This window comes from Lissotriton helveticus, chromosome 10 (genome assembly GCF_964261635.1).
Source record: "Lissotriton helveticus chromosome 10, aLisHel1.1, whole genome shotgun sequence".
NCBI classification, from domain to species: domain Eukaryota; kingdom Metazoa; phylum Chordata; class Amphibia; order Caudata; family Salamandridae; genus Lissotriton; species Lissotriton helveticus.
Genome location: NC_136071.1, coordinates 1206288527 through 1206432705, shown reverse-complemented (window position 1 = coordinate 1206432705; position 144179 = coordinate 1206288527). Strand labels below are relative to the sequence as shown.

Here is a 144179-nt window from a genome sequence, read left to right as displayed (position 1 = left end):
AGAGGTGGTGTCTGACCGGGGTACCAATTTCATATCAAAATAAATGAAATCCCTTTGGCAAGAGTGTGGTGTAACCTACAAGTTCACCACCCCTTACCACCCCCAAGGAAATGGGTTGGTTGAGAGATTCAACCGAACTCTAAAAGGCATGATTATGGGTCTTGAGGAACCCATGAGGCGTAAGTGGGACGTTCCCTTACCATGCCTTCTCTTTGCTTACCGTGAGGTGCCACAGAAGTCTCTAGGGTTCAGTCCCTTTGAGCTCCTGTATGGCCACCCAATGAGAGGACCTCTAAGTCTGGTCAAGGAAGGATGGGAGCAATCTCCCAGGAACCCTCCCCAGAATGTATGCAGTTACATGCTGGCCTTCAGGAACCAGACTAGGCGTTTCAGAGGAATGTATGTCAATACATCACATAGTAATACCACGCATGCCATTACAACGCGGGTATTACTACGCCATGTCCATGACATCGCATACCATTACATCACATACTTTTACCACGAGGATGCCTTTACCACGCATGCCATTACAACGCAAAGGCATGCGTGGTAAATCCATACTTGTGGTAAAAGTATGCATGGTAAGTGACATCCCTAACCCTACACCAACACAACACACTACTCCCACCCCTACAATACCCCAACCCAGAAACACTACCACACTACACTACCCACAGTACTCCCACTCCTACACTACCCTAAGCCCTAAACCACTACTACAATACCCACGCTACTCCCACCCCTACACTACCCTAAGCCCTAAAACACTACTACGCTACCCACACTACTCCTACCCCTATACTACCCTAAATCCTAAAACACTACTACGCTACCCACACTACTCCCACCCCTACTCTACCCTAAACCCTAAAACACTACTATGCTACCCACACTACTCTCACCCCTACACTACCCTAAACCCTAAAACACTACTACGCTACCCACACTACTCTCACCCCTACACTACCCTAAACCCTAAACCCTAAAACACTACTACGCTACCCTTAGCACTCTCACCCCTACACTACCCTAAACCCTAAAACACTACTCACCCCTACACTACCCTAAACCCTAAAACACTACTACGCTACCCACACTACTCCCACCCCTCCACTACCCTAAACCATAAAACACTACTACGCTACCCACACTACTCTCACCCCTGCACTACCCTAAGCCCTAAAACACCACTATGCTACCCACACTACTCCCACCCCTACACTACCCTAAACCCTAAAACACTACACTACACAAACACTACTACTCTACCCTAAACCCTGAACACCACACTACACAAACACTACTACCCTAAAACCTAAATCACTACACTACATAAACACTACACTACCCTCCCTAATACACTACACTAAACAAACACGACATCACCACAACACACACTAAAACGTTTTAAAAAAACACACACAACAAAAACATGGCCACACTACTTTTAAACGACCCTAAACCCTACAAAAGTAACCCCCACCCCATGCACAAACCCCCTTACCTCTCTCCTCTCCAGCATCTCCGTCAGATCCTGCTTCCTCCTTCCTGCACGTTGTTGTGAAGAAACAGCCTAAGTTTCCTCACAACGACGTGGATAGACGCCCCTGCTGCCGCCATTACACATTACAATGCATGCGTTGTAAAAGCGCATGCGATGTAATGGTATGCGTGGTTTTACCACACGTTGTAACATCGCATGCGTTGTAATGCATGCGATGTAAAAGCAATCTGTGGTAAAATCCGTGTTGTAATGGCTGTTCCCCTCTCAGAGCACTTGCTGAGGCAAATCTGGAAGCCAGCCAGGAGGAAATGAAGCGGTGGTATGACCAGAATGCCACTCTGGTTGAGCTTCAGCCTGGACAGGGGTGTGGGTCTTGGCCCCCGTGGAGTCGTGTGTGCTCTAGGATAAGTGGACAGGCCCCATTGTGGAGCGCAAGAGTCCTGTCACCTACTTGGTGGACATGCAGTCTCCCAGGAACCCTTTGAGGGTCCTACATGTTAAACACCTTAAGCCCCACTTGGAGAGGTCTGAAGTGGGCATGCTCCTGGTAGCCAGAGAGCGAGATGGGTCAGTAGATGGAGTTAACCTCTCACCCACCCTGACCCCTGAACAACAGAATGACTGCCGCCAGTTGCTGGGACAGTTTTCTGACCTGATTGCCCTGGTTCCCAGTGTCACTGATTGGTGCGTCCATGATGTGAATACAGGAGACAGTTTACCTATGAAGCACAAGGCTTACAGGGTGACTGACAGGGTCAGGGCCTGCATCAAAGAGGAGGTCTCAAAGATGCTTGCTCTTGGGGTGGTTGAGTCCTCCAGTAGTCCTTGGGCAAGCACAGCGGTCTTGGTCCCGAAGGCTGCAGCGCCGGGTGCCACACCCGAACTCCGGTTCTGTGTGGACTACAGAGGACTCAATTCAGTCACCAAGACTGACGCGCACCCCATCCCCAGAGCTAATGAGCTCATCAATCGGTTAGGGGCTGCCCGGTACCTCAGCACGTTTGACTTGAAGTCTGGGTACTGGCAGATCGCCTTGACTGATGGGGCAAAGGAGAGGTCAGCATTCTCCACACCAGATGGGAATTTCCAGTTCCGGGTTATGCCATTTGGGATGAAGAATGCCCCTGCCACCTTTATTTATTTATTTATTTATTTATTTTTTAACACTTATAAAGCGCACTAATACCAACCGGTGTTCTGGCGCTTTCAGAGGTTGGTCAACCAGGTGTTGGTTGGGCTGGAGGAATTCAGTGCCGCCTACCTGGATGACATCGCAGTGTTCAGTGTCACATCGGAAGAACATCTGCGCCACCTATTTGGAAGTGTTGTTTGCACTGCGCAAGGCAGGCCTCACGATCAAGGCGAGTAAGTGCCAGATCGGGCAGGGTTCTGTGGTGTACTTGGGACACACGTTGGGAGTGGCCAGGGGGCGTCCCTGCAACCCAAGATTGAGACCATCCTGGCTTGGGAACCCCCCAAAACCCAGACAAAGGTGAGAGCCTTCCTAGGTCTCACAGGATATTACAGGAGGTTTGTCAAGGGGTATGGCAACATTGTTGCACCCTTGACAGAGCTGACTTCCAAGAAGCAGTCAAAGAAAGTGAAATGGACCGACACCTGTCAGAAAGCTTTTGAGACCCTGAAACTGTTCCTGGACCCCGACTTCTCCAAAGAGTTCCTTGTGCAAACAGATGCTTCAGAGCATGGTGTAGGGGCTGTTCTCTCACAGATGACTGAGGAGGGCTGGGACCAACCTGTAGCCTTCATCAGTAGGAGGTTACTTCCACGGGAACAGAGATGGAGTGCAATTGAGCGTGAGGCATTTTCTGTGGTCTGGGCATTGAAGAAGCTAAGACCCTACTTGTTTGGGTCCCACTTCTGGGTTCAGACAGACCACAGGCCCCTCAGATGGTTGATGCAAATGAGGGGTGAGAATCCAAAGCTGTTGAGGTGGTCCATTTCCCTACAGGGTATGGATTTCATGGTGGAACATCGCCCTGGTACAGATCACGCCAATGCTGATGGTCTGTCCACATTTTTCCGCCTTAGTGATGAGAACTCCCTGGGGTAGGGTAGATCTCCTCACATTTCAGCTGGAGGGGACACGTGTTAGACCTAGCACCATTGGTGTGGGTCTCCCTTCCATTTTTGTTGCTGTTGCCTCATGTGTTTTGCAGGTGTTAGCTGCTCAGAGCACTGTGTCACTGCCATCCAGTGCCACAGTGCAAGTGCTCCCTATATACAAATGTATATGGTGATTGGTTTCCATGATTGGCTTATTTGGTTTACTGTCAGACCCCAGTAAAGTGCACCAGGAGTGCCAGGGCTTGTGAATCCAAATGCTGCTAGTGGGCTTGTAGCACTGCTTGTGCCACCCACAGAAGCAGCCTTGTAAAATGTGTCTAAGGGTCTGCCATTGCAGAACCTGCGTGCAGTCTGGTACTGTCATGCTGACTGGGCAATTGGACCCACATGCCAGTCCCTAAACCTTCCTTTAACTTCATATTAGTCACCCCTAAGGTAGGCCCAAGGGCAGGATGCATTGTAAGCATAAGGTAGGACAAGCCCTGATGTGTGTGGCATGTCCTAATAGTGAACTACAGCCATTTTCGTTTTTCACTATTGCAAGGCTACCTGTTCTCATAGGCCAGAATGGGCTGTGTAATTGTTACATTCTACATTCCTAACAGACATAGGGAACATGGTAGAAATTCGAGTTTAGTATGCCTGAACTCAGAATAATAAAATACATCTTTTAGTAAAGTTTATTTTAATATCCTGTGTTTGCAAATACCACTTTTAGAAAGCTGGTATTTGCTTGCTTAACCATTTCAGCCCGCCTCTGCTCTGATGTGTATCTGCTGTCTGGTTTCTGTGTGTGACAGGGCTGGGGGATTCCACGAGACAGGCTGGGGCTACCAGGTGGTGAATAGAGAGATTACATCAGGATAGGTGGGAGGAGAGCCTCTGGGCTCTGAATAGGGCTGTGCTCTGCCACCACAATGCTGGCTCCACCTCCTGTGGAGCGTCTGATGTCTCTGCCCTGCACCTTGTAAGGGGAGAGGGGAGACTTTTCAACAGAGTACTCCTGGACTGTACTTGTCATCCACAATGCTGGCTCCCACTCCTGGGGGGTGTCTGATGTCCCTGCCCTGCACACTGAAAGAAGAAGCCAGAGTCTGCAAAACAAAGTGCTCAAGGACTGGACTGGATTAGGCAAAGGCCCCCCTGGCCTGAAAGAACAAATAATTTTGGGTATAAAGATAGGAGCCCTGCTCCTATGAAATCAGATCCTGTTTACACCAAGAAGAACCTCTGCCTGACGAGAAGGACCTGGAAAAGCTGCATGGAGGAGTACTGTCTCTGACCTGGGAGAGTGGTGGGTTCCTTGCTGCAAGAAGGAGAGGAAAACACTGAAGTGACTTTGTTCTACTTGTGCATTTCTAAAACAGTGCATTTCTAAAATAATCTCCAAGGGCTTGTGTGTGAGCTTGCCCCCTGAACAAAGCCCCAGGACCATTGGGCTCTACCTCCCTGGAGAGAAGCTGCTGTGAGTGCTGCATTTCCCCGCAGTTCTAACTGGGAAAGCTGAGCGCACCGTGGAAATCCGCCGTGTACTCTGAAGAGCCCTGGGCACCCTTGTCCCGCCCAGCAACGCGACTTATGCCTGTCAAGCCACAGCTCGCATTGTAAGGACCAGCCCGCCCCGCCACGGCTGTGGCACGTAGCGCGGCTGGGCACGTCTCGTACCCTTTGACTCGTATTGCCGCCTCGCATCACACTTCGGCGCCCCCCCTCTCTAGGATCGGCGCGTACGCCGCAATGAAGAACCTGCCCCCACAACGCATCGTCCCCGCTGAGTACAGTGATTATTGAGCTCCTCGAGCCGTAGCTCGCATCACAACGAGGAGGACACCACTGCGTGGGACATCTGGTTTGACAACGTATCGTCCGCATTGAACCCCGTAAACAAAAGGTACTGTATACGCTTCGCTCCGTGGGTGCAGCGCCTCGGACTGAAGTGTCCGCTGTGCACTTGAGACTTTGTGGGGCATTTTTAAACACTGCACGAGTCGCACAGAAGGACTACGAACCACACAACCTTCCTGAATTACGCATTTTAAAAGTACTGAGTGTTGCTAAATAGTATGATGGATATTTTTGGATGTTATTGAGACTTGTGATAAATCTTACATAAAGAATACTATATTTTTACATAAAGCTAAACTGGTGTCCATTTGTGGTGTGTCAACTGATTACTGTATATTGTCACAAACGATTAACCCATAACGCCTTGAAGTTTAGCCTTGTCTGCTTGCGCCACACTGCCTAGAGGGTGAGCAGGGGTTATTTTTAGGAGTCCCTGGGCCTGACTGGAGGAGAGGGTTGCCTGTTTGTCACAAGTACTCACCTGTGCAAACCAGAGACCCCTGAACACACATTCTAACAAGCACAAAATAAGTGGCAGGTCCAATGTGCGGCCAAGGCATGGCAGACCTGCCTTCATTTACTTTTCCACCAAAGCCGCTTACATCTTCCAGGTTGGAGCCGATATGTGGGAGATACCACCAGGTCAACAGGAAACTCTAGATAAGGTGGCCCAATCAGGCAAGGCCTAAATTTTGCTGTGTGTCATTCTATTGCACTCTGCTGCCTTCCCCTAAACACACAATCCAGCCCCTCTGCACCTCTGACTGCTCCACTGTCTTCCTGACTGCCCATCAATCTTGCCAGCCCAGGTAACTTTCTATTGTGTCAATTCCATTCAGTCGAAACCATTGGCAAATTGGCATACAACAAACACTGGTTGCGTGTAGTAGCTACAATTTCCACAAAAGTTTCAGCTTGTTTTCCATACTGTGCTAGATGTTCAGTGTTGTTTTTAAACATGAGATACAATGTTGTGTGCCTGGAATTTGAGTAGAAAAGCTCTCCAAATTCTTAGTAAAATCACTGAGAATGTGTGCGCCCTCATGGATTGCCCATCTCACTGCTCTGCTATCCCCATGTGATGAGAAGAAGGCCTGAAGTTACACGGTGATGTGTGAAGGAGGCCTGAATGATCAGCATGGGGTCTGAAGGAGGCCTGAAATTGCACTATAAGATGTGAAGGAGGCATGAAATTGCACCATGTGATGTTGAGGAGGCCTGAAGTTAAATCGTGGGATGTGAAGGAGGCCTGACGTTACACAGTGGGATGTGAAGGAGGCATGAAGTTAAACCATGGGATGTGAAGGAGGCATGAAGTTACACAGTGGGATGTGAAGGATGGTTGAAATTACACCATGAGATGTGAAGGAGGCATGAAGTTAAACCGTGGGGTGTAAAGGAGAACTGAAGTTACACATTGGGATGTGAAGGAGGCCTGACGTTACACCATGTGATGCGGAGGAGGCTTGAAGTTGCACCATGTGATGTAAAGGAGGCCTAAAGTTAAACTGTGTGAACTGAAGGAGAACTGAAGTTACACAGTGGGCTGTGAAGAAGGGTTGAAGTTACACAGTGGGACTGTGATTTTTCTATCAAAACATAAGGTCCTGATGAAGGTGGTAATAACCTAAACCCACCGAAACGTGTGTTGACAGACAACAAGGGAATCCCACATATGACAACACATCAGTAGAAATTCTGTTTTTTTGATTGATTCTCACCACTGCAATCACAATTCAGTGCTTGTCATTCTAAACATTTGGAGTTCCCTGGATATAGATCTCCTTTTTTGTGTATGAGTGAGTGGTGTGCATGAGACATTTATGGCAGATAGTATGAATGATGGATAATTGTTCTTTTGGGGTTTATGGCAATGTATTCTATGACGTCATTTATTCAAATGTTATTGTAGTTTTGTTATTATTCGTTTGGTATTTTTGCAAATTTATATTTGCTATAGTAATATGAATTATCTTTGTATCATGGTTGTTCTATTGATTGTTATATGAACTAATGTTTTTATATGTATTTATAAAAAGAAAGTCGACCAGACAAACAACATTTTTTTTTCTAAAATAAGCTATTTTTAATATTGAAAAAAATGTAAATCAGATATATAACTCCTTTTACATAAGTACCTAATCCGAGTGGTTTATGTTATACACACTTTCAACATGAGCCTAATGGAGGCCGCATAGTAAATTATTGTAGGTCAGACCCGAGTTTTTCTCATTGATAATTGTTTTTTCCCCCCTTACTCTTGGACCTCATAGGTACTCTAGGGGGTACCTTTCTCTCATATAGATGCCTTCAGGGCCTCTCCAGTAATGTTGTCGAGTCCTGCTGCCTTCCTATTTCTCAGATGTTTGATGGCTTGCCGTATTTCTTCCTTACTTGGTCAACTGCAGTTGATCGTCAAGTCCTTGTCAGATGGCCGTTTGTCTGGTGGAGACCGCAGCATGGGCTCGTTCAGAACTTATTCAAGGCGCTCCGCCCATACTTCGTTGTTGGCCTTTGTTACCCATTATCATCCTACCAGCTTTGTCTTTAACAGGTATTTCTGGCTTGTTGTAGCTGCCGAAGAGTTTCCTTGTTGTAGAGTTCTTTCAAGTTTCCATGTCTTGCAGCTTCCCGGGCTTCTGTATATATACCTGAGAGGTATACCCAACTCACCCTCCTATATCTGGGTATGGGATACAATCAAATATAGAAGAACATTGATACGGAGGAATTAATATATTGCTTTTATTTTAGTGTAGGGAACATTTATTTACCCTCAGTTTAGTCTTTGAATCCTACAGAAATATATTACCTGAATTAATGTAAGGCACACATACACAATGGGACCAATCTTCAAACAAACATAATGACAATCAATTGCACAAAGACATACAAATGTACATAGAAAATATATATCCAAAACAAACAATGATACAATCAACTCTATGTTGCCAATACCTAAAATATTTTTCTATAGCTAGTGTTACCACTTTCCCATATCCATATCCCGTCCACATCCTGACATAATTCTCCTGTCCACTATCTGTTTCTCCTTCCTGGTCCCTTGTTTTTGGGTGCAGCACGTCAGGTGGTGAGGGAAGGTCGCTATTTAGGAACCTCCCCTACCTGACACAGGTGCTTTGTTTAAAACGTATTGCTATCCCTACCCCGAGAAGACGCAGGAGCCTTCCTCTCCTCTGCTTCCCTTCCTATCTCCAATCCTGAGAAGATGCAGGAGCGTGCCTCTTCTCGGCTTCCCTTCCTATCTCCAATCCTGAGAAGACGCAGGAGCGTGCCTCTTCTCGGCTTCCCTTCCTATCTCCAATCCTGAGAAGACGCAGGAGCGTGCCTCTTCTCGGCTTCCCTTCGTATCTCCAATCCTGAGAAGATGCAGGAGCGTTCCTCTCCTCTGCTTCCCTTCCTATCTCCAATCCTGAGAAGACGCAGGAGCGTGCCTCTTCTCGGCTTCCCTTCCTATCTCCAATCCTGAGAAGATGCAGGAGCGTTCATCTCCTCTGCTTCCCTTCCTATCTCCAATCCTGAGAAGACGCAGGAGCGTGCCTCTTCTCGGCTTCCCTTCCTATCTCCAATCCTGAGAAGATGCAGGAGCGTTCATCTCCTCTGCTTCCCTTCCTATCTCCAATCCTGAGAAGACGCAGGAGCGTGCCTCTTCTCGGCTTCCCTTCCTATCTCCAATCCTGAGAAGATGCAGGAGCGTTTATCTCCTCTGCTTCCCTTCCTATCTCCAATCCTGAGAAGATGCAGGAGCGTTCATCTCCTCTGCTTCCCTTCCTATCTCCAATCCTGAGAAGATGCAGGAGCGTGCCTCTTCTCGGCTTCCCTTCCTATCTCCAATCCTGAGAAGACGCAGGAGCGTGCCTCTTCTCGGCTTCCCTTCCTATCTCCAATCCTGAGAAGACGCAGGAGCGTGCCTCTTCTCGGCTTCCCTTCGTATCTCCAATCCTGAGAAGATGCAGGAGCGTTCCTCTCCTCTGCTTCCCTTCCTATCTCCAATCCTGAGAAGACGCAGGAGCGTGCCTCTTCTCGGCTTCCCTTCCTATCTCCAATCCTGAGAAGATGCAGGAGCGTTCATCTCCTCTGCTTCCCTTCCTATCTCCAATCCTGAGAAGACGCAGGAGCGTGCCTCTTCTCGGCTTCCCTTCCTATCTCCAATCCTGAGAAGATGCAGGAGCGTTCATCTCCTCTGCTTCCCTTCCTATCTCCAATCCTGAGAAGACGCAGGAGCGTGCCTCTTCTCGGCTTCCCTTCCTATCTCCAATCCTGAGAAGATGCAGGAGCGTTTATCTCCTCTGCTTCCCTTCCTATCTCCAATCCTGAGAAGATGCAGGAGCGTTCATCTCCTCTGCTTCCCTTCCTATCTCCAATCCTGAGAAGACGCAGGAGCGTTCATCTCCTCTGCTTCCCTTCCTATCTCCAATCCTGAGAAGATGCAGGAGCGTTCATCTCCTCTGCTTCCCTTCCTATCTCCAATCCTAAGAGGGCTCTGGAGCGTGCCTCTCCATATCCTCACGTCTTCAAGGTTACCCTGCAGACTCTGTCTGTATCCTCCCGTCTGCTCCCGTCCTATCTGACATCCCTTCTGCTACTTCTCCTTCGTGTCTCAGCACACCAGGGGTGGTGTATTCCGCTTCCCTTTCCCCTTGGGACCAATCGCCCATACTGTCATCATCAGTGCGGGGGACTGGTCCAGAGGTGAAAGGGGAGGCTCTCTTCGTTCCTGCGGTACCTGTTGGTCGGGTGAGTGGGGGTTGTAACAGCTGGTGTCTGGATTTATTTTGGTCGGTCCACTCAGAGATAGTCAACAAATGTGCACAGAGGCAAAAGTACCCTTTATATAGCTCTCTTGTGTCATAAAAAGTTTTTTTATAAATCACTCATAAATTTTATGAGGACTCCTCCAAAGTGAATGTCGTAGACGCGGACGCGTTTCAGCCTTTGGAATCTTCTCGGCCTCCTCAGGGCCAAGGAACAATGATCATGAGATCCTCTAAGGTCCATGGGCCTTATTTATGAAAAGTGACGCATCGCTGCGTGAAAACAGAGATGCGTCACTTTTCACTGCGCCCTCCTTACAACAACAATGATGCGTCATATTTACAGTATGACGCATCATGGCGCAAGGAGTTACAGATACGTCAGTATTTCTGACGTATCTGTATGGCGCAAAAGGGACGCATTGCTGGAGTGTGTCACAAAAGTGACGCAACTCCAGCAATGTGTCCTTTCACGTGAGGCAAGCCCCATGTGAAAGGGCCTGCGTCAGTCTTACGCCTGCTGTGAGGCAGGCATAAGATATTGACGTATTTGCGTCCTAGAAGTGACGCAGGGAAATCTTATAGACTTCACTGTGTCACTTCCATGACCCTTTCTTGCGTCAGAACGCCCCCCCTGCATACATTATACCATGCATAGGGATAATGTAGCAGAGGGGTTTACAAAGTGACGCATCTACCTAGATGCGTCACTTTGTAAATATGGCTCAACAAGGCAAATTTTTTACGCTGCTGGTGCGTCACAAAAAGTGACGCACCGGCAACGTAAAAGTGACGAACGGGTTCATAAATAAGGCCCCATGTATATAGCAACCCCGAGTCCTATGTGCCTGAATGGCGCCTACATCCAAAGTAGCGTCCCTTCTCTCACATGAAGGAATTCAAACAAAGTTGGAAATGAGCATTGGGTGGGCTTTGTGTCTGGCTATGATATAATTCTTTTACAAGAGACTTGGGCCGAGAACGATTTTCACCGGAATGGTTTTCGTTCCTATTGCGCACCGGCTATCTCTGCTATTTCAGGGAGGGCGACGGGTGGCTTGGCAGTGCTCACATCAGTTAAATGTGGTGTGCTGAAGGTTCATTTTCTATGCCGCTCTCCCTGGTACCAATTGTTTTTATTTTCTGGTCTTAGTACTGTGGATTTTTTCATTGTTAACTTTTTTCATAATATTTTCGACAAACATAACTCTCAAGTCACCTACAAATTAAATGAGGACATTAGCATGGTAACCCTCTCTAGACAGCTGGTATGTATATTGTGGACTAGAGATTTTAATTGCAGAATCGTGTGTGCTCTAGGATAAGTGGACAGGCCCCATTGTGGAGCGCAAGAGTCCTGTCACCTACTTGGTGGACATGCAGTCTCCCAGGAACCCTTTGAGGGTCCTACATGTTAAACACCTTAAGCCCCACTTGGAGAGGTCTGAAGTGGGCATGCTCCTGGTAGCCAGAGAGCGAGATGGGTCAGTAGATGGAAAAAGGAATTCAGTGCCGCCTACCTGGATGACATCGCAGTGTTCAGTGTCACATCGGAAGAACATCTGCGCCACCTCTGGGAAGTGTTGTTTGCACTGCGCAAGGCAGGCCTCACGATCAAGGCGAGTAAGTGCCAGATCGGGCAGGGTTCTGTGGTGTACTTGGGACACACGTTGGGAGTGGCCAGGGGGCGTCCCTGCAACCCAAGATTGAGACCATCCTGGCTTGGGAACCCCCAAAAACCCAGACAAAGGTTAGAGCCTTCCTAGGTCTCACAGGATATTACAGGAGGTTTGTCAAGGGGTATGGCAACATTGTTGCACCCTTGACAGAGCTGACTTCCAGGAAGCAGCCAAAGAAAGTGAAATGGACCGACACCTGTCAGAAAGCTTTTGAGACCCTGAAACTGTTCCTGGACCCCGACTTCTCCAAAGAGTTCCTTGTGCAAACAGATGCTTCAGAGCATGGTGTAGGGGCTGTTCTCTCACAGATGACTGAGGAGGGCTGGGACCAACCTGTAGCCTTCCTCAGTAGGAGGTTACTTCCACGGGAACAGAGATGGAGTGCAATTGAGCGTGAGGCATTTTCTGTGGTCTGGGCACTGAAGAAGCTAAGACCCTACTTGTTTGGGTCCCACTTCTGGGTTCAGACAGACCACAGGCCCCTCAGATGGTTGATGCAAATGAGGGGTGAGAATCCAAAGCTGTTGAGGTGGTCCATTTCCCTACAGGGTATGGATTTCATGGTGGAACATCGCCCTGGTACAGATCACGCCAATGCTGATGGTCTGTCCACATTTTTCCGCCTTAGTGATGAGAACTCCCTGGGGTAGGGTAGATCTCCTCACATTTCAGCTGGAGGGGACACGTGTTAGACCTAGCACCATTGGTGTGGGTCTCCCTTCCATTTTTGTTGCTGTTGCCTCATGTGTTTTGCAGGTGTTAGCTGCTCAGAGCACTGTGTCACTGCCATCCAGTGCCACAGTGCAAGTGCTCCCTATATACAAATGTATATGGTGATTGGTTTCCATGATTGGCTTATTTGGTTTACTGTCAGACCCCAGTAAAGTGCACCAGGAGTGCCAGGGCTTGTGAATCCAAATGCTGCTAGTGGGCTTGTAGCACTGCTTGTGCCACCCACAGAAGCAGCCTTGCAAAATGTGTCTAAGGGTCTGCCATTGCAGAACCTGCGTGCAGTCTGGTACTGTCATGCTGACTGGGCAATTGGACCCACATGCCAGTCCCTAAACCTTCCTTTAACTTCATATTAGTCACCCCTAAGGTAGGCCCAAGGGCAGGGTGCATTGTAAGCATAAGGTAGGACAAGCCCTGGTGTGTGTGGCATGTCCTAATAGTGAACTACAGCCATTTTCGTTTTTCACTATTGCAAGGCTACCTGTTCTCATAGGCCAGAATGGGCTGTGTAATTGTTACATTCTACATTCCTAACAGACTTAGGGAACATGGTAGAAATTCGAGTTTAGTATGCCTGAACTCAGAATAATAAAATACATCTTTTAGTAAAGTTTATTTTAATATCCTGTGTTTGCAAATACCACTTTTAGAAAGCTGGTATTTGCTTGCTTAACCATTTCAGCCCGCCTCTGCTCTGATGTGTATCTGCTGTCTGGTTTCTGTGTGTGACAGGGCTGGGGGATTCCACGAGACAGGCTGGGGCTACCAGGTGGTGAATAGAGAGATTACATCAGGATAGGTGGGAGGAGAGCCTCTGGGCTCTGAATAGGGCTGTGCTCTGCCACCACAATGCTGGCTCCACCTCCTGTGGAGCGTCTGATGTCTCTGCCCTGCACCTTGTAAGGGGAGAGGGGAGACTTTTCAACAGAGTACTCCTGGACTGTACTTGTCATCCACAATGCTGGCTCCCACTCCTGGGGGGTGTCTGATGTCCCTGCCCTGCACACTGAAAGAAGAAGCCAGAGTCTGCAAAACAAAGTGCTCAAGGACTGGACTGGATTAGGCAAAGGCCCCCCTGGCCTGAAAGAACAAAGAATTTTGGGTATAAAGATAGGAGCCCTGCTCCTATGAAATCAGATCCTGTTTACACCAAGAAGAACCTCTGCCTGACGAGAAGGACCTGGAAAAGCTGCATGGAGGAGTACTGTCTCTGACCTGGGAGAGTGGTGGGTTCCTTGCTGCAAGAAGGAGAGGAAAACACTGAAGTGACTTTGTTCTACTTGTGCATTTCTAAAACAGTGCATTTCTAAAATAATCTCCAAGGGCTTGTGTGTGAGCTTGCCCCCTGAACAAAGCCCCAGGACCATTGGGCTCTACCTCCCTGGAGAGAAGCTGCTGTGAGTGCTGCATTTCCCCGCAGTTCTAACTGGGAAAGCTGAGCGCACAGTGGAAATCCGCCGTGTACTCTGAAGAGCCCTGGGCACCCTTGTCCCGCCCAGCAACGCGACTTCTGCCTGTCAAGCCACAGCTCGCATTGTAAGGACCAGCCCCGCCCCGCCACGGCTGTGGCACGTAGCGTGGCTGGGCACGTCTCGTACCCTTTGACTCGTATTGCCGCCTCGCATCACACTTCGGCGCCCCCCCTCTCTAGGATCGGCGCGTACGCCGCAATGAAGAACCTGCCCCCACAACGCATCGTCCCCGCTGAGTACAGTGATTATTGAGCTCCTCGAGCCGTAGCTCGCATCACAACGAGGAGGACACCACTGCGTGGGACATCTGGTTTGACAACGTATCGTCCGCATTGAACCCCGTAAACAAAAGGTACTGTATACGCTTCGCTCCGTGGGTGCAGCGCCTCGGACTGAAGTGTCCGCTGTGCACTTAAGACTTTGTGGGGCATTTTTAAACACTGCACGAGTCGCACAGAAGGACTACGAACCACACAACCTTCCTGAATTACGCATTTTAAAAGTACTGAGTGTTGCTAAATAGTATGATGGATATTTTTGGATGTTATTGAGACTTGTGATAAATCTTACATAAAGAATACTATATTTTTACATAAAGCTAAACTGGTGTCCATTTGTGGTGTGTCAACTGATTACTGTATATTGTCACAAACGATTAACCCATAACGCCTTGAAGTTTAGCCTTGTCTGCTTGCGCCACACTGCCTAGAGGGTGAGCAGGGGTTATTTTTAGGAGTCCCTGGGCCTGACTGGAGGAGAGGGTTGCCTGTTTGTCACAAGTACTCACCTGTGCAAACCAGAGACCCCTGAACACACATTCTAACAAGCACAAAATAAGTGGCAGGTCCAATGTGCGGCCAAGGCATGGCAGACCTGCCTTCATTTACTTTTCCACCAAAGCCGCTTACATCTTCCAGGTTGGAGCCGATATGTGGGAGATACCACCAGGTCAACAGGAAACTCTAGATAAGGTGGCCCAATCAGGCAAGGCCTAAATTTTGCTGTGTGTCATTCTATTGCACTCTGCTGCCTTCCCCTAAACACAAAATCCAGCCCCTCTGCACCTCTGACTGCTCCACTGTCTTCCTGACTGCCCATCAATCTTGCCAGCCCAGGTAACTTTCTATTGTGTCAATTCCATTCAGTCGAAACCATTGGCAAATTGGCATACAACAAACACTGGTTGCGTGTCGTAGCTACAATTTCCACAAAAGTTTCAGCTTGTTTTCCATACTGTGCTAGATGTTCAGTGTTGTTTTTAAACATGAGATACAATGTTGTGTGCCTGGAATTTGAGTAGAAAAGCTCTCCAAATTCTTAGTAAAATCACTGAGAATGTGTGCGCCCTCATGGATTGCCCATCTCACTGCTCTGCTATCCCCATGTGATGAGAAGAAGGCCTGAAGTTACACGGTGATGTGTGAAGGAGGCCTGAATGATCAGCATGGGGTCTGAAGGAGGCCTGAAATTGCACTATAAGATGTGAAGGAGGCATGAAATTGCACCATGTGATGTTGAGGAGGCCTGAAGTTAAATCGTGGGATGTGAAGGAGGCCTGACGTTACACAGTGGGATGTGAAGGAGGCATGAAGTTAAACCATGGGATGTGAAGGAGGCATGAAGTTACACAGTGGGATGTGAAGGATGGTTGAAATTACACCATGAGATGTGAAGGAGGCATGAAGTTAAATCGTGGGGTGTAAAGGAGAACTGAAGTTACACATTGGGATGTGAAGGAGGCCTGACGTTACACCATGTGATGCGGAGGAGGCTTGAAGTTGCACCATGTGATGTAAAGGAGGCCTAAAGTTAAACTGTGTGAACTGAAGGAGAACTGAAGTTACACAGTGGGCTGTGAAGAAGGGTTGAAGTTACACAGTGGGACTGTGATTTTTCTATCAAAACATAAGGTCCTGATGAAGGTGGTAATAACCTAAACCCACCGAAACGTGTGTTGACAGACAACAAGGGAATCCCACATATGACAACACATCAGTAGAAATTCTGTTTTTTTGATTGATTCTCACCACTGCAATCACAATTCAGTGCTTGTCATTCTAAACATTTGGAGTTCCCTGGATATAGATCTCCTTTTTTGTGTATGAGTGAGTGGTGTGCATGAGACATTTATGGCAGATAGTATGAATGATGGATAATTGTTCTTTTGGGGTTTATGGCAATGTATTCTATGACGTCATTTATTCAAATGTTATTGTAGTTTTGTTATTATTCGTTTGGTATTTTTGCAAATTTATATTTGCTATAGTAATATGAATTATCTTTGTATCATGGTTGTTCTATTGATTGTTATATGAACTAATGTTTTTATATGTATTTATAAAAAGAAAGTCGACCAGACAAACAACATTTTTTTTTCTAAAATAAGCTATTTTTAATATTGAAAAAAATGTAAATCAGATATATAACTCCTTTTACATAAGTACCTAATCCGAGTGGTTTATGTTATACACACTTTCAACATGAGCCTAATGGAGGCCGCATAGTAAATTATTGTAGGTCAGACCCGAGTTTTTCTCATTGATAATTGTTTTTTCCCCCCTTACTCTTGGACCTCATAGGTACTCTAGGGGGTACCTTTCTCTCATATAGATGCCTTCAGGGCCTCTCCAGTAATGTTGTCGAGTCCTGCTGCCTTCCTATTTCTCAGATGTTTGATGGCTTGCCGTATTTCTTCCTTACTCGGTCAACTGCAGTTGATCGTCAAGTCCTTGTCAGATGGCCGTTTGTCTGGTGGAGACCGCAGCATGGGCTCGTTCAGAACTTATTCAAGGCGCTCCGCCCATACTTCGTTGTTGGCCTTTGTTACCCATTATCATCCTACCAGCTTTGTCTTTAACAGGTATTTCTGGCTTGTTGTAGCTGCCGAAGAGTTTCCTTGTTGTAGAGTTCTTTCAAGTTTCCATGTCTTGCAGCTTCCCGGGCTTCTGTATATATACCTGAGAGGTATACCCAACTCACCCTCCTATATCTGGGTATGGGATACAATCATATATAGAAGAACATTGATACGGAGGAATTAATATATTGCTTTTATTTTAGTGTAGGGAACATTTATTTACCCTCAGTTTAGTCTTTGAATCCTACAGAAATATATTACCTGAATTAATGTAAGGCACACATACACAATGGGACCAATCTTCAAACAAACATAATGACAATCAATTGCACAAAGACATACAAATGTACATAGAAAATATATATCCAAAACAAACAATGATACAATCAACTCTATGTTGCCAATACCTAAAATATTTTTCTATAGCTAGTGTTACCACTTTCCCATATCCATATCCCGTCCACATCCTGACATAATTCTCCTGTCCACTATCTGTTTCTCCTTCCTGGTCCCTTGTTTTTGGGTGCAGCACGTCAGGTGGTGAGGGAAGGTCGCTATTTAGGAACCTCCCCTACCTGACACAGGTGCTTTGTTTAAAACGTATTGCTATCCCTACCCCGAGAAGACGCACGAGCCTTCCTCTCCTCTGCTTCCCTTCCTATCTCCAATCCTGAGAAGATGCAGGAGCGTGCCTCTTCTCGGCTTCCCTTCCTATCTCCAATCCTGAGAAGACGCAGGAGCGTGCCTCTTCTCGGCTTCCCTTCCTATCTCCAATCCTGAGAAGATGCAGGAGCGTTCCTCTCCTCTGCTTCCCTTCCTATCTCCAATCCTGAGAAGACGCAGGAGCGTGCCTCTTCTCGGCTTCCCTTCCTATCTCCAATCCTGAGAAGATGCAGGAGCGTTCATCTCCTCTGCTTCCCTTCCTATCTCCAATCCTGAGAAGACGCAGGAGCTCTATCTCCAATCCTGAGAAGACGCAGGAGCGTGCCTCTTCTCGGCTTCCCTTCCTATCTCCAATCCTGAGAAGATGCAGGAGCGTTTATCTCCTCTGCTTCCCTTCCTATCTCCAATCCTGAGAAGATGCAGGAGCGTTCATCTCCTCTGCTTCCCTTCCTATCTCCAATCCTGAGAAGACGCAGGAGCGTTCATCTCCTCTGCTTCCCTTCCTATCTCCAATCCTGAGAAGATGCAGGAGCGTTCATCTCCTCTGCTTCCCTTTCTATCTCCAATCCTAAGAGGGCTCTGGAGCGTGCCTCTCCATATCCTCACGTCTTCAAGGTTACCCTGCAGACTCTGTCTGTATCCTCCCGTCTGCTCCCGTCCTATCTGACATCCCTTCTGCTACTTCTCCTTCGTGTCTCAGCACACCAGGGGTGGTGTATTCCGCTTCCCTTTCCCCTTGGGACCAATCGCCCATACTGTCATCATCAGTGCGGGGGACTGGTCCAGAGGTGAAAGGGGAGGCTCTCTTCGTTCCTGCGGTACCTGTTGGTCGGGTGAGTGGGGGTTGTAACAGCTGGTGTCTGGATTTATTTTGGTCGGTCCACTCAGAGATAGTCAACAAATGTGCACAGAGGCAAAAGTACCCTTTATATAGCTCTCTTGTGTCATAAAAAGTTTTTTTATAAATCACTCATAAATTTTATGAGGACTCCTCCAAAGTGAATGTCGTAGACGCGGACGCGTTTCAGCCTTTGGAATCTTCTCGGCCTCCTCAGGGCCAAGGAACAATGATCATGAGATCCTCTAAGGTCCATGGGCCTCATTTATGAAAAGTGACGCATCGCTGCGTGAAAACAGAGATGCGTCACTTTTCACTGCGCCCTCCTTACAACAACAATGATGCGTCATATTTACAGTATGACGCATCATGGCGCAAGGAGTTACAGATACGTCAGTATTTCTGACGTATCTGTATGGCGCAAAAGGGACGCATTGCTGGAGTGTGTCACAAAAGTGACGCAACTCCAGCAATGTGTCCTTTCACGTGAGGCAAGCCCCATGTGAAAGGGCCTGCGTCAGTCTTACGCCTGCTGTGAGGCAGGCATAAGATATTGACGTATTTGCGTCCTAGAAGTGACGCAGGGAAATCTTATAGACTTCACTGTGTCACTTCCATGACCCTTTCTTGCGTCAGAACGCCCCCCCTGCATACATTATACCTTGCATAGGGATAATGTAGCAGAGGGGTTTACAAAGTGACGCATCTACCTAGATGCGTCACTTTGTAAATATGGCTCAACAAGGCACATTTTTTACGCTGCTGGTGCGTCACAAAAAGTGACGCACCGGCAACGTAAAAGTGACGAACGGGTTCATAAATAAGGCCCCATGTATATAGCAACCCCGAGTCCTATGTGCCTGAATGGCGCCTACATCCAAAGTAGCGTCCCTTCTCTCACATGAAGGAATTCAAACAAAGTTGGAAATGAGCATTGGGTGGGCTTTGTGTCTGGCTATGATATAATTCTTTTACAAGAGACTTGGGCCGAGAACGATTTTCACCGGAATGGTTTTCGTTCCTATTGCGCACCGGCTATCTCTGCTATTTCAGGGAGGGCGACGGGTGGCTTGGCAGTGCTCACATCAGTTAAATGTGGTGTGCTGAAGGTTCATTTTCTATGCCGCTCTCCCTGGTACCAATTGTTTTTATTTTCTGGTCTTAGTACTGTGGATTTTTTCATTGTTAACTTTTTTCATAATATTTTCGACAAACATAACTCTCAAGTCACCTACAAATTAAATGAGGACATTAGCATGGTAACCCTCTCTAGACAGCTGGTATGTATATTGTGGACTAGAGATTTTAATTGCAGAATCGTGTGTGCTCTAGGATAAGTGGACAGGCCCCATTGTGGAGCGCAAGAGTCCTGTCACCTACTTGGTGGACATGCAGTCTCCCAGGAACCCTTTGAGGGTCCTACATGTTAAACACCTTAAGCCCCACTTGGAGAGGTCTGAAGTGGGCATGCTCCTGGTAGCCAGAGAGCGAGATGGGTCAGTAGATGGAAAAAGGAATTCAGTGCCGCCTACCTGGATGACATCGCAGTGTTCAGTGTCACATCGGAAGAACATCTGCGCCACCTCTGGGAAGTGTTGTTTGCACTGCGCAAGGCAGGCCTCACGATCAAGGCGAGTAAGTGTCAGATCGGGCAGGGTTCTGTGGTGTACTTGGGACACACGTTGGGAGTGGCCAGGGGGCGTCCCTGCAACCCAAGATTGAGACCATCCTGGCTTGGGAACCCCCAAAAACCCAGACAAAGGTTAGAGCCTTCCTAGGTCTCACAGGATATTACAGGAGGTTTGTCAAGGGGTATGGCAACATTGTTGCACCCTTGACAGAGCTGACTTCCAGGAAGCAGCCAAAGAAAGTGAAATGGACCGACACCTGTCAGAAAGCTTTTGAGACCCTGAAACTGTTCCTGGACCCCGACTTCTCCAAAGAGTTCCTTGTGCAAACAGATGCTTCAGAGCATGGTGTAGGGGCTGTTCTCTCACAGATGACTGAGGAGGGCTGGGACCAACCTGTAGCCTTCCTCAGTAGGAGGTTACTTCCACGGGAACAGAGATGGAGTGCAATTGAGCGTGAGGAATTTTCTGTGGTCTGGGCACTGAAGAAGCTAAGACCCTACTTGTTTGGGTCCCACTTCTGGGTTCAGACAGACCACAGGCCCCTCAGATGGTTGATGCAAATGAGGGGTGAGAATCCAAAGCTGTTGAGGTGGTCCATTTCCCTACAGGGTATGGATTTCATGGTGGAACATCGCCCTGGTACAGATCACGCCAATGCTGATGGTCTGTCCACATTTTTCCGCCTTAGTGATGAGAACTCCCTGGGGTAGGGTAGATCTCCTCACATTTCAGCTGGAGGGGACACGTGTTAGACCTAGCACCATTGGTGTGGGTCTCCCTTCCATTTTTGTTGCTGTTGCCTCATGTGTTTTGCAGGTGTTAGCTGCTCAGAGCACTGTGTCACTGCCATCCAGTGCCACAGTGCAAGTGCTCCCTATATACAAATGTATATGGTGATTGGTTTCCATGATTGGCTTATTTGGTTTACTTTCAGACCCCAGTAAAGTGCACCAGGAGTGCCAGGGCTTGTGAATCCAAATGCTGCTAGTGGGCTTGTAGCACTGCTTGTGCCACCCACAGAAGCAGCCTTGCAAAATGTGTCTAAGGGTCTGCCATTGCAGAACCTGCGTGCAGTCTGGTACTGTCATGCTGACTGGGCAATTGGACCCACATGCCAGTCCCTAAACCTTCCTTTAACTTCATATTAGTCACCCCTAAGGTAGGCCCAAGGGCAGGGTGCATTGTAAGCATAAGGTAGGACAAGCCCTGGTGTGTGTGGCATGTCCTAATAGTGAACTACAGCCATTTTCGTTTTTCACTATTGCAAGGCTACCTGTTCTCATAGGCCAGAATGGGCTGTGTAATTGTTACATTCTACATTCCTAACAGACTTAGGGAACATGGTAGAAATTCGAGTTTAGTATGCCTGAACTCAGAATAATAAAATACATCTTTTAGTAAAGTTTATTTTAATATCCTGTGTTTGCAAATACCACTTTTAGAAAGCTGGTATTTGCTTGCTTAACCATTTCAGCCCGCCTCTGCTCTGATGTGTATCTGCTGTCTGGTTTCTGTGTGTGACAGGGCTGGGGGATTCCACGAGACAGGCTGGGGCTACCAGGTGGTGAATAGAGAGATTACATCAGGATAGGTGGGAGGAGAGCCTCTGGGCTCTGAATAGGGCTGTGCTCTGCCACCACAATGCTGGCTCCACCTCCTGTGGAGCGTCTGATGTCTCTGCCCTGCACCTTGTAAGGGGAGAGGGGAGACTTTTCAACAGAGTACTCCTGGATTGTACTTGTCATCCACAATGCTGGCTCCCACTCCTGGGGGGTGTCTGATGTCCCTGCCCTGCACACTGAAAGAAGAAGCCAGAGTCTGCAAAACAAAGTGCTCAAGGACTGGACTGGATTAGGCAAAGGCCCCCCTGGCCTGAAAGAACAAAGAATTTTGGGTATAAAGATAGGAGCCCTGCTCCTATGAAATCAGATCCTGTTTACACCAAGAAGAACCTCTGCCTGACGAGAAGGACCTGGAAAAGCTGCATGGAGGAGTACTGTCTCTGACCTGGGAGAGTGGTGGGTTCCTTGCTGCAAGAAGGAGAGGAAAACACTGAAGTGACTTTGTTCTACTTGTGCATTTCTAAAACAGTGCATTTCTAAAATAATCTCCAAGGGCTTGTGTGTGAGCTTGCCCCCTGAACAAAGCCCCAGGACCATTGGGCTCTACCTCCCTGGAGAGAAGCTGCTGTGAGTGCTGCATTTCCCCGCAGTTCTAACTGGGAAAGCTGAGCGCACCGTGGAAATCCGCCGTGTACTCTGAAGAGCCCTGGGCACCCTTGTCCCGCCCAGCAACGCGACTTCTGCCTGTCAAGCCACAGCTCGCATTGTAAGGACCAGCCCCGCCCCGCCACGGCTGTGGCACGTAGCGCGGCTGGGCACGTCTCGTACCCTTTGACTCGTATTGCCGTCTCGCATCACACTTCGGCGCCCCCCCTCTCTAGGATCGGCGCGTACGCCGCAATGAAGAACCTGCCCCCACAACGCATCGTCCCCGCTGAGTACAGTGATTATTGAGCTCCTCGAGCCGTAGCTCGCATCACAACGAGGAGGACACCACTGCGTGGGACATCTGGTTTGACAACGTATCGTCCGCATTGAACCCCGTAAACAAAAGGTACTGTATACGCTTCGCTCCGTGGGTGCAGCGCCTCGGACTGAAGTGTCCGCTGTGCACTTGAGACTTTGTGGGGCATTTTTAAACACTGCACGAGTCGCACAGAAGGACTACGAACCACACAACCTTCCTGAATTATGCATTTTAAAAGTACTGAGTGTTGCTAAATAGTATGGTGGATATTTTTGGATGTTATTGAGACTTGTGATAAATCTTACATAAAGAATACTATATTTTTACATAAAGCTAAACTGGTGTCCATTTGTGGTGTGTCAACTGATTACTGTATATTGTCACAAACGATTAACCCATAACGCCTTGAAGTTTAGCCTTGTCTGCTTGCGCCACACTGCCTAGAGGGTGAGCAGGGGTTATTTTTAGGAGTCCCTGGGCCTGACTGGAGGAGAGGGTTGCCTGTTTGTCACAAGTACTCACCTGTGCAAACCAGAGACCCCTGAACACACATTCTAACAAGCACAAAATAAGTGGCAGGTCCAATGTGCGGCCAAGGCATGGCAGACCTGCCTTCATTTACTTTTCCACCAAAGCCGCTTACATCTTCCAGGTTGGAGCCGATATGTGGGAGATACCACCAGGTCAACAGGAAACTCTAGATAAGGTGGCCCAATCAGGCAAGTCCTAAATTATGCGGTGTGTCATTCTGTTGCACTCTGCTGCCTTCCCCTAAACACACAATCCAGCCCCTCTGCACCTCTGACTGCTCCACTGTCTTCCTGACTGCCCATCAATCTTGCCAGCCCAGATAACTTTCTATTGTGTCAATTCCATTCAGTCGAAACCATTGGCAAATTGGCATACAACAAACACTGGTTGCGTGTAGTAGCTACAATTTCCACAAAAGTTTCAGCTTGTTTTCCATACTGTGCTAGATGTTCAGTGTTGTTTTTAAACATGAGATACAATGTTGTGTGCCTGGAATTTGAGTAGAAAAGCTCTCCAAATTCTTAGTAAAATCACTGAGAATGTGTGCGCCCTCATGGATTGCCCATCTCACTGCTCTGCTATCCCCATGTGATGAGAAGAAGGCCTGAAGTTACACGGTGATGTGTGAAGGAGGCCTGAATGATCAGCATGGGGTCTGAAGGAGGCCTGAAATTGCACTATAAGATGTGAAGGAGGCATGAAATTGCACCATGTGATGTTGAGGAGGCCTGAAGTTAAATCGTGGGATGTGAAGGAGGCCTGACGTTACACAGTGGGATGTGAAGGAGGCATGAAGTTAAACCATGGGATGTGAAGGAGGCATGAAGTTACACAGTGGGATGTGAAGGATGGTTGAAATTACACCATGAGATGTGAAGGAGGCATGAAGTTAAACCGTGGGGTGTAAAGGAGAACTGAAGTTACACATTGGGATGTGAAGGAGGCCTGACGTTACACCATGTGATGCGGAGGAGGCTTGAAGTTGCACCATGTGATGTAAAGGAGGCCTAAAGTTAAACTGTGTGAACTGAAGGAGAACTGAAGTTACACAGTGGGCTGTGAAGAAGGGTTGAAGTTACACAGTGGGACTGTGATTTTTAAATCAAAACATAAGGTCCTGATGAAGGTGGTAATAACCTAAACCCACCGAAACGTGTGTTGACAGACAACAAGGGAATCCCACATATGACAACACATCAGTAGAAATTCTGTTTTTTTGATTGATTCTCACCACTGCAATCACAATTCAGTGCTTGACATTCTAAACATTTGGAGTTCCCTGGATATAGATCTCCTTTTTTGTGTATGAGTGAGTGGTGTGCATGAGACATTTATGGCAGATAGTATGAATGATGGATAATTGTTCTTTTGGGGTTTATGGCAATGTATTCTATGACGTCATTTATTCAAATGTTATTGTAGTTTTGTTATTATTCGTTTGGTATTTTTGCAAATTTATATTTGCTATAGTAATATGAATTATCTTTGTATCATGGTTGTTCTATTGATTGTTATATGAACTAATGTTTTTATATGTATTTATAAAAAGAAAGTCGACCAGACAAACAACATTTTTTTCTTCTAAAATAAGCTATTTTTAATATTGAAAAAAATGTAAATCAGATATATAACTCCTTTTACATAAGTACCTAATCCGAGTGGTTTATGTTATACCCACTTTCAACATGAGCCTAATGGAGGCCGCATAGTAAATTATTGTAGGTCAGACCCGAGTTTTTCTCATTGATAATTGTTTTTTCCCCCCTTACTCTTGGACCTCATAGGTACTCTAGGGGGTACCTTTCTCTCATATAGATGCCTTCAGGGCCTCTCCAGGAATGTTGTCGAGTCCTGCTGCCTTCCTATTTCTCAGATGTTTGATGGCTTGCCGTATTTCTTCCTTACTTGGTCAACTGCAGTTGATCGTCAAGTCCTTGTCAGATGGCCGTTTGTCTGGTGGAGACCGCAGCATGGGCTCGTTCAGAACTTATTCAAGGCGCTCCGCCCATACTTCGTTGTTGGCCTTTGTTACCCATGATCATCCTACCAGCTTTGTCTTTAACAGGTATTTCTGGCTTGTTGTAGCTGCCGAAGAGTTTCCTTGTTGTAGAGTTCTTTCAAGTCTCCATGTCTTGCAGCTTCCCGGGCTTCTGTATATATACCTAAGAGGTATACCCAACTCACCCTCCTATATCTGGTTATGGGATACAATCATATATAGAAGAACATTGATACGGAGGAATTAATATATTGCTTTTATTTTAGTGTAGGGAACATTTATTTACCCTCAGTTTAGTCTTTGAATCCTACAGAAATATATTACCTGAATTAATGTAAGGCACACATACACAATGGGACCAATCTTCAAACAAACATAATGACAATCAATTGCACAAAGACATACAAATGTACATAGAAAATATATATCCAAAACAAACAATGATACAATCAACTCTATGTTGCCAATACCTAAAATATTTTTCTATAGCTAGTGTTACCACTTTCCCATATCCATATCCCGTCCACATCCTGACATAATTCTCCTGTCCACTATCTGTTTCTCCTTCCTGGTCCCTTGTTATTGGGTGCAGCACGTCAGGTGGTGAGGGAAGGTCGCTATTTAGGAACCTCCCCTACCTGACACAGGTGCTTTGTTTAAAACGTATTGCTATCCCAACCCCGAGAAGACGCAGGAGCCTTCCTCTCCTCTGCTTCCCTTCCTATCTCCAATCCTGAGAAGATGCAGGAGCGTGCCTCTTCTCGGCTTCCCTTCCTATCTCCAATCCTGAGAAGATGCAGGAGCGTTCCTCTCCTCTGCTTCCCTTCCTATCTCCAATCCTGAGAAGATGCAGGAGCGTGCCTCTTCTCGGCTTCCCTTCCTATCTCCAATCCTGAGAAGAAGCAGGAGCGTGCCTCTTCTCGGCTTCCCTTCCTATCTCCAATCCTGAGAAGACGCAGGAGCGTGCCTCTTCTCGGCTTCCCTTCCTATCTCCAATCCTGAGAAGATGCAGGAGCGTTCCTCTCCTCTGCTTCCCTTCCTATCTCCAATCCTGAGAAGACGCAGGAGCGTTCATCTCCTCTGCTTCCCTTCCTATCTCCAATCCTGAGAGGGCTCTGGAGCGTGCCTCTCCATATCCTCACGTCTTCAAGGTTACCCTGCAGACTCTGTCTGTATCCTCCCGTCTGCTCCCGTCCTATCTGACATCCCTTCTGCTACTTCTCCTTCGTGTCTCAGCACACCAGGGGTGGTGTATTCTGCTTCCCTTTCCCCTTGGGACCAATCGCCCATACTGTCATCATCAGTGCGGGGGACTGGTCCAGAGGTGAAAGGGGAGGCTCTCTTCGTTCCTGCGGTACCTGTTGGTCGGGTGAGTGGGGGTTGTAACAGCTGGGGTCTGGATTTATTTTGGTCGGTCCACTCAGAGATAGTCAACAAATGTGCACAGAGGCAAAAGTACCCTTTATATAGCTCTCTTGTGTCATAAAAAGTTTTTTTATAAATCACTCATAAATTTTATGAGGACTCCTCCAAAGTGAATGTCGTAGACGCGGACGCGTTTCAGCCTTTGGAATCTTCTCGGCCTCCTCAGGGCCAAGGAACAATGATCATGAGATCCTCTAAGGTCCATGGGCCTCATTTATGAAAAGTGACGCATCGCTGCGTGAAAACAGAGATGCGTCACTTTTCACTGCGCCCTCCTTACAACAACAATGATGCGTCATATTTACAGTATGACGCATCATGGCGCAAGGAGTTACAGATACGTCAGTATTTCTGACGTATCTGTATGGCGCAAAAGGGACGCATTGCTGGAGTGTGTCACAAAAGTGACGCAACTCCAGCAATGTGTCCTTTCACGTGAGGCAAGCCCCATGTGAAAGGGCCTGCGTCAGTCTTACGCCTGCTGTGAGGCAGGCATAAGATATTGACGTATTTACGTCCTAGAAGTGACGCAGGGAAATCTTATAGACTTCACTGCGTCACTTCCATGACCCTTTCTTGCGTCAGAACGCCCCCCCTGCATACATTATACCTTGCATAGGGATAATGTAGCAGAGGGGTTTACAAAGTGACGCATCTACCTAGATGCGTCACTTTGTAAATATGGCTCAACAAGGCACATTTTTTACGCTGCTGGTGCGTCACAAAAAGTGACGCACCGGCAACGTAAAAGTGACGAACGGGTTCATAAATGAGGCCCCATGTATATAGCAACCCCGAGTCCTATGTGCCTGAATGGCGCCTACATCCAAAGTAGCGTCCCTTCTCTCACATGAAGGAATTCAAACAAAGTTGGAAATGAGCATTGGGTGGGCTTTGTGTCTGGCTATGATATCATTCTTTTACAAGAGACTTGGGCCGAGAACGATTTTCACCGGAATGGTTTTCGTTCCTATTGTGCACCGGCTATCTCTGCTATTTCAGGGAGGGCAACGGGTCGCTTGACAGTGCTCACATCAGTTAAATGTGGTGTGGTGAAGGTTCGTTTTCTATGCTGCTCTCCCTGGTACCAATTGTTTTTATTTTCTGGTCTTAGTACTGTGGATTTTTTCATTGTTCATTTTTTTCATAATATTTTCGACAAACATAACTCTCAAGTCACCCACAAATTAAATGAGGACATTAGCAAGGTAACCCTCTCTAGACAGCTGGTATGTATATTGTGGACTGGAGATTTGAATTGCAGAATCTGTGATTTTAGTGGTTCAAGTGTTTGTGGGGTCAAAAACATGGATGAGCAGCCAATGGCACATTTCTCCCACTCTGCTTCTGAGGGGGGGCATTGAAAGGTGTTTTGATTTCTCATGATGTGATTCCTTTATCTGACTCTGTTAACAATTGTAATAGACATAGCCCATCCTTTGATGGTAGGTGGAAATGAAAGCACAATTGAGTTTCTGTTTATATCCAGTACCTATACTAGTCTCGCCCGGGGCTTCACAATCTTGCCAAACTGTGCTAGAGACCACAACCCTTGTTGCAGGGATTCTGCTCCTACACAGAACTGTGCAAAGAGACCAAGGACCTCAGTGAATTGTGGTGGACCAAAAAACTTACCTCAGTACCTAGAAACCCTAACCAGCTGGCATCAGTGTCACATTAGCTCTTTGTCCTATAGCAAAGGAACCAATGATTAGACAACCCAGAACATGCGACTTAGGTTATACTCAGGAATGGTGGGAAGCAAGATCACTCTTTCATTTGTTATTCTCATACCAGTCCACAACAGGAGTAAAGAAGAGACCCGGGAAAGGGTAAAATATTTATTTTAACGATGTCCTCTAAGATGCAATAATATGATCAGCATTGTTACAATTCCATAAAACACAAAAGGAGAAATCATATTACAATGATGGTGCGAATAGGTCTAATAGCGCCTAGTATGTCACCCTCCCTAGATAGGAACTATGGGGCATATTACCAACAACTAGTGATAATTATCGCTATGTTGGCTTAGCGGCAATATTTTTATCGCCAAGCTGCGGCGATTTTTATCGCTTAGGAACATTGCTATTATCAAGGTTTATGTCCTAAGCGATAAAAATCGGGCGAAATACATGAATATCGCTGTAAAGTCAGCGCTATTCATACATTACCGAGCTAATGCTCTTGTAATCCACCTACCATTGGATTACATGGCTAAGAACTGCTCAGGGGCAGGTGTTAGCTTTTGGAGATATTCACGCTTAGCGCGAATATCTCCAAAAGTTGGTAATAGGAGATTGCGATGTTAGCGACTGTTTTCAGCCGCTAACATCTTGGCACGCCCACTTTGCATGTCATTAGTGATAAATTTCACTGACATGCAAAGCGGGCCCAAGATGGTCGCTATCTCCTACTAGCTGTCGCTAACTGGTGTTAGCAACAGCTAGGTAATAGGGAGATAATTTTATCTCTGCTTTCTTGGCTTTTAAAGCCAAAAAAGCGGAGATAAACCCCCTTGATAATGTGCCCCTATGTTTTATAAAATATAGAAGGTCTCTTAGGCTTGTGTGGGGGACCCCATGCCTCTAAGATCAGCAAGAGTGAATCACATCCAGATCTGCAAAAGCTAATTTTCTCTGGAAACGGAATTCTTCCAAGTCTGTGAAATCATGCCTACGGTGCAATATTAAAGGCGCCAGAATCTCCGTTGGCTTGCAGTTGCATGTACATTATGTCTACAACGTGAGCCGATTAGTCCGAACAACAGCTACCTTGTTATGATAACCTTGGAGGCTTTAGCACTCACTGTGCAGACTAGGGTCGCGATGTAAGTCTAGGGAAGCCGAAAACAAGCATTTCTCATGTGAAGATATTCACGCAGCCTAACTTACAAAAGCAGCTATATGCAGTGTTGTGTGCCAAAAGCAGCAAAAGGTAAAATGGCGTTTAAACTTCTAATAAGCCTATGCTAACTTAGCAATGAGCGCAAACCAGGCCCAGCCCTCACTTCACCCTTTAATAGCACATTTTAAACTAAAATTGCGGTCAGGGTCCATGAAACTCATCCAGTATAACCAGAATAAAGGCTGAAGGCTGAAATGGGACTGGCTGAATCCTCAGGTTTTGAATTCAAAACTGTGAGTGAGAACACGGCCCTCGTGGAAGGTGCTTGACGTTTGGGGCCGTGCCTGCCGCCGCGGTGCAGGATTTTGAGGAACTTTGTTCATCCATCTCCTCAGCTTTAGCAGTTAGATGTTCCACCAAGGCTGCCCACCTGAACGATGGTTCAACAGCGACTTCACCAAAGCGCACAAAGAGTTGAGCAGAGCCTTAAACACCCTTCCCCACAACAGACAGTTCGTTAGGGCCCAGAGGAAGGCGGAGCTTAGGAGAGAGGACTGGTTGGACCTACTGCCACCAGGGTTTGAAGGACATGAAAGAATTCTGGGAAGTCATTAACCGCCCGAAGCCCCCACGCAAAAAAGTAAAATCTCTGATATCAGGGGAAGCTTGGGTGTCACATTATTCAAAGTCCATGTCTGCGATGAGCAGGGATGTGATATCATCGAAGACATGGACCAAGCGTTGCGGCTTAGTCAGTCAATCTCTGCTACGGATGTGGAGGCAGAGCTCAGGGCCTCAACCTCCATGCACCAGAGCGGGCTCCTCATGCCTTATTCAAGGATAACCCCAGTCTTTGAGCGCCTCTCCTAACAAATATCTTTAGGGCCCCTCCACGCATCATGGAAAGATGCCACAGTGGTCCCTATCTTCAATAAAGGGGACAGGAATGACCCCGCCTGCTACAAGCCAATATCCCTGATTGAGGCAACAGCAAAAGCTGTGGGTAGGGTCCTCTTGCTCCGGTTAGAAGGGCGGCCCTCTGCAAACTGTGGAAAAGTAAATTTTGCCATGTTCTGTGTCCCTACGCCCCATCCATCATATGTTATGTATGCATGACCAATATGCATATGTTATTCCCCATTTCTGATTAATGACGCAATTACAGTTGTGTCCACCTCTAATATGTTAGTTTCCAGTCCTCGTGAATACTACGAATATCAGGCCTATGTAAAATAATGTTGCCACGTTTCTCAGTGTGCACGTTATTCCATTATAAAGTCCCCGTTTCTAGGCCTCAAAAGGGCCCGGACCCTGGATTCAGCTCTTGTCTCCTGAAAGCCTCGCTGAGGAGCGATACAGCCCCCACCTGTATCCTCAACCCTTCACTTACTTCCTGCTTCGCAGTGCCCGGTGCAGCCCGGCTCTGCCTCTGAGTCTGCCAAAAGTATGTTATAGTTCCTGCTATCAGTTCAGTCCTCCTCCTCTGCATTCCTAAGCTACTGAACTGCATCAATAGTTTCCGTCATTGTCTAGCCTTCTCGTCTCCCTGTTAGAGAAATACTGTATTTAATGGTCATTTAATATTCTTCACGCACTACATGTAGAATAATGCATGGTCCAGTCTTAGAATCAGGTTAGCTTTTCCCCTCATGACTTCTAGTTCATATCAACATGTTCCCTAAACATTAGATACCAGATAGGGTTTAGGTACATGTCGCTCCGACTCTCCAGACTCTAGTCTCTGCTCCTAGAACAGAGTTCGTAGCCCCCAACTTCTCCTAGTAACACGTCATTGCCAGTTTTCGCGCACCATTAGGTTAGAGGTCCCGGCTCCTTAGGTAGCCCCCTCCTATGTTTCCGCCCATTCATGACATATTCTGTTACGTTTGCATCACATGTCTAAGTAAACTCCCAGTTACACCTCTTTTTACTGTTATCTCTCGCGACTGCTACACGTCATGCCTTCTGCTCCACCCACTGCTACGCCTACTGCAATGTAATGCTATGTGTTTGCGTTATGTATATAAATGAATGTCTTGTTATTGAATGTTAGCGCGCTCATCCCAGACCAAGCCCCAGCAGCTGCTGGGCCTCTTTTTCCCCTGCCTGGGTCCCAGTTGTCCTGCTGGGCCCTTGTCATTCTATTCCTATGCAGGTTGTCCTGATCCTGTCCTTATGCTGTAATAAACCTGCAGAAACTCCTACTACCTCGAATCTTGACTCTTATTTATTGAGCTATCTGTTATTCATTCATTCATGCACTCAAAAATAGGGTATTATTTATTTATTTACCACATAATGGCGCCCGAACAGGGACTTGCCCTTTCCCCACGCGTCGGTGAAGCCACGCCGACCCCCTGACCCTCTGCAGTCGTGACGGAACCATACCGTGCACCTGGCAGATATTTCTGCTTCAAGTATCCCTCAGGCCCACGGAGGAGACGGAGGAGGCGGTCCAGCATCCGAACGAGACGGTGGAGGAACGCGGCGAGTCCCGACCAGAGCCCAAGCCGAGAGTCCAAGGTCCGAGGTATCCGGAGGTCCACCCGTAACTGAAGTCCGAAGTCCGAAGTTCGTCGTCGTAGTCCAGTCCCGTCCGAGGCCTTCCGTTCCGTGCTGCCCGGTGAGTACCATTGCTGGGGTAGTGTCTAGACAGGGTCAGTCTAAATTGACTCTGGTCCGTGGGTTGGTGGTACCCAAGCTCACAAACGAAGTGTTCACCTAGGTGGATACGGGTCTTGATGTGTTCCTTTATGGGACCGGTATGTTCCGTACTGTTATAGCAGTGCATCCAGTAACTCTAGTCTGTTCCGTTCTCGAGAATTCTGTTCTGTTTTCAGTATTTTCAGGTAGTATTCTGTTCGAACTGTTATTTATAATGTTGTTTAATGTATTTCCAATGTCGTGGTATGCCTGAATTGTTTCCCCAATTGTTATTGTTTTTCGTGTATTGTATTGTGTTCCGATTCAAGTTTAGAATGCCGCTCTTTTCCAAGTTACGTCAGTTAAAAACTAGAAAGGGTCTGCTGGAAGCAGCAGTTCCTGTTCCGCCAAGGGACAGTCCAGGTCACTTTATGTATCAGAAACATGGCATAAGCGCCATATTGTATCTAGATTTATGGGTAGAGTATACCAAACAGTTAGAAGAAAAGTATAGATGGCCCGTATCGGGTACATGGGATGCCGAATGTATCATGCGAGTAGAAGAAGCATTATGGAAAAAGAAAGCCAGACAGTCACAGAAAGATGCCATCGAGTTATGGCGTAAGGAAGCTCATAAAAGAACGGAAAAGGAAGTCAGAAAGTCAGAGTTAAGTAGAGAATCCCAAGAACGAACCCAAGAAAGAGAATTAATCGAGATAGGTGAACAAGTTAAAGCCGAACAGTCAGACAGACAGAGGCATGCCCTTATTAAGGGTATGTATCCTCTCCTTGCCGAAGGCTCGCCAAAAGCGACCCCAGAGGCACCCAGTAATTTCCCGCCACCATTAGTTCCGACCAAGCTACGTCACAAACCGACCGCTGCTGATATTTTTATTTCGTCCTATTTGGACGACACAGTCCCAGAATATGCAAATCCTGTTCGCGCTCCGCTAGTCCCTGTAAATCAGGCACTTCCCGTTCCTCCAGACACCGGAGTACCTGTTACGGTACCCCCGGGTCAGCCTGCCATACAAGTTCAGCCCACGTTACAATTACCGACCCTGCAAGCACGAAGAATGTCAGTCGACGATTCTAGTCTAGGGGCCGCAGGAGGAGGTCCTCCTCAAACCCCGCCGCCACACAAACGTTTATCAGCACTCGAATTACATGCTCAAGCATCACAGCGTACTCCTAAAAGTAATAAGTCTGTTACAGAAATCAGACAAGCCCTTGACGAATGTAGTTATGATCCAGTTCCAGGCGAAAATACTATGGTTTTATATTCCTTGCGTGTAAGAAGAGTGACCGAGTATCTAGTCACCTTGCCGAATATGAAAGAAGATCTAGACAGAATATATCGTTTCATCCGTACAGGGGATGATCCAGAAAGTATTGGCGAGATTATGTCCCAAAGGAAAGCCGAGATTCAGCTCATGATATTAAAGTTCCTGATCAATTGTCTAATAAGAGAACAAGATTACCCGACTAAAGATCCCGCCGACATGAGAATCCTAACAAGGTGGAGTGATAATATAGCCGAGGGTAAGCACAAGACCATTAGTGCCATGGAAAGTATGTACAAGAAAATTCGTAAAGAAATAATAAAGTTACACGAACAGCGTAAAGCAGCACAAGTAAGCGAGAAAGAAAGTGCCTCTGATCCTGAAGAGGAAGACGAGAATCCCGTCAGAATAGAGTATGTAGGAAAATCCAGATTTCCAGATCGCCATTTACGTCCAGAACCTAAGTCTATTTTTCATCATCCAGCACGAGAGCCGCGCTCTCTAGAACAAGTATTTCAAGCTACCGATCACATTCTGAAATCACGAGTCGGTTATAGCGAACTAAGTACTATGCACGAACAAGAACTAGCCCGATCAGCAGTCCGATGGATTACTGATTCTACCACTTTTCCAGACGAAATAGTGGCACAAATGTTTCTGAAACTGCCCCCAGCCGAGCAACGACTGGTGGGTATGTATATGATCCAGCACCTCATTACTCAGTATGAGGGTCAACACTCTGATCCAGGCCCGTTACACGATATCCTGAACGAGTTACTCCAGTACAGATGGAGAGGTCTAGGTACCGATTTAATTAGTGTTATTCTAGAACAGCGTCACAAGTATAGAACGTTCCTGAACCCGCATTTTGTTCACGTCTCACCCCCAGAAAGTAAACCATTCTACATAGACAGACAGAATCCGTTACGAGAAGTCCACCCAGTCCAAGGGACGGGTGGCGAAATGCAACGAGTGTTTGTATACACTCCGATTTCAAAGATGGAACTCCTCGAAATGAAAAAGCTAATTCCCTGTCATGACAAAGATCCAGCAGGGTTCCATAGAGAATTAAAAGACATGCTCCGTATGGGAGAATACACGTACCCAGATGTCATTAAAATGTTAAAGGTTCTGCTACCCGCAGGGGTGTATGAAAAGTTAAAGGAAAAAGAATGGGAGGTGGGAGAGAAAAAGATCGATTGGACAGCTCTAGAAGCTGAAGACAAGGCACGAGTACCAGGTACCGGTCTTGGAGATAAATGTAAAGAATTACCAGAATTATTGATTCAAGTTTTACCCAGATTATTGACAACTAGGAAAGAAGACTGGGATGCAATCTCAGCCTGTAAACAGAAACAAGAAGAGGATATTAGTGATTTTTATTCTAGATTTGAGAAATGTTTCAGCATTAATAGTGGTCTCAAGACAAGTAGTGAGTCATACCCTCATCTTTTCGTTACCAAATTAGTCGAGAATTCAAGTCCACAGATTAAAAACCGAGTTTTGAAAGTCGAAAGCACCTGGCAAGCAAATACTCCGTCCCAGATGCTCCAGATGCTCCAGTATCACCAGAATAGAATTAGAGAAGAGCAAGAACACGAAAGAAAACGTATGAAAGACACGAAAATGAAAGTGCTAGTTGCACAATCTATTCCTCAAGACAGTCAGAAGAGGGGTCCGATTCAAGCCAGTCATCCTGCGGCTCCCGTTAAAGGGAACTGCAATTATTGTAAACAGCCAGGTCATTTTATAAACGAGTGTGCAGTTCTGAAACATAACATAGCTACTGGTAAGACTAAAGAAAGACCACGTCCGCCTAGACAAGAACAAGTTTCACAGATTCCTCAGTCACAGAATGCACCACAGACAGTTACAGTACCGCAGCCTATTGCTGCAACACAGCACGTTACATCACAGATGTACCAGTATGCACAGTCCGAGTATCCAGAGTACCAGTCATATTCATGAAACAGCCTAGAGAGGGAGGTAGGCTTGCCTCTCATCGAGATACCTGTAGACCAAGAAGGTCCCTATGTACACAGTCAAGTATTAGGGAAAGACAGAAAGTTTCTGATCGATACAGGGGCAAGTAGGACCACAATTAGTCACGCCGAAGTTCCAGGGGCTCCGCTCTCAGGCTCAAGAAATGTTTCCCTTGGATTTTCAGGAAAACCCATAGTTAATGAAATATCTCAGCCAGTTACTCTAGAAGTAGGTCCATTGTCCCGTACTACTGATCTGTTACTTACTAAGGCATGTCCAGAAAATCTGTTAGGTATTAAGACACTGAAAGAGTTAGGTGCAGTTATTTGCTGTTCCCCAGAGGGAATACGTCTGTTCCTACGTGACTTTAAGGGTCACTATGTATTACGAGATTTTGATTCCAGATTGTCTAATGTTCCGCAGCATTTATGGGCGCAAGGTCCAACTGATGTAGGTTACATGCAAATCACACCCTATCGTGTGACTCTCAAACCAGGTGTAGTGTTACCCCGAATCCGACAGTACAGATTGTCACCTGAGGCTGTAGCAGCCTTATCCAAAATTATTGACGAGCTCATGGCTCAAGGAGTAGTTGTAGAAACTGACTCCAATGTATGCAATTCTCCGATCATTCCAGTCATGAAACGTACTGATCCAAATGCACCCCCAGTATATCGATTAGTGATTGATTTACGAGAGCTTAATAAATGTATTATTCCTCAGTATCCAGTTGTTCCAGACATTTCTTCCCTGTTAACTGCCATTGATTCCGAAGCCATGTTTTTCACTGTTATTGACCTCAAGAATGCATTTTTTAGTGTTCCCATTCATCCAGACAGCCAGTTTCTTTTCGGATTTTGTTTAAATGGAAGGAGCTATATGTTTACACGCGCTCCTCAAGGTTTCACAGAAAGCCCTAGTATTTACAGTCAAGCACTCAAGAGACAACTAGACAATATTCACATGCCAACTGACACTGCCCTGCTCCAGTATGTCGATGATCTACTGATCACAGCCCGTTCTGAACGTGACTGCGAGCGAGCATCACTTACAGTTTTGTATTTTCTAGCCGAGATGGGGCACAAGGTGTCACCTTCGAAGCTTCAATTCTGTGTCCAGCAAGTGGTATACTTAGGACACTTGCTGTCCAAGAGGGGTAGGCAGTTGACACCCGACCGTATCCAGTTAATAGCGAGTCTTCCCCAGCCCAGAACCCAGAAGGAGGTACGTGCTTTTATCGGCCTTACTTCTTATTGTAGACAATGGATTCCCCAGTATGCATTCCTAGCCAAGCCACTGATACAGTTAACGACACAGGAGGCAGCCGTATCGACTGTCCTCCCTTGGACATCTGAACATACACTTAGTTTCAACGAGTTAAAGAAAGCCCTATGCCAAGCTCCAGTTCTAGCTACACCGAACTACAGTAAGCCTTTTACACTTTTCGTTACAGAACGCGAAGGTACAGCATTATCTGTTCTCACACAAGATCAAGCAGGTCAATACAAGCCCTGTGCTTATTTTTCAAGCACATTAGATCCAGTCGCCCAGGCGTTGCCTGCGTGCCTCAAGTCAGTTGCAGCCACAGCACTAGCTATCAGACAAAGTGATTCCATAGTTTTAGGACATTCCCTGACGGTACAAGTTCCACATTCAGTAGAAGTTCTTTTAAACCGAACACAAACTCAGCACTTGACAATTGCACGTTTAACAGGTTATGAACTGACACTGTTCCAGCCACACATAGAAATTAGACGCTGCAATGTCCTGAATCCTGCTACACTGTTACCATCAGTTAATTCAAATCCAGACACACATGACTGTGTGGAAGTAGTTAACGTTACGACAAAGCCAAGACAAGACCTGACAGACATTCCGTTACCAGATCCTGACCTGACACTTTATGTGGATGGTTCATGTATGAGAACTAGTACAGGAGAACTAGTCGCCGCGTATGCAGTGACTACTGACACTGAAGTTATTGAAACACACCGTATTGATACTCTGTCCGCTCAAGCAGCAGAGCTAGTTGCTCTGACACAAGCCTGTATACACGCCAAGAACCTGAAGGTTAATGTTTACACAGATTCACGTTACGCATTCGGAGTTGTACACGACTTCGGAGTGCTCTGGCAGGAGAGAGGTTTTATGACTTCTCATGGAACCAAGATTCAGCATGGTCTCCTTATTCAAGCTCTGTTAGACGCCATACATTTACCGACATCTATTGCTATCATGAAGTGCAAAGCACATACGAAAGTTACTGACATTATTTCCCAAGGTAATGATCTAGCAGACCGCACAGCCAAGCTTACAGCACAGACACCAGACATTCCAGTAAACATGACACATACTCCAGATCTGATTACATGCATGACAGTTAAGGACCCTACACAAGATGTCATAGATATTCAGTTACATGCTACTCCCGATGAAATCAAGAAATGGTCTGTACAAGGAGGGGTCCAGACAGATCAAGGATGGTTAACGAAGGGTAGAGCCACATGGTTTCTCCCCGATTCTATGGTTCAAGTCATTATCAATACCGCACATAGTCCAGCACATTTAGGAGAAAAAGCTATGTTAGACAGTATCCAGAACATTTGGTTCAACAAGCATTTACGAGCTGCAGCCAAGCAGAAAGTCCGTACCTGTATGATATGTTGTCAGTTTAATCCAGGTAAAAGTGTCCCGGTGGAACAAGGTGGTTTCCAGCCCCCTGACCACCCTTTTGAGGTCCTCCAGATGGATTATATTCAGATGGAGCGATGTCGAGGTTTCAAGTATGTCCTTGTAGTAGTATGCGCTTTGTCCAGGTGGACAGAAGCATATCCAGTCCCAGATTACACAGCCGCGACCACTGCCAAACAGTTGGTTCGTGAATTTTTCCCTAGATACGGACTCCCTAGAGTCGTATATTCTGATAACGGTCAGCCATTCTCATCCGAACTCATGAGACACGTTTCCCTGTTGTTAGGGTACCAGTGGAAGTTCCATTGTGTACGCCATCCAGAAGCAGCTGGACTAGTAGAAAGACATAATCAGACTCTGAAAATCCGTATAGCAAAAGTCTGTAAAGACAAAGGTGTAGACTGGTTAGTAGCTTTGCCAGTCGCTCTGTTTTACATGCGTATGGTCGCACATTCCAGATCAGGTCTGTCCCCGTATGAGGTCGTTTTCGGCCGCCCCCCTAACATGTGGGGTACTCCTAGACCCCGAAGTATTACCGATGTTTCATGTAATATGCTGACAGATTATCTAGCTTCCTTGATGTCTGCCCTCAACTCATGTCGTTCACAGGTTGCCGCCGCATTTCCAGACAATACCGAGGTGGCACCGCACGAGATCGTTCCAGGGTCGTTGGTGATGATCCGCAACTTTGACAGATCAAGTCCGCTGGAACCACGTTGGAAAGAGCCACGTCAGGTCCTCTTGACCACCCGGACTGCCGTCAAGGTGGAAGGCAGGAAGGGGTGGGTCCACCTTTCTCATGTAAAACTTTTTCAAGGACCAAAGCCAGACTTCAAAGACATTGCCAAGAACATTTCCCAGGATTCGAAGGATTGCCAGAACATTGTTTTAAAGGACTGTCCCGCACCAGACTTTGTTACAACCCCTCCCTTGTTAGAGAAAACTCCGCAACAGGAGTATAAGTTAAAGCTCAGGTCTAATAAGTCAGCCAGTTTGATTGTATAAGTCCTCCCCTAGGTGAAACGGTTAGACTGTTTCTGACATGTATAAAATAGACCCCCATAGTGAGAGAGTCAGTCGCAGTTCACTACAATGCATCGTTTTTCTGAGTTTCATATTATTTCTCAGCCTAATGATTTCATGCACCAGCTACGCATTTTTTCTGTATTTACCAGTTCCTCATGTAAATATGTCTGCTCCTGCTACAGTAGAGCACACGTTTAGTGATCTGCCTCCTCACGAATATGCATACCGCCTCGCCATGCGTAATAACACATTCATCCGTATGTTACATTATTCACACCAGACCAGCAATGCCACTAATTGTTGGGTGTGTGGTCGACTCCCCCCTTTCCAGACATCGAAGGGAGTTCTGCCACTCTTTCCTTATCCATTCTCACACAATGGTTCGTGTGGAGCATGGTCCACGCTAACGCCATCCTCAACAGATATGTCTTTTCTTAACAGTACATGTTTTCCAGACAAGCAAGGTTTTCCCCACAGAACAGGTTTAGATTTAGAAAATGAGGTATATAATTTAGGAAATTATTCGTCGAATTTCATGGTTCTGAATGTTCAGTCTGATACTACTCCAGATTCACCCGCTATTTCAGTACTACCAGTCAAAGGCGAATTATGTGTCCGTAGTTATGGTTCTGTACATATAGGTCATAGTGAATGTACTACTGTTATCCAGTATAGTGACAGTAGGAAATCTATTTTTAAAGCTTCACGTCATTCTTATTTTGTTTGTGGTCAAACTGCATATGTCCGTCTGCCCCTCGATTGGGAGGGAACCTGTTACATTGCTTTCCTACTGCCACCTGTTTTTCTAGCCCCACCTGATTATCATAGGAATTCTTTCTTAGTACACACTAGACCTAGAAGGGAGTCCCCAATTGTCGATCAAACTGAAACTACTCTAGAACAATATACAGATTTCAATAAAGGTTTCTTTTTCTTTATAGGACCTGTCCAGAATAGTAAACTAATCCGTAGGTTAACAAGAACCCTTGAAGCTGTAGTAAATGAGACTGCCTCTGCTCTAGGTAACCTAACTGAAGAACAATCTGCTATGAGATTTGTCGTTTTGCAAAATCGTCTCGTCCTTGACGTCATACTGGCCGATAGGGGCGGGGCCTGTAGAATTCTCGGATCCAGTTGTTGCATTTTCATTCCAAATAACGCGCCGTCTGTTTATTCAGCTATAACCAGACTTCATAAAATTGCCCATCTGTTACATCAAGATCCAGGCACCTGGACATGGTCCGGTTGGTTCTGGAATGTAATTTCCGCATGGGGATGGAAAGTCCTGTCCTTCCTAGGTATTGCAGTAGCGATCATATTTAGCTGCTGCCTCTGTATACAATGTGGCCCTGCGATTTGCAGCATGTGTGCTACCTCTTGTATTCCTAGTCCCAAGCCCAGTTCTAAATCCCGTTCCAAGACAATTCGAGACGAGCAAATGGTACTGTATGAAATGATAGATGGTATCATGAATATTGATGTTTCCTGATGGAAACGTAGTGACAAGGAGGGAATGTGGAAAAGTAAATTTTGCCATGTTCTGTGTCCCTACGCCCCATCCATCATATGTTATGTATGCATGACCAATATGCATATGTTATTCCCCATTTCTGATTAATGACGCAATTACAGTTGTGTCCACCTCTAATATGTTAGTTTCCAGTCCTCGTGAATACTACGAATATCAGGCCTATGTAAAATAATGTTGCCACGTTTCTCAGTGTGCACGTTATTCCATTATAAAGTCCCCGTTTCTAGGCCTCAAAAGGGCCCGGACCCTGGATTCAGCTCTTGTCTCCTGAAAGCCTCGCTGAGGAGCGATACAGCCCCCACCTGTATCCTCGACCCTTCACTTACTTCCTGCTTCGCAGTGCCCGGTGCAGCCCGGCTCTGCCTCTGAGTCTGCCAAAAGTATGTTATAGTTCCTGCTATCAGTTCAGTCCTCCTCCTCTGCATTCCTAAGCTACTGAACTGCATCAATAGTTTCCGTCATTGTCTAGCCTTCTCGTCTCCCTGTTAGAGAAATACTGTATTTAATGGTCATTTAATATTCTTCACGCACTACATGTAGAATAATGCATGGTCCAGTCTTAGAATCAGGTTAGCTTTTCCCCTCATGACTTCTAGTTCATATCAACATGTTCCCTAAACATTAGATACCAGATAGGGTTTAGGTACATGTCGCTCCGACCCTCCAGACTCTAGTCTCTGCTCCTAGAACAGAGTTCGTAGCCCCCAACTTCTCCTAGTAACACGTCATTGCCAGTTTTCGCGCACCATTAGGTTAGAGGTCCCGGCTCCTTAGGTAGCCCCCTCCTATGTTTCCGCCCATTCATGACATATTCTGTTACGTTTGCATCACATGTCTAAGTAAACTCCCAGTTACACCTCTTTTTACTGTTATCTCTCGCGACTGCTACACGTCATGCCTTCTGCTCCACCCACTGCTACGCCTACTGCAATGTAATGCTATGTGTTTGCGTTATGTATATAAATGAATGTCTTGTTATTGAATGTTAGCGCGCTCATCCCAGACCAAGCCCCAGCAGCTGCTGGGCCTCTTTTTCCCCTGCCTGGGTCCCAGTTGTCCTGCTGGGCCCTTGTCATTCTATTCCTATGCAGGTTGTCCTGATCCTGTCCTTATGCTGTAATAAACCTGCAGAAACTCCTACTACCTCGAATCTTGACTCTTATTTATTGAGCTATCTGTTATTCATTCATTCATGCACTCAAAAATAGGGTATTATTTATTTATTTACCACAAAACGACGTGTTTCTTAAAACACAATATGGTTTTAGGCGGGGGATGGATACGAGGGAACAGTGCTTGAATCTGTCACTGATTGCCAGTACTCCACCCTGTCAATGATGACTGGAAACATCCTTTACAACGCAACTTTTACCACGCAGTGCCTTTACAACGCATTGTGCTGGGGGGCGCTCTGGGATAGGGAATGTGTTTAATGTACTATCCAACACCTTCCCTACTATCCACAGGGACTGGAGTTGGAATAGTAAATTAAACAATTCACTATCCAGCACCTAAAAGCATTATGCGTTGTAATGGTATGCGTTGTAAAAACCGCGTTGTAAAAGCATGCGATGTAAAAGCATGCGTTGTAATGTCATACATCCATGATGACAGATTGATGGAGGTAAGGGGGTGCAGGAACCCCACATTGTCCTGCTGCAGAGGCTAAAACGCTGCGGTCAAAATACTCTGTGGTATTGAGGGCGAGAGAACAAACTCAATTGTTTCGACCCAGGGGGTCCGCCAGGGCTGTATATTGGCGCCTTCATCATTTCTTGCTTATACAAATGGCTTAGAGGCTTCGAGGCCCACTTACTGCAGAAGGGTTTAGATTGCCCAAAGATCAGTACAAATGTTGTCACAACATTACTCTACGCAGATGATGCTGTCCCTCTTGCAAGGACGTCTATGAGCCTCCGGAGATCTTTAGATGTCTTTGTAGATTTCAGTCAGCAATTTTCCTCTTGGCGAGGCTGACTTTAGCGGCCCACACGCAGACCGGGTGCACAGATCGTTGTGTCTCCTTGAGTCGTGCGTATTGCAGCTTGTTGGGGAACAACCTTTACAACGCAACCATTACATTGCACTACACTTACAACGCAGGCATTACATCGCAACATTCTTTACAACGCATGACACTACAACGCAGGTATTACAACGCATGCCATTACAACGCATGACACTACATCGCATGTCACTACAACGCAGGCATTACAACACATACTATTACAACGTATACCACTGGAGTTAGAATAGTAATTTTTAACCCCTACGCTATCCAAGATTTACCCTACTGTTGCACCCCCTGAAGTTAGAATAGTAATTTTTAACCCCTATACTATCCAACCAATACTTAACTTAAATACAAAGCAATGATATGCGTTGTAAAGGTAGTTTTTTTCACATGCGATGTAGTGTCATGTGATGTAATGGAATGCGTTGTAGTGGATGTTGAGATGTAAAAACTGCGTTGTAACTGCATGCGCTGTCAATGTATGCGTTGTAACGTCATACATTTCGGCTTGTCTGCATCTATATGGACACTTGATCCAGGCGGACCTATCTCCTGTCTACTCGTTTCCACCTGGTTAGTAGTACAGGAACCTTCCGCTCTGGCCATATTTTTCTGATTCCTCGCCTAGGTTTTGCGCAAGCTTCCTTCCCTCACTCGGTACCCGGCTGGGTCCGATATGAGCATTAACTCCCTTTTCACCTGTCTCGTGTGCACATCAACCCTAGCACTTTGTTTCTTATTTTTTCATCAGTTCTTCAGCTGTCCCTCATAGCTTTGGTCCTGATGAGACCACGCGTTGTCCCTTGAGTCGAAATGCCATCGACTTAAATTCATAACAAACCATGTTTTAGCCCACCTGATTAAAAGAAGGCATTTGAAATGTATCATGTAATATTTACAGTTGTTGTTATGCTTCATGAAACCTCAATTTATGGAAAATGTTTTGTAGGTTATTTTTTCACTGGGGACTCTGTCCATAGTGTACATTTTTGAAAATGTATTGCACAGTTACTGAAAACCATTTGCAGTGAAACAAAAGCATTTAAAATCAGATCCTTAAAATGAATTAATTTCAGAGTATAACCAATTTCATTTCAGAGACAATACAACTAAACATGTAAAAGCTAAAAAGTGAATATTCATATATGAGGCAGTATGGCGAGAGTTATCATGTCACATCACCGTCTACATGATTTATAATACAGTCATTATATTTATCTTGCTTCCTGAATAAAAAAGTAAGAATTGTAATTTTCTAAGCACGGTTCATCTGGGTCTTGACTGGTGTCCATGGAGAAGCTCTGCACAATTCCTGAAAATGAAAGAGACATAAAATAAGGTTATTGGTCTGTTCCTAAGAGGGATCTGTGAGGTTTGCAGAAGGCAGGCCTCTGTAATGTTATATCAAGTGCGAGAAAGCAGTGTATTCAGTAGTGTAGTGTGCAGGAGAGAGGTGTGTGCAATACTGCATCATTACAGGAGGGAGGCGTGTGCAATACTGCAGCTTTACAGGAGAGAGGTGTGTGCAATACTGCAGCTTTGCAGCAGAGAGGTGTGTGCAATACTGGAGCTTTACAGGAGGGAGGTGTGTGCAATGCTGAAGGAAGAGGTGTGGCGCCGCGGCCAGGGCGACTGACGCTGGAATCTGGGGACCACGGTTCGATCCCCGGCTCCGGCGGCAGGTTAGCCCAGCACCATGTGACTCTGGGCAATAGCTCGCTTAATCTTCCCGACGGCGCCTAGAGACCCTTACGGGTGATTGTGCGCTTTACAAATGTGGACTTTTACTGCAGCTTTACAGGAGGGAGGTGTGTGCAATACTGCAGCTTTGCAGCAGAGAGGTGTGTGCAATACTGCTGCTTTGCAGGCGGGAGTTGTGTGCAATACTGCAGCTTTGCAGGAGAGAGGTGTGTGCAATACTGCAGCTTTGCAGGAGGGAGGTGTGTGCAATACTGCACTTTTCAGGAGGGAGGTGTGTGCAATACTGCAGCTTTGCAGGAGGGAGGTGGGTGCAATACTGCAGCTTTGCAGGAGAGAGGTTTGTGCAATACTGCAGCTTTGGAGGAGGGAGGTGTGTGCAATACTGCAGCTTTGCAGGAGGGAGGTGGGTGCAATACTGCAGCTTTGCAGGAGGGGTGTGTGTGCAATACTGCAGCTTTGCAGGAGGGAGGTGGGTGCAATACTGCATCATGGCAGAAGAGAGGTGTGTGCAATACTGCACTTTTCAGGAGGGAGGTGTGTGCAATATTGCAGCTTTGCAGGAGGGAGGTGGGTGCAATATTGCAGCTTTGCAGGAGGGAGGTGGGAGCAATACTGCAGCTTTGCAGGAGGGATGTGTGTGCAATATTGCAGCTTTGCAGGAGGGAGGTGGATGCAATACTGCAGCTTTGCAGGAGAGAGGTGTGTGCAATACTGCACTTTTCAGGAGGGAGGTGTGTGCAATATTGCAGCTTTGCAGGAGGGAGGTGGGTGCAATACTGCAGCTTTGCAGGAGGGAGGTGTGTGCAATACTGCAGCTTTGCAGGAGGGAGGTGGGTGCAATACTGCACTTTTCAGGAGGGAGGTGTGTGCAATATTGCAGCTTTGCAGGAGGGAGGTGGGCGTAATACTGCAGCTTTGCAGGAGGGAGGCGTGTGCAATACTGCAGCTTTGCAGGAGGGAGGTCGGCGCAATACTGCAGCTTTGCAGGAGGGAGGCGTGTGCAATACTGCAGCTTTGCAGGAGGGAGGTGAGTGCAATACTGCAGCTTTGCAGCAGGGAGGTGTGTGTAATACTGCAGCTTTACAGGAGGGAGGTGTGTGCAATACTGCAGCTTTACAGGAGGGAGGTGTGTGCAATACTACAGCTTTGCAGGCGGGAGGTGGGTGCAATACTGCAGCTTTGCAGGCGGGAGGTGGGTGCAATACTGCAGCTTTGCAGGCGGGAGGTGTGAGCACTACTGCAGCTTTACAAGAGAGGTGCATGTGCAATATCTCAGCTTTGCAGGAGAGAGGTGTATGCAATGCTGCAGCTTTGCAGGAGAGAGGTGTGTGCAATACAGCAACTTTGCAAACGAGGTGTGTGCAATGATGGGATATAAATACGATAAATACACGTTATATACAATATAACCTTATAACCGCACATTAGCATTACAGTATTTCCTTTGTATTATTGTAGTCAGAAATGATTCACTTTAGTGCTACTGAACCCTATTGGTATGACCGGAGCCATCTTGTTTCGTTTCTCTTTGTTCATGTACTGTTTCCCTGAAATCACGTGATTGAGCATTCTGCATGAAACCACGATGGCAGACTTAGCCGCCCGCTCCACTCGCTAGTTTGTAGCTCAGGGAAACCCAAGGTCACACCTGCCCTTCTTGTGGGATGCGCACATTCTAGCAGATCCCGTTCTTGCACTCCCCGAGCTACAGATAGAAAGGGAGGCCCCTTACTGACCTGCCCCCGGAATAGCTTAGGCCTAGCTACTAGCAATCAATTGTGCCTTATATGGGTCTTCCTGCTGGCTCACTGACAAGTTGTATCTTTCCTAGTAAGGTGATATTGTGGTGTGTGTGAAACGTATATATGCTTTGTACCATTTGTATGTAGTCAGTCTCCTCTGCGCACCTCTGAGGGTCGTGTAGACTGAGGCTCCCCTGTCAGGGTTTGTATTTGAAGAATAAACGATTGAACCTTCTCCATTGCTGACTGACTTAATATTCATGAATGAGGTATATGGGCTATTGGTGAGTATAGTCCATTAGGGTAATATTTTGGATCCTTCAGTTGGCGACTCCGCCGGGACTCCGCGATAGGGTCGTCCCCTCCCGTAAACAGGAGTAAAAGGGACAGGGAGGAGTTCTGGCCAAGTGGGTGGACAGAAAGAGAATCCTGATTTGAAACACCGGTTTGTGGCACGAAAATAAGAAATTCCACTCTTGAGCCCAGTATCCCTCCCAGCTGCTTAAGACCCTACGCCAGAGTCCTACGGGCTTAACGCGAGAGAAAAACAGACTGTACCTGTCTGTCTAGGAGTAGGCAGTGGAGAATTCGCAATCGATCTGAGTACACCAGGTGAGTGAATTTTTGATTGTATTGGATGAGAAACACTTGGAAGAAGTGTCTCCTTGGTAGCGGTTAACTGCTTTTGTTGGTGGCCGGGGAAACCGGACCACAAGGGAATCTGGGGGTCTGACGTTGCGGCGAAGGGGCTGCGCGGGTAGACACCTCATGGATTTGTTTGGTGAAAACTTGAGACAACACTTGGTGCCTTAGCGGTGTACGGAGTTACTCGCTCGGCCGAATCCTCTTCGGGAAAGCCCTGGGAGCAACTGGGTAAGCTAGGGTTCTGGAGCTACGTGCCCAGACGCCCGGCCCAACCAGAACAGGACCATGGGATGGCCTGTAAGAGTGTTCGTGGTTCGCCTACCACGTGATCTCAGAACAGTCTAGTGACTGTTTCTTTTGTTGTTGAATTTTGTTGGTCCGGAATTTTTTTGAATCGATTCCCCGAACAAGAGTCGATGGGCTCTGTTCGTTTTGAAGACATGTCATTTGCATAGAACGAGTAGTCAGTATTGAAAAAGTTATTGCCTTGCACTGTTTTACAGCACTTTATTGCGAAAAAAATATTAGAGTAAAAGAGTGTCAGTGGTGAGAAGGACGCGTTCGAATGTGATTGGTCTCTGGAGTATATGAGTGAAATTGTGTGAACATTATTAATAATGCCTTGTTTTAGTAAAATATGTTTTGAGTGCTGCAGTCGGCGAAATAAACGGCTGGAAGAAAGACAGCCTGCCCCTCCCGAGGGCAGCCCCAGTTTTGATATGTATGTGAAACACGGTCTTACACCGATTTTGTTTAATACACTTTGGAACAAGTATACAAAAGAAAATTCTGATTTGCAATGGCCTCTAATGGGGTCGTTTGATGAGAAAAAGATTAATTACATCCAAAACAAACTGTTTATGAAGAAAAGCCGCCAGTCGTTGTTTGAATTCTTAAACTTATGGTTGAAGGAGGCAAAGCAACGACGGATAAGAGAAGAGAAATTGTGAAAACTTAAATCAGGACAGAGCGTCACCCAGAAACCTATCGCTTATGATAAAGGGAAGGTTGAAGAAAATATCTCACAAATGGACAGACAGTTCCGTTTAGAGACGGACAAAAGTTATGTAGCTCGACCTGAGACTGGAGATGAGATAGAGGACTTGTTAGAAGCCCGACCACCCCCTCCTTATGCACCACAGGGATTATACCCGGCCGTGCCCTTGGCACGGAAGGGTCAAATTGGAGCAGCATCGGCCGCTGGAGCACCGGTAGGAACGGTTGCCACGGCCCCTGCTGATGGGTCAGTATGGAGTGCATTACTTCCCCCTCCCACTCCCCCACCAACTACCTCACCCTTGATATCCTTACAGCCGGACGCGGCTGTCCCATCCCCTTTGCACCCAGTATTTCTCTCCCCTCCGGCTCAGACCGCCGTAGATCCCCGATATACGGCTTGCCCAGATACCACGCCCAAGCGCCTTAGGCCTGACTTGAGTGATCATCGAGTCTATACTAGGTCGTTGTTGGGTACGAAAGAAAGGAAGGCCATAGTCATTCAGGCATCCCAGTGGATGCGGAACGCCATTTACACCTTGGAGGACATTTGGAGCACCATGAAAGATTTCGAACCAGTTGCACAGCAACTGGCTTTAGAGAACATGGCGATCCGATTAATTTCACTATGGGAGAAGTGTTTCGAAGAGGGAATACCTCCGCAAATACTGCGCGATATCAGAGATCGAGCTTTTAAATTTCAATTGCAGGCTGATGAAGTATATCAGAATGTAGCAACTCTTGTGCATTATCGTGAACGAATGCACCGAAAGTGTGCTGATTGGGGAGCACAACACCCCATGAGAGAAGTGCACCCCCTCTTTTATCCAGAATTACCTGAAGTAAGAGATTCCAATGGCCAAGTAACTAGAGCTCGTGTGGACGCTAGGCTTCAGGAACAATGGGTTTATACCCCTTGGAAACGAAGCTAAGTCCTCACTCTAAAAGCTCAGCTCCCCGACCCCCGTAAAAATCCCACCGCTTATTATCAGGAGTTAACTGAGGCTGCCAATTCTGCTATTATGACGATACCCGATATTGAGCTGTTCTTTGGTCTCTTGATCCCGGTAGACATTTGGAGGCAAATACATGACACAGACCATGCCCCTGAGTTGGGAGGGACATGGGACCAATTAAAGAATTGGGACAAGGAACGGAAGCCTGGAGAAAAACCTAGAGATGAGGTACTAGCGGTACCAGCTAAAATTATTACTTATATGCAGACTCTCCTCCCTCCTAGAAAAGTTGATTGGGACAAATTAACAGCCTGTAGACAGAAGAAGGATGAAAGTGTCTCAGATTTCTTTACCAGGTTTGAGAAAGTCTTTATAGATTTTAGTTGGCAAGACCTATCCACGGAAGGTGGGATACGGTTGTTTGTAAATAGGTTTGTTACAAATTTACTCCCCGAAGTTATGTCCCGTCTCCAAGCAGCTGAGAGCACATGGACTACGGCTGCCCCGTCAGTAATTCTCAGTATGGCCCAATATTATGAACATCGAGAGAATGAAAGTAAAGAAAAGTCAGAAAAGAAGACTAAGGACTTAAAGACTAGAGTTTTGTTGCAACAAGTTAGTAGAGGACAGAATGCAGGACGAGGAGGGCGAAGCTCAGTCCAGAAGGGTGCAATGGCGGGAAGAGGTAGAGGAGGTCCCCCGAACATTGGCATAAATCAATGTTCGTATTGCAAACAGGAAGGCCACTGGAGGGCAGATTGTCCCCTGTTGCTGGCAAAGAATGGTCCTAGCAGAGGACGAGGAAGGGGTCGAGGGAATATAGATCGAAATAGCATGAGACGAGAAGAGATACAACATGAGGAGTCTTGGAAAAATTACTTTGACAATCCCCAAACCAGACAGTATTACAACGAGAATTATGGGGACGATGGGTATGATGGACAGGAATATGCATGAGACAGCCAAGGACAGAGCGGGGGCCACTTTACAGTACCAGTTGACCAGGAGGGACCTTATGTACAAGGGGAACTGTTGGGAACATCGGGAACATTTCTAGTGGATACTGGGGCAATGAATAGCTCAGTTGCCCATACACTGGTCCCAGGGGCTGCTCTGTCTGGCCAAAATAACGTATCAGTGGGATTCTCTGGAATACCTGTGGTAAGCCCCGTTTCTAAGCCTCTGCCTTTCACAATAGGCCCCATTTATATACATTCACCTTTCCTTTTAACTTCAAATTGTGGAGAAAATCTTTTGGGTCTGGACATTTTGAAGAAATTAAATGCACAAATTTATTGTTCCCCCGATGGTGTCTATTTGACGATGCAGAATCCATCCTCAAGTTTTCATTTTTCCAATCTTTATTTCGACCATTTGGTCATAAAAGATACACAGTACAGAAAGAAAAAACACATGTAACTCCATCATAACAGATAAAACATTGAATACATATATTAAAAAGACTCCTGTACAGGCTTAAACATCTTAAAAAAGAGAAGAATTTCTAAGCACTACCCAACATCTTTAAAAAGCGATTACGCGTATACCAGACATTAGTAAAAAACTTGGAGAGTGCAAAGACAGTTGGGCCGGTAACATCAGATTTTAAAATCCTGTACATTGGTGCATATTCCCTGCCACCCATATTCCTTATCAAAGGAAGGAGCCAGTACTTTCTAGCTGCCTTGTAGGCTGGGCAAAAGAAGACCACATGCAGGTCGTTTTCCTCCTTATCGGCACATACAGGACAGTGCTTTGCGGGGGAAGCCGATGACCACGAGCTTGTAAAGGACCGGAAGGGCAATGTGCTGTACCTCCACTGGAGGAACAGCTTTCTGGCAAGTATGGGGTAGATAGGATCCAGTGCCTTCTCAAACCTATAAAGATCCTTACTTTGCAAGAACACAGATAATAGAGACCCGTCTGGCTGGGTAGCTTTGGTCCTTGCTCATTTGTGTTCGTGGTACAAATTCGACAGGGACCTCTTAGATATGTTTGATGCTACCATCGCCGGCTCAGTCCATAAATCAGGGAGCCCTAATTCCATACAGGTAGCTTGAATATTTTTGACCCAGGGGATACTAAGCACCTTGGGGTGATTCAGTAATTCGACCAGTTCCGCCCTATAGTCTGCGAGATCATCGCTACTCCATAGCCTACGCCAAAAGGCTATGGGTCTCAGGCTTATCTCGTCAGCTAGTGGTCGTAACCCTAAGTCAAGCCTCAAGGGAAGGAGCGGGGTACTCGGGGGGAGTGCGGCTATCTGTCTTATGAACTTATTTTCTGTTAATGACAGGCTCCGGCAGGGCATATGACCCCACAGTTCAGCCCCGTACATAGTCGCTCCCCTAGCCTGGGCCTTATATATCTGGATTAGAGCCCCCAATGGACGGTACGACGAGCCAGTCATCATCCGGGCGATGCCCCCAGTGGTTTGTATAAGTTTAAGGTTTGCCCTACTCTGGTGGGATCCCCAGGTCATGGTTTCGTTGAGAGTCACACCAAGATATTCAAAGGTGGCTACTCTCTCGAGCCGCACGGCTCCCAGTTGTGGATTCGGGCGCAGTTTCTGGCTCGGGTTCAAAACCATGAATTTGGTTTTTGTGGCATTAATTTCTAGCCCTCTATCAAGGCAGAAGGCCATGAAGGAGTCGAGTATCCTTTGTATACCCATAGGGGTTTTAGATAGCAACAGGGTGTCGTCCGCAAACATAATTGCGGGCACCCTGCTGCCATTTAGTTTGGGGGCGTCAGTATAGTCGGTGGCATTGAGATGGGCGATTACCCCGTTGACAAAAAGGCAAAACAGGGTCGGCGCCAACACACAGCCCTGTCTTACCCCTCGGCCAACGGGGAATCTATCAGTCAGTTCCCCCGACCTCCCACCCCTCACGCGGGCGTAGTTACTGTGGTGCAGCCTCTGTAAGATTGACAGGATATCTGGGGGGACACCCATCTCTGCCAAGACGCTCCAAAGTTTCCCCCTGGGCACCAGGTCGAAGGCGGCCCGTAAGTCCACAAAAATTGTGTACAAACTGCCGCCGTCGAACTTTGCTGTCTTCCAATAGATTAGATTCAATCTGAAAACCTGGTCCACTGTGGATACCCCCTTCCTAAATCCCGCCTGGTAGGGACTAAGGGCTCCCACCTCCTCCATCCAATCCTGAAGCCTGTTCAGCAAAACCCTACCGAACAGCTTCTGCGGTACGTCTATCAGACTAATCGGTCTGTAGTTGGCTGGGAGGAGAGGGGAGCCCTTTTTAAAGATGGGGACCACCTCTGCCCCCAGCCAAGTACTAGGGATTTCCATCCCACCGAGAACACTGTTGAAAAGGGCGGCGAGGTAAGGCGCCCAGACAGTGGGCTCCTGTTTAAAGAAGTCCCCCGGTAAGCTGTCCAGTCCCGGCGCCTTCCCGGAAGCCAGGCCTGAGATGGCAGCAGTGACCTCACCCAGTGTTATTGGCTCCCCTTCGTAGCCCGGCCCGTCCACCTCAATAGCAGCAGGAAGTTCTCCCGGCTCAGAGCTATATAGGGACTGAAAATGAGTCTGCCAGACCCCAGGTGCTATATTAGGCTCAAGTGCCGATTGTAGGTTCCCTGACCCCCCGTTCACTATCCTCCAGAACAGGCGTTGATTTTGAAGCGCTAAAGCCTTTGTGAGTTCTTCCCACTGGTTTTCCTCCCATTCTGCTTTAGCCTGGGCAAGAAGCTTTTTATAGGCTCGCCTGCTTTGTTTCAGGCGTTCCCCTCCTGTACCCTCCTTAATTACTCCAAGAAGTTCTGTTCTAGCCCGTCTGCATGCTAGATTGTACCACAATGTTTTGCCTTGGCGCCTCTCCCTTGGCTTTCGTGAACTACTAGTAAAATGGAGTGCCGCGATTTTTATAAGGTCCTCATGGGCCTTATACAATTTAGTCTGGGAGTCTATATTGTTTACCTCGATGTCATAGCTCCCCATGGTTTCCAAAATAGGAATAATCTCAGCATAGAGCAAAGGGAGTTTATCCTTGGTTGTAACCAGGTGCTCCCACCTGATTCTTCTCCTGCTATTGTCCAGGAGAAGCGCGGGTTTATTCCCTTCCACTGTAGGCACTAGAGCTTGGGGGCCTGGATGAACAAGGTCGAGCTCAAGGGCGTTGTGGTCACTCTCGATCCTTTCCATCACCCTAAAATCCCGAATTGTAGTCCACCTCACTAGTTGGGCCAGGACGTAGTCCAAGCGGGACTCTCTCCCCCGTCTATTGTAGGTAGTTTTACCAGGTATATCGGATTTCATTCGCCCATTACAGGCTCTGATTCCGAACCTTAGGGTGAGGGCAGTAATTTGTAGTGCTAGTGGGGTCCAAGCTTTCGCGGGAGGTGCTTCCACCGCGGGAACTGCCCACCTGGCATCTTCTTCCAATGAAAGCCCTTCCCGAAGGCCAGGGAGTGGCTCAAAGTGAGAGTTAAAGTCCCCACCCACCACATAATATGAATCATTCGGCAGTTCAGATAAAAAGTTTGAAAGTTCATCAATGGTTGGTGATTCCTTTGCCATTCCCATCGGCCTGGAATAGATGTTGACCAGCACAAGTTTAGCTTTGTTTGGCCATAGTAGTGAGACCACGAGGATGTCTTCGGAATTGAACGGCCACCGTGTGGCCACACAGCCCAAATGGGAAGCGACCCACGTCGTGAGCCCCCCTGACGGACGGCCTTTGCCTTCCCACCTTGCTGGAATGGAGAATGATGTATAGCCTTGGTGCCCGTAGTCCTCTCTGGCCCAGGTTTCCTGGAACATACAAACGTCACCCGTCTCGATGTAATTTACCCAATCTGGCTCGCCCAGTTTGTTAGCCAAACCCGCAATGTTCCAGCAAATTAACTTCAAATGTTCAGGGGTATCGGTTGCCAAGCCATCGGGGTTGGGCAAGAAAGTTCCAGGCACCACTTCCGTCGGAAGGCCTGAGGCAAGGGCAGCAATAGGGGCAAGTGGCTCAGATTGTCTAAGCGAACCGTTGTCCACAGGCAGAAGGTCCCGGTCACTTCCCTCAGCTGTATCTACATTATCAACAGGTAGATAAAAAGGTCCACTGATGCCATTATCAGGAGCCACTAGATCGTCCGATAAGCCAGAGGTTATGCCAGTAGCCACGGTGGGAGGTTCAGAAAGTCCGCAAGAGCCGTTATCCCGGGTAACTGGCTTGTGTACAGCAAGTCAGTCGACCCCGTCCAGGCCACTCAAGCAATTGAAACGATTAAAATGAAAATAGGGTGTGTCCGGCAGTTGGAAATGCGGGCGTTGTATATGGTCCTTGTGTCTGCGTCTACGTTCCACCCTTGTCCATTCATCATGCGATGGAACCTTATAATGGGGGGGAAGAAGAAGGATACTGGAAGAGTCTGAATGGTGGAATCCAGTGATCTATTTACTCCTTCACAAATGTGCAGCACAGTGCCCGGATCTTTAAAAGTTACCAGAATGCAGTCCCCTATTATGGTTTTTCTAGTCTTCCCTAACCACGGGACCCTTCTAACCATAATAATCTCATTATTAAAATGAGATGGTAGGGGTCGGTTCCAATTAAGCCATTTAATGACCTTTTTCTTAAGGGATAGGTAATCTTCATTTTCCCCTGATCTTAGATGGGGGGCACCTGCTAAGACCACTGTTAGGCTGTTGGCTTCTGGCGGGAGATCTGGCCTCCGTGCTCTTGGGGCTGGCCAGACCGGAGAATATGGGGTGGCTTTACCGTTTTCCTGGCATCTTTCATTGGTCTCTGCCTGGGATCTTTGAGGGGGATGGTCTAATAGTTGTGGGGGTCCATTAGTTTGGTTGTTATACTGTGCCTGGAATGGAATAGCCATAAGTGGCTGAAGAGGGGGGGCAGATGACACACTCTGGGGGGGGGGGCTTTGTTGGCAGATGTTGAAACTCCTACTTTTGGAGGGTCCCCTACAGAAGGATGGATTCCCACTAGCTTGGTTTGCTTACTGACTAAGGTGTTCAGGGTAGTAAGAGATGTTTCTAATAAAGTGAGCCTAATCTCCACTTTTTTCAAACTATCGCTAATGGGCTGCAGGAGGGAGCGGAATAGAAATTCGATGCTCCCTATAGATGTAAGTGGGGGGGTTTTGTTCGATGTATTAGCCTCTAAATCCTTATTGGTAGCAACTATAATGGGGCTTTGAGCCTTAGAAGGTGGAATAGTAGGCACAATCTCATCAACCTTCCCCGGTAGGAGTGGATTAGTGTGTTTCTTGCCAAAATCAAGATGAGATAGTTTAGGTTTCCCCCATCCCCCTATTGATTTCCTAATACGTTTGCTAGGCGGAGGCCTATGCACCTCCACCACAACATTAGATTTTGACTTACTCTTCTTAGCCATTTGCATAGGAGGGGTTTGGGTTACCAGGTTAACCGGGGTAACAGATAATATTGGGGGAACTGGGTCTGCATGCTTTCCAGGCACCGTCCCTGAGGTGCAGGGAATTTCCCTAAGTAAAAGGGGAAAGTCCTCAAGGGTCAGGGGATTTGGGCTGTTAGGGGGCATACCTTCCTCTTGAGAGACAGGGTAGGGGATAATCTCAGTCAGGGATCTGTTTTTCATAGATTCTATGGAGCGCCTACGCTCCACCCTACGTTTCTCTAGTGAGGTTTCTTTACCCACCTCTCCCTTGGCAGATTTAAAATAATTGTCCAAGGTCCCTGTACTGGGGGCTCCCTCCCTTGATGGAGTTTCACGTGGTGGTGGCGAAGGCATTACTTTAATCGTATTGGGGTCTGGGATTAAGAGAGTGGGCCCAGCCCGGCCTCCTTCGGCCCCGGACGGCCACAGACGGTCCCGCCCTTGTCCCGGGCTTCTCCCGGCGCGCTCCCGCTTAGCGGGGACAGTGATTCAAGGTATACTCTATGGGCACTTGCTTATTGGTTGGCGTACAGGGGGGTGTGGCCAGCGGGGAGAGCAGCCCAGGTGTGGTAGATGGGCGCGCAGGGGCTCCTGGTCATCGGAGTCCCTGCCTGCGTGCTCGCAGCCCCGCCGGCTTGCTCACCTGCCCGCGCCTCCTGTCCTCAGCTGTTCAAAAGTCCAGGGTCTGCTGCCTCCTGTGCGCGAGGCGCTGCGGGACCCGCGAAGCGGGTACCGCCAGGTCAAGGGTGACGACGAGAGGCTCTTTAATCCTCTAAAATCATCTGCAGTCCTCAGGCTCTCCCTTCCAGCGACAAATTCCAAGGGCGGGCAGCAACGAGATAAGGGTTCCTCCTCAAGTACCGCCCAGTATTTTGCCAAAAATGAGAGCCTTCCTCCTGAATTTTCAACGATTCCTCAGACACTGTGGGCTACAGGAGATACCGATGTGGGTCTGTTAAGAATAGCCCCCGTGTCAATAACCTTGAAACCTAATGCTCAGCTGCCCCGCATTCCTCAGTATAAAATTTCATCAGAAGGTGAACAGGCCTTGCTGCACATTTTTCGTGACCTCATTGAGAAGGGAGTGGTGGAAGAGACAGCTGCTAATGTGTGTAACAGCCCGATTTTACCGATTTTGAAGAAAACACCAATTGATGGTGCCCCAGATTATAAAAATACATATCGTTTTGTAATTGACCTCCGAGAGGTCAACAAAATTGTGGTCCCACAATACCCAGTGGTACCAGATATTACTGCAATTCTGACAATGATTCCTCCTACTGCTCAGTATTTCTCAGTAATAGATCTAAAGAATGCTTTCTTTAGCATTCCAATACACCTCGATAGCAGACACGTCTTCGGATTCTCATTGGCTGGCCGAAGTTTTAGATTTACGCGCGCACCTCAAGGCTATACAGAAAGTCCTAGCATTTACAGCCAATCCTTGAAAGCAGTCCTCGATGAATTGATCTTGCCAGCGGGGAACACGATCATCCAGTATGTGGATGACATCTTGGTAGCCTCCAACACAGAGGAAGGCTGCAAAACGGCTACGGTTAAATTGTTAAAACATTTGGCTGACAAGGGAAATAAAGTGTCCCTTTCTAAATTCCAATATTGTCGACAGGAAGTGACCTACCTTGGCCACTTACTGTCGAAAGCGGGGAGACGATTGACTCCAGAGCGAATATCTGTGATAACTAACATGTCTGTACCTCGTACTCAGCGTGATGTTCGTGCTTTTCTTGGCATAACCTCTTACTGTCGCAGGTGGATTCCTAACTATTCACTTCTCTCTAAACCCTTGTTGTATTTGACTACCAAAGATGTGCATGAACCCCTACCCTGGACGGATGAATGTCAAGAAGCCTTTGATTCTTTAAAGTCTGCTCTTTGTTCTGCACCTGTCTTGGGTACTCCAGATTACCGGAAGCCTTTTTCACTTTATGTGCACAAGGTGGACGGTTGTTCGCTTTCAGTGTTAACACAGGGTTTTGGTGGAAAGCAAAGACCCTGTGCATGCTTTTCATCAGTCTTGGATATTGTTGCACGAGCCCTCCCGAGTTGCCTGAGGGCTACTGCTGTAGTAGCGGTGGCCATCCGGCAATCGGAGGGAATAGTTCTGAATACAGACCTCACAGTCATGGTACCGCATGCTGTGGATATCCTTTTGAACAGAACCAAGACCCAGCACCTTACGAGTGCTAGATTAACAGGGTATGAGCTAACCTTGTTTGCACCCCATATCACGATTAAAAGATGTGCCACTTTGAACCCAGCCACATTACTACCCCTCTCTTCGAATGATGAAAAGGACGATGTCCATGATTGTATATTTAGAACAGAAGAAGAAACGAAGGGACGTGTAGATCTCACTGACACGCCTCTATCTGAACCTCAAGGGGAGTTGTATGTGGATGGCTCTTGTTTTAAGTTACCAGATGGCACGACAACAGCTGCTTATGCTGTTACGACATTAAAGACTGTGGTGGAAACCGCAAGGATTTCTCATCACTCAGCCCAGGCAGCTGAACTAATAGCCTTGTTAGGAGCATGCGAATTGAGTGAAGGGCTGAGGGTAAACATTTTTACGGACAGCCAGTACGCCTTTGGCGTGGCCCATAGTTTTGGGAGGCTGTGGAGGGAGAGGGGTTTCTTTACCACACATGGTCCCTTAATTGACCGATTGTTATTTGCTTTGACACTACCAGAGAAAGTGGCCATCATCAAGTGTAGTGCCCATAAGAAGGTCGTTGATTCCACTGGAAAGGGAAATGCTTTTGCTGATTCAGTAGCGAAAGAAACAGCCCAGGCTAGAATGAACCCCATGTTCCCTAGCACATCGGCCCGGTGGGAAGCAGAAACATCCCTGTTTGACAATACTATTGAAAGTGTGAGAGAACTATAGAAGGAAGCTACGATAGATGAAATACAGAGATGGGAACAGGAAGTGGGAAAACTAGATAAGAATGATTGTTGGATAGATCTATCTGAAAAGCAGCGATGGTTACTGCCCAATGCATTAGTATATGCTGTAGTGACAATGGCTCATGGTCCCGCTCACATAGGCGCGAAAGGTATTTGTGCTGTGTTAGATCCAGTATGGAACAACCCAAACATTTCCAAGACTGCAGCACATATAGTGAAATACTGCCCGGTGTGTTTACGCCACAACCCTGGAGGTAGAGAACCTGTTTTGAGTGGAAATTTTGCCCCACTGTCCTTGCCTTTTGAGGTAATACAAATTGATTACATCCAGATGGGAAGAGTCAATAATTTAAAGTATGTATTGGTGGTGGTATGTGCTTTTAGTAAATGGGTTGAAGCCTACCCCACTAAAGAAGCCACTGCAGTTGCAACTGCCAAAGCCCTGGTTAAAGAGTATTTGCCCCAATATTGCTTGCCTCGTGTCATCTGGTCCGACAACGGGCCTCATTTTAATGCCCTGCTAGTAAAGAGTGTTTGTGAAGGACTGCAGTTAAACAAAAATTCCATGCTGCTAGACATCCCCAGTCGGCTGGACTAGTTGAAAAGTATAATGGCACCCTGAAATTAAAAATGGCTAAAATCTGTGAGAGTACTGGATTAAATTGGCCCGACGCACTCCCTTTGGCGCTGCTGTCTCTAAGGACAACCCCTCACACTAGAACTGGATTGTCCCCTAATGAGGTGATCTTTGGCTGCCCCGCTAATGTGTGGGGAGTTCCCAGACCCCGATCCTTTAGGGATATTGATTACCCTCTAATGACAGACTATCTGTACGCTTTGACTAAAGATTTGCGTTCTATTCATCAACAGGTATCGGACACATTGCAGCCACTACCGGAGGTTCCTGGACATCGATTGGAACCTGGCCTGTGGGTACTGGTGAAGAATTACCAACGGAAATCGAGCTTGGAACCAAGGTGGTCAGACCCCTACCAAATCATCTTGGTAACTAGAACAGCGGTGAAAGTGCATGGAAGAAAGCACTGGATCCACGTCACTCATCTGAAACGTCTGCAGCTGCCTCTGCCATTTGATCTACGGAACCGAGAAGGAGTTCCGAGCCAGGAAGGAGAGCTGAATCAAAGTTTTGTGCCCTTTTCAGACCCCAAGAAATAGGGCAACCGACTGAGGCGTTGCCCGCAGTTGAAAGTAAGACAGCTCAATCATCGGAAGCTGTCAATTCCAGGGCACCACAGGTTCTGAATGCATCAGATGCCCTTGCAACAGAATTGTTTTCTGCCCAAGAGCAATCTGGCTGTTGTAAATAGGACCTGCGGCCCCGAAAACAGCGCGGTACCCCAGCTTCCAATGGTAGGAGCTAGACAGAGACTTGAGTTGAGAAACATCGGATAGAATTACTGGGGTACTGAGCGAGACACTGGACTGAACCCGTTGAGAGCTTGGAACATTGTGTTAATAGCTCTGTTCAGAAAGAAAGACTGAGTTAAGGGCCGCGGTTGTACCATTGGGATACGAAAGCTTGTTCTTTTTGATGAACGATAGGAGTCTGCCGGTGAGGCTCTAACGGACACAGGGAGAAGATCCCTCAGCGGAGAGAAGAACCCTCTGGTGGTGTGCGTGCTTTGTGGATACAAAGATTAGTTTTGGACTTTTAGAGAGGATCCGAGTTAGACTTTGGACTCATAGAGAGTATGTTTCCTTTTGCCCGATTTGTCATGGAGGACGAACGACCAATTGCCCCTCGACGGTATATTGATAATATGCAATAATTTTCCAGATGGCCCACCAGAGTGAAGGTGGCATTTGTTGCTTTTATTGTTGTGATTACAGTAATTTTAATGTGTGTATTTGCGTATTTAGAATTTCAGCACCCTGTACAGAAATTGCTGGGAACTACCCCTGCCCCGGAAGAGCACCTCTTTTATTCCTTGCCTCCACATAAGGCTAAAAACACAGTTGATGGACAGAATGTAGAACAATGTCATACATTCACCCCAGTACAAGGATCTGGGCCTAAATCCATTGTTTTTTTGCACTCCACACCACCCTGGGTTAGACACTGGCTATATGCAAATCAGCTCTGACCCTGTGCCTCATGGGAACAGTCCAGTCCGAACTACCAAGCCATGTCATTCCCAAACCGGAATCAAGCGTCCAAGAACCGGTTTCTGGCTATCAGCCTTCATTCAGCCTGGATAGCTTGACTCCAGTGGTGTGGAGAGCCTGGGACTCACGTCTGAGCATACCCAGCCCACTCGGGGTGAAAATTGCAAAAAACACAGTTGATGGACAGAATGTAGAACAATGTCATACATTCACCCCAGTACAAGGATCTGGGCCTAAATCCATCGTTTTTTTGCACTCCACACCACCCTGGGTTAGACACTGGCTATATGCAAATCAGCTCTGACCCTGTGCCTCATGGGAACAGTCCAGTCCGAACTACCAAGCCATGTCATTCCCAGACCGGAATCAAGCATCCAAGGAACGGTTTCTGGCTATCAGCCTTCATTCAGCCTGCATAGCTTGACTCCAGTGGTGTGGAGAGCCTGGGACTCACGTCTGAGCATACCCAGCCCACTCGGGGTGAAAATTGCAAAAAACACAGTTGATGGACAGAATGTAGAACAATGTCATACATTCACCCCAGTACAAGGATCTGGGCCTACATCCATCGTTTTATTGCTCTCCACACCACCCTGGGTTAGACACTGGCTATATGCAAATCAGCTCTGACCCTGTGCCTCATGGGAACAGTCCAGTCCGAACTACCAAGCCATGTCATTCCCAGAACAGAATCAAGCATCCAAGGACCGGTTTCTGGTGATCAGCCTTCATTCAGCCTGGATAGCTTGACTCCAGTGGTGTGGAGAGCCTGGGACTCACGTCTGAGCATACCCAGCCCACTCGGGGTGACAATTGCAAAAAACACAGTTGATGGACAGAATGTAGAACAATGTCATACATTCACCCCAGTACAAGGTTCTGGACCTAAATCCATCATTTTTTTGCACTCCACACCACCCTGGGTTATACACTGGCTATATGCAAATCAGCTCTGACCCTGTGCCTCATGGGAACAGTCCAGTCCGAACTACCAAGCCATGTCATTCCCAGACCGGAATCAAGCATCCAAGGACCGGTTTCTGGCTATCAGCCTTCATTCAGCCTGGATAGCTTGACTCCAGTGGTGTGGAGAGCCTGGGACTCACGTCTGAGCATACCCAGCCCACTCGGGGTGAAAATTGCAAAAACACAGTTGATGGACAGAATGTAGAACAATGTCATACATTCACCCCAGTACAAGGATCTGGGCCTAAACCCATCGTTTTTTTGCACTCCACACCACCCTGGGTTAGACACTGGCTATATGCAAATCAGCTCTGACCCTGTGCCTCATGGGAACAGTCCAGTCCGAACTACCAAGCCATGTCATTCCCAGACCGGAATCAAGCATCCAAGGACCGGTTTCGGGCTATCAGCCTTCATTCAGCCTGGATAGCTTGACTCCAGTGATGTGGAGAGCCTGGGACTCACGTCTGAGCATACCCAGCCCACTCGGGGTGAAAATTGCAAAAAACACAGTTGATGGACAAAATGTAGAACAATGTCATACATTCACCCCAGTACAAGGATCTGGGCCTAAATCCATCGTTTTTTTGCACTCCACACCACCCTGGGTTAGACACTGGCTATATGCAAATCAGCTTTGACCCTGTGTCTCATGGGAACAGTCCAGTCCGAAATACCAAGCTATGTCATTCCCAGACCGGAATCAAGCATCCAAGGACCGGTTTCTGGCTATCAGCCTTCATTCAGCCTGCATAGCTTGACTCCAGTGGTGTGGAGAGCCTGGGACTCACGTCTGAGCATACCCAGCCCACTCGGGGTGAAAATTGCAAAAAACACAGTTGATGGACAGAATGTAGAACAATGTCATACATTCACCCCAGTACAAGGATCTGGGCCTACATCCATCATTTTATTGCTCTCCACACCACCCTGGGTTAGACACTGGCTATATGCAAATCAGCTCTGACCCTGTGCCTCATGGGAACAGTCCAGTCCGAACTACCAAGCCATGTCATTCCCAGAACAGAATCAAGCATCCAAGGACCGGTTTCTGGCGATCAGCCTTCATTCAGCCTGGATAGCTTGACTCCAGTGGTGTGGAGAGCCTGGGACTCACGTCTGAGCATACCCAGCCCACTCGGGGTGACAATTGCAAAAAACACAGTTGATGGACAGAATGTAGAACAATGTCATACATTCACCCCAGTACAAGGATCTGGACCTAAATCCATCGTTTTTTTGCACTCCACACCACCCTGGGTTAGACACTGGCTATATGCAAATCAGCTCTGACCCTGTGCCTCATGGGAACAGTCCAGTCCGAACTACCAAGCCACGTCATTCCCAGACCGGAATCAAGCATCCAAGGACCGGTTTCTGGCTATCAGCCTTCATTCAGCCTGGATAGCTTGACTCCAGTGGTGTGGAGAGCCTGGGACTCACGTCTGAGCATACCCAGCCCACTCGGGTGAAAATTGCAAAAAACACAGTTGATGGACAAAATGTAGAACAATGTCATACATTCACCCCAGTACAAGGATCTGGGCCTAAATCCATCGTTTTTTTGCACTCCACACCACCCTGGGTTAGACACTGGCTATATGCAAATCAGCTCTGACCCTGTGCCTCATGGGAACAGTCCAGTCCGAAATACCAAGCTATGTCATTCCCAGACCGGAATCAAGCATCCAACGACCGGTTTCTGGCTATCAGCCTTCATTCAGCCTGGATAGCTTGACTCCAGTGGTGTGGAGAGCCTGGGACTCACGTCTGAGCATACCCAGCCCACTCGGGGTGAAAATTGCAAAAAAAACAGTTGATGGACAGAATGTAGAACAATGTCATACATTCACCCCAGTACAAGGATCCGGGCCTAAATCCATCGTTTTTTTGCACTCCACACCACCCTGGGTTAGACACTGGCTATATGCAAATCAGCTCTGACCCTGTGCCTCATGGGAACAGTCCAGTCCGAACTACCAAGCCATGTCATTCCCAGACCGGAATCAAGCATCCAAGGACCGGTTTCTGGCTATCAGCCTTCATTCAGCATGGATAGCTTGACTCCAGTGGTGTGGAGAGCCTGGGACTCACGTCTGAGCATACCCAGCCCACTCGGGGTGAAAATTGCAAAAAACACAGTTGATGGACAGAATGTAGAACAATGTCATACATTTACCCCAGTACAAGGATCTGGGCCTAAATCCATCGTTTTTTTGCACTCCACACCACCCTGGGTTAGACACTGGCTATATGCAAATCAGCTCTGACCCTGTGCCTCATGGGAACAGTCCAGTCCGAACTACCAAGCCATGTCATTCCCAGACCGGAATCAAGCATCCAAGGACCGGTTTCTGGCTATCAGCCTTCATTCAGCCTGGATAGCTTGACTCCAGTGGTGTGGAGAGCCTGGGACTCACGTCTGAGCATACCCAGCCCACTCGGGGTGAAAATTGCAAAAAACACAGTTGATGGACAAAATGTAGAACAATGTCATACATTGACCCCAGTACAAGGATCTGGGCCTAAATCCATCGTTTTTTTGCACTCCACACCACCCTGGGTTAGACACTGGCTATATGCAAATCAGCTCTGACCCTGTGCCTCATGGGAACAGTCCAGCCCGAAATACCAAGCTATGTCATTCCCAGACCGGAATCAAGCATCCAACGACCGGTTTCTGGCTATCAGCCTTCATTCAGCCTGGATAGCTTGACTCCAGTGGTGTGGAGAGCCTGGGACTCACGTCTGAGCATACCCAGCCCACTCGGGGTGAAAATTGCAAAAAAAACAGTTGATGGACAGAATGTAGAACAATGTCATACATTCACCCCAGTACAAGGATCCGGGCCTAAATCCATTGTTTTTTTGCACTCCACACCACCCTGGGTTAGACACTGGCTATATGCAAATCAGCTCTGACCCTGTGCCTCATGGGAACAGTCCAGTCCGAACTACCAAGCCATGTCATTCCCAGACCGGAATCAAGCATCCAAGGACCGGTTTCTGGCTATCAGCCTTCATTCAGCCTGCATAGCTTGACTCCAGTGGTGTGGAGAGCCTGGGACTCACGTCTGAGCATACCCAGCCCACTCGGGGTGAAAATTGCAAAAAACACAGTTGATGGACAGAATGTAGAACAATGTCATACATTCACCCCAGTACAAGGATCTGGGCCTACATCCATCGTTTTATTGCTCTCCACACCACCCTGGGTTAGACACTGGCTATATGCAAATCAGCTCTGACCCTGTGCCTCATGGGAACAGTCCAGTCCGAACTACCAAGCCATGTCATTCCCAGAACAGAATCAAGCATCCAAGGACCGGTTTCTGGCGATCAGCCTTCATTCAGCCTGGATAGCTTGACTCCAGTGGTGTGGAGAGCCTGGGACTCACGTCTGAGCATACCCAGCCCACTCGGGGTGACAATTGCAAAAAACACAGTTGATGGACAGAATGTAGAACAATGTCATACATTCACCCCAGTACAAGGATCTGGACCTAAATCCATCGTTTTTTTGCACTCCACACCACCCTGGGTTAGACACTGGCTATATGCAAATCAGCTCTGACCCTGTGCCTCATGGGAACAGTCCAGTCCGAACTACCAAGCCACGTCATTCCCAGACCGGAATCAAGCATCCAAGGACCGGTTTCTGGCTATCAGCCTTCATTCAGCCTGGATAGCTTGACTCCAGTGGTGTGGAGAGCCTGGGACTCACGTCTGAGCATACCCAGCCCACTCGGGGTGAAAATTGCAAAAACACAGTTGATGGACAGAATGTAGAACAATGTCATACATTCACCCCAGTACAAGGATCTGGGCCTAAATCCATCGTTTTTTTGCACTCCACACCACCCTGGGTTAGACACTGGCTATATGCAAATCAGCTTTGACCCTGTGTCTCATGGGAACAGTCCAGTCCGAAATACCAAGCTATGTCATTCCCAGACCGGAATCAAGCATCCAACGACCGGTTTCTGGCTATCAGCCTTCATTCAGCCTGGATAGCTTGACTCCAGTGGTGTGGAGAGCCTGGGACTCACGTCTGAGCATACCCAGCCCACTCGGGGTGAAAATTGCAAAAAAAACAGTTGATGGACAGAATGTAGAACAATGTCATACATTCACCCCAGTACAAGGATCCGGGCCTAAATCCATCGTTTTTTTGCACTCCACACCACCCTGGGTTAGACACTGGCTATATGCAAATCAGCTCTGACCCTGTGCCTCATGGGAACAGTCCAGTCCGAACTACCAAGCCATGTCATTCCCAGACCGGAATCAAGCATCCAAGGACCGGTTTCTGGCTATCAGCCTTCATTCAGCCTGCATAGCTTGACTCCAGTGGTGTGGAGAGCCTGGGACTCACGTCTGAGCATACCCAGCCCACTCGGGGTGAAAATTGCAAAAAACACAGTTGATGGACAGAATGTAGAACAATGTCATACATTCACCCCAGTACAAGGATCTGGGCCTACATCCATCATTTTATTGCTCTCCACACCACCCTGGGTTAGACACTGGCTATATGCAAATCAGCTCTGACCCTGTGCCTCATGGGAACAGTCCAGTCCGAACTACCAAGCCATGTCATTCCCAGAACAGAATCAAGCATCCAAGGACCGGTTTCTGGCGATCAGCCTTCATTCAGCCTGGATAGCTTGACTCCAGTGGTGTGGAGAGCCTGGGACTCACGTCTGAGCATACCCAGCCCACTCGGGGTGACAATTGCAAAAAACACAGTTGATGGACAGAATGTAGAACAATGTCATACATTCACCCCAGTACAAGGATCTGGACCTAAATCCATCGTTTTTTTGCACTCCACACCACCCTGGGTTAGACACTGGCTATATGCAAATCAGCTCTGACCCTGTGCCTCATGGGAACAGTCCAGTCCGAACTACCAAGCCACGTCATTCCCAGACCGGAATCAAGCATCCAAGGACCGGTTTCTGGCTATCAGCCTTCATTCAGCCTGGATAGCTTGACTCCAGTGGTGTGGAGAGCCTGGGACTCACGTCTGAGCATACCCAGCCCACTCGGGTGAAAATTGCAAAAAACACAGTTGATGGACAAAATGTAGAACAATGTCATACATTCACCCCAGTACAAGGATCTGGGCCTAAATCCATCGTTTTTTTGCACTCCACACCACCCTGGGTTAGACACTGGCTATATGCAAATCAGCTCTGACCCTGTGCCTCATGGGAACAGTCCAGTCCGAAATACCAAGCTATGTCATTCCCAGACCGGAATCAAGCATCCAACGACCGGTTTCTGGCTATCAGCCTTCATTCAGCCTGGATAGCTTGACTCCAGTGGTGTGGAGAGCCTGGGACTCACGTCTGAGCATACCCAGCCCACTCGGGGTGAAAATTGCAAAAAAAACAGTTGATGGACAGAATGTAGAACAATGTCATACATTCACCCCAGTACAAGGATCCGGGCCTAAATCCATCGTTTTTTTGCACTCCACACCACCCTGGGTTAGACACTGGCTATATGCAAATCAGCTCTGACCCTGTGCCTCATGGGAACAGTCCAGTCCGAACTACCAAGCCATGTCATTCCCAGACCGGAATCAAGCATCCAAGGACCGGTTTCTGGCTATCAGCCTTCATTCAGCATGGATAGCTTGACTCCAGTGGTGTGGAGAGCCTGGGACTCACGTCTGAGCATACCCAGCCCACTCGGGGTGAAAATTGCAAAAAACACAGTTGATGGACAGAATGTAGAACAATGTCATACATTTACCCCAGTACAAGGATCTGGGCCTAAATCCATCGTTTTTTTGCACTCCACACCACCCTGGGTTAGACACTGGCTATATGCAAATCAGCTCTGACCCTGTGCCTCATGGGAACAGTCCAGTCCGAACTACCAAGCCATGTCATTCCCAGACCGGAATCAAGCATCCAAGGACCGGTTTCTGGCTATCAGCCTTCATTCAGCCTGGATAGCTTGACTCCAGTGGTGTGGAGAGCCTGGGACTCACGTCTGAGCATACCCAGCCCACTCAGGGTGAAAATTGCAAAAAACACAGTTGATGGACAAAATGTAGAACAATGTCATACATTGACCCCAGTACAAGGATCTGGGCCTAAATCCATCGTTTTTTTGCACTCCACACCACCCTGGGTTAGACACTGGCTATATGCAAATCAGCTCTGACCCTGTGCCTCATGGGAACAGTCCAGCCCGAAATACCAAGCTATGTCATTCCCAGACCGGAATCAAGCATCCAACGACCGGTTTCTGGCTATCAGCCTTCATTCAGCCTGGATAGCTTGACTCCAGTGGTGTGGAGAGCCTGGGACTCACGTCTGAGCATACCCAGCCCACTCGGGGTGAAAATTGCAAAAAAAACAGTTGATGGACAGAATGTAGAACAATGTCATACATTCACCCCAGTACAAGGATCCGGGCCTAAATCCATTGTTTTTTTGCACTCCACACCACCCTGGGTTAGACACTGGCTATATGCAAATCAGCTCTGACCCTGTGCCTCATGGGAACAGTCCAGTCCGAACTACCAAGCCATGTCATTCCCAGACCGGAATCAAGCATCCAAGGACCGGTTTCTGGCTATCAGCCTTCATTCAGCCTGCATAGCTTGACTCCAGTGGTGTGGAGAGCCTGGGACTCACGTCTGAGCATACCCAGCCCACTCGGGGTGAAAATTGCAAAAAACACAGTTGATGGACAGAATGTAGAACAATGTCATACATTCACCCCAGTACAAGGATCTGGGCCTACATCCATCGTTTTTTTGCACTCCACACCACCCTGGGTTAGACACTGGCTATATGCAAATCAGCTCTGACCCTGTGCCTCATGGGAACAGTCCAGTCCGAAATACCAAGCTATGTCATTCCCAGACCGGAATCAAGCATCCAACGACCGGTTTCTGGCTATCAGCCTTCATTCAGCCTGGATAGCTTGACTCCAGTGGTGTGGAGAGCCTGGGACTCACGTCTGAGCATACCCAGCCCACTCGGGGTGAAAATTGCAAAAAAAACAGTTGATGGACAGAATGTAGAACAATGTCATACATTCACCCCAGTACAAGGATCCGGGCCTAAATCCATCGTTTTTTTGCACTCCACACCACCCTGGGTTAGACACTGGCTATATGCAAATCAGCTCTGACCCTGTGCCTCATGGGAACAGTCCAGTCCGAACTACCAAGCCATGTCATTCCCAGACCGGAATCAAGCATCCAAGGACCGGTTTCTGGCTATCAGCCTTCATTCAGCATGGATAGCTTGACTCCAGTGGTGTGGAGAGCCTGGGACTCACGTCTGAGCATACCCAGCCCACTCGGGGTGAAAATTGCAAAAAACACAGTTGATGGACAGAATGTAGAACAATGTCATACATTTACCCCAGTACAAGGATCTGGGCCTAAATCCATCGTTTTTTTGCACTCCACACCACCCTGGGTTAGACACTGGCTATATGCAAATCAGCTCTGACCCTGTGCCTCATGGGAACAGTCCAGTCCGAACTACCAAGCCATGTCATTCCCAGACCGGAATCAAGCATCCAAGGACCGGTTTCTGGCTATCAGCCTTCATTCAGCCTGGATCGCTTGACTCCAGTGGTGTGGAGAGCCTGGGACTCACGTCTGAGCATACCCAGCCCACTCGGGGTGAAAATTGCAAAAAACACAGTTGATGGACAAAATGTAGAACAATGTCATACATTGACCCCAGTACAAGGATCTGGGCCTAAATCCATCGTTTTTTTGCACTCCACACCACCCTGGGTTAGACACTGGCTATATGCAAATCAGCTCTGACCCTGTGCCTCATGGGAACAGTCCAGCCCGAAATACCAAGCTATGTCATTCCCAGACCGGAATCAAGCATCCAACGACCGGTTTCTGGCTATCAGCCTTCATTCAGCCTGGATAGCTTGACTCCAGTGGTGTGGAGAGCCTGGGACTCACGTCTGAGCATACCCAGCCCACTCGGGGTGAAAATTGCAAAAAAAACAGTTGATGGACAGAATGTAGAACAATGTCATACATTCACCCCAGTACAAGGATCCGGGCCTAAATCCATCATTTTTTTGCACTCCACACCACCCTGGGTTAGACACTGGCTATATGCAAATCAGCTCTGACCCTGTGCCTCATGGGAACAGTCCAGTCCGAACTACCAAGCCATGTCATTCCCAGACCGGAATCAAGCATCCAAGGACCGGTTTCTGGCTATCAGCCTTCATTCAGCCTGCATAGCTTGACTCCAGTGGTGTGGAGAGCCTGGGACTCACGTCTGAGCATACCCAGCCCACTCGGGGTGAAAATTGCAAAAAACACAGTTGATGGACAGAATGTAGAACAATGTCATACATTCACCCCAGTACAAGGATCTGGGCCTACATCCATCGTTTTATTGCTCTCCACACCACCCTGGGTTAGACACTGGCTATATGCAAATCAGCTCTGACCCTGTGCCTCATGGGAACAGTCCAGTCCGAACTACCAAGCCATGTCATTCCCAGAACAGAATCAAGCATCCAAGGACCGGTTTCTGGCGATCAGCCTTCATTCAGCCTGGATAGCTTGACTCCAGTGGTGTGGAGAGCCTGGGACTCACGTCTGAGCATACCCAGCCCACTCGGGGTGAAAATTGCAAAAAAAACAGTTGATGGACAGAATGTAGAACAATGTCATACATTCACCCCAGTACAAGGATCCGGGCCTAAATCCATCGTTTTTTTGCACTCCACACCACCCTGGGTTAGACACTGGCTATATGCAAATCAGCTCTGACCCTGTGCCTCATGGGAACAGTCCAGTCCGAACTACCAAGCCATGTCATTCCCAGACCGGAATCAAGCATCCAAGGACCGGTTTCTGGCTATCAGCCTTCATTCAGCCTGCATAGCTTGACTCCAGTGGTGTGGAGAGCCTGGGACTCACGTCTGAGCATACCCAGCCCACTCGGGGTGAAAATTGCAAAAAACACAGTTGATGGACAGAATGTAGAACAATGTCATACATTCACCCCAGTACAAGGATCTGGGCCTACATCCATCGTTTTATTGCTCTCCACACCACCCTGGGTTAGACACTGGCTATATGCAAATCAGCTCTGACCCTGTGCCTCATGGGAACAGTCCAGTCCGAACTACCAAGCCATGTCATTCCCAGAACAGAATCAAGCATCCAAGGACCGGTTTCTGGCGATCAGCCTTCATTCAGCCTGGATAGCTTGACTCCAGTGGTGTGGAGAGCCTGGGACTCACGTCTGAGCATACCCAGCCCACTCAGGGTGAAAATTGCAAAAAACACAGTTGATGGACAAAATGTAGAACAATGTCATACATTGACCCCAGTACAAGGATCTGGGCCTAAATCCATCGTTTTTTTGCACTCCACACCACCCTGGGTTAGACACTGGCTATATGCAAATCAGCTCTGACCCTGTGCCTCATGGGAACAGTCCAGCCCGAAATACCAAGCTATGTCATTCCCAGACCGGAATCAAGCATCCAACGACCGGTTTCTGGCTATCAGCCTTCATTCAGCCTGGATAGCTTGACTCCAGTGGTGTGGAGAGCCTGGGACTCACGTCTGAGCATACCCAGCCCACTCGGGGTGAAAATTGCAAAAAAAACAGTTGATGGACAGAATGTAGAACAATGTCATACATTCACCCCAGTACAAGGATCCGGGCCTAAATCCATTGTTTTTTTGCACTCCACACCACCCTGGGTTAGACACTGGCTATATGCAAATCAGCTCTGACCCTGTGCCTCATGGGAACAGTCCAGTCCGAACTACCAAGCCATGTCATTCCCAGACCGGAATCAAGCATCCAAGGACCGGTTTCTGGCTATCAGCCTTCATTCAGCCTGCATAGCTTGACTCCAGTGGTGTGGAGAGCCTGGGACTCACGTCTGAGCATACCCAGCCCACTCGGGGTGAAAATTGCAAAAAACACAGTTGATGGACAGAATGTAGAACAATGTCATACATTCACCCCAGTACAAGGATCTGGGCCTACATCCATCGTTTTTTTGCACTCCACACCACCCTGGGTTAGACACTGGCTATATGCAAATCAGCTCTGACCCTGTGCCTCATGGGAACAGTCCAGTCCGAAATACCAAGCTATGTCATTCCCAGACCGGAATCAAGCATCCAACGACCGGTTTCTGGCTATCAGCCTTCATTCAGCCTGGATAGCTTGACTCCAGTGGTGTGGAGAGCCTGGGACTCACGTCTGAGCATACCCAGCCCACTCGGGGTGAAAATTGCAAAAAAAACAGTTGATGGACAGAATGTAGAACAATGTCATACATTCACCCCAGTACAAGGATCCGGGCCTAAATCCATCGTTTTTTTGCACTCCACACCACCCTGGGTTAGACACTGGCTATATGCAAATCAGCTCTGACCCTGTGCCTCATGGGAACAGTCCAGTCCGAACTACCAAGCCATGTCATTCCCAGACCGGAATCAAGCATCCAAGGACCGGTTTCTGGCTATCAGCCTTCATTCAGCATGGATAGCTTGACTCCAGTGGTGTGGAGAGCCTGGGACTCACGTCTGAGCATACCCAGCCCACTCGGGGTGAAAATTGCAAAAAACACAGTTGATGGACAGAATGTAGAACAATGTCATACATTTACCCCAGTACAAGGATCTGGGCCTAAATCCATCGTTTTTTTGCACTCCACACCACCCTGGGTTAGACACTGGCTATATGCAAATCAGCTCTGACCCTGTGCCTCATGGGAACAGTCCAGTCCGAACTACCAAGCCATGTCATTCCCAGACCGGAATCAAGCATCCAAGGACCGGTTTCTGGCTATCAGCCTTCATTCAGCCTGGATAGCTTGACTCCAGTGGTGTGGAGAGCCTGGGACTCACGTCTGAGCATACCCAGCCCACTCGGGGTGAAAATTGCAAAAAACACAGTTGATGGACAAAATGTAGAACAATGTCATACATTGACCCCAGTACAAGGATCTGGGCCTAAATCCATCGTTTTTTTGCACTCCACACCACCCTGGGTTAGACACTGGCTATATGCAAATCAGCTCTGACCCTGTGCCTCATGGGAACAGTCCAGCCCGAAATACCAAGCTATGTCATTCCCAGACCGGAATCAAGCATCCAACGACCGGTTTCTGGCTATCAGCCTTCATTCAGCCTGGATAGCTTGACTCCAGTGGTGTGGAGAGCCTGGGACTCACGTCTGAGCATACCCAGCCCACTCGGGGTGAAAATTGCAAAAAAAACAGTTGATGGACAGAATGTAGAACAATGTCATACATTCACCCCAGTACAAGGATCCGGGCCTAAATCCATCGTTTTTTTGCACTCCACACCACCCTGGGTTAGACACTGGCTATATGCAAATCAGCTCTGACCCTGTGCCTCATGGGAACAGTCCAGTCCGAACTACCAAGCCATGTCATTCCCAGACCGGAATCAAGCATCCAAGGACCGGTTTCTGGCTATCAGCCTTCATTCAGCCTGCATAGCTTGACTCCAGTGGTGTGGAGAGCCTGGGACTCACGTCTGAGCATACCCAGCCCACTCGGGGTGAAAATTGCAAAAAACACAGTTGATGGACAGAATGTAGAACAATGTCATACATTCACCCCAGTACAAGGATCTGGGCCTACATCCATCGTTTTATTGCTCTCCACACCACCCTGGGTTAGACACTGGCTATATGCAAATCAGCTCTGACCCTGTGCCTCATGGGAACAGTCCAGTCCGAACTACCAAGCCATGTCATTCCCAGAACAGAATCAAGCATCCAAGGACCGGTTTCTGGCGATCAGCCTTCATTCAGCCTGGATAGCTTGACTCCAGTGGTGTGGAGAGCCTGGGACTCACGTCTGAGCATACCCAGCCCACTCGGGGTGACAATTGCAAAAAACACAGTTGATGGACAGAATGTAGAACAATGTCATACATTCACCCCAGTACAAGGATCTGGACCTAAATCCATCGTTTTTTTGCACTCCACACCACCCTGGGTTAGACACTGGCTATATGCAAATCAGCTCTGACCCTGTGCCTCATGGGAACAGTCCAGTCCGAACTACCAAGCCATGTCATTCCCAGACCGGAATCAAGCATCCAAGGACCGGTTTCGGGCTATCAGCCTTCATTCAGCCTGGATAGCTTGACTCCAGTGGTGTGGAGAGCCTGGGACTCACGTCTGAGCATACCCAGCCCACTCGGGGTGAAAATTGCAAAAAACACAGTTGATGGACAAAATGTAGAACAATGTCATACATTCACCCCAGTACAAGGATCTGGGCCTAAATCCATCGTTTTTTTGCACTCCACACCACCCTGGGTTAGACACTGGCTATATGCAAATCAGCTCTGACCCTGTGCCTCATGGGAACAGTCCAGTCCGAAATACCAAGCTATGTCATTCCCAGACCGGAATCAAGCATCCAACGACCGGTTTCTGGCTATCAGCCTTCATTCAGCCTGGATAGCTTGACTCCAGTGGTGTGGAGAGCCTGGGACTCACGTCTGAGCATACCCAGCCCACTCGGGGTGAAAATTGCAAAAAAAACAGTTGATGGACAGAATGTAGAACAATGTCATACATTCACCCCAGTACAAGGATCCGGGCCTAAATCCATCGTTTTTTTGCACTCCACACCACCCTGGGTTAGACACTGGCTATATGCAAATCAGCTCTGACCCTGTGCCTCATGGGAACAGTCCAGTCCGAACTACCAAGCCATGTCATTCCCAGACCGGAATCAAGCATCCAAGGACCGGTTTCTGGCTATCAGCCTTCATTCAGCCTGGATAGCTTGACTCCAGTGGTGTGGAGAGCCTGGGACTCACGTCTGAGCATACCCAGCCCACTCGGGGTGAAAATTGCAAAAAACACAGTTGATGGACAGAATGTAGAACAATGTCATACATTTACCCCAGTACAAGGATCTGGGCCTAAATCCATCGTTTTTTTGCACTCCACACCACCCTGGGTTAGACACTGGCTATATGCAAATCAGCTCTGACCCTGTGCCTCATGGGAACAGTCCAGTCCGAACTACCAAGCCATGTCATTCCCAGACCGGAATCAAGCATCCAAGGACCGGTTTCTGGCTATCAGCCTTCATTCAGCCTGGATAGCTTGACTCCAGTGGTGTGGAGAGCCTGGGACTCACGTCTGAGCATACCCAGCCCACTCGGGGTGAAAATTGCAAAAAACACAGTTGATGGACAAAATGTAGAACAATGTCATACATTCACCCCAGTACAAGGATCTGGGCCTAAATCCATCGTTTTTTTGCACTCCACACCACCCTGGGTTAGACACTGGCTATATGCAAATCAGCTCTGACCCTGTGCCTCATGGGAACAGTCCAGTCCGAAATACCAAGCTATGTCATTCCCAGACCGGAATCAAGCATCCAACGACCGGTTTCTGGCTATCAGCCTTCATTCAGCCTGGATAGCTTGACTCCAGTGGTGTGGAGAGCCTGGGACTCACGTCTGAGCATACCCAGCCCACTCGGGGTGAAAATTGCAAAAAAACCAGTTGATGGACAGAATGTAGAACAATGTCATACATTCACCCCAGTACAAGGATCCGGGCCTAAATCTATCGTTTTTTTGCACTCCACACCACCCTGGGTTAGACACTGGCTATATGCAAATCAGCTCTGACCCTGTGCCTCATGGGAACAGTCCAGTCCGAACTACCAAGCCATGTCATTCCCAGACCTGAATCAAGCATCCAAGGACCGGTTTCTGGCTATCATCCTTCATTCAGCCTGCATAGCTTGACTCCAGTGGTGTGGAGAGCCTGGGACTCACGTCTGAGCATACCCAGCCCACTCAGGGTGAAAATTGCAAAAACACAGTTGATGGACAGAATGTAGAACAATGTCATACATTCACCCCAGTACAAGGATCTGGGCCTAAACCCATCGTTTTTTTGCACTCCACACCACCCTGGGTTAGACACTGGCTATATGCAAATCAGCTCTGACCCTGTGCCTCATGGGAACAGTCCAGTCCGAACTACCAAGCCATGTCATTCCCAGACCGGAATCAAGCATCCAAGGACCGGTTTCGGGCTATCAGCCTTCATTCAGCCTGGATAGCTTGACTCCAGTGGTGTGGAGAGCCTGGGACTCACGTCTGAGCATACCCAGCCCACTCGGGGTGAAAATTGCAAAAAACACAGTTGATGGACAGAATGTAGAACAATGTCATACATTTACCCCAGTACAAGGATCTGGGCCTAAATCCATCGTTTTTTTGCACTCCACACCACCCTGGGTTGGACACTGGCTATATGCAAATCAGCTCTGACCCTGTGCCTCATGGGAACAGTCCAGTCCGAACTACCAAGCCATGTCATTCCCAGACCGGAATCAAGCATCCAAGGACCGGTTTCTAGCTATCGGCCTTCATTCAGCCTGGATAGCTTGACTCCAGTGGTGTGGAGAGCCTGGGACTCACGTCTGAGCATACCCAGCCCACTCGGGGTGAAAATTGCAAAAAACACAGTTGATGGACAGAATGTAGAACAATGTCATACATTCACCCCAGTACAAGGTTCTGGGCCTAAATCCATCATTTTTTTGCACTCCACACCACCCTGGGTTAGACACTGGCTATATGCAAATCAGCTCTGACCCTGTGCCTCATGGGAACAGTCCAGTCCGAACTACCAAGCCATGTCATTCCCAGACCGGAATCAAGCATCCAAGGACCGGTTTCTGGCTATCAGCCTTCATTCAGCCTGGATAGCTTGACTACAGTGGTGTGGAGAGCCTGGGACTCACATCTGAGCATACCCAGCCCACTCGGGGTGAAAATTGCAAAAAACACAGTTGATGGACAGAATGTAGAACAATGTCATACATTCACCCCAGTACAAGGATCTGGGCCTAAATCCATCGTTTGTTTGCACTCCACACCACCCTGGGTTAGACACTGGCTATATGCAATTCAGCTCTGACCCTGTGCCTGGGGTGAATGTATGACAATCTTCTACATTCAGTCCATTAACTGTGTTTTTTGCAATTTTCACCCCGAGTGGGCTGGGTATGCTCAGACATGAGTCCCAGGCTCTCCACACCACTGGAGTCAAGCTATCCAGGCTGATGAAGGCTGATAGCCAGAAACCGGTCCTTGGATGTTTGATTCCGGTCTGGGAAAGACATGGCTTGGTAGTTCGGACTGGACTGTTCCCATGAGGCACAGGGTCAGAGCTGATTTGCATATAGACAGTGTCTAACCCAGGGTGATGTGGAGTGCAAAAAAACGATGGATTTAGGCCCAGATCCTTGTACTGGGGTGAATGTATGACATTGTTCTACATTCAGTCCATCAACTGTGTTTTTTGCAATTTTCACCCCGAGTGGGCTGGGTATGCTCAGACGTGAGTCCCAGGCTCTCCACACCACTGGAGTCAAGCTATCCAGGCTGATGAAGGCTGATAGCCAGCAACCGGTCCTTGGATGCTTGATTCCGGTCTGGGAAAGACATGGCTTGGTAGTTCGGACTGGACTGTTCCCATGAGGCACAGGGTCAGAGCTGATTTGCATATAGCCAGTGTCTAACCCAGGGTGGTGTGGAGTGCAAAAAAACGATGGATTTAGGCCCAGATCCTTGTACTGGGGTGAATGTATGACATTGTTCTACATTCAGTCCATCAACTGTGTTTTTTGCAATTTTCACCCCGAGTGGGCTGGGTATGCTCAGACGTGAGTCCCAGGCTCTCCACACCACTGGAGTCAAGCTATCCAGGCTGATGAAGGCTGATAGCCAGAAACCGGTCCTTGGATGCTTGATTCCGGTCTGGGAAAGACATGGCTTGGTAGTTCGGACTGGACTGTTCCCATGAGGCACAGGGTCAGAGCTGATTTGCATATAGCCAGTGTCTAACCCAGGGTGGTGTGGAGTGCAAAAAAACGATGGATTTAGGCCCAGATCCTTGTACTGGGGTGAATGTATGACATTGTTCTACATTCAGTCCATCAACTGTGTTTTTTGCAATTACCACATAAGGCTAGGCACAGAGAAACCTATGCAAAAAATGTTTTTATCGAAATGTTACATCAGACCCATAGCACTACTAACAAAACGAATTGTTGGGTCTGTGGGTTACTCCCGTCAGTAATGCATCAACTTGAACTATTCATTTCCTTGCCCTTGTCCCACTTAGCTAGCTGTGAAGCCTGGTTCCAATTATTGTCACTGATGTATTCTCACTATGTAGCGGAACCTAAGATATATACAGAAAAAGACTATGAGGCCATTCTGAAGTATATAGAGCAGCACCAAGGATTTGATGCTGAAGGGAATGGAGGAGAGGGATCCTTGGACCCAAATGCTTGTATGAATGTATACACTGAATTTAGCAATGCTACCTGGTTACAAGAGGAAATGTTGGATTTTGAACTTTTCAACTCCACCATGTATTTTCAGCATTTTAAGGAACGAAATGTCACGAATGACAAAGCTCTGCCAATTCCCATTATAAATACTACTTCCCCCTTTTGCATACAGGGTCGCGGTCATGTTAAGGTAGGAAACAGTAAATGTAATGACACTTATACCTTGCAGACATACAGTACTCCCCCTGTGATCACTCCCCCCAATGTCTATTTTGTATGTGGTGAAAACGCATATACCTGGCTTCCCCGGGGATGGGCAGGGCGCTGTTACCTCTCATTCCTTTAACCCCAGTTTATATTGTCCCATCTGACTATCATAAGACACATCAACTAGTTAAAAGAGAGATAGAATCTAACCGGAGCATTAGGGGTTTCGATACTGATAGTACCAATCAGACTGACACCTCCTAGCAACAATTTGAAGATTTTGCCAAAGGTCTCACTCCTTTTTGGGGACCGATTTTCAATAGCCGAAGTATAAGACGCCTGTCAAGAATAGTAGAAAATGTGGTCCAGACCACAACGGGGATTCTGACCAACATTACTGTAGAGCTTCAGGCTACAAGGCTTGTTTCACTTCAAAACCGAATGGTTCTTGATGTCATCCTAGCAGATAGGGGCGGAGCCTGCCGCGTGATCGGCAGCTCTTGCTGTGTTTTTATTCCCGATTCGGCCCCTACCATACATCTTGCGATTCAGAAACTCCACCGATTAGCCAGTGAAGCTCATGTCGATAATGGTACCTGGTCCGTTAGTGGATGGTTCTGGGGTCTTTTGTCTACCTGGGGTTGGAAGATATTTATGATTCTTGCTGGAGCATTTGGAGTCATATTTACTTTCTGCCTGTGTCTCCACTGTGGCCCGGCTTGCTGTTCTTTCTGTGCGGCCAGGATAACGTCGGCCTTCAATATCTCCAGACAGGCCAAAGTCGACAAACAAATGATCCAGAAGGAGGTCTCGGACCTTATGCAGATTGATGAGGTAGTGTTTGTAGAATAAATCTAGTTATATTGGCTATAGTAGGCCGAAAGGGCCGTCTGATGGGATATAAGTACGATAAATACACGTTATTGGCCTAATATATACAATATAACCTTATAACCGCACATTAGTATTACAGTATTCCCTTGGTATTATTGTAGTTAGAAACGATTCACTTTAGTGCTACTTAATCCTATTTGTATGACCGGAGCCATCTTGTTTCGTTTCTCTTTGTTCATGTACTGTTTCCCTGAAATCTCGTGATCGAGCATTCTGCATGAAACCACGATGGCAGACTTAGCCGCCCACTCCACTCGCTAGTTTGTAGCTCAGGGAAACCCAAGGTCACACCTGCCCCTCTTGTGGGATGCGCACATTCTAGCAGATCCCGTTCCTACACCCCCGAGCTACAGATAGAAAGGGAGGCACCTTACTGATTTGCCCCCGGAATAGCTTAGGCCTAGCTAGTAGCAATCAATTGTGCCTTATATGGGTCTTCCTGCTGGCTCACTGACAAGTTGTATCTTTCCTAGTAAGGTGATATTGTGGTGTGTGTGAAACGTATACATGCTTTGTACCATTTGTATGTAGTCAGTCTCTTCTGCGCACCTCTGAGGGTGGTGTAGACTGAGGCTCCCCTGTCAGGGCTTGTATTTGAAGAATAAACGATTGAACCTTCTCCATTGCCGACTGACTTATTATTCATGAATGAGGTATATGGGCTATTGGTGAGTATAGTCCATTAGGGTAATATTTTGGATCCTTCAGCAATACTGCAGCTTTGCAAGAGAGGTGCATGTGCAATACTGCAGCTTTGCAAGAGAGGTGTGTGCAATACTGCACTTTGCAGGAGGGAGGTGTGTGCAATACTGCAGCTTTGCAGGAGGGGGGTGTGTGCAATGCTGAAGCTTTGTAAGAGAGGCGCATGTGCTATATTGCAGCTTTTACAGGAGGGAGGTGTGTGCAGTACTGCAGCATTGCTAGTGAGAGAGCGCAAACTGACCTAAATGTATGAGTACATCACACTTACCTGTAGTAAGCACAAATCATGAGGAGAAATGCCATGAGTGCTAGTAGTATCTGCAATTATATTCTGAATGTATAGCTAATGTAGAGATTTAAGTAGAAGTGGAACTAATACAGAAATGTTTGACACTATATGATTTTATTAGATGTGATTATTCCTGAATCCATGTCGTGTAGCTGTTAAAATGTAAGATGGCATGTGGTTAAACGCAGAATGTGGTAGGCCTCAGGGCCAGAGCTAGAAGGGAAGGGGAAGGTGTTTCTTTTCACGACATAGATTGAAATAATGTTTTGGCCATTGCATTAATGGGCCATGATTTATAGATGTGTTTACTGAATAATAGAATAAGAGTATTAACATGCTTTAATTAAAGAAGAAGTTGAATGCTATAATCATTATGAGAAATGTTGTAGGCCTGAAATGTTTTAGCATTGATTTACACGTACATGTCTGGGCCGAGAAATGTTGCGAAACCTTTTTGGAAGTCTATGAGAGTTGGGTTCTTGGCTGCAGATGTCTGTCTGCAAGAGAAAAGGGGGAATCCAATTATAAATGAATGAATAGAGGTCTGTTCAGTAGACGGCCCAGACATGGAGGAGGGTTCCGGAATGTTTTAAGGGGTATCAGCGGGCCGGAGAAGAGTCTGAGAAGCAAGGTCAACTCCAACGTATGAGGCCCAATACAAAGCAGCATGGAAAAAGCCAGAAGCTACACCACGTGAGGGGCGTCTCATGAGGGGCGTCTCAAATGTTGTTGACTGTTTTGTATTAGGGACAGCACCCCTGGGTGGAGTTAGAGCAGATGCCTGAGGACCCTTTAGAGAGCGGATGGGTAGGCAGAGAGGGGTCATGACTGGAGAACTATAGGTTTTCACCAAGAGACTAAGAGTGAGTGACTTCCCTTGGGGGTCATTCACTGCTGACACCTTTGTTAGGTTGGGATTTGGTTAAGTAGGGATACCATCTAGAGCAGGGTAGGGACAGCCTAACCTGTGTGTTTTCCTCCAACTTAAATGAAGGAGAGATATGCGTCCATGCTGATAGCTTTATTATTCTTAGAACTTGTGTTGGTAATTTCCGTTGCTCGTCTGAGGGCTTTCAGAGAGCACATGTATGTAGTTGGACCTGTGTATCTCGTGAATCTCATTCTGAGATGCCTGTATTTGCAGCTTATCATATCTTTACAATAAACTTTTGAAAGCTAGAAGTTGTTTGTGATCTTTTGGAGCGGGGTCCTTTATTGGGTGAACTAACTTGGGGAGAGAGGCACTTTCTTCCTTCAATGACAGGCAACAAAGGTTCAGTCGACCAGATCGGGGTTTAGATCAATAGTGATAAGGTATCGATCAAAATCTCGCCCTTCCAGTTGGTAGCTATAGAGGATGGTTGCCTTCTTGAGGACGGTGACCTAGGCCAGGTTAGCTTACCCCAAGGCCCCTAGAAATCGATGATCGGAAGAACCGCACGCTGGAGAAGATCCGGATGACGTGAGACAGAAAAAGCAGCAGTATCGGTCGAGAGTGAGTATAAAGGGTCATGCGTGTTAGATTGCGGTGTTTTTGTATTGTATCTATGTTGTAATGTCTGGCGGAGTTGAATGTCTGTAGAGTGACTGTGGAACAGGTTGTGAGCGCGCGCAACCGGTGGAAATCTTAAGTTCAAGGAGAGCTTAAGTGGTTCGGGTGTATCGGACACCCAGAGTAATTGTCAAATAGTGTGAAGGGGGTCATGAGGTACCATTGATCACCCGAAAGACCGAGATAGGGGGAACGTAAGAGTGAGTGCGTGAGTAACGGACGCTGGTCGGAGGTTACTGTGTGTGTAAGCAACCTATCAGAGAGACGATAGACATTTCGTCAGTTGTGTTGACAATTACATATAGACTGTGGACGTACAGTCGAGGGAAGTGACCGCTTGGTCGGAAGTAGTCATTTTTCGGTGTATGAATGGGACGCATGCATGACCGGGAGACGAGTTGAGAAAGGAGGGGTGCTGCTGCGAAGCGGAGGAAAGTGACGTCAGGAAGTGTCGCGCAGTGATTGGCTGACCGGAGAAAGACCGCGCTGTGATAGGCCAGCTAGCAAAGACGTCAGAAAGTGTCGCTCTGTGATTGGCCGACCGGAGAAAGACCGCGCTGCGATAGGCCAAGTTAGCAAAGCCGCGACAGGATTGGTGGATTGTCATCAGGAAGTAAACAGAGTAGCGAGGCTGGATATTGTGCGCATAATTATGAAGTGTTTTAAATGGTTGAGAGCGGCGTTTAAAAAAGAGAAGCGGGGATCGTATGAGGGGGAAGAAGCCCCGCCGGAGGGTACGCCAGCTCGTTACATGGCAGTGAATGTTGGGTTGCATACGATCCTTTGGATATCAGAGTGGAGTAAGATCACGGAAGGAAATGAGGAACTGACGTTCCCGAAGTACGGGACGTTCAGATTAGAGGTGTTACATCGATTAAAATCAGTCATGACCTCAATGAGACCCTTGCCTAGACCGACCCAGTTTGAAGCTCTTGATGCATGGATTAGGGCAGCGCATGAAAAGAATATGAACAGACGACAAGAAAGGGTGAAACGATCGGTAAGGGCAGTGCAGGATGCCAGGTGGGATGCGGATGCTAAAAGATGGAGAGTGCATAACATGGAAGTAAATAAACTGTACCCAGTGTTAGAGGTGCCCGGTAATAAAAGCCCCCTAGAAGAAGATGATGAGAGCGAAACAGAGGACAGCCTGATAAACAGATTACTGACAGACAGGCCACCCCCGTATAATAGAGCAGGGGGAGAGGTCGAGCATAGTGAAAGAGAAAAGGGGGGCAATGCAGGAGAGCATGGACCGCTTCCCAGTTCAGAGTGGGATCCCGAGGCAAAGAAAGAGCTGTCCCAGCCTAGTCAGGTGCAACAGGTAGTCGGGAGGTTTGTGGTACAAAGAGCGCCGGAAACGGAGTGCGCCACATCCTACGGATTACCAGATGCACTACAGGTACCTGTTACCATAGGTCCTATAATATCGATATATGACCAAGAGAGAGCAAGAGGGGAAGAACGGGTACGGAAGGACAGAGAAAGAGCAGGGACGGCAAGGAGGAACGATACGATTAATTCCCCAAGTCAGATGCCGATACCAAGAGAATGGAGCACCCCGATGCACACAGCAGAGGATCAAGGAGGGGATCCTGGGGGCCCTAGATGGCCAGCGGATCTGAGGGGAACTGGACGAAAATCCTTTCAAGAGCTAAATGAGTACATGAAGAAGTGGGATGAGGCAGTGGAGGCTCATAAGAGCATCATAGCTGCAGAAGCTGAAAGGGAAAGTCAGGACAGCCGAGCTCGGACTCACTGCGGGGCTGGGGAGAGCAGCCCGGAGTGGGACTGTAGAGAGAGAGATAGTAGGGGAGTCACCCATTGGGCCCGGAGTGGAGATAGAACAGACCTGGAAAACGGGGGCCCCGGGAGTGGAGGGGTGGCGTGCCCAATACTCAGTGAAGGGGAGAGGAGAGCGCAAGAGTACAGAAACAGCTTTAAGTGTCCACACTGTGTGCCCGGCACCAGAGAACAGAATGGGAGTTGTGAGAGGTCGCACCATAGTCCCTGTGATGACGGAAACGAGCGCAGCCCAGGGAATATGGGGAACCAGGAAGGATCGTATCGGATACTGAGCGATACTAGGCAAAGGGAGAGTAGCGACCAGAGGGAAAATAACAGAGAGGCGTACGGTGAAAGGAGAGAAGCAGGAGAGAGTGGGCAGAGCAAGAGTGGGGGTAACAGGCCCGTGTTCCATCACCTTCCAAGATCGGATGGCCGAGCATGGGACCTGGAGAGATGGGAGCAAGGAAGAGCACTCATTAACTCTCCCGAGCCCAAACGTAGAGCTCGGAGTTGGGATGGTAGGGAGACCAGTGAGCCCCCTTCGAAAGACATATTGCGAGCTGAGATAAAAGCTAAGAGACTCGATGTCGCCAGCTTAAGGTCAGACCTGGATGACATGATAGATGGTACCCTGCCTTTAGAAAGAATGGAAATGTATGAGCAGGATGAAATACTGTATATGGCAAAGGACATCACTCGAAAAGCGAGAGCAATCCATGAGAAGTTAGTCGAACTAGCAGGCAATTATATGGTGGACCTGTCAAGAACCAAAGCATTACAGGGTAACCATAGGCTACATTACACAGATCGAGACCTAGATGAGAGGAGAACGATTGGGCTGAAAACGCACATAAGGGAACTGATCACTGGAATAAGGACATGGAGGGCACTAGATAAGTGGGAAGAGAGGTGGTCCAAGAAAGGGACCGTCAGGAGAAGCACGCTTGGGACGACACCAGGAAGGCTGCAGGGAATAGAAGCATACCCTTTGCGTGAAGTCGCCAATGGGAACTATGTGCATGTCCCTTGGAGTAGGGGAGATTTAGCTGCTTTTACCACCTCCTTCCCCAAATTGCGGGAAAACCCAGTGGAGTGGTACAAGCAAGTCGAGAGATTTGTAAAAATCTCAAAGGTCCTATGGATAGATCTGAACACGCTGTTTGACATTGTAGTGCCAGGAGATCTGTGGACAGCATGCAAGGTTAGCGCTGAGTGGCCCACAACGGAGCCGGAGAGAGATGCTAAGACTAATGGGCCGTCCGAGATTGTGATGGCAAAATTCGAGAGAGTGATGAATTGGCTGAAAGAGAAAGTGCCAATGCAAGACATAGATTGGGTCAGAATAGACCGAACCAGACAGGAACCCAAAGAGACCGTCCACGAATATTACGAGAGATTGCTGAAGGCGTTTAAACAGTATAGCGGCTTGGATGTAATGGATCCAAAAGACATAGGGCAATTTGTGTCCAAGTTCGTCCTGGGACTGAGACCGGATATTAGTTTAATGATTCAGCAACACTCGATTTGTTGGCAAAGTAAACCCCTAGACGAAATACTGAGGTATGCCAGGTACTGCTGTGATGAGATAGACTCCAAGGCTAAGAAACTAAAAGAAAAGTTGATGGTGGTACAGATGCAGGCAGCAGGAAAGGGGGGACAGCAGCAACAGCAGCAAGGAATGGGTACAGGAGGAAAGAAGCAGTACAGTCAGAACAAGGGCAATGAGGAGAGTTCCACCTTTAGACCCAGATTAGACATAGCTGCCTTGAAGAAAACGACTAGGTGCCACCAGTGTAACGAGGTGGGGCATTGGAAACGCGAGTGTCCCTACAATGTAGAGATAGGAGAGCAAGAGATAGAGGAGGAAGAGGTCCAGAGCGCGCCTACAAGAGGGGTGACGCCATACCAGGGAAAGGTGCTCAAAGGGGGGGGGGCTCCTCCCCGAGCCCAGTTCCCGCAACCTCCTCGAGTAGGGACTATGGGTAAGACCTATAGACAGATGCCCCTGTTTGTAGAAGGAGAAGAGTGCTATTATGTGGACCCATTAACCGGACAGAGAGTGGAAAGAGAAGACTGCACCCTCGGGGCAGCCTTGGAGGTGGACCAGAGGGGACCCTATGTCGAAGCAGAAGTAGCAGGGTGCCCCACGACATTTCTGGTGGACACAGGAGCCACTAGGTCCACGATCAGATCAGCTGCAGTTCCAGACCTGCCCATGTCTGGAGAGACCATACAAGTGGTGGGGGTCGCAAACAGGAGAATAACCAGCCAATTGACAGAACCGGTACAGGTGAAAATAGGGAAGTACAGCGATGAGCACCAGTTTGTGGTTTGCGATTCAAGTCCTGTGTGTCTGCTAGGCAGAGACCTGTTGTGTAAATTGAATTGTACAATATACTGTACACCTCAGGGAGTGGAGGTATTGACCAATGATGATGACGCAGACTTCAAAGTTGCAAACTCAAGAATATGCGTGGAGCTGTACCCTACTTTGACAGTAGATGAGCTCCCCTGGGACTTGAGAGAGACAGTGGCACCAGAGGTATGGGACTTCACTGGGGAAGAGATTGGATTGGTCAAAGGGGTGGACCCAGTGAAAATTGTAGTGAAACCGCATGCTGAGTTCCCAAGAACACCCCAATATAAATTGACTCCAGAAACGATTGCAGGCATAAAGCCCGTGATCGAGTCCATGATTAAACAGGGAATACTGAAAGAAATCGTGGGTAGTCCATGCAACTCCCCGATTATGGGTCTGCAGAAACCAAATGGGAAATTTCGGATAGTGCAGGACCTTCGAAAGATTAATAACATAGTCGTTTCGTGTTGTCCAGTGGTACCGAATCCATCAGTGATACTGTTTCAGATTCCATTCCAAGCTGAGTGGTTCACTGTGATTGATCTTTGTCAGGCTTTCTTTTCGATCCCTCTGGACGAAGAAAGCCATTTTCTTTTCGCATTTAAGCTGGAAGGTCGCGTTCTAACATGGTGTCGTATTCCTCAGGGGTATACAGAGAGCCCATCGATCTTTAACCAGCTTTTGAAGAAAAATCTTGAAAGTCTAGTGCTGCCCCAGAAGTCAGTTCTGGTCCAGTACATAGACGACCTCCTCGTGGCGTCAGAAACAGAAGAAGCTTGCAGAGAGGACTCCATTGCTTTGTTAAATCACCTAGCTGCCAATGGGCACAAGGTGTCCCCGGGAAAGTTGCAGTACTGCCTGACAGAAGTGCAGTACTTGGGACACAGAATAGAGAAAGGCAAACGAAAGGTTTCACCAGACAGGATAGAGGCGATCATGAAAATGAATGCGCCTAAGACACAGAGAGAGGTCAGGATGTTCCTAGGGATGGTGGGTTATTGCCGACAGTGGATCGCGAACTTTTCACTGAAAGCAAAGCCCTTGCAAAAACTGACGCATAAGGAGGTGAGCGATCCGGTACCATGGGACAAAGACTGTTTGATGGCATTCCTACAGCTGCGAGAGGACCTGTGTCGTGCTCCGGCATTGGGAATGCCTGATTACAATAAACCATTTTTTCTTTACTGTTGTGAGAGAGAAGGTTGCGCGTTGTCTGTGTTAGTCCAAATCCATGGGAATGCCCGTAGACCAGTTGCTTATTTCTCGGCTACTTTAGACCCAGTAGCCGCAGCGTTGCCCGGATGTCTCAAATCCGTTGCTGCAACGGGTGTCAGCATTGAGAGATGTGAAAATATCGTCATGGGGCACCCGTTAGAGGTGTGCGTGCCCCATTCTGTTGAACTGTTGATGACCAGGACCAAAACACAGCATCTGACCAACAGCAGGCTCACGCGCTATGAGCAAGTTATTCTTGCTGCAGAGAATGTGACCCTCAAGAGATGCTCTGTTTTGAACCCTGCCACCTTGATGCCACTCCCAAATGATATCGAGGATGATGATGAATGTACAGACCATGACTGCCTCGATGTGACTGAACTATGCACCAAACCCAGACCCGACATCGTAGATGAGCCACTGACCGACCCAGATGAAATTTTCTTTGTCGATGGCTCATGTGTAAGAGACGAAGTTGGGCAGTTGAGAGCAGCTTACGCTGTTTGTACAATTACTGGAGTTGTGGAAGCTGGGTGCCTGGAAGGAGTACACTCCGCTCAGGTAGCCGAGATTATTGCCTTGACACGTGCTTGCTTGGCAAGCAATCAAATTCGAGTCACCATATACACCGACAGCCAATATGGTTATGGGGTGGTTCATGATTACGGGCAGTTATGGTCTCAAAGAGGGTTCATGACCTCTTCAGGCTCTCCCATTCGCAATGGAGAGTTTGTGCGCCTGTTGTTAGAGGCGTTGCAATGCCCAGCAGGTATCGCAGTTGTAAAGTGCACCGCACATACCAGAAATGAGGACTTCGTCTCGAAAGGCAATAGATATGCCGACGAAGTCGCGCGGTATTGCGCAGAACAAGGGTACTCTTTCACAGAGGTGGAAGTGGGTGGAATAAATGTAAGGACTGAATTAGCCATGATATTGGAAACTGTTGATACTTGGGATGAACTGGCAAACATGCAAGAAAATGCTCCTGATTTTGAAAAAGAAACATGGGAAAAGGCAGGATGTGTAGTGGGTGAGTCCCATTTTTGGGTCTCAGCAGATGGCAGAGCAGTGTTGCCAAATGAGATGGTGAGCCCAATGGCCAGACACATACATGGTCCCGTACACCTAGGGAGAGACGCTATGCTGAGAGTGTTTAGACAGACTTGGTACAATCCTAAGTTTAGAATAGCAGCAGAAGCAGTGTGCCAGCGTTGTGTGACCTGTCAGCAGCTGAACGTAGGGAAAAGAACACCAGTTGCACTGAGTCACATAGGAAGGTCTGGAGGTCCATTCAATCGAATGCAGATAGATTTCATTGAAATGCCGAGATGCAACCGCCTCCGCTATGTCCTGGTGGTTGTTTGTGTGTTCTCCAGATGGGTTGAGGCATACCCTACACGTAGGTGCGACACCCTCACAGTGGCTAAGTTACTGCTTAGGGAACTCATTCCGCGCTTCGGGGTGCCGGCCTCTTTGGAATCAGATAGGGGAACGCATTTCAACAGCGAGCTTGTGAAGATGATTTGTGCAGCTCTGAATATCGATCAGAAGTTGCATTGCAGTTACCGACCAGAAGCCTCAGGAATTGTGGAGCAGATCAATGGCACGATCAAAGCCCGAATTGCAAAAGTGTGCTCCTCAACGACCCTGAGTTGGCCTGACGCCCTGCCATTGGTCCTCATGAGCCTTCGTAGTACCCCAGACAGAAGAACGGGGTTGTCACCACATGAGGTGTTAATGGGGAGAGCAATGAGGCTGCCATCTGTCCCAACGACTGCACTGTTAAATATCACAGATGATATGATCCTGGACTATTGTAAGGGGCTGTCTGACGCCATTCATTCTGTGTCCCTTCAGGTGCAGGCTGCCGAGGTTCCATCGTGCCAGGGCCCGTGCCATGACCTGTATCCTGGGGACTGGGTCCTGGTGAAAAAACATGTGAGAAGAAGCTGCTTGGATGTTCGTTGGCGTGGGCCCTTCCAGATCATCTTGATTGCGAATACGGCTGTGAAGGTGGGAGGCCTGCCCAATTGGATCCACGCGTCACATACGCGAAGGGTTCCAGCACCTCGGGAAGAAACAGCTCCTCTCTCGGATAGACGTCCAGCAGAGGACCGAGAAGCCATAGAGGGGGCTAGCCAAGCTGAAGAGGTGCCAGCGGAAGCAGGGAACGAGTCTGACCAAGCTGAGGACGGTCAGTACAACAGCGAAACAGACGACGCTACAGAAGGAGAAAGTAGCTGGGAGTACGAGTCAGACACTGACAGGTCTGACAGAGAGCGAGAGCAGACAAGAAGGAGAAGGAGTAGAAGGGCACGTGGAGAAGCTAATTGGCCGCAAAGAAGGAGCTCTAGCCTGAGGTCAACTCCAGAGGTAACCCTTCCTCCGATATCAGAAGACTCAGACCCGGAAGAAGGTGCTCAGGGCGCTGAAGCACCGGACCGAAGAAGGTCAAGAAGAGTGCGTGTGCCTAACAGAAGATACTCCACACCTGAGTGGACATATCTGGCGACAAATGTCTTTGAAACAGGAGACAGGGAGGATTCGAGCGGTGGTGGTGTCCAGTTCTGAGCCCATCGTCACCGTGGAAATACGACTGTTGGTACCCGGAGTCGAACAAGAAGGGTCACTAACATTCATGCTTCCCAGACCTCCCCGCCTCAGCAAGTTAAAACATATGTTTCTTTCAGAATTGCAATTCCCCGACTTTGGTACAACGATAACAGCCCATGAAGAGCACAATCTTCGTTTGGAAATACTGAACTTTGCTATCGAAGCTGCAGGTACAAACCTGATAGTAGATGCTTAAAGGACTTTGTAAATAAAGCGAGCAGAAAAAGAAGATTACCTAGCGCCCAGGAAGCAGAGAATATTAGGGACCTTCCCTTGAGTTGATGGAGAAGGGCTAGGGTTGTCTTTATTGAACTGTTAAAGGACTTTTGCGAAAAAGGTTGTCAGCTTCCAGTTGTGTGGATTCTAAAGACAAAAGGAGTAAAAAGAGACTGTAAAGGAACGAGAAGAAAGGAACTTCGTGCCAAGATAAGAGAGAGCCATATTGTCTGACGAAATGGAAGCCGGCACCCAGAACCGCAGAGCTAAATGTATAATAGGTACACTAATAGTAGGAGTGATAATATTAATAGCTTTAGTGGTAACAATTTCTTATGTACAGGGACATGAGGAAGAGGCGAAGGTAACTGATGTGAAATCTGTAGAAACGCTTACACCCACTGTTGCTGGTGAGAAAAGGGAAAACACTCAAGAGAAAGCGTTATTAGCTGCAGAAGCCCGCAGGTTACACGTAGATGAGTCCCAAGGAGACTTTAGGTCAAATGCTTATGCTAAACTCTTATATGAATACGTGGATGCCATGGAGGTTAAGGACTGTTACGTCTGCATGCAGTTGCCGGCGTCTGTAGATGAAGGCATTAGATATCATCACCTCCCGCTGACATATGGCATTACATGTAGCTTATTGCTTAGTATATTTTATGAGAGAGATAGTTTTGAATACTATTTCTCCAACTATGATTCAGTGTTGCCAGAAGTCCCAAATTATAAGCAGATGAACAAATGGGACTACTGGAAGAGTGAAGACAGATTGGCCAAGTTCTTCATTCCTTGGATTACCTTAGATACTTCACATGCCCGTAGAAATAACCTGACATGCAAGGTGTCAGAAGTCGAGAAGAAGTTCATAGGGCAGGTGGATGATCGTTACAGGAGACAAAAGATTTTGAAAAAATCAGGACAATGGAAAACAGATTGGACCGAGGAAGAGAAGGCACACAAGAGAAAGGGTAGTAGTGGTCCAATAGCTTTAGATAAGACGCAGAGAGGAAAGCTATGTCTTCACCGAGCCAAAACGTATTATGAAAATGTATACGTGGGAGAAGTCGACTGTGAACATGCTTTCAATATAGAGTACTATACTAAAGATTTCCTGAAGGGAATGCAAGTGATTCCAAATGTGTATTTTGTATGTGGAAGAAATGCCTACGTGAGACTACCTGACAACTGGTATGGATCATGTTACCTAGCAATTGTCTTCCCCAAAATATATCATGCACAAGACTTAGTGATCATCGAGGGCAAGACATCATCGAGGGGAAGGAGAGATATAGGAGATGCAGAAATGGTTGGAGATGTCTTTGGAGCTATGTTCCCTCTTTTGGGAGTAATCCTTAATGATGTTAAGATTAGACGACTGGCAACAGTCGTCGACAGGTTGTCTGCCAGCACTGCTCAGTCCTTAATGCTGGTAGAAGGAGAGATGCAATCGATAAGGGCTATGGTTCTTCAGAACCGTCTTGCGTTAGATGTCCTACTAGCAAAAGAGGGCGGAGTCTGTAAGGCTTTGAAGGTCCAGGAATGTTGTACTTACATTCCAGACAATTCGAAGCCCCTTGAGAAAGTTATTAGGAACATAACTGATATTCACAAGGAAATCGAAGACTTGAGTAGAGAAAATGTCTGGGAAAAGGTGGGCCACGGAATGAGTAAAGTTGGAGGGTGGATTTCCGCCTTAGGCAAAAGCTTTGTGTGGTATATACTAAAACCTATCATCATAATATTGATCTGTGGGATCATATTGTGGGGATTGGTGAGGGTATTCAAATGGTACAGAGCAAGAAGGTCAGAAAGGGCCCAAAGAGAGCAGCTGCAGAGATTGGCTGCCATACAAGATAATCAGTACAGGAGTCTGAGGGCTCTGGAAGCGCAGAGACAAGTTATGCTAGCAATAACTGCAGTTTAAATGTTAGTGATGACCCCGAGAGGTCATCAAAGGGGGGAACTGAGAGAGCGCAAACTGACCTAAATGTATGAGTACATCACACTTACCTGTAGTAAGCACAAATCATGAGGAGAAATGCCATGAGTGCTAGTAGTATCTGCAATTATATTCTGAATGTATAGCTAATGTAGAGATTTAAGTAGAAGTGGAACTAATACAGAAATGTTTGACACTATATGATTTTATTAGATGTGATTATTCCTGAATCCATGTCGTGTAGCTGTTAAAATGTAAGATGGCATGTGGTTAAACGCAGAATGTGGTAGGCCTCAGGGCCAGAGCTAGAAGGGAAGGGGAAGGTGTTTCTTTTCACGACATAGATTGAAATAATGTTTTGGCCATTGCATTAATGGGCCATGATTTATAGATGTGTTTACTGAATAATAGAATAAGAGTATTAACATGCTTTAATTAAAGAAGAAGTTGAATGCTATAATCATTATGAGAAATGTTGTAGGCCTGAAATGTTTTAGCATTGATTTACACGTACATGTCTGGGCCGAGAAATGTTGCGAAACCTTTTTGGAAGTCTATGAGAGTTGGGTTCTTGGCTGCAGATGTCTGTCTGCAAGAGAAAAGGGGGAATCCAATTATAAATGAATGAATAGAGGTCTGTTCAGTAGACGGCCCAGACATGGAGGAGGGTTCCGGAATGTTTTAAGGGGTATCAGCGGGCCGGAGAAGAGTCTGAGAAGCAAGGTCAACTCCAACGTATGAGGCCCAATACAAAGCAGCATGGAAAAAGCCAGAAGCTACACCACGTGAGGGGCGTCTCATGAGGGGCGTCTCAAATGTTGTTGACTGTTTTGTATTAGGGACAGCACCCCTGGGTGGAGTTAGAGCAGATGCCTGAGGACCCTTTAGAGAGCGGATGGGTAGGCAGAGAGGGGTCATGACTGGAGAACTATAGGTTTTCACCAAGAGACTAAGAGTGAGTGACTTCCCTTGGGGGTCATTCACTGCTGACACCTTTGTTAGGTTGGGATTTGGTTAAGTAGGGATACCATCTAGAGCAGGGTAGGGACAGCCTAACCTGTGTGTTTTCCTCCAACTTAAATGAAGGAGAGATATGCGTCCATGCTGATAGCTTTATTATTCTTAGAACTTGTGTTGGTAATTTCCGTTGCTCGTCTGAGGGCTTTCAGAGAGCACATGTATGTAGTTGGACCTGTGTATCTCGTGAATCTCATTCTGAGATGCCTGTATTTGCAGCTTATCATATCTTTACAATAAACTTTTGAAAGCTAGAAGTTGTTTGTGATCTTTTGGAGCGGGGTCCTTTATTGGGTGAACTAACTTGGGGAGAGAGGCACTTTCTTCCTTCAATGACAGGCAACAAAGGTTCAGTCGACCAGATCGGGGTTTAGATCAATAGTGATAAGGTATCGATCAAAATCTCGCCCTTCCACTAGTGTGATGTGTGAATAATACTGCAGTAATGCAGGGGAGAGGAGTGTGTAATATTACAGCATTGCTAGTGGGAGGTGTGTATAATACTTTAGTATTGCAGGGGAGAGTTGTGTGTTATACTGCAGCTTTACCCAGGGGTTTTGTGAGCAGTATATCAGCATTGGTGTGAACAGTATCCTGCATCATTGCAGGAGACAGGGTGAACGATATACCACAATACTGCAGGAGAGAGAAGTGAACAATTTATTTCAACATTGCAGGAGAGAGGTGTCTGTAATACTGCAGCTTGCATACGAGAGACGTGTGCAATGCTGCCACATTACAAGAGTGAGTTCTGCCGAATCCCACAGAATATGCCGGAGCGAGGCATGGAGAAGAGCACTGGACGAAGCCCCAGGCCCGGCAGGGGGTGGACAGATGGCTCGAGACTTGAATACACAACATGGAGGTGAGTGGGCTTTCCAAAGGCCCACCCTAGAGGTGCTTAAAGTATCTGTGCTCCCTCTTGCAGTAATGTGGGTCGAACTCAAGAATTACTGAGAAGTGTGGGGATGCGGGCATCAGAACACAAATAAACAAAACAGAAAAAGAAAAGAGAATATAAGATTCAACTGAGCCTCAGGTATTTTTGTTACCTAGCACTTAAATAGTTCAAGGAAAAATAAAAAATGAACGGTGTAGAAAATAAGCTGAAAACATTTGAAAACGTGAAACAGAAATGAAGATAATGCTGTCAGTCTTTGAAACAGAATGTAATGATTTAAAAAGGTCAATCTGTAGTATCCCTGTGCACTCGAAATTTATACTTATGCTAAATGATGTTTTTATAATTAGGGGTTGCGCGTACATCTGTCGCACGTCGTCACTCGTGCCTTAAGAACTGAGAAACTGTAGTGAGCAGCAAGTACTCACAAGATGCGCGCAAATTATTACATGGAACAGTGTGTTCCTACACATTTTTATCAAGTTCAAATCCACATGATTCTAAAGCATCCTTGTGTGATTTCAAAATCTTCATTTATTTATTTGTTCAAGTTTATAATTGTACTGATGTCATCTCAGTAAACAATTTATATTCAATCCTCTCAAAACACCCAATGCATTTCGGGTCATGAAAACAGAACGACCCTTCCTCAGGGGTCTGTAAAGAAAACATACAGGACCACGTTAGTTACCAGTCAGGTTAAATCAAGCATTATATGTGCACAACACGTTCAAAACATACTGCGTTTCAAAATTCAATTAAATCGCTCTGTAACATCAATATACGTCAATTGTTTATAAGCTGCTCATTGCGCGATGAAAAAACCATAGTGAACATGAACAAGGTAAATGGAAACATGATCGAGTATATGCAAGCCACTCCTACACCGTATAGCGGATACCTATGGTTATAGTAGATACATTCTCCAAATATTATGTCACGGACATTGTGTCTACTTACTAGAGAGTCGAACAGGCTAGAAACGCTCTCACGGCTTCAACAAGCGAGGGGACGCGCTGCACAATGTTTTAAGCAAAAAGCCGGTAAGCATTAGTGACGCGCGGTCACATGATCAAAGTCAGGATACACTAATCATTCGCAGCCGCGCCAAGGCGGGGAGTCACCACTCACGTGACATGTGCATGCAATGGCTTCAAGATGGCGTACCAAGTTCAACGTCAATAGTGTTGACAGCATCAATATTATAAAGCATTAAATAAATCATAACAAACAAAAGACTTTAAACAACATGGCTCGATATGCGCAACAATCAGTTAGTGTTTCATATTATATCAACGAGTACATGACAGTGTCAATCAATTATGTGTGTACGAGTATCACATTTATATTGTGATTTAAACACATTCAATCAAAAAAATACATGCAAAATATATTGAAATTAACAAAGCGGAGGAAAGACCTGTTACCAATGTCTGTCAGGATCATCAAATTGTTTATAAAAAGCACGTATACTCAATCCTGTCATTCATCCCGGATGGCTGCAGAGAATTCAATTTTTTTATCCAAAAGAATTCAGCTTGTAATCGCTGTTTTTGAGGGTCGATGTCTTGGCGCTGTTTTATCACCTGCAGAATCGTACATCTCAACTGTGAAATTTGGTGACGAGCCTCGATCCAATGATTAGCCACAGTAGATTTTTTGTTAGAGAGTCTGATGTTGCTCTTATGCTCTGTAATGCGTACTTTCAATTTTCGTTCAGACTGTCCTACATATACTTTCCCACATGGACACTTGATGGCGTAGATAATGTTTTTACTGTCACATGTTGCAGAATGTTGTAACTCAATTTTATGACCTTTTGAGGGATGGGTAAATTGATTGCCTACAATTACATTACTACAATGCACGCAGTTCAAGCACCTGGACATGCCTTTATATGTTTTTCTTTCTTTTGTGGGACTACTCAAAATCTCTTTCAAATTTCGTGATCTTTGATGAGCAAACATTATTTTATCACTGTACAGTTCTTTAAGATCAGGTCTTTGATCTCTGAGGAACCTGATCTTAAAGAACTGTACAGTGATAAAATAATGTTTGCTCATCAAAGATCACGAAATTTGAAAGAGATTTTGAGTAGTCCCACAAAAGAAAGAAAAACATATAAAGGCATGTCCAGGTGCTTGAACTGCGTGCATTGTAGTAATGTAATTGTAGGCAATCAATTTACCCATCCCTCAAAAGGTCATAAAATTGAGTTACAACATTCTGCAACATGTGACAGTAAAAACATTATCTACGCCATCAAGTGTCCATGTGGGAAAGTATATGTAGGACAGTCTGAACGAAAATTGAAAGTACGCATTACAGAGCATAAGAGCAACATCAGACTCTCTAACAAAAAATCTACTGTGGCTAATCATTGGATCGAGGCTCGTCACCAAATTTCACAGTTGAGATGTACGATGCTGCAGGTGATAAAACAGCGCCAAGACATCGACCCTCAAAAACAGCGATTACAAGCTGAATTCTTTTGGATAAAAAAATTGAATTCTCTGCAGCCATCCGGGATGAATGACAGGATTGAGTATACGTGCTTTTTATAAACAATTTGATGATCCTGACAGACATTGGTAACAGGTCTTTCCTCCGCTTTGTTAATTTCAATATATTTTGCATGTATTTTTTTGATTGAATGTGTTTAAATCACAATATAAATGTGATACTCGTACACACATAATTGATTGACACTGTCATGTACTCGTTGATATAATATGAAACACTAACTGATTGTTGCGCATATCGAGCCATGTTGTTTAAAGTCTTTTGTTTGTTATGATTTATTTAATGCTTTATAATATTGATGCTGTCAACACTATTGACGTTGAACTTGGTACGCCATCTTGAAGCCATTGCATGCACATGTCACGTGAGTGGTGACTCCCCGCCTTGGCGCGGCTGCGAATGATTAGTGTATCCTGACTTTGATCATGTGACCGCGCGTCACTAATGCTTACCGGCTTTTTGCTTAAAACATTGTGCAGCGCGTCCCCTCGCTTGTTGAAGCCGTGAGAGCGTTTCTAGCCTGTTCGACTCTCTAGTAAGTAGACACAATGTCCGTGACATAATATTTGGAGAATGTATCTACTATAACCATAGGTATCCGCTATACGGTGTAGGAGTGGCTTGCATATACTCGATCATGTTTCCATTTACCTTGTTTATGTTCACTATGGTTTTTTCATCGCGCAATGAGCAGCTTATAAACAATTGACGTATATTGATGTTACAGAGCGATTTAATTGAATTTTGAAACGCAGTATGTTTTGAACGTGTTGTGCACATATAATGCTTGATTTAACCTGACTGGTAACTAACGTGGTCCTGTATGTTTTCTTTACAGACCCCTGAGGAAGGGTCGTTCTGTTTTCATGACCCGAAATGCATTGGGTGTTTTGAGAGGATTGAATATAAATTGTTTACTGAGATGACATCAGTACAATTATAAACTTGAACAAATAAATAAATGAAGATTTTGAAATCACACAAGGATGCTTTAGAATCATGTGGATTTGAACTTGATAAAAATGTGTAGGAACACACTGTTCCATGTAATAATTTGCGCGCATCTTGTGAGTACTTGCTGCTCACTACAGTTTCTCATGATTTAAAAAGGTAAAATGTGATTTTGGATCATTGTAGACCTTTGCAACAGGCCCGTCTAAAACGGTTTCAACTCAAGAATGTGTGAGGAGGGCGTGGCTTGGACGCTGAACAAGATGGAGGCATAGGTCCCGCTGCGTGGCAGTGACCGCGCTGCAAGAACGACTGATGCGGGACAGCTGAAATAAAATGGGTGGCAGTGTGTCGCTACCATCCTAGGTTCGAGTGTGAGCAGTTTCTCCGCTTCTGTTCTGCTGCTAAACGCTTAATTTTGGCAGACTTTTCAAGATGGCGCATCTTACTCATAGCTAGCGCCCGCCATCTTGAATATCAGCGTGATGTACATAAAGGTACCTCAGTCTCTGCTGCTTGGGAATGCGAGTTTTTCAGCCACTTTCACTTTCTGACATCTTTTCTCTGACTCTACACCAGGTCCGACTCTAGTGTTCTTGCTCAGGTGGGCCATGAACAAGGATGGATGGGCCACGAAGATGAATGAGCAGTGGTACAAAGCATTGCAGAAATCTAGGGCCTCATTTATGAAAAGTGACGCATCGCTGCGTGAAAACTGCCTTGCGTCACTTTTCATTGCGCCCTCTTTGCGACACCAATGATGCGTCATATTTACAGTATGACGCATCATGTCGCAAGGAGTTACAGAAACGTCAGTATTTCGGACGTATCAGTAGGTGCAAAAATGACGCATTGCTGGAGTGTGTCACGAAAATGACGCAACTCCAGCAATGGGTAATTACATATGGGCAAGTCCCATGTGAAACGTGTCTGCTTCAGGCATAAGATATTGACGCATTAGTATCCAAGAAACGGCGCAGTGAAACTTCATAGATTGCACTGTGTCACTTCTACAACCTTTCTTGCGTTAATACGCCCCCCCTTGCATACATTATACCTGGCGCAGGTATAATGTGGCGCAGGGGTTTACAAAGTGACGCATCTACCTAGATGGTTCACTTTGTAACTATGGCGCAACAAGGCGCATTTCTTACCATGCTGGCGTGTCACAAAAAGTGACGCACCGGCAGCGCAAAACTGACGCAAGGGCTCATAAGTAAGCCCCCTAATATTTTAGGTACTGACCATGCCAACTTTTGACATTTTAACACCATAAACACCATCCAACGAGGCACCCACTTTGCCTTCCCTGCTGCGATTCTGGCTTTGTGTAAAGGGAGGGGTGCAGCATGCAGATTGGCTGCCGCCTGCTCCTGGTCAAAAGCAGCAGCAGAAACCTTCCTGCTGCCACACATCTCTTTGCAGCTTTTCATGTTTAAAAAAACAAACAAAATTGCCCATTTTGCACTTTGGAAAGCACAGAAGTTTTAAAATGCAGCGCAGTAAGCCTAATGAAAACTTTGCAGACCCCTGCCTAATACAATAATGCAGCCTTCCCCATTATTCATCCCTTTCTATGCACATGTTCATTAAAAAAAAAATAGTTAAAAAGTATGGGGTAGATTTAAAAGCCCCTTGTGCCTCTTTTACGCTGCCGTTGCGGCACTTTTGTGACGCAGCGGCGGTGTAAAGCCAGCGCCATGCTGCGGGGTATTTACAACGTGACCCATCTGGGAGATGCGTCACTTTGTAAAGCCCTGTGCCACATGTAGGTGTTGCGGCGGGGGGGGGGGTGTTCCTGCGCAGGAACGCCTCCTAAAAGTAGCTGAGTGAAATCTACAAGATTTCACTCAGTCACTTTTAACGCCTTAATGGCAGCCGCGATTTTGCGGAAGTGCGGCACTTCCGCAAAACTGGCGGGGCCGTGTCGGCCATTGGCCACTGGGGAGGTAGTGCTGCCATCGGCCAATGGCCGACGGCAGCACGGAACGAGTTAAGGCTATGCTGCGTCAAAACCCTGCGTCTGCTTGAGGCAGGCGTAAGGATTGATGCAGCATTTTCAGGATAGGACATCCCCGAGCCTTGCTGGAGCTGCGTCGCGCTTGTGACGCAGCTCCAGCAATGCGCCGCCTTTACGGCAGCAGATGCGTCATGCATCTATCCATTTTTGCCCCATGATGCGCTGCATTGTAATGTAATGTAATGTATGTATACTTGTAAAGCGCACTGTTACCTCGTTACGTGGTGTCCTGGCGCTGTATACCGCTGGGGAACCCGTCCTGGCTTTCCCTGTGAGAGGGCACCCCAAGGTGAAGCCAGGCATCCCCGCCGTTACTGGGGCCGTTGTGGAGATTAAGCAAGCTATTGCCCAGAGTTGCAGAGTGGGACCCATGGTTAGCTTAGGCACCTAAGCGAGAATTATCGAGTCCGCGGACATTGACCCAAGACCCTGCCGCGTCGGGAATTGAACCCTGGTCCCGGGCCGACCTCTGCTTCAGGGTCTGCCGCTTCTAACCAGTGAGCCACACTTCTCCACTATTGTAAATGCGGCGCATCCTTGGTGGCGCAGCCGTGATGCGCAATAACTGGCGCATCCCTGCTGATGGGCAGGGATGCGCATGTTATTGTAAATCTGCCCCTGAGTTGTGGTTTTGACAAATGTGCAGAACCAAGGAAACTTGATATTGTTATGGTAACCATTGCACGCAATACCGGCCATACTCACGTTGCCCGTCAAGCTCAAAACTCATTCTCAACTGGGCACGGCTCTTCTCTCCTCTGTTTTGAGACATCCAAGTTTTTGTATGAGATGTTGTCTGTTTGGTCATGCTAGCCTCTGGCCTGAAAGGAGCCTATGTCCAGGGGTGAATCAGGACCAAATGTTAGCCGGGCCCCCAAAAGCAAGCGGCACCCCTTTGCAGAGCTCAATATTTCATGAAACATTGCTTGGATAGTATCAGGGAACTAATCTGGGGAGACATTTGTGATAAATTAAACATTTCGTATGTTCTAGCAGTGTTAGCATTATCCAATGCTGGAAGCACCTTTACTTTTTTGCAGCTCGCTCACACGTCTTCCAACGACTCTGTCCCTGCATCAAGCTACAAGAGTAATTGTACCACTAGTATACTAGTAATAAAATTAATCTTTTAGTTTGTGAATACCAAATGTACCAAAAATATCAAAGTAATAAAGTTACTACATCAACTCTTTGAGTTTACATTTGTTGTAGTAACTTTACAACTAGTAAAATTAGTAGTAGTAAACTTACTCTTGTAGCTTGTGAATTCCAAAGCAGTAGTAAATCTACTACATCATGTGTAACTTACACAAAAGTGTAAGGTTCCCTTTGTGAGTCAGCCCCATATTTGAATCTTTTTAATAATGGATCCTATTAAAGATTTATTGCAACTTTACTCAAGACCTATGATAGTGTCTACACGAATTTCTTGATATTGTCGCATTTTCAAATAGTTTTCCTGTTAATATTTGTAGATGTATTGATATAACTTACTCAATAGATCATATTTAAAATAAAAAAAGAGTGTGTGAGTTCTTCCTGGACAAGGAAGGTTACCTGTGGGTTTGGTCCCTTCTGGGGACCTCAAGATTCCTCAGCAGAGATGGTTCCAAGATTTAACCAAGCAGGTTCTCAGTGGGGTTGGGCTTGTTGGGAAGAAGGAAGAAGAGAGAAGGGTGAAGGAAACTGAGGCAAAGGGTTGGATGTCCCTTGCACGGTACCACTGTGCTGCTTTGCTTGTAGTTTCACTAGTTGTGATAGATCAAGTATCGTCAGATTTTATTCGGTCTTTACGCCCATCAAAGTATATAGGCATACAGTACAATATACAGTCATTCGAATTAAAAAACAAAACTTGACATATTACACTATAAAGCCTAAGATGTTGACAGTGTTGGACAACATCTTAATTAATAATGTCCCTAATTACATCAAACAAAGAATGTGCTGTTGAAAGAATCTCCCACAATAAAATCCAAAAAGCTATACCCACAAAGATCCTGTGGGGTAAACAATATAATAATAAAGGTAAAAATTAGTTTAAAAAAATATAAGAAGTATTAAACATCAATATCAATAGGAAGAATCCATCCAATAAAATCTCAATCTAAAACAACATTTCATATTTAATAACTCATAGCTATAGCCAGGCGACCTTTCCTTAATAGCCTCAGCAAAAAAATAGGGCCTTTTACAATGAATAAAGTGCTAGAGTCATGCGCAAGAGTACATTAAAACATGCAGAGAAGCACACATATCTATATGGACCTCAGTCAATCTCTAAGCCTAGCCCTAATATAAAACAATGCCTGGGAACAATGAACAAAATCAAAATAGATTGTGCCTTATTCCTGCGTTCAATAAAAAAAAAATAGAAACATCAAGATAGATTAATAGTTAAAGGGGCTAAACTTACATGACTTGATAAGGGTCTACTTAAGACATTCTGTAATACCAGCCTCCTGATGAACCACATTTACCCCAGAAATATGGCGACTACGCATACCGCCACCGGCCTCATATCTGTTCGGAGGATGCGCAATGCCTCCTGATGGCAGCGGGTTCCCAGTTGTCTACAGAGAAGGGCTAGCCATTTGTGTCTTACAGTATTGTAAGACAAACATACAAAAAGAATGTGTTTTATCGTCTCATCAATCTCAGGGCAACATGGGCAGTGACGTGATGTAACCAGAGGGCTACATTCAGATCAAGTATCTACTCTACCCAGGAAACCTATGTCGTGGGCCTCCTCAGCAGCGCCCAAACATCCTGAGTGCTGCCCGCCGTACCGCGCTAGTCGCGGCTTTTATAGGGAAGACAGCAGATCACGGGTTCAACCTATTTGTCTGCACGGTTGGTGGTGAGGCTGCTTAGAGGCAGTCATCTTAATTGGAATCCCCCACTTCCCTCAAAGTGGGATATATGTGTTCTTCTGGTTCCATTTATGTGTGTATTTACCATCTGACTCTACAGTCAGGGCCCGATTCACAAAGATAAACTTACACTTTTGTGGAAGTTTATGATTGTTTTGAATTCAGAACCATATTTTACTAGTACTATCTTCATGAGTGCGGAGTCTCCACACACTAAAAGATAAGACTTTCCTATCTTTTTCTGTGACTAGCAAAGAATGGTAAACTTACACAAAAGTGTACGTTTACCCTTGTGGATGAGTCCTCAGAGTTTTACCTACGCCTATAATCCTCTTGTCAGTATTGTGCCTAGTCCAGAGACCCCACAGTCAGCATTATGTGTAACCTCTGGTCCTACAATTACAACCTGGCTCAAACACTGGCCCTACAGATGCCATTGTGTTTACCCTTAATTTCCTCCATGCAGCAGTATGCACAACCTCTCGCCCCACAGTCGTATTGTACTTAATCTTTTTTTTTTATTTCTGTAATTTTTTATTGTAAAAAAAAAGATATATATTTACATGGAGCATAACATATACATGGGTGGAAGAGAGAAAGAGAGAGAAAAAGAGGAGGAAAGAGAGGAGAGAGAAAGAACGCCCACCGGGGGGGGTGGGGGGGTGGGGGGTAGGGTGTTTGTCCAATTGTTCATTTCCAGCTTCCAGTCCTATGACGTTAGTCCAGTTCTCATCGTGCGAGCGCTGTTTGTCCCTCTGTTCCCCCCTCCTGGGGGGTTGCGTCGAATGTCCTTCTCTGTCCCGCCCCCCGGCCGCAAGCGGAAGATATAGTTAGAGGAGATAGGCGTGTGTCTATATGGAGGTCTGCTGCCCGGCTACTGTTAGCGGGAGGGTGGCCTTGCTGCCTATGGCGGTTTATGTGATGAGAGGTACTTATCTAGAGACTCCCACATGCTTGACTGTCTGTGTGTTTTGGGTGAGTGTTTTGCTGTGATGTTGTCCGCCCCCCTTAGGAAGGTGACCCAGTTGAGCCATGTCCTAGGTGTGGCTTTCCCTGTGTCCTTCCAATTATACAGGACCGTTTTAACTGCTGCTGTCAGCAGCAGATCTGTAAGGTCGCTGTCCTCTTTCGTTGCTATTGAGGGGGATGTGAATCCTAGTGCCAGGCTGTGGAAGTCTAGTTGTAGGGTGGCTCCCGTGATCTCGTTTATCAGTGTTTCTATTGTGTCCCAGAAGGTTCTGACTTTGGAGCACTGGAAGAGTAGGTGTTCCAAGTCCCCCTTATCTTTGTTGCAGTTCCAGCACCTGTCACTGTCACGGATTCCCATGGCTGACAAGCGGGCAGGGGTCCAGTATGCCTTGTGCATAAGCCAAAATTTTGTCACTCCCACTCAGCAAGTAAGGGGGGTAGGGGTGGAGGGGTGGGGGGTACACGGGGTGCATGGGGGAGGGGTGGGAGCACACACATGGGGTCATTTTTCTCCCTTGAGCGCCAAGCTGACGAGCTTCTGGAGACGCCCCGCGAGCCAGAGAGGCATCGAGGCCTGTGACGGTTACTTGGCGGCCTTCTCATCCACCCCATACTTGTTCTCTACTGATGAGGGAAACTATCCCGAAACCCGAGCCATGTCTTGGGTCTAGAGATTTTGGGAACAACGAGTACCTACTCGCACCAACTTTGGTGAACCACTTATGAACTTGACTTTTATTCTTCGAACTACACGCACTTCAAATACCAGAGTGCTTAGGGGCGACCCGGAGGAGGGGCTAGCGGAGTGCGATCCATTGCAGAATTCTACTTATCGCTCCCTTGAGCGCCAAGCTGACGAGCTTCTGGAGACGCCCCGTGAGCCAGAGAGGCATCGAGGCCTGTGACGGTTACTTGGCGGCCTTCTCATCCACCCCATACTTGTTCTCTACTGATGAGGGAAACTATCCCGAAACCCGAGCCATGTCTTGGGTCTAGAGATTTTGGGAACAACGAGTACCTACTCGCACCAACTTTGGTGAACCACTTATGAACTTGACTTTTATTCTTCGAACTACACGCACTTCAAATACCAGAGTGCTTAGGGGCGACCCGGAGGAGGGGCTAGCGGAGTGCGATCCATTGCAGAATTCTCATTTTTCTTTTCTTTCCTAATCTTTTCTATTTCTACCACTCTACTTTTATCTCTTCTATACCTTCAACGAGGAGCAACGAGCACAGACACAAACGAAACAACACAAAAGCTAGTCCAGGGCCACACAGATCGCTAAACACAAGACATCATAGATGACACACAATGCGCAAGCTAACCTCTCTACTGACCTCAAGATAGTATCCTTAAACGTCAAAGGCCTCAATAGCCCAGTGAAGAGAAGGAAAGTGCTAGAGCACCTGAGGAAACTCAAAGGCGACATCTACGTACTGCAAGAAACTAGACTAGAATTGGTGGACATTCCACTCCTCAAGACTAGCTGGATAGGCGACCTATGGGGGTCAGCTGCACAGAACAAAAAGAATGGGGTGGTCACCTTCACAAGTAAGAAATCAAAACTAACACTAGTGAACTCGCAGGCAGACACAGAAGGGAGAATCTTAGTAACAAGTCTAGGCAGAGCAGGAGAAACTATACATGTGGCCAACATATACGGCCCCAACACCGATGACAGAGGCTTCTGGGACAAGGTGGAAACACAGCTACACACCCTCCCGCTAGGAGAACTCTTGGTGGTTGCTGGAGATATGAACCAGGTCCTAGACCCAGCCATCGACAAGCACCCACACAGACAAGGCCATAAGTCAAACAAGGGGAAGATCCTGAAAAACCTATGCGCCAAACTCAACCTCAGGGACCCATGGCGTCTCCAAAACCCAGATGCTAGAGAGTACACTTTCTACTCAAACCCCCATAACTCCTACAGCAGGATAGACCACATCCTCATATCCGACACGCACACCCACCTCATAGACCACACCGAAATTGGTCCTAGGAGCATCTCAGATCACTCACACATAAGCACCACCCTTTCTGGGAAACATAACGAGAAGCCGACCCGCAGATGGCGCTTTGACGACAGTCTGCTAGGTGAGACCTCGACCAGGGCAGAGATCGAAACAGCGATCAAAGAATACCTGAGGATTAATGACACCCCCGAGATAGAAAGAGACCTGCTATGGGATGCCTGAAAAGCAACCATCAGAGGGACAGTAATTGTACTTAATCTTTGACCGTAGAGTCAGAGTGTATGTAACCTCTGGCTCAACATTCATCGTTGTATGTGATGAGACCTAACATCAGGTCATACAGTATTGTCAGGGATGGAAGCACCTCTTACCTGCTGTTTCTTTGACTTCCTTGTAGCTTGGTCCTTCATATACGCATCATGGCCAGCTGTTAAGCTAATGTTGCTGATGTGCTCCATTAACCTGAAGAGAAAGGACAACATTGTGATGGATAAAAATGGCATGCACCCATCATGCTGGCTGTGAAGACACCTCCTCACAGGAACTCTACTTTGTATTGACAAGAGAGAGTCAAACGAAGAGAGGGGGGATCTAGAGGTGCACACAATAAAGACCCCTAAGGAAGAAAACATCTAAATTCCCTAAAACATACAGAAGTGGACAAGTCAACCACAGAGAGAAGATCACACTAAACAGGCATAAAAGAGTGAGAGCCCAGAATAAGAAGGAGTCTTGGAGAGAATATAGAACAGGATCACAAAAGACTGACGCTAAGATGTAGGACGCAAGACAGATACGAAGAATGAAAGAATACAATCCACAGTGTTGGACTCCGTCACACATATCACCACACAGTGCGCTGAAGCAACCTCCTCAACGACGAGTATCCCACATTAGTGACATTATAGAGAGGTACACCTGGCTACACATGTTATGTTATGTTAGCATGTTTTGTATAGTGCACAGCTGCCTCAGCAAAGAGGCGCCCCAGTGCTGAGCAGAACATGGAGGCTGGAGAACAGAAAAAGCACTAGAGAGAAGGGAAAAGATGAGTTTTAATGGCCCTTCGAAAGGTCATGTAGTTGTTAGTGGCATGAATGGACAGTGGCAAAGCGCTCCAGAGCTTGGCGGCCATTAAACGGAAGGAACTCCACCCGATCGAGCCTTCCGCATTCGAGGCACGGTCACCAGATGTTGTCCCATCGAGCTAAGTTGGTGCAGACGGGATAAAGTAACAGCAGGCAATATGGTAGTACATGAGCATCACCGTCAACAACATCTGTCCACAAAATAGTACTCATATCTAGAGTCATTACATAGAAATCACAGGACAGGTGGTGATAAACTCAAGATGTATGCAATAAAGAGATGGACACCTAGTCAAGGTGACGTCCAGCCACATCCAGGTACATAAAATACAATCCGTTTAACAGATCACTCATAGGGCAGTAGCATTGCTAACCAAGAAGAGTATTCGCCATGCTCCGCCAGGTTTTCTCCACTGATCCCTTATCCCCAGGATAGTGACACAACTAACATTGTATGCAACCTGTGTGGAGCTGTTTATACATTCAGGTGTATACTGCTCCATCTAACAAGCTACCTATCACAAGAGCAGCTGGCTGAGCAGAGGGGAGTATACATTCACATATGCACATTACCACATAATATTCTGAGTGACCTCAACAACCCTAGTTAAGGAAAGCAGTGTGTTCATCCAGGTGTACCTATTGCTGCCTAACATGCAGTGCCACCTTGCCAAGCACAGCTGAGCAGTGCAATGTTTACATACATGTGTACACATCTCTATCTGGCACTCAATCTCCCCTCACCAGCCCTGGCTGAGCAGAGAAGAGTCTACATTCAGCTGCAGGCGTAACCACATTACATGCTGTGTGTCTGTGAACTCACCAACCCTAGCAGAGCAGTAACTACATTCAGGTGTACACATCTCTCCCTAAGGCTCTACCTGGCCTTGCCAGCCCTGGCTTGGTAGAAAAGTGTCCACATTCAAATTCATACATTGCACATACCATTCTGAGTGACATGACTAACCTTAGACAAGTAGTGTCTCTATTCATGGGTAGGCTGGAGCACATAACATACTGTGTGAACTCACCACCCCTGAGCTGAGTAGTGTCTGCATGCAAATACACACATTACGACGTAGCATTCTGTGTGAACTCACTAACTCTTGCTGAGCTGATCAGTGCACACTTTAAGGTACAATGAGTTGTTAGAACAAGTCATAATTATTGTTATGTTTAGTTTAAAGAGGGTCTGTCAATCAGACATTAGAATGTTTCCAAGAGAGGGGCTCTGCGGTCAGGCGTGGCTGTGAGATCTGAAAAGACCAGCACAGGTGACCCTCTTCATGATACAATGAAGCACACAGCTAGCTTCATGTGAGAACAAAAGGAAGTTTATTATCTAATTCATCACCAAAACTGAACATTTCCCCTCTACTCTAGAAACATAGGAATGCTTTACAATCCTGCAAAGCCTTTCAAGTTACAATGACAAATTCACATATTGTCCATTTTCAAGGAGCTGAGACTTTAGATCAGAGTCTAAGGCCCAGGCATCCCAACAAATAGACCCACGACCAATCATTTCAGAAACCTACAAATACACCCACACCCATTCATTTCAGAAACCTACAATACACCCACACCCATTCATTTCAGAAACCTACAATACATCCACACCCATTCATTTCAGAAACCTACAATACACCCACGCCCATTCATTTCAGAAACCTACAAATACACCCACACCCATTCATTTCAGAAACCTACAATACACCCACGCCCATTCATTTCAGAAACCTACAAATACACCCACACCCATTCATTTCAGAAACCTACAATACACCCACACCCATTCATTTCAGAAACCTACAATACACCCACGCCCATTCATTTCAGAAACCTACAAATACACCCACACCCATTCATTTCAGAAACCTACAATACACCCACGCCCATTCATTTCAGAAACCTACAAATACACCCACACCCATCCATTTCAGAAACCTACAATACACCCACACCCATTCATTTCAGAAACCTACAATACACCCACGCCCATTCATTTCAGAAACCTACAAATACACCCACACCCATTCATTTCAGAAACCTACAAATACACCCACACCCATTCATTTCAGAAACCTACAAATACACCCACACCCATTCATTTCAGAAACCTACAATACACCCACGCCCATTCATTTCAGAAACCTACAAAGACACCCACACCCATTCATTTCAGAAACCTACAAATACACCCACATCCATTCATTTCAGAAACCTACAATACACCCACACCCATTCATTTCAGAAACCTACAATACATCCACACCCATTCATTTCAGAAACCTACAAATACCCCCACACCCATTCATTTCAGACACCTACAAATACACCCACACCCATTCATTTCAGAAACCTACAATGCACCCACGCCCAGTCATTTCAGAAACCTACAATGCACCCACGCCCAGTCATTTCAGAAACCTACAATACACCCACGCCCAATCATTTCAGAAACCTACAATACACCCACACCCAATCATTTCAAAAACCTACAATACACCCACGCACAATCATTTCAGAAACCTACAAATACCCCCACACCCAATTACTTGAGAAACCTACAATGCACCCACGCCCAGTCATTTCAAAAACCTACAATACACCCACACCCAATCATTTCAGAAACCTACAATACACCCACGCCCATTCATTTCAGAAACCTACAAATACACCCACACCCATTCATTTCAGAAACCTACAAATACACCCACACCCATTCATTTCAGAAACCTACAAATACACCCACACCCATTCATTTCAGAAACCTACAATACACCCACGCCCATTCATTTCAGAAACCTACAATACATCCACACCCATTCATTTCAGAAACCTACAAATACCCCCACACCCATTCATTTCAGACACCTACAAATACACCCACACCCATTCATTTCAGAAACCTACAATACACCCACACCCATTCATTTCAGAAACCTACAATACACCCACACCCATTCATTTCAGAAACCTACAATACATCCACACACATTCATTTCAGAAACCTACAAATACCCCCACACCCATTCATTTCAGACACCTACAAATACACCCACACCCATTCATTTCAGAAACCTACAATGCACCCACGCCCAGTCATTTCAGAAACCTACAATGCACCCACGCCCAGTCATTTCAGAAACCTACAATACACCCACGCCCAATCATTTCAGAAACCTACAATACACCCACACCCAATCATTTCAAAAACCTACAATACACCCACGCACAATCATTTCAGAAACCTACAAATACCCCCACACCCAATTACTTGAGAAACCTACAATGCACCCACGCCCAGTCATTTCAAAAACCTACAATACACCCACACCCAATCATTTCAGAAACCTACAATACACCCACGCCCAGTCATTTCAGAAACCTACAATACACCCACGCCCAATCATTTCAGAAACCTACAATGCACCCACGCCCAGTCATTTCAAAAACCTACAATACACCCACACCCAATCATTTCAGAAACCTACAATACACCCACGCCCAATCATTTCAGAAACCTACAATGCACCCACGCCCAGTCATTTCAAAAACCTACAATGCACCCACACCCAATCATTTCAGAAACCTACAATACACCCACGCACATTCATTTTAGAAACCTACAATACACCCACGCCCAATTACTTGAGAAACCTACAATACACCCACGCCCAATCATTTCAGAAACTGCCATGTGCTTGCTGTAACAGTGGCCACTATGTAGCCAGCAAATGTGTTAGGGACCGATGTATAACATTTGGTAATCCTGATAACAGCACAAATATATTATATGATGGTCTGTGATTTGTAATGCTAGTTTTGTGTCTATCTCATAGTCTGCATGAGCAGGAGGTAGTGAGCAGAAGCACAAAGTGTGAAAGTAGAACAGATCCATACACTGGAAACTGCCCTGAAAAGCCCATGTAAAGGCACAGAACCACACACACTCCCAAACACACACACTCCCAAAACACACACATTTAGGAAACAAACTGGGTGGGGTTCAGCCCCTTACTGCACAGTAGCTGTGACACTCACGTTGTCCTGTTGCCACCTGTCTTAAATATGGAATATCCCTTCTCATTGGACTCCATGAGCCACAGGCAAAGACATCTGACCACGTCACGGCCACTGACTTCCATCTTGAAAGGCTCCCGGTACACCCCTGATGTATCTTCAGAGAATCTGGCATTCTTTTCAAAGCCCTTCAACTAAACAAACCTCACTATCTAATTGAGAAACAGCATCCCTCCACTACAAACCAATCTCTACCAGAAGAAACTATCTCTGCCACATTCCTTCTCTGCCTCTGCTGCAGACATGTGGAACCAGCTACCCCTGAAAATAGGACAGCAGCCACCCTTCGCCTCCTTCAAGACCCACCTGATGAACCATCTACTTGTCATTGACCTCAGCTTGACCTGAAGCCCCACAACTCACCCTCCCCACATCAACAACATGAGATTACTAAAGCAACATCTCCCCTTCTCACAATCGGACAATAATGGAGAGCTTCCACACCACACATACATGTCTGTATATCCATGCTTGAGTGCAAAGGGATGCGGTTCATCTCGTCTATCAGGAGCCCTCTAAAATCATTCAGGATTACGACTGCGCCATAAAATAAAAAAACACCACAGGCAACAAACATCACATGTCCTGCTTCTACCCCCCACACTTCTTTCCAGGATGGCAACACGCCATTGTAGCAGTGTCCCCAAAGACCAATACAGGAGTAGAACTGAAGATACCGCTGCAAAGGAGTAGAACTGAAAATGTATCAACGCTCTAGTAGCAAAATAAAGTAGTGGTAGTAAAATAAAGTAGTAGTAGCAGTTTTAAAATGAAGTAGTAGTAGTAGTAAAATTAAGTATTAGTAGTAAAATTAAGTAGTAAAATGAAGTAGTAGTAGCAGTTTTAAAATAAAGTAGTAGTAGTAAAATGAAGTAGTAGTAGCAGTTTTAAAATAAAGTAGTAGTAGTTAAATAAAGTATTAGTAGCAGTTTTAAAATAAAGTAGTAGTAGTAAAATAAAGTAGTAGTAGTAAAATATTGTAGTAAAATAAAGTAGTAGTAGCAGTTTTAAAATAAAGTAGTCATAGTAACATATAGTCGTGATAAAAAGTAATAGTAGCAGTTTTATAATAAAGTAGTAGTGAAATAAAATAGTAGTAGCAGTTTTAAAATAAAGTAGTAGTAGATACATTTGTAGTAGTAAAATAAAGTAGTAAAATAAAGTAGTAGTAGTAAATTAAAGAAGTAATGGCAGTAGTAAAATAAAGTAGCACACTAAAGTAGTAGAAGCACTTTTAAAAGAAAGTAGTAGTAGTAAAATAAAGTAGTAGTAGTAAAATAAAGTAGTAGTAGCCATTTTAAAATGAAGCAGTAATAGTAAAATGAAGTAGTAGTAGTAGTAAAAGAAAGTAGTAGAAGTAAAATAAAGTAGTAGTAGCAGTTTTAAAATAAAGTAGTAGTACTAAAATAAAGTAGTAGTAGTAAAATAAAGTAGCAGTAGCAGTTTTAAAATAAAGTAGTAGTACTAAAATAAAGTAGTAGAAGTAAAATAAAGTAGAAGTAGCAATTTTAAAATAAAGTAGTAGTACTAAAATAAAGTAGTAGTAGCAAAATAAAGAAGTGAAATAAAGTAGTAATAGTAAACTAAAGTAGTAGTAGTAAAATAATGTAGTAGTAGCAGTTTTAAAATAAAGTAGCAGTAGTAGTAAAATAAAGTAGCAGTAGTAAAATAAAGTAGTAGTAGCAGTTTTAAAATAAAGTAGTAGTAAAATAAAGTAGTAGTAGCAGTTTTAAAATGAAGTAGTAATAGTATAATGAAGTAGCAGTAGTAGTAAAAGAAAGTAGTAAAATGTAGTAGTAGTAAAATAAAGTAGTAGTACAGTTTTAAAATAAAGTAGTAGTAGTAAAATAAAGTAGTAGTAGTAAAATAAAGTAGTAGGAGCAGTTTTAAAATAAAGTACTAGTAGTAAAATAAAGTAGTAGAAGTACAATAAAGTAGTAGTAGCAGTTTTAAAAAAAAGTAGTAGTACTAATATAAAGTAGTAGTAGCAAAATAAAGTAGTAAAATAAAGTAGTAGTAGTAAAATAAAGTAGTAGCAGTAGTAGTAAAATAAAGAAGTAGTAGTAAAATAAAGTAGTAGTAGCAGTTTTATAATAAAGAAGTAGTAGTAAAATAAAGTAGTAGCAGTTTTAAAATAGAGTAGTAGTAAAATAAAGTAGTAGTAGTAAAATAAAGTAGTAGTAAAATACAGTAGTAGTTTTGTGACTATAATTCCAATTTCAAACAACTGAAAAGTTTCCGACTCTCACATTTGTCCCCTTGGGGTTCATACCCCTTGTTATGTTATGTGTATTGTAAAGCACAATATCACCCAGTAGGGTATACTGATGCTAAGTATGTGTGTAGCCAAAACCTACAAAGGGGTCGTTATTCGAACAGCCAAGTCTTCAGCCTTGTGTGGAACCGAAGAGAGGAGGAAGCTCTGATGTGTAGTGGGAGGCTGTTCCATGTTTTAGGAGCCATGCACAAGAAAGTGCAACCTCTGTATCTGTTTTGTGTATCAGTTAGATGTGTGGGAGTAGCGGCACGGCAAAGCAGAGGCGTCTTTGTGGTTGGTGGAAGGAGATGTGGCCGTTCAGTAGATGGGACCTAAGTTGCGTAGTGCCTTGAGTGTGTGTGTGAGGAGTTTGAACTGAGCGTGTTTGTGTATCAGAAGTCAGTGGAGCTCCCTGAGGTGTGACGTAATGTGTGTTTGAGGAAGGAGATGGAGGGTGAATCTGGCTGCCAAGTTCTGTATTGTTTGCAGTCTTCTGGTGACGTGCTTGGTAATTCCAGCAAATAAGCTGTTACCGTAGTCAAGCTTGAGGGTGATGAGGGCATAAGTGACTTTTTTTCTAGTGTTATTAGGAAGCCATTTGAAGATCTTTCTCAACATCTTCCTGGTGTGAAAGCAGGATCTGGTGACGGCATTGACTTATGCAATTATTTGCAGTTTACTGTAAACGATGATCGCTAGGTTCTTGGTTCTCGGGCTGGGGTTTAGGTGTTTTTGCCGAAGATCCCTTTTACTGTCTTCTCAGTGTTCAGCTTGAGCCAGCTGGCTTTCATCCAGTCGGCAACTTCAGTCATGCAGGAGGTGAGCTTTCTTTTTGTATTGGAGGTCATGCCCGTGAGGGAGAGCATGAGCTCTGTGCAGTCTGCGTAGAAGAGGATGTTGATGTTCTGTGAATGGTTGACATTTGCTAGAGGGGTCATATATGTGTTGAAGAAGGTTGGCTTAAGGGATAAATACTGAAGCACTCTCATCTGAGAGAATGGTGCCAGGCTGACAGCTTGAGTTCTATCCATCAAAAAGGAGTGGACCCAGCAAAAGTGGGTCCTTGGGTGGCAATCTTTGGGAGAGACTGTTAAGAACAGGGTATGAAACTGTGTTCAATATTGCTGCAAGGTCAGTGCGGATGAGGGTCCCAGTACCTCCTATGTCCAAGATCATGTGGATGTGGCCTGAGGTGACACTGAGCGCTCTTTCCGTACTGTGGTTGGCTATGAAGCCAGGCAACATGACGCCCAGGAGATGGTTGTTGCTGAGGTGTTTGTTGATGATCTTCTCTGGGACTTGGTCAGGTAAGGTAGAAGGAAAATTGGTCGGGAGTTGGCAAGCATGACAGGATCCACAGAGGGCTTCTTGAACAGGGAAATGACCGTGGCGTATTTTCAGGCATCGTGGAAGGTGGGTGAGTTGATGGAGGTGTTGAGAATGTGTGTTAGAGCAGTGCTGATTGGTAGAAGTCACTTAATGAACCCGTGGCAGGGGCATGGGTCCAGTGGAGCTCCCAAAAATGGAATTAATGGCGGCAGTGGTTTCATTTGTTTTGATGTGGGCCACAGGATATGGGTCCGTTCTTTAGGTGTGATGGGAAGCCGAGTTGCGAGGGAGATGAGATCTGGTTGAGGGTAGAAATTGCAGTACATATAGGTGATCTTGTCTCAGAATAATTCTGAGAGTTTGTTGCAGACGTCTTGTGAGGCTGTGATATTGCTGTAGGAGGCTGTGGGCCAGGTAAAGTCTTGAAGAATGGCCAATATTTCTTTGCTGATGTTGGTGCCGGTGTCTATGTGGTCTGAGTGTGCTGCGCCTGGTGTTCTTGATCTGTTGGTGGTAGCATCTTAGAGCTGAGTTGAAGATATCTTTGTCTGTGCCATCTTGGCTCACTCTCCACTTGAGCTCCAGTTGCTTGCAGTGCCATTTCATCAGCCCAGGTTTCTCTCTCTACCAGCTTGCTTGCGGTCTGACTATTTGCTTTGTGTTGTATTTGAGGTGAGTCAGGGCATTGACACAAGCTGTGATTCAGCTGTTAAAGTTCTTGATGTCTTGCAGCAGTTTGCTGGTATGGTTGAGCCGATGGCCAGGGAGAGCAGATATCCAAGCCTTATCTGGTATTTTTTTTACATATGTGCCATGCAGGTCTAGTTGTGGTGGTCTCTGGTGCCCGGGACAGATATGCAGAAACTGATGAGGGCATGATCTGTCCAGGTGATTAGTGAAGACGTGTCAACGGTGATGTTGCTGAAAGAGGCAAAAATCAAATCCATGATGTATCTGGTGGCATGGGTGGGTCCAGTCACTAGCTGGGTGACACAGAGGTTTCTTAACTCTTCTAGAAAGGTGATCGAGTTCAGGTGGGTTTGGTCTTCCAGGTGAAAGTTCAGGTTCCAGGGAGGATGTAGTCAATGAAGAGGTTGGGGCGAAGTCTGTAATGCTGCTGGTCATTTGGTGCGAGGTCCCGGTGACCTGTAGTCAGGGTTGCGTGCAGGCTGACGTCTGCCGTAATGTGTATTTTTAACTCGAGGTGTTCCATCTAGCAGGTGGGTGTGTCTGCGGTTGCGGTGCAGCTCCTGGTGTCTTTGAATATGATGGCGACTCCACCTCTGGCTTGTGATGCTGGTCCTACTTCGTGAACTTGTTTCCAGAGGGGATGTGTCCATGCGCAGTAGAAGGATCGACATGTGAACATGCAGCAGATCCCAGGTCCCTGTGGTGTATCTATTGAGCAAGCGGTTGTTGAGGAGCATGCCTGAGAGAGTGGGGTGCTGTGAGGGTGGTGTCTGGTCGGTGTGAGGGGGCAAAGGGAGATGCTGTACGCTGTCAGTGCAGGAAGGACTGGGGTTGGTGTGGGAGATTGCTTGAGTATTTGAGGAAGGATGAGTGATTGCCGGGGTTGAGAGCGAGGAGGGTGTTTGTCGAGTAGTAGAGGGTGGGATTACGACTAAGGTTCCTGGTGCTGGGCACGCTCTGGTGAAGCCCCGCTGCGTGTCAGTGATAAGGCGGACGTTTATAAGGTTTTCGGTGGGTGGTGGAGTGCAAGAGGAGGTGGGTACGGATGAGGAGAAATGTCACAAAACAAAGATCACAAAACATAGAGAATGGCACTAAGCAGACTGATATACAGGGCAAAGAAGCAGAAGTTAAAGGTCACAGAGAAAAGGTACAAAACAGTCTGAAACATTGGGAACCAGGCAGAAAGCAAAGGTCACTCTAGAGAAGGGTCCAAATAAATATAAGTATGGGGCAAAGAGACAGAAAGCAAACGTAAAAGAAAAGAGGATGGCTCAAGTGAACAAAAGCGGAAGTAAGAAGCACAGAATAAAGGCCACAAAATAAAGAGGTAGTGTAAAAGTAGAGTGAAGAAAATTGAGTGAGCAGGCACAAAAAAAGAGGTCAAACAACATAGAGATGGCACAAGAGAGAGAGAGATACAGAGAGAGAGGGGGAGAGATAGAGCGACAGGGATAGAAAGAGAGAGAGAGAGACTGAAAGAGAGAGGGGGGAGAGAGAGACAGAGACAGAGAGAGAGGGAGAGAGAAAGACAGAGAGAGAGAGACAAAGACAGAGAGAGAGGGAGAGACAGAGACAGTGAGAGATAGAGAGAGAGAGACAGAGACAGAGAGAGAAAGAGAGAGAGACAGAGAGACAAAGAGAGAGAGAGAGAGAGAGAGAGAGAGAGAGAGGAGAGAGAGAGAGAGAGGAGAGAGAGAGAGAGAGAGAGAGAGAGAGAGAGAGAGAGAGAGAGAGAGAGAGAGAGAGAACTCTGTTTATTTAGACCGTGGTCTTTAAAGAATGAGATCGAAAATAGAAATGCATCACATCATTAGCAAAACCGAACACAATTTTAAAAATCATAAAATCATTAAAAAAAGAATTTAAAACACATGCTATACATAATAAAATTGGAAATTATTACATTTAAACAGGCGATTTCGATATGTTGCTCATTACAGTGCTATCTGATGTCTTATGGGCTTGCAATCCCTCGTACTTTAGCTTTTGCTTCCTGCGCTAAGCGATTCACCTCTTTCAGGTAGTTACCAAGAGCAATTGCTATTTCCAGATTTTCCATTCCTATCAACAGGTTTGTTGCTTGTACACGTTGTCTTATGCCATGTTTTATAAATAACGGACGTAGGAACCGTTGTCTCACTTTTAAACATGTCAAGTAATCAAGAAGTATGTGTAACATTTCACACTTGGCTCCCAGGCCACATTTACATATGCCATCTGGGTATAACATTTCTGCCTTAACTCTCACCTCCATTTGCCAAGGGATGGTGCCAATTCGTTTTTTCAGTATCTCCCACCTAAAGGCGTAATTTGGCAAGGTTTCTAAGTATGGGTACCCCGTCTCGTTTTCCCATGATTCTATCATATTTACCACTGATTTTTTGTTTCTTAGATATCCTATATCCAGCCTTCTAGAGTACTCCCTTCCTTGTGCTCTAAGTGCACTCTTTGTAAACTCCACATCTAGAGAATTTTGGTTTACTCCCACTTTTAGGTTCCCAATTGTTTCCTTTATTTTTCTTTTAGCGTCTAATGCCAATCTTAGGTTACTGTGGCAGATTTCCTCACTACACCAATGTGAGACCTTTTCCCCTACCCCCTGTGATTGGCGTTTCCAGAATCTTATCATCGCCATTTTGGCCAAGGTATTCCATCCAATCATATCTGTTTCCAGTCTAATAGCCTGTATCATTGATGACTTTGGCAGTGACAATAATGTTTTTCAGGGCCTTACCTTCCTCCCGATCCCAGCCTCCCTTTCCGCTTAGAAGGAGCACTTCTGCACCATACAGTACTTGGGGTGGTATCGTGGCCTCATATGCTTTTAATAACGGTTTGTGTGACATGTCCCCATAGTTTTTATTGAATTTTTATTGAATTTTTTCACGCCACAGATGGACAGACAGAGAGACAGAGAGAGAAAGAGAGAGACAGAGAGACAGACAGAGAGAGAGACCCCACTGTGACAATAGCCTTCTGACTTTAACAAACTGGCATCGAACACCCTGTTTTCAACACCCTGACAGCATCCTTCTGCCTTTAACACACTGACAACAACCATCTGTACTTCCTGTCGAGTAGACAGAACACATGGATCCCCGTGGGATCTAGACTGATATTAAGCTCCTTTGTCATACCGAGTGACTCAGAGTGTCAGTGTCACACTATGAGCCTTCGCAGGTACATAAACCATGGTGTGTGGCACTGTCAAGTGCCTTTGTTGTAGAGAGTCACACAGAATAGGGGATCACACTGTGAAACTTTGTAACCACATTCCATGATGTGTGGGGGCTGCTGTCAAGCACCTTTTCGGGGAGAGTGGCGGGAGTAGCAGTATTACACTATATGCCTTCATAGGAACATAAATAATGGTGTGTGGGGCTGAAAAACACCTTTGTTGTATGTAGTCAAGCGCAGTTGAGTGTTACATTGACTCTTTCACTCATCTTTTCCTTTCTTTGAATGGCAGTTCGTTTTGTGGTTGCAAAGGTGTTTTTTCAGTGTTTATATGTTTACACCGGTGATGGCTATTTTCCTTTCAGTGGGGTTTTATCAGTTATTATGGGTTTAAACCTAAAACCAGGTAGCCTAACTATATGCCCCCATAGGCACATAAACCATGGTGTGTGATGCTGTCGAGTGCCCATGTTGTAATGAGTCAGCGGAGTAGAGGGTCAAACTGCGAATCTAGGTGGGCACATACCATGAAGTGGTGGGAGCTGCTGTCAAGCACCTTCGTCATAGAGAGTGGCGCAGAGTATTAGTGTTACATTATGAGCCTTCATGGGTACATAAACCATGGTGTGTGGTGCTGTCAAGACTCTTCATTGTGGGGTTTCAAGCGGTGTTGAGGGTTACATTGTGAATCTTCGTGGGTACAAAACATGATAAGTGGTGCTGTGAAGCGCCTTTGTGGTAGAGAGGCTAGTGGGTGGCAGGGTCACATTAAAACCTTCAGCGCGGCGCAGATTCCTGCGCTGTGCTGAAGGTTCTAATGAGCCTACCGGCCCATGACGGAACGGTTCCGTCATGAGCACAGCTCAACCGACGCTCATGACGGAACCGTTCCGTCATGAGCATCGAAGGGGTTAAGAGCCTTTATAGTCACATACCATGATATGAGGTGCTGCCGAGCACCCCTGTTGTAGAGAAGCGCGCTGAGTAAGTACGGTGGCCACGCAGGTCCAAATCACATTACTCAAAGTTTAGATAATGTTTTACCTTTCTAACTCAGGCAGAATTTGTTTAGAAAAAGTTTTTTTTAAACCCAGTATAGATTGGTAAGTGTCAGTAACTTTTTGAGTGTGTTCCAACATTCTAGTAGACACTAGTCCCCTTGGCCCGGAGGCCTCTCTGTGTTAAACGTGAGCCGTGGGCCTAGAATAAATGCCTGTTATTGTACTTCTGAGCGCTTTTAACAGGTGCATAACCGGCACAACTCCTGCTTCGTGGTACCAGTATGAGGCACTTTTTAAAAGTGATTTAAAGCGGCCCCCACACGAGGCAGGCAGGTGTGGAGGGGACAGATGCACAGTCAGGAGGAGTGACTCAGCCAGAAAGAACCAATCACACTGAGGGACAGTGACTCACAATCAATAGACGAGAAGGGGCTCAGAGAGAGTGACACAGGGATGGGCTTTGATGCAGGCAGGAGGAGGGAGGGACACACAGGGATGGACTTTGATGCAGCCAGGAGGAGGGAGGGACACAGAGGGATGGGCTTTGACGCAGCCAGGAGGATGGAGGGACACACAGGGATGGGCTTTGATGCAGCCAGGAGGAGGGAGGGACGAACAGGGATGGGCTTTGATGAAGACAGGAGGGAGGGACACACAGGGATGGGCTTTGATGCAGCCAGGAGCAGGGAGGGACACACAGGGATGGGCTTTGATGCAGACAGGAGGAGGGAGGGACACACAGGGATGGGCTTTGATGCAGGCAGGAGGAGGGAGGGACACACAGGGATGGGCTTTGATGAAGTCAGGAGGAGGGAGGGGCACACAGGGATGGGCTTTGATGCAGGCAGGAGGAGGGAGGGACACACAGGGATTGGCTTTGATGCAGCCTGGAGGAGGGAGGGACACACAGGGATGGCCTTTGATTCAGCCAGGAGGAGGGAGGGACACACAGGGATGGGCTTTGATGCAGCCAGGAGGAGGGAGGGACGAACAGGGATGGGCTTTGATGAAGACAGGAGGGAGGGACACACAGGGATGGGCTTTGATGCAGCCAGGAGCAGGGAGGGACACACAGGGATGGGTTTTGATGCAGACAGGAGGAGGGAGGGACACACAAGGATGGGCTTTGATGCAGCCAGGAGGAGGGACGGACACACAGGGATGGGCTTTGATGCAGCCAGGAGGAGGGAGGAGCACACGGGGATGGGCTTTGATGCAGTCAGGAGGAGGGAGGGGCACACAGGGATGGGCTTTGATGCAGCCAGGAGGAGAGTGGGACACACAGGGATGGGCTTTGATGCAGGCAGGAGGAGGGAGGGACACACAGGGATGGGCTGTGATGCAGCCAGGAGGAGGGAGGGACACACAGGGATGGGCTGTGATGCAGCCAGGAGGAGGGAGGGACACACGGGGATGGGCTTTGATGCAGCCAGGAGCAGGGAGGGACACACAGGGATGGGCTTTGATGCAGACAGGAGGAGGGAGGGACACACAGGGATGGGCTTTGATGCAGGCAGGAGGAGGGAGGGACACACACACAGGGATGGGCTTTGATGAAGTCAGGAGGAGGGAGGGACACACAGGGATGGGCTTTGATGCAGGCAGGAGGAGGGAGGGACACACAGGGATTGGCTTTGATGCAGCCTGGAGGAGGGAGGGACACACAGGGATGGGCTTTGATGCAGGCAGGAGGAGGGAGGGACACACAGGGATGGGCTTTGATGCAGGCAGGAGGAGGGAGGGACACACAGGGATGGGCTGTGATGCAGCCAGGAGGAGGGAGGGACACACAGGGATGGGCTTTGATGCAGGCAGGAGAAGGGAGGGACACACAGGGATGGGCTTTGATGCAGGCAGGAGGAGGGAGGGACAGACAGGGATGGGCTTTGATGCAGCCAGGAGGAGGGAGGGACACACAGGGATGGGCTTTGATGCAGGCAGGAGGAGGGAGGGACACACAGGGATGGGCTTTAATGCAACCAGGAGGAGGGAGGGACACACAGGGATGGGCTTTGATGCAGCCAGGAGGAGGGACGGACACACAGGGATGGGCTTTGATGCAGGCAGGAGGAGGGGGGGGCACACGGGGATGGGCTTTGATGCAGTCAGGAGGAGGGAGGGGCACACAGGGATGGGCTTTGATGCAGCCAGGAGGAGAGTGGGACACACAGGGATGGGCTTTGATGCAGGCAGGAGGAGGGAGGGACACACAGGGATGGGCTGTGATGCAGCCAGGAGGAGGGAGGGACACACAGGGATGGGCTGTGATGCAGCCAGGAGGAGGGAGGGACACACAGGGATGGGCTTTGATGCAGAGGAGAGAGGGGCACACAGGGATGGGCTTTGATGCAGTCAGGAGGAGGGAGGGACACACAGGGATGGGCTGTGATGCAGGCAGGAGGAGGGAGGGACACACAGGGATGGGCTTTGATGCACGCAGGAGGAGGGAGGGACACACAGGGATGGGCTTTGATGCAGGCAGGAGGAGGGAGGGGCACACAGGGATGGGCTTTGATGCAGGCAGGAGGAGGGAGGGGCTCACAGGGATGGGCTTCGATGCAGCCAGGAGGAGGGAGGGACCCACAGGGATGGGCTTTGATGCAGCCAGGAGGAGGGAGGGACACACAGGGATGGGCTTTGATGCAGGCAGGAGGAGGGAGGGGCACACAGGGATGGGCTTCGATGCAGCCAGGAGGAGGGAGGGACACACAGGGATGGGCTTCGATGCAGCCAGAAGGAGGGACACACAGGGATGGGCTTTGATGCAGCCAGAAGGAGGGACACACAGGGATGGGCTTTGATGCAGGCAGGAGGAGGGAGGGACACACAGGGATGGGCTTTGATTCAGCCAGGAGGAGGGAAGGACACACAGGGATGGGCTTTGATGCAGTCAGGAGGGAGGGACACACATGGATGAGCTTTGATGCAGCCAGGAGGAGGGAGGGACACACAGGGATGGGCTTTGATGCAGGCAGGAGGAGGGAGGGACACACAGGGATGGGCTTTGATGCAGGCAGGAGGAGGGAGGGACACACAGGGATGGGCTTTGATGCAGGCAGGAGGAGGGAGGGACACACAGGCATGGGCTTTGATGCAGGCAGGAGGAGGGAGGGGCACACAGGGATGGGCTTCGATGCAGCCAGGAGGAGGGACACACAGGGATGGGCTTTGATGCAGCCAGGAGGAGGGAGAGACACACAGGGATGGGCTTTGATGAAGCCAGAAGGAGGGAGGGGCACACAGGGATGGGCTTTGATGCAGGCAGAAGGAGGGAGTGACACACAGGGATGGGCTTTGATGCAGCCAGGAAGAGGGAGGGACACACAGGGATGGGCTTCGATGCAGCCAGGAGGAGGGAGGGACACACAGGGATGGGCTTTGATGCAGGCAGGAGGAGGGAGGGACACACAGGGATGGGCTTTGATGCAGTCAGAAGGAGGGAGGGACACACAGGGATGGGCTTTGATGCAGGCAGGAGGAGGGAGGAACACACAGGGATGGGCTTTGATGCAGTCCGAAGGAGGGAGGGACACACAGGGATGGGCTTTGATGCAGGCAGGAGGAGGGAGGGGCTCACAGGGATGGTTTTTGATGCAGTCAGGAGGAGGGAGGGGCTCACAGGGATGGTTTTTGATGCAGTCAGGAGGAGGGAGGGACACACAGGGATGGGCTTTGATGCAGGCAGGAGGAGGGAGGGACACACAGGGATGGGCTTTGATGCAGTCAGAAGGAGGGAGGGACACACAGGGATGGGCTTTGATGCTGCCAGGAGGAGGGAGGGACACGCAGGGATGGGCTTTGATGCAGGCAGGAGGAGGGAAAGACACACAGGGATGGGCTTTGATGCAGGCAGGAGGAGGGAAAGACACACAGGGATGGGCTTTGATGCAGGCAGGAGGAGGGAGGGACACACAGGGATGGGCTTTGATGCAGGCAGGAGGAGGGAGGGACACACAGGGATGGGCTTTGATGCAGGCAGGAGGAGGGAGGGACACACAGGGATGGGCTTTGATGCAGGCAGGAGGAGGGAGGGACACACAGGGATGGGCTTTGATGCAGGCAGGAGGAGGGAGGGGCACACAGGGTTGGGCTTCGATGCAGCCAGGAGGAGGGACACACAGGGATGGGCTTTGATGCAGCCAGGAGGAGGGAGAGACACACAGGGATGGGCTTTGATGAAGCCAGAAGGAGGGAGGGGCACACAGGGATGGGCTTTGATGCAGGCAGAAGGAGGGAGTGACACACAGGGATGGGCTTTGATGCAGCCAGGAAGAGGGAGGGACACACAGGGATGGGCTTTGATGCAGCCAGGAGGAGGGAGGGACACACAGGGATGGGCTTTGATGCAGGCAGGAGGAGGGAGGGACACACAGGGATGGGCTTTGATGCAGTCAGAAGGAGGGAGGGACACACAGGGATGGGCTTTGATGCAGGCAGGAGGAGGGAGGAACACACAGGGATGGGCTTTGATGCAGTCAGAAGGAGGGAGGGACACACAGGGATGGGCTTTGATGCAGGCAGGAGGAGGGAGGGGCTCACAGGGATGGTTTTTGATGCAGTCAGGAGGAGGGAGGGGCTCACAGGGATGGTTTTTGATGCAGTCAGGAGGAGGGAGGGACACACAGGGATGGGCTTTGATGCAGCCAGGAGGTGGGAGGGACACACAGGGATAGGTTTTGATGCAGCCAGGAGGAGGGAGGGACTCACAGGGATAGGTTTTGATGCAGGCAGGAGGAGGGAGGGACACACAGGGATGGGCTTTGATGCAGGCAGGAGGAGGGAGGGACACACAGGGATGGGCTTTGATGCAGGCAGGAGGAGGGAGGGACACACAGGGATAGGTTTTGATGCAGCCAGGAGGAGGGAGGGACTCACAGGGATAGGTTTTGATGCAGGCAGGAGGAGGGAGGGACACACGGGGATGGGCTTTGATGCAGGCAGGAGGAGGGAGGGACACACAGGGATGGGCTTTGATGCAGGCAGGAGGAGGGAGGGACACACAGGGATGGGCTTTGATGCAGGCAGGAGGAGAGAGGGACACACAGGGATGGGCTTTGATGCAATTCAATTCAATTCAAAAATCTTTATTTCGGTAAAATTTTACCATAAAAGACATTTGTAATAGACATTAAAACATTTCAAAAAGGTTTAGCAGCAAGTTGTAAAATCCATAAAAGCGTCTCTAGCAAGAGATCCTTATATGCTAAAATCAAGTCTGCACTCAAGTCTGCATTTTAAGACATTTCCTTCTGATAGACCAGAGAGCGCCCAAGTACTTGGCCATGGCAAACACAATATGGTCCGATAAATCAGTTTTTAAGACTCTAAAGGCAGCCAGACACCTCTCGAATCCCAGATTCCTACATAGGGGAACAATCCAGTACCTTCGGATCACTCGATAAACTGGACAGAAGAAAAGAATGTGGAGCTCAGTTTCATCCGAAGTTCTGCACGCTGGACAGGTGCTGCTTGGATTGTCACTCCATTTAGATGTAAGAGTTCTAATGGGCAGAGACCCATGCCTCCACTGGAGGTATAATTTTCTCAGTGCGGAGGGATACATTTTGTCCAGAGTTTGTTCCATATTGTAGTTAGCCTTGTGGGATAAAAAGGAAGCTGTCAGAGTCCCGAGATGTTGGTGATTAAATAGAAAAAGTAGTTTGCTTTTGCGGTATGACTTGGCTAGTTCCTTTTTAGAAAGGATATGACACGTGTTCAGAGGGTCAGACCACATTGATGAGAGACCCAGGGCCTCCAATTCTAGTTTGATGGAATTGAGCCATTTAATTTTTCCAGCACCTGGGATAGCAAGAACCTCCCGGAGTCCTTCTCTGTAACTGGCCAATTCTGGAGTTGTCCATAGTCTATGCCAGAAGGCCAGTGGGCGTAGAGCCAGATCCTCATCAAGCGGGCATAGGCCTAAGTCCATCCTGAGGGGGACGAGAGGAGTACTCGGTGGTAACCCAACAAGGTTGCGGATGAATTTATTTTCCACCTTCAACAGCATTGATGTTTTTTCATGGCCCCAGAGTTCAGATCCATAGATGACAGCCCCCTTGGCCTGGGTTTTGTATATCTGCAATGGAGGGCCAATGGGCCTGATTGAAGATTTGTTGCTTGCCCAGAGTTTCATTATACCTCCCGAATGCTGGGTCAGTTTAAGTGCTGCCTTCTCCAGGTGTGAACTCCAGGTAAATTTATCATTTAGTACAATTCCCAGGTATTCAAAGGTTTTTACTCTTTCAAGTCTGATGTGCGCAATACTTGGACTAAAATGGAATTTCCGTGGGGGGTTGAGGACCATGAATTTCGTTTTGATGGCATTTATTTCTAGTCCATGTGCCTCACAGAAGTCCACAAAGCCGTCGAGGATGCGCTGAATGCCTTTTGCCGACTTTGATAGTAACAGTGTGTCGTCGGCAAACATGATGGCTGGCACCCTTTCAGCGGCCAGTTTTGGGGCGTCTGAGTTGGGTACACCCGCCAAATGGTTGATTACCCCGTTGACATAGAGGCAGAACAGGGTTGGTGCAAGCACACAACCCTGCCTCACCCCCCTGCCAACGGGGAACCTCCTGGACAGTGCACCCATCCTGCCACATCTGACCTGGGCAAAGTTAGTGCTGTGGAGGCGGATTATCATATTTAAAAGACCTTCGGGGACCCCCAGTTTGGCAAGGACCTCCCACAGCTTGGTCCTTGGGACCAGGTCGAACGCTGCCCTCAGGTCCACGAATACAGTGTAGAGGCTGCCACCCTCCAACTGCACCGTTTTCCAATATATGAGGACAAGGCGAAAGACCTGGTCCACAGTGGAGACCTTCTCCCTAAAGCCCGCTTGAAAGGGACTAAGAATGTTGAAGTCCCTGATCCACTCATGTAAGCGATTTAGCAATAGCTTGGAAAATAGTTTTTGGGTTACATCAATTAAGCTTATTGGCCTATAATTTGCCGGGAGAAGAGGGGAACCCTTTTTAAAAATTGGCACTATTTCGGCCCCTGGCCAGGTCGAAGGGATTGGCAGGCCTTTCAGAATGGAATTAAATAGCACCCCGAGATAGGGAGCCCAGATTTTAGGTTCATGCTTATAAAGGTCGCCTGGGAGCATGTCTAGGCCCGGCGCCTTACCTGCAGGTAGGGACGAGATTGCCAAGGTGATTTCCTCTATGCTAAAGCCATCCATGGCAATTGCACTGTTGTTGATAGAGAGGGACGCTCCTGCAGATTTACTCGTCCCCTGGTCACTGCTATGTGGCTGGTATAGATTTTTAAAATGTTCCTCCCAAACAGATGGTGCTATGTTGGCCTCAACTGCTGCAGGGGGTTCCGCCGTGCCGTGCCTGACAATCTGCCAAAAAGTTCGTGAGTCTCGACAAGCGAGGGCAGCTGTTATTTTTGTCCAGTTCCCCTCATCCCAGTCTATTTTTGCAGTGCGAATGGCTGATTTATAAGCTAATCGGTTCTCCCTGATTGTGTTTAAAGTGTCTCGTGCTTTGAGTGAATTTAATAGAGTAGTTTTTGCTTCCCTGCAAGAGGCATTGAACCAGGTCGCTCTTCTCTGTTTAGGCTTGTGAGGCCTGGCCACTGGGTTCAATACCTCTGCAAGATTGGTGCATAGCTCAGAGTGGGTATTACCAAGATCAAATAATTGTGCCTGCGTGCCTGAGCTAACTGTGATATTAATATCGATTTCACTGGCTGAGTGGTTCATACAACGCTCCACTTTTTCCAGGGTGGGGACGACTAGTGCGTAAAGTCTCTCGATGTTGCTGTGGTTTTCCAGCAATTTGGCCCATTTGATTCTGCGCCTGTTGCTGGATAGCACAAGGTCAGACTGTGATGCAGAATTAGTGTCTACCTTATTTGTTGACCGGACAGATGTCTCAAATTTTAGTGAGAGCAAATTGTGATCACTATCAAGTCTGGGGATAACTTTGAAGTCTTTCACCCTCCTCCACTCCCTGGTTGGAACCATAATGTAATTGATCCGTGACTCGTGGCCCGGCCTATTAAAGGTATTTTTTGGCGGAATGTCGCCCTTAATCCGACCATTGCACGCCCTCAGCGAATGGCTGAGCGTGAGGGACATTATTTGGGTGGCAAGTGGGGACCATGTCCTGGTCACTGGATCTATCAGGGTGGGAATGTCCCATAAATCATCCTCTTCGCTAGATATGCCCACCAGATGGTCAGGGAGTGGTTCATATTGCTGATTAAAATCTCCACGTATAATTAAAGGGGAAGAGAAATTGTGTGTGTCGAGAAACTGTGCTAGGTCTTCCACTGGGCCAGAAATTGCTGCAACCCCCACTGGTCTTGAATATATGTTAATCAATATGAGCTTCCCTCCACAAGGCCATTCAAGTGAGACACACTGGAAGTCACAAGAATTGGTTTCCAGATGTGTGGCCCTACAGCCCAAGTGGGACCCAACCCAGGTCGAGAGTCCTCCTGAGGGTCGGCCCTTTCCTCCCCATTTTGCTTCGATATCAAAGATAGCGAAGCCCTGGCGAGTGATTTGTTCTCTTGCCCATGTCTCTTGTAGGAGACATATGTCATAGCCCTCTACGAGATCAGCCCAATCAGGCGTATCTACTTTGTTAGATAGCCCTGCCACATTCCAGGATAGAATGGAGATTACACCCGGGGCCTCTGATGTGTTATTCATGCCAGATATCTTAGGGCTATCATATGCTAAGGGTTTACCACTCTGATTGGGTGGAGGGGCATCCATTGGGGGACTATTTAGTTTGAGGCAGTGGGGCATGGGGGGGTTATGTTCCGACCTCAGATGTAGTTCGGTAGTTACGCACTTGGGTGAGCAGGTGTTTTGCCTACCTACCCCTACTCTGAAGTGGTTAGTCATTGTGTGAGCCGGTGTTGATGGAAGAGTTTGGACGCCCGTGTGTGGGTTTGATACACTGTGGGTGAATACATTGCCCATTGGCTGTAGGTTCACGCTTTTTGGGGTGGGTGGGGTAGGTACGATGGTTGTCGAGTGTAGAAGTCAATCCACTTCCTCGAGGCAGCCATATCTATTGGACAGCGGTACCCCATTCCATCCACCTAGTGTGTCTGCCCAAAAGTTACTTTGTCCTCCCCATGTGTAGTTCCTCTCCGGGATCCTACTCCAATTCCCCCCTTGAGATGGAGGGAGACGTGGAGGATAGAAAAAGGTAAGTGGTCTTGCTATTATTGTTGTAGTTGTGCTATGGTTAATCCATGAATAAATGGCGTGAGCAGTATTTGGATCCTCGAAGGAGACAATCACACAGTCGCCACTGATGGACTTTTGTGTAGTGCCTACCCAGGGTACCCTCCGCACCATAAGGATTTTACTCCTTAGGTGGTTGGGTATTGATTTATTGACGTCCAGCCAGTGGATCACCTTGTTCTTTAGGGAAGCAAAGTTTTCCTGCTGGTTGTACGTCAATTCAGTTACCCCGGTCAGCACAACCACATAGGAGCTAACCTCAGGGGGAAGATCTACAAATCCCCTTGAGCGTGTGCGGGCGGTGCTTGCTCTCTGTGATGTTAGAGGGTTTGTTAGCTGGCCTTTTTGGCTCAGATTGGGCTGGTCGGTCGGGGCGGATACTTTTTGACCAGGTGTGGCTATTAGAGATGACGGAGGAGATACAGCCCCCGATTGCATAGTATTCGGCATTACCCTACTTGAAAGATTATGGGTTATTGCCTTGGTTCGGGGTTTAGGGATTGGTTTAACCTTGAGGGTAGCGGTAGGACTAGTAGAAGAAGAGGTTACAGCGTTAGTGGTTCCTGGTGACTTTGCCTTGGAAGGCACCCGCAATTTCTCCGCGACTTGAGTCGTATGGACACAAGATGCTATTAGAGGCGGGGGTCCATGTGAGCATATTGATTTGGGATTCTGCATAGTAATAGTTGCCAGGTTTAATATGCTTTTTTCTATTTCCAGTAGCTGTGTTTCTATGTGTGTAAATCTCTTTTCCAGTGGGGAAAGTAGTTTTTTAAGTGTTTCCCAAACAACGGTGAGAAACTCAACATCCTTCCCTTTAATAATACAGAGCGGGGTTCCTACAGTATCACTTTCAATCGTGAGGTCATTGTTTTCTTGGATGACTACTGTGTGCGAGGGGATATTTTCTAGGCACGTTTCCAGGGGAAAAGACTTGGTTGCTGGCAGCGAAGCGAGGGGAGGTGCCTTTGTTGGTAGCTGCGCCTTAGCTATTTTAGCCTTTTTCCTTGAATATGCCGAATTGGGGTAGCGCTTCCTTTTATTATGTGGGCGGTTTTGTGTTATAGGTGGGCTGCTACCCTTTTCTAATGAAGCGTGGGTATTTACAGCTTTAGGGGGTGAACCCGCCTCAGATCCCTTCTTTTGTTCAACTATAGCACCCAAGTGAGATTTTGGTAGGGGAGTGGAATTTTGTGGAGATCCCCCCTGTGAAAAAGGTATACTATCTACTTGTGGTAAATGGATATCAGCATTTGTAACTATCAGGATGGGGGCAGTGCCGTATGGACGCTCTGGTGTTTTCGCCCATGCAATAGAACCTAAAGAGGATTTTTTGGCAGCAGTTAGCTCGACTGACAGTCTTCTAGCAGCTTCGAGTTCTAGTGAAACCCTATGTTGCATCTTAGATATTTCGTTGTCAATAGCAGTGTGGGTCCTGGTGATAAAATCGTCCAGAGTGCCATTTTTCAATTTAGATTTGGCCGCTCTGTCTCTAAACTCGCGGGTAGCCATAATGGGCGCAAAATGAAGGGCTTGCAAAGAGAGCGTAGAGAGTGAAGATGAAAATCAAATGGGATGGCCCAGTCCAGTCTCTACCTGCCTCTAACGGCCTTAAACGGCCCGCTCTTTGCCCGGTCTTCGCCCCGGGCTACGTCCCGCGTGCGTCCCGCGGTGCGGTATGGCCCCTCGTGTGTTATAGGAGAAGGTTGGGGGCGTGGCCGCCGGGGGAAGAGGCACCAGCTGTGAACAGCTAAGGCTGCTGGTCCTCGCAGTCCCCCGGTAGGCTTACCGCTCTGTCGGACCCTGCTGAGCTCGACCTGGGAGCGGAGTTAGCTTTCCACCGACTGTGGACGCTCACACCAGGGAGAACGGGGTCGTGCAGGGAATGAGCGGCACCCGCGGAGCGGGTGTCGCGAAAAGTGAGCGTTCACAGGGATGGGCTTTGATGCAGGCAGGAGGAGGGAGGGACACACATGGATGGGCTTTGATGCAGCCAGGAGGAGGGAGGGACACACAGGGATGGGCTGTGATGCAGCCAGGAGGAGGGAGGGACACACGGGGATGGGCTGTGATGCAGTCAGGAGGAGGGAGGGACACACAGGGATGGGCTTTGATGCAGAGGAGAGAGGGGCACACAGGGATGGGCTTTGATGCAGTCAGGAGGAGGGAGGGGCACACAGGGATGGGCTGTGATGCAGTCAGGAGGAGGGAGGGACACACAGGGATGGGCTTTGATGCAGCCAGGAGGAGGGAGGGACACACAGGGATGGGCTGTGATGCAGTCAGGAGGAGGGAGGGACACACAGGGATGGGCTTTGATGAAACCAGGAGGAGGGAGGGACACACAGGGATGGGCTTTGATGCAGCCAGGAGGAGGGAGGGACACACAGGGATGGGCTGTGATGCAGTCAGGAGGAGGGAGGGACACACAGGGATGGGCTGTGATGCAGCCAGGAGGAGGGAGGGACACACAGGGATGGGCTTTGATGCAGCCAGGAGGAGGGAGGGACACACAGGGATGGGCTGTGATGCAGTCAGGAGGAGGGAGGGACACACAGGGATGGGCTTTGATGCAGAGAAGAGAGGGGCACACAGGGATGGGCTTTGATGCAGTCAGGAGGAGGGAGGGGCACACAGGGATGGGCTGTGATGCAGCCAGGAGGAGGGAGGGACACACAGGGATGGGCTGTGATGCAGTCAGGAGGAGGGAGGGACACACAGGGATGGGCTTTGATGCAGAGGAGAGAGGGGCACACAGGGATGGGCTTTGATGCAGTCAGGAGGAGGGAGGGGCACACAGGGATGGGCTGTGATGCAGCCAGGAGGAGGGAGGGACACACAGGGATGGGCTGTGATGCAGTCAGGAGGAGGGAGGGACACACAGGGATGGGCTTTGATGCAGAGGAGAGAGGGGCACACAGGGATGGGCTTTGATGCAGTCAGGAGGAGGGAGGGGCACACAGGGATGGGCTGTGATGCAGCCAGGAGGAGGGAGGGACACACAGGGATGGGCTGTGATGCAGTCAGGAGGAGGGAGGGACACACAGGGATGGGCTTTGATGCAGAGGAGAGAGGGGCACACAGGGATGGGCTTTGATGCAGTCAGGAGGAGGGAGGGGCACACAGGTGGGTTGAACTGTGACTGGGAGGTGTCACAGTGTCAGAGGGAGGGACCCGCACTCACTGGAGGTGCAGACGCACATAAAAGCGGGGTTCAGTCACAGTTTGAGGGGTGTGTAGACGGCGCCCTTGACAGCCAATCACGAAGACCCCCTGGGCCTGGCTGGCATGAGGGTCTCTGGCTGGATCCACTCACCATGTCTTCAGTCTCTGGCTCAGTGTGGTGTTCGTGTGATCTCCTGTGTCCAGAGCAGCGCCCCCTGTAAACACAAGCAGAGCAAGACACTGGTCAGCAGGGGTGAATGTCGAGATAACCCAGTGCTTTATTTGTAGAAATGATAAAGTGCCAGGGCCCTCGTCAGGAGGTCACTGCAGCTGGCACCACCCCTTGCCCCTGCCAGCGCTGCCAATGGCAGTGACGACACAACTGCAAACCCACACACCCTACAGGTGTGACACTTCAGACTGTTCCAGGCCCCCAGAGCTACAGGAATGGCTTTAGTCATTTTTAATGCATATTGCATTAACAACCCTTGTGTTCATCTCTCAGTTAGACAAACAGCGCCGCCGTGTGGCAGACTGTCAAAAGTGCTAGTGTTGACTATTAAGTGCCAGAGACAGGCGCTCCAGAGAGGCTCGGAAGGTGTTAAAGCTCTGAAGCAGCATCTCTGCTCCAGGACCACAGCTGTCCCCCCCTCCCTCACACCCACCCCCCCCCACCCCCGGCACCACGCCCCTTTCAGGGCTGCAAGGTTTTCATGCTGCTGTGTGACATTTCATGGTGTGAAGTGTAATGACGAGGGGTATTTTTATGTCTAATGTGTGGCACTTTACTGCTGCAGCCTGCAGACTTCTAACGGGCCTTGAGGCCAGCCACCATGGTTTCCAGGTAACCACATACCTTCATCTCTAGTTACGCTTCAAGGCCCTCCCCCCCGCCCCCCTCTTTCAAGCCCCCCCCCCCCCTAAGTATGGATAACTCCGCGCTCTCCTCCACGAGCCCCCACCACACGTGGCTCCTATCATCATTCCATCGTAATTGATGTTGTCTAATCATTTGCATGCTTCTTCTCTCTCTCTCCAGAACATTCGCCAAGGCCAGTCCTCAGGAGCGTTGCTATCAATGTGCAGCAGGTGCAGTTGCACCGCACCAAAGTTCTTGCCATAGTTTGCTCCCCGAGCAGCAGCTGGGGGGGTGGAGGCAGCGTTCTCGCTTGTACTGTGGCCCCTGCTGTGAGGCTGGCAGTGCCTGGCAGGAATGTGTTTCCGGTGGACCAGCATTTCAAATGCAGGTAATTCTTATTACAACCTTTGCATAGATCGACCGAACCCTCTTCATCTCTTCTTAGGGGACCCCTCATGCTGTGTTCCTCCCTCCTTCTGTCTGGCCTGAAGAATGCCTTCATATCCTTCCAACAGATTCTTTTGTGCGGACAGCAGGTAGCTGAGGAGAGTGTGGCACAGCTACATGTGTGTGTCATATCCGGTCTCGCTGGGTCTGTGGACCCGTGGACATATGATGCGGCCTTTCAGCTCTGCAGGGGGTTCACAGCCGCCCTCTGCTGTCTGCGTTGACACCCTCGAGCCACCTTTTGCTGTTGTGTGTCATAAAGTGCGTCTGAGCATCAGGGACAGACTGACAGCAGATAGCGCTGAGAGGGCGAGGCTGCACAGCTGCACACTCGCCTTCAAACAAAGAAAAACAAGCATTGGCATAGCCAATAGGTCTTGCCTTTGCCAGCGCTTGTTTATTTCTGCTTATAGTGAATTTGACACTTGTTTTCAGGGTCCATTGAGTGTTTCGCATTCACATATGAGAAAGCCACTGAATAATGTCAGCTGACTCTCTACATACAACCGACTCTGGGGCCTACCTTGCACCTCTTCTGGTGTCAGGGGGGGGCTGATTGACATTATTATTTATTATTATTTGAGAATTTTATAGAGCGCGCAGCGGCCCCAACGGGGCGTCGCGGCGCTGAAACTCTGAAAACAAGAGGGCAGTTCAGAGGGGCAGATATCCAGGTTAAGATGGGAATAGGTGTGTTTTCAGGGATCTACGGAAGACTGATTCTGTCTGACAGGTGCGTATGGCTAAAGGGAGTTTGTTCCAGCACTGGGAAGCACAAACTTCAAAGGTTTTGCCACCTGCCCGAGATCGTTTAAAGCGAGGGGTATCCAGGAAATGTAGGGAATTGGACCGAAGAGTCCTGGAGTTGGCATAGGGACGAAGGGTGTTTTTAAGGTGTGCCGATCCCTTGCCCTTTGAAGCTCGAAAGGCCAGTACCATGGCTTTGAACACACATCTTTTTGCCATGGGCAGCCAGTGTAGCTTACGAAGGTGAGCAGTAATATGGTGTCTGGCCGGGATTCTCTCAACCAGCCGGGCGGCAGCATTTTGGACCGTCTGGAGTTTGTGGCAGAGGCCCGCTGTGATGCCAAGGTAGAGGGCATTGGCGTAATCAAGGTGGGATATGATCAGGGCCTGGATCACAGTCTTACGGCAGTCTGCCGGCAAGTAGTTGATGAGGCGTTTTATGGTTCTAATCTTGGCGAAACAGGAGGTTGCTACTGTTTGCACCTGATTTTTGAAGCTAAGTTGAGTGTCCTAGCGGACTCCGAGATTTCTCACCGAATCTTTGGGGATGGGGGCCAGGCACAAGTCTTCTGGCCACCATATCCTGGAGTCCAGGGGGGAAGGTGTATTAAAAAAAAGAATCTCAGTTTTTCCGGCGTTAAGCCAAAGGGAGTTGGTGTCCATCCAGCTCGAGGTATCTCTGAGACAGGATTTCAAAGGATCAAAAGCAGAGGGGGAGTGGGAGTCGAAAGTGAAAAGAAGCTGGATGCCATCAGCGTAAGAAGTGGATTTGATCCCTGTTTTTGCAATCAACTTGGCTAAAGGGGTGAAATACACGTTAAAAAGGAGCGGGCTCAGAGAAGAGCCCTGTGGGACTGCCCATTTGAGCGGTCTTGCCAAAGAGGAGAAAGGGGGTGAGAAGACCTGTTGCGTGTGGTCCGAAAGGTAGGATGAAAACCAATTCAGGACAGCGCCGCCCAGCCCGAGGTCCTCCAGTCTATCCAGCAGGATTTTGTGAGAGACGGTGTCGAATGCTGCCGATAAATCAAGCAGCACCAACACCGCCCTCGATCCTTGATCAAGCGTCCATCTCACCGAGTCGGCCATTTCAATAAGGGCCGACTCGGTGCTATGGCCCGATCTAAATCCATGCTGGGAATCGTGGAGAAGACCATTGGTTTCAATGTATTTCGACAGCTGGGAGTGTGCCAATCTTTCCAAGATCTTAGCTGGGGCGTGCAGGAGAGAAATAGGCCTGTAGTTGTTGGGGTTGTCTGGATCCAAGTTGGGTTTTTTTAGGATGGGAACTAAGGAGGCATGTTTCCATTTGGCAGGGAAACAGCTTGTTCTAAGTGAATGATTCCAGATGAGATTCAGGTAAGGGTTAAGGAGGGATGCGTGTTTTTTATATTGCTTGGCAGGCCAGGGGTCTTTAGGTGAGCCTGATTTGCATTTGGTTAATTCCGCTAGAGAATCTGCTTCTGATATGGTATCAAATTCGAGTAGGGTGGGTAACTGGGACGAGAGGGTGATGAGGTTCTTTTTTTGCCCTACAGTGTTGGGGGGGGGGAAGGAGGAATAAATGGCCTCAATCTTATCCTCAAAGGATTTAGAGAGTTTGTCGCAGAGCGACTGGGAGGCAGGCTGAGTGCGAGTCAGCGCGATAGGGTTTGTGAAGGATCTCACGATGTTAAAAATTTCCCTAGGGCCATTGCTGGCAAGTTGGATACGAGATGCCAGGAAATCACGTTTGTGTTTTTCAATCAGTCTGCGATATTCTTTGAGGGCCGATTTAAAGTAGTTTTGCTGTCCGGGGAGAGGTTGAGTCTCCAGAGGCGTTCGAGGGATTTACAAGAGGCTTTTTTCTGCCGCAGCTCCTCAGAGTACCATGGTGCGGAGGGTGTCGCCCTGTAGGTTTTTATGGGTTTGCTGGGGGCTAGGGTATCCAAGGCCTGAGTGATCCATGAGTCCAGGTGGTCAATCAGTGTGTCCGGGTCGGACGACACACAAGGAGGAAAGTTTTTGAGGTGTCCCAGGAGTAATTCAGGAGTAATACAACTCCAATTTCTACCTAATAATTTAGGGGAGATGGCGGGTCTGGCGTGGCTAGGGATGTCAATCTCGAAAGGGATGAGGAAATGGTCCGACCATATAACCGGGATGGGAGATGTAACTCGGATAGAAGGTAGGTTGGAACAGATCAGATCCAAGGTATGACCCGCTTGGTGTGTAGGTAGGGTAACTATTTGGGCTAGCTTACAGGTGTCTAGTGTCGAGATGAAATTACTGCTGTGACGGCAGGAATCATTGTCGACATGAAGATTGAAGTCTCCTAAGGCAGTGAAGTTGGCATATCGTGTGCTGAGCTGAATAAGATAGTTCGTTAAAGCCAGTAGGTGAGAAACCTTGGAATGCGGGGGGCGGTAAATAAGAATTCCAGAACAAGAAGAGGACGGGGAGATTTGGACGTTAAAGGGCAGGCCTTTGATGATGTCAATTTGATCAGATGGGGGAAGGGAAACCGTCCATTTGGATTTGTGAATTAACGCAACACCACCCCCGGATTTACCATTGGGTCTGTTTGCACAGATGATGTTATAGCCCTCCGGTAGTGCGAGGGTGATGGCGGGATTCGTGGTGTCATTTAGCCAGGTTTCGGTCAGGAAAAGCAGGTCCCAATCGTTGTCTCGAAGGGACTGCCAGATGTCGATGGCGTGTTTACTCAGGGATCTGCAGTTGATAAGAGCAGCTCGGAGAGTCCGGGGGGAAGGTAGACTGCGTGGAGGGGGGGAGATCAGGGCTTGAGTCGTCCTGATAGTGTAGCCGGGAGAGGGAAGAGAAAAGTTACAGCCAGAGCAGGCGTGAGCAATACCTTGAGCATCAGAAGAAGGGAAAAGGCAAATCAAGCACTGGGGGGTTTCAGAGACAGCAGCTCCTTTCGAGTGTAGGCAGCGATAGGATGGTTAGGGGGTCGAAGATAGCTGCCGGCCCCGGTCGCGTCCTGATCGCGGACGAGCGCAGACGAGCTTGCCTTAAGCGCGCCTTCGGCGCGCCATCGTCGCACCCGCTGCGCTCGTCCGCTGCGCTTCCGGTATATGCACATTGTTATAGGGGCGAGAAGGGAGAGAGGCGTGGCCTCGTAGGGGGCATGGCCAGGTCAGGGCGTGGGAAATGGCGCTTAGGGCAAGGGCGCCGATTTCAGCATTTCCAGCGCTCGTTTTGTTACAAAACGGGGTGCCTGCACACAGCAATTGTCTGGAGGAAGGGTAAGTGCAGAGATTAAAAGAGCTTTCCAAAATACAGTTTTTTTTTCATAAAACACAGTGCAACAAACACAAACAAGAGTCTGCTCCCGGCTGTGCCTCAGGAGTTTTACCAAAGTTATCAGCGCGCTAGCAGATCAGCGCGTCTTTTGAAACCTTCGGCGGCGGGGGGGGGGGGCGTGGCCTCGTAGGGGGCGTGGCCAAGTCAGGGCGTGGGAAATGGCGCTTAGAGCAAGGGCGCCGATTTCAGCATTTCCAGCGCTCGTTTTGTTACAAAACGGGGTGCCTGCACACAGCAATTGTCTGGAGGAAGGGTAAGTGCAGAGATTAAAAGAGCTTTCCAAAAAACATTGTTGTGCAGTTTCTTTTGACTGGAAATTAAACAACGTTTACACGTCGGATGTATGACATTACAACGCATGCTTTTACATCGCATGCCTTTACAACGCGGTTTTTACAACGCAAACCTTTACAACGCATAGCGCTTTGGGGTGCTGGATAGTGAATAGTGAATTTAATTTACTATTCCAACTCCAGTCCCCGTGGACACTAGGGAAGGTGTTGGATAGTAAATTAAACTTATTCCCTATCCTAGAGCGCCCCCCAGCGCAATGCGTTGTAATGGTTTGCGTTGGAAAAGTTGCGTCGTAAAGGCACTGCGTGGTAAAAGTTGCGTTGTAAAGGATGTTTCCCTTACACGTCTCTCAATTTGTTCAACATTTTCCATCTTTTATTTTGAGCCAGCCTGCATCCTTCTCGAGTTCATGTCTGTTATGTGGTAACAGAGCCCAGTTGCACAAAAAGGCTAATCAGACTTTTTCAAAAGATTTTTAGGCCATTTGTGGTAAGACCCCGATTCTGGTCATTTCCGTAACCACGCCCACTAATGATGACACTGCGGATGAGTCATACTTAAATAGGGACTGAAATGTGAACGCATTGCTTGGACACGCTTCTCCACAATTAAAAGTGCAGGGTTAGCACCATATTTCAGATTTTATTTATTAATTGCATCGTTAGCACCAGTTTATTTCAGATGCTAAAGGCACGGATTTCACGTGCAAAGAAGCGCTATACTGAATTTCTTGATATGATAATACATCTTTTCACTAAATGAAAAAATTGTGTTAAATGCATGGAAATCCAGCCACCATGAATTTAGCCAAACATTTTCCACAGCCCCCAAACTTTAGATGAGGGCCATAGTGTGCAGTTGTTGTTGCTCCAAACAAAAACAAGCCTTGTCCACGCGGTGCTTTTCCTTAATTTTTGCTGCATACAACAGAATGAATGTAAGTAAAGAGCAGGCCAAGCCTTGTATCTCTACCCATCACAAACACCCTAAAAGGGCAGCTCTGTGAACAACATTCAAACCTGGGGTTTAGGCACCATCTCGAAAATCTCCGAGCACTTCTGCATTGGAACAAGGTATTAATACCCTGAGATCCAATCTCGGGGACCCCAAGGGCCCCGGGGGGACAGCTACACAAATAAGAGAAGGGGCCTCATTTATGAAAAGTGACGCATCGCTGCGTGAAAACAGTGATGCGTCACTTTTCACTGTACCCTCCTTGCGACCCCAATGATGCGCCATATTTACAGTATGACGCATCATGTCGCAAGGAGTTACAGATACGTCAGTATTTCTGATGTATTTGTAAGCGCAAAAGTGACGCATTGCTGGAGTGTGTCACAAAAAAATCTTGCGCCTGCCTCACAGCAGGCGTAAGACTGGTGAAAGGACGCATTGCTGGAGTTGCGTCACTTTTGTGACACACTCCAGCAATGCGTCACTTTGGCGCTTACAGATATGTCAGAAATACTGATGTATCTGTAACTCCTTGCGCAATTATGCGTCATACTGTAAATATGACGCATCATTGGTGGTGCAAGGAGGGCGCAGTAAAAAGTGACGCATCGCTGTTTTCACGCAGCGATGCGTCACTTTTCATAAATGAGGCCCGTGGTCTGGGTGCGTTGTGCCATCTATTGCTGCTCTTGCAAAACACACTGGGAAACCTTCTCCCTGCGTCCTGTGGCGCGGCCTGGAGCCTGCAAGGAACAAATGAAGAGACCTGATGTATGAGGTCGTTATTCTTTTCTTTCACTCACAGTATACTGTCTTCCAGCGTTATTTAACTGTACTTAAATCACAGTGTGTCCGGCTGTAAAGCAGATGTTCCTCGCAGTTCAACATTTCACGTCGCCACTGCCGTGGCTGTTTCAAAAGGGGCTCTGACTCCAGAGGCCCCCTGGCATTTTAAATCTGCTCTCCCTCTGCCCCCCCCCCCCCCCGCGAGTCCGCAGAAGCCAAGTAAAGACCAGAGAGCAGGGTTTATTGACAGAGAGAATGATGGCAGAAAGGCAAAGCACCAACCAGTTATTTGCAACAAAAAAAAAAAAAAGGGCGCACTAGACCCAAAAAGCACACACACACGCACGCACACACTGGCATACCATTTTAATTGAGATAAAATGAACAATTTCAGGCAAGAAATGCAGAGAACAGAAAACAGGCTTAAGTGCCGACAACATGTGCAAAGTTATCAGCAATGTCTTAGAAGAGAGTTGTGTTTTCACACACCTGTTAGCAACCAGCTCTTAAGCTCCCACAGTAACAACAGAGCCCGCAGCCCCCCCTTCCGGTGACTTCCACATGAGTAAGAAAACTTGATGAGCAGCTTTCCATCTACACTTCATGCAAAGCACTGGCCGGGATCTTTCCATGGAAAAACGACTGATAATCTGCAATTGAAAACATGTCTCTCCTCTCAAACAAAACATAAATATCTATTTCAATATGACCACACCCTTTCCAGCGGTTGCCATATTCAAAATTGAAGAAATCCGTTTAGTTCATTTTTTGTATAAACAAAAGAACACACAAACGCATAAAAAGACCTTCTTGGTACGAGGGTGACGCTCGGCGGGCCAGAAGATATACCGACCGGCCTCGAATAGACAATGGACAATTTCAGTCGGGGTCAGGGTGTTTCATTAACAATTAAGCGGATGCTTAAAGTGAACGCAGCGCCGTTCATTTATGTGTTGAAGGCAGCGCTCACCTCTCTAAAGACAAGCGCTGAAAGCCAGCGCGCCCGCGGCCTCGAAAGTTACCGGAGAGCAGGTTTGGCAGGAGAGGAAGAAGCAGCAGGGGGAAGGGCGAGATGAGGGGGCGAGTGAAAGAGTTTCACTTGCGAGAGTGAGCCGCATATGGCGCCACGTGCTCCCACAAGTGAATCTCCACACGTGCACACGTTGCCATTGAAGGCAATGGAACGCGTGCACGTGTTTGACTGAAAAGCCATAGTGATGGGAAAAGGTCTTTTTGCCTTTGCAGCGTATGCGCGCTGCGTAGGCAAGACCTAAAAAGGGGTCCATTTCAGTATCAATGAAGCGCGCTGTATTATTAATGATGGTCTCTCACTCTGACAGAAGGAAAGAGGACCCCGATAAAATAACAAGGCTGCACCACGGGCAACGATTCACCAAAATACCAGGGCTAGCGGAAGTGACATCATAGACCCTTTGACTTTAATGACATCACAGGAAGGGGCATCATATTTATTTATTTATTTTATTTTGAAAGTTTTATATAGCGCGAACAAGATCTTTGCAGATATCAGAGCGCTTTACAGAGCAGGGAATACCAAACAAGAGAATGAATACGTGAGGGAACATAATAGTACAGGTGAATCAATAATGCAAGTAAATAGTCATAATAGTAAGTGAAACAATAATAAAGGTAAAACACATATTCGTAGGGATCTAGCAGAATAATACAGTAAAAACACAAAGTCATCGGGATCAAGTTGGGTAATATAGATCGGTGGCGATACTTTATAGGTTCAAGTTGAAAGCTCAAGTGTATTTGGCCATGAGAAGTGCTTTTACTTCTTTCTTAAAAAGTGTGACTGAAGAGATGAGCCTTGTTTCAGGAGGGAGTGAGTTCCAGATCCTGGGTGCCATTCCTGAGAAAGAGCGCTTAAACGTTTTTTCCTTCCTGAATCTTTGAGGTTTTATCAGCAAATTGTTTGTGCCTCTAGTGTATCTAGAGCCGCCAGAGATTGACAGCTTCTGAGTGAGATATCCGGGAGAGCTCAGGTGTACAGCCTTGTGTGTCATGCAGGCGATTTTCAGATGTATTCTGGCTTCAAAAGGCAGCCAGTTCAGGGCTTTCAAGTCAGGGGAGATATGCAAGTGTTTTTTTGACCCAGTGATGAGTCTTGCTGCAGCGTTTAGAGAGGCTCTTAGGGGTGCAGTAGTGGTTAACGGGAGACCGCAGAGGGCGATGCTGCCGTATTCAATTCGCGGGATTACTAGTGCTTGTACTGCAGTTTGGAAGTCTTTGGCTGGTAGGAAAGGCTTAAGTTTCCTCAGGGTATTGATTTGGAAGTTCGCACCCTTAGTAGCCTTGCTGATATGATGCTGCATGTTGAGATTGGAGTCGAGAGTTATGCCCAGAGATTTTGCTGAGTCCACGATGGTGGGTAGGACATTGAGTGCAGTTAGCTGTTGAAGCCACGTTTGGGTGGTAGAGATCTTCGCGGGAGGTGAGATCAAAAGGAACTCTGTTTTCAGGGCATTGAGTTTGAGATGATTATCGGCAAGCCAGGATTGGGTGCTTCTGATTGTTGAGTTCAGGAGTAAAATGTCATTGGGAGATTGTAGTTTGAGATATAATTGGGTGTCATCTGCGTACATGTGAAAAAGTACATTGGATGCTTGTAGCAAGGTGGTGAGGGGTTCCATAACTAGGTTGAACAAAGTTGGTGAAAGGGAGGATCCTTGAGGGACACCTTACGTAACAGGTATTGGCGAGGACATTAGGTTGTTAGTCTTGAATTTCTGCGACCTGTTGTGTAAGAAGGAGGTGAACCACTTGAGAACAGTCCCAGATAGACCCATTCTTGTGTTCAAAAGTTCGAGTAAGTTCTCATGTTTAACGGTGTCGAATGCTGATGAGAGATCAAGAAGGATGAGTAGGCAGGTATCATTTTGATCTAGCATTTGTAGCGCGTCATCAATTATGTGGGTCATAGCACTTTCAGTACTGTGTCCTGCTCGGAAGCCTGATTGATGAGCGTTGAGGAGATCAAACTGATCAATGTGTTTAGTCAGCTGCAGTTGTGCACATTTTTCCAATAGTTTGGCGAGAGTGGGAATATTGGTAATGGGACGGTAGTTGTTTAGGTCGGATGGGTCGGCGGTAGGTTTCTTTAGTAAAGGTGTGACTTGTCCAACTTTGAGGGAGTCAGGGATGTATCCTTGTTGTAGCGAGCTGTTGATAATTTTAGTCCACAGTGGAAGGAGCCATGGGGTGAAGTCTTTGACAGCGTTGGCAGGGAGGGGATCCGTGAGGTGATTGGACGGTTTCAAGGTGCTGAGTAGTTTGCCTATTTCTTCTTCAGAGTAGGTGTCAAAGCATGACCATGTAGCATTGTTTTTTAGTTCAGTGGGTGTTATGCAGTTGGGAGTGTTGTAGAGGCTTGCGTCAATGCTGAGATCACTCTTTATGTTGTCAGTTTTTTGTGTAAAGAAAGCTGCGAAGTCTTCACAGGAGGGTGCTTTGTCAAAAGAGCTGATAGGTTGGGGTTGTTCCTTGGCTTGTGTTCTGATTAGCTCAAACAGTTTTCTTGGTCTGTTTTTTGCTTGGTCGAGCTGGAGGCTGAAGAAGTTTGCTTTTGAGCGCTTTATTTTCCTGAAGTAGGCGTTTCTCTTTTTCTTCAGTCTTTTCAGGTGCAGTGCCGATGGAGCTGTTCTCCAAGTGCGCTCTGCCATTCGCATGGCTCGTCTATCTTCATTGAGACTCGCGTCGTACCACGGATTGGATATTTTAGCGGAGACTCTTTTTAGCTGCATGGGAGCAGCCTCATTAATTATTGAGGTCATCGCGTTGAGATAGTGATCAGTCAAGGATTGGACATCTGTAACGCCCGTAGGAGGGAGCAATAGGTCGCGGCAGTTCGGGGGTAGGGAGTCTGGGTTGAGTTTTTTCAGGTCTCTTTTCCATATTTTAGGTCTGGAGGATTGATTCGTGTTGAGTTTGATTTTTTCATTGATGAAGAATGTGACGATATGATGGTCTGACCAGTCACAGGGTTGGATAGATTCAAGTTGAATAGCGTCCTCTTTGGCGATGATGAGGTCGAGGATAGAACCTTTCTCATGGGTCGGGCTGTTGCATACTTGTGTGAGGTCCAGGGCTTTGAGGAAATTTTTGAGACTATTTACCACCGCATCATTGAGATCGTTCCAGTGGAGGTTGAAGTCACCGAGGTATATTTGGGTGAGCTGTCGTCCGGCGTTAGTTGAAATCATGTCCATGATTTGTTGGGCGAAGGTAAGGTTGTCTCTGGGTGGGTGGTAGATGCCATGAAGAGAGCATATCGGTTTGCCTTCACTGATAATATCGAGGCAGATGTATTCGCATGACGTTGTGGAGGGTAGGGAAGGTGCGGAGACTTTCAGAACAGAGAGGTTGTTCCTGTATATGCATGCAATTCCACCACCTATCTTGCCAGACCTGTCAAGCCTAATGATGTGGTAGTTGGGGGGAACCAGGATGTCCATTATAGGTGTGGAAGATTCAGTTAGCCAGGTTTCAGTCAAGATGATTAGGTCAAGGTCCAATGATAGGATGAGATCGGCGATGGCGGAGGAGTGTCTAGAAGCCGATCTACAGTTGAGGAGTGTGCATTTGAGACGGGGTGTGTCAGGGGAGGTAGAGGGTACTAGAGAGAGGGGGACTTCTCTAAGGTTATTCAGGACGGAGATTCTGTTGTTTAGTGGGTGGGGTCTACGGAATTTTGAGTGTATCGTGGGAATGGGGAGGTGCGTGGCGGTTGTGTCGTTTAGGGGAGCTGGGTCGTAGGAGCGGAGGAGGGTGAGAATGTCGAGATCCGACAGAGGGGTGCATGTGCGACTGGGGTGGTTGTTACGATTGTCGGCAGGGATCGCCTTCCAGTGTGGGCGGCGGGTGCGGTTGTTGCGATTGTGGGCATGGATCGCGGTCCTGTGCGAAGGGTGTAGCTTGGGAGCGTCATCGGGACGGGTGGGGAGCCGGTTGAGAGAACGGGTGTTGGTGAGTGGGGTGTGTCTGGGGGGTGTGATGAGTAGCTCTTTGATGGTGTGAATGTCTTCTTTGATGGTGTGGAAGTCTTCTTTGAGCTGGAGGAGGGAGGACATAATCTTGTCCAGTGTGGGATAAGTGTTAGTGCTGGGGGAGGAAGTCATGGGTGGGTGGCTGACCTGTGCATTACCATGCGGGTTGGGGGGGGGTGGATTGGTGTTCATGCAGGGTTCCGTGGTGCCGGAGTATGGGTTAGTGTTAGGGAGGAAAGAGGGTATGGGGGCGATGGGTGTGGATGAAGTACGGGGGATGTTGGTGGCAAAGAGGAGGGCTTTGGTGGCAGGCGGAGTGAGCGGGTTGGAGGTGGAGTGTATGTTGGTGGTGATGGGGGAGCCTGAGGGGTAGTGAGGGCTGAGAGTGGGGGGAGGGGGGGAGATGGTGTTGGAGATAGTCCTGTCGTGGGGAGGGGGAGTTATAATAATAGATGTGGTGTGCTCTGTATGGTTAATTAGCGGGTGGTAGTGGGGACTGTGAGAAGGAAGGGACAGAGGGAGGGAATTGTCATTATGCGTGTCGTACTGGTGCGGATCTGGGTTAGCGGTATTGTGGGTGGGAGCTGTGGTGTCAGGGGAGAGAGTGGTGGGAGTGGTATGTTTGGGGTCCAAGTGTTGAGGTTAGGGGGGCCATTAGTGTGTGAGGGGGGGAGATTTGTGACTGTGATTGAGGGATGTGTGGTGGTAGCTGTAGGTAGGTGATCGCCTAAGGTGTTGGAGGTAGAGGTGGGGTGTGTGTCGTGACCCCGTGTCCCGTGACCCTGACTTTTCCCAGGAGGCATGTCAAAGGACTCTGACATCACAACAATTGACATCACTGAAGTTCCATAATGACTGCATGATTCATAGAACAGCAGAAGACAGACAAATGGCCATTTTAAATATCACCTCTGTCACTGTGCCGACTCGATCTTTGAAATTATGCGGCATAACACTTCCCCTGGATTGTAGTGAGTAAGCCAAACCTCTTCAAGGGGGTTTCAGTATCGGAGGAAAAAAATCAGAATAGGGTGACATAGTGCATTTAGAGCATATTTTTTAAATACAATTGATAAAATGTCAGAGGGGCTGAAAATGCACTCATTCAATATTTAAATTCCTTCATGGTGCACTAAGTCAATTAAAACTGACATTCCCCAGAAATTGACCTAATTTTTTCCTGAAAAATGTACTTTTGTGCCCCCATGAGTCATTGCCATGGGTGGCTCCTCCTACTAAAAATTGATATAAAATATGCCAGAAATTTACAGTTTTTGCTGCTCATATACCATAGGGGACCCTTCTGTCAAAGGTTACCTCAGTATGTCAGTATTTTGTCACATGTGTCTGTCTTGGTACAC

General features: G+C 47.5%; 1 long non-coding RNA gene across 1 annotated transcript; it reads right to left on the bottom strand.

Moving 5' to 3' along the window:
- Window positions 1-43794: 43794 nt before the first annotated feature.
- On the bottom strand, window positions 43795-100238 carry LOC144785697 (uncharacterized). Its single transcript, XR_013602026.1, has 2 exons — window positions 100145-100238; window positions 43795-43898 (listed from the first exon to the last, which is right to left on the bottom strand). It is a non-coding gene; the product is annotated as an uncharacterized LOC144785697 (long non-coding RNA).
- Window positions 100239-144179: the final 43941 nt, after the last annotated feature.